Consider the following 139633-nt stretch of genomic DNA (forward strand, 5'->3'; position numbering starts at 1 on the left):
GGGACAGGGAGAGGCGCCTTAATGACCACGAGGCACAGGCTGTGTCCCTGCAGATGGGAAGGGAATCTGTTCACCCAGCAGGCCATTCCTACCCAGCGCCGCGCACAGAACCGCTCCTAACCGAGTTCAGTACGCATTTCCTGAACATGGGATGCAAGGGCGGAGAGAAGGTGGTCAGACGGCGCAAAAGGCAGGGCCAATGGCCCCAGAGGCCGCTGAAAAAACCCGGGCCTGGGACCCAGGAGGGGCCGAGCGTGATTCCTCGAAAACCTCGCGGATTTCCAGGTGGGAGGTCAAAGGGCGGGCGCTGAGTAGCAGAACCGGCACGGAAGTGACCCTGACAGATTCAGCGGTCCAGGACCCTAGTCACCCGGGAACCTGATCAAAGACGTTGGTTCCAGGCTCAGGTACGGGGATGAATTGTATTTCAGGCTTCCTGCTCAAAAGCCGTTGCCCGGGAAACGGGAAGGAGGTGGAGCAAAGCCTAACTGACTGACAGGGGCCCCTGCAAGGGCAGGATTCTGCTCCTGATTGGCTATGTCCTAGAGGAGGGGCTTACCTTTGACTGACAGTCCGGGGGCCAGGCTGGCTTAAGATTGACAAGCTTGATTAGGAGAAAAGGTGGCTTGGTTCTGACCCGTAGGGCTCTGGACCCCGCGGTACTAGGCAGGAGCCTGCAAGGCCACAATGAAGCTATCCCTAACCAGTAGGGACTAACCTTAGAGACTAACCTGTCCCTTACATGCTGGCCTCATTAGTCCCAGTGATCCTGGAAAAGAGCAGAATACGTGGCCCCCTTCCTATGGCCAAGCTAAGCCAGGGCTCCAGAACCAAGCCATTTTCTCCTTAGACCTTGCTCGGGGAGATAAGGTTTGTGGGCTTAATGATGGGCAGGGTGGGAGCTCTGAAGCATGAGAGGCCAGGAGAGGGAGAGAAGGCGGGGGAGGGAGGCCGAGGACACGGATGCGGGCTCCCAGAGAAGGTTCCTGAGCATTAGGAGGATGAGGAGAGGCCCAAGAATGGGGCAGATTACTTTCCATTGTGAAAAGTGCTCCCTCTACTCAAATGCTCACTTCCAACAAAAAGGCTAAGTACGTAGAGGCAGTTTGGAAAATGTACCTGGCTAGGATTTGCCCCTAGAGAGCCTGTGAAGTTAGCCTCAAGCTAATTTTTTTTGCTTTGAGAGGCTGGTGTGGAATTAGGAAAGATGGCAGGCAGGAAAGCATTCCTTCCTAACGGGTCTACTGGCGCCTGGCCAGTCTTCCCTCTGACATGGTTGAGTGTTATCTGCAGAGAACAGACAAGTCTGTTATAAAATGTTCTTTAACAATTTTGTTTTACAGAGATTCCTGCCCCCACTCCCCAAGTGGGTTTATCTTGCATAGATTTTCCAGTAAAAGTGCAAGGTGGCTTTTCAGGAGGACTACCACAGGTCAAAACTGTAACTGCAAAAAGAGGCTTTAAGGATTGACCCAGGGCTCCAGAGGGATCCAGATCTGCAGAACAGGATGGGATTGAAACTGGTTCTCTAATCAAGAATGGGAACCTTTGCTTATACTCCTTTAGCTGTAAAACCCTCAATCTTGGAAACCCCTCAGTGACTTCAGTAAAAAGATCCGCGTGCACTTGTGGGCCTGTCAGTTTTGCTGTCTTGGAATGTCAAAGGGCCTAGGAGAATTGACTTCCACGCTCGGCTAGCAGCTGGCAGGTGAGAAGCATGCCACAGCGGCTTCAGTTACACAGCTTGGCTTTAAGTCTGCCTCCACCACCTCCTAGCTGTGTGGCTGTGGGCAACTTCCTTAATGTCTTTAAGCCTGTGTCTTTTTTAATGGACACATGTCTGGCCTCATAGGAGTGCTCGTGAAAATCAAAAGGAATAATGGACTTAAAGCTCATTGCCTCATTAAGCCTGGCACCACACAGTGGAGCTCAGTGACCAGTAGCTGGTATCACGCCCAAACAAGTAAACTTCTGCATCCCAGGAGGACTGAGTGAGTCCAGGTTTATTTCAGGCTGCTGTGGGACCATTCAGCCCTCAAGATTTCTCCCCAACACCTAGTTTGAGAGCTTTGGGCTGAAAAAAGAAAAATGAGAGGTATTTCCTGCAGGGAGTAGGGAATGGATTGGAATGTGGATTTTCATTCATGTTTATTCTTTTGAATTTTCCAAAGCTGAGACTTAGGATAAGACAGGTAACTATAAACTGTTTAATAGTAGCTCTGACCAGATGTACACTGGCATGAACTTTTGGTCTCATCTCTGCCAGGAAAAAAAAGGGTGGGGGGAGGTTAGCTAAGCAGGGAGGGAGTAAAGAGCCCTGGGAAAGGGGGAAGGGCTGTTAAGTGGCAAATGATCCCTGCCAGACTTGTTCCCCTGTTGTATCGACGGAGACATGGAGGGATATGCAGGGTGTGTTCCTCCTGCACTAACAACTTTTCTCTGATGATAATGGGCAGTCCTTAGCTCTCTAACCTTCCTCTATACAGGGCCCCCCCCAGGGGACCCTATGCTACCACCTCGTGACAAAGGCTTGAAGGGAACCAAGAAGCCCAGAGCCTAAGTAGGTATGTAAGTGTGTGAATCAGCACCCCTAGTGAAGAAGGAAATGAAGCCAGGATTCCATCTGCTGAGACAATTCAAGGTGGAAGCATCTACCTACCTACATTCGCTTTCCCTTAGTACTCGGGGTGCTGATGAAGGACTGATTTTCTAATCTCAGAGCGCCCTCTGCTGGGGGCTGAGGCTCCCTACAGGAGGGGAGGGAAGAGACTAAGACCTGGACTTGATGGGGAAAGAAGGCCACAGACAGGAAGCTCTTCCTGGGCACTCAAGACCTGGATTCAAGTGAAGATCAAGAAGTAGACAGGTTTTCAGTTTATTGAGTAACAATGGCATCATAGCTTTTATTATTGGTGGCAGTTGGTTGGGGGAGCAGGAAAGTGCTCGTGGGGGATCCTGCTGGGACCTGCACCCCACTGCTTCAGCCCGAGGTCCTGGGAGTTGGAGTCAGGGTCCAACTGTGTACTCTCAGTTTACCAGCACACACTCCATCCCAAAGCCCGCCTCCCCATTGGACCAGCCATTGACGCCTGGCCTTGCCTCTTGGGGGTGTGAGCAGGGCCAAGCCTCAAGAAAAAGAAGGAGCTAAAGTGGGGTTCTGCTGAATGTCTAAGGAGAGTCAAAGGGACACAAAATTCCCTGTGTTAAGATTGTACACTGAGGGCTGTAGTTGCCCTTGAAGGTATACTAGTTCCACCCATTCAGATACCTGTGGAGTTGAAGCTCTGCTCCCACAGCTGTATCCCTCTGTAGGAAGGTACGACGGGAGCTCTGAAAGAGGAATGGAATGCTTCTCTGCCTTTGTGGCTTTTTGGTTGAGGGAAAGGGTTGGGGTTGTAGGTTTAGATTTGAGGTTATCACGTCAGAGTGGACCAAGACTCCCAGGATTGGGCCTGAAGACGCCCACATTGCAGTGGAGGGGTGGATGGGAAGATCGCAAGAGCCATACAGAATACTGACATTCTTTTGTTCTAGTAGAGAAGCAGAAACAAAATAATCCGTTCCAGGATGTGAGGGATGACATAAGCCCCCTGCCTCCTTTAGCCTGGCATGTCTTTCTCTGCCAGCCCAGTTCCTGAGTCAGCTTTGGAGCCAGAAAGCAGAAATCTGAAGGATTCAGCCCAGTTTGGTTTGCGAGTGTCCCTCAGTCTGTCCTGAGATTCTGGGCTTCTATGTCCAGAAGGGGTGAGGTGCTGTCAGAAATGACTTGGCCAGTGGAACTAAGTCCCATAGCCTGGGCTGGCTGGCAGGTGGCAGGAAGCCAAGAGGAGAAGCCAGATATCAGGACATTCCAGGACAGCATGTCTGCTCCTAGCTTCCAGGACGGCATGTACACACACACATATCACATACGCATATATGAAAACATGAAAGCGCAGGAGAAAGGGGTTATGTGACCCTTCTCTTTGGAATCAAAGAGGAGAGAAAAAGGCTTATTGGGGTACCTCCCCCTGCCTAGTGGATTGCTGGTCTCAATGGCTGCTCCCCACCAAGCCCACTGCCCAATACCAGGCAGAAAGAAAGTGGCAGGACGGCAGGGCTCCACTAACGCAGCAGCCCAAGGAAGTGAGGGAGGGGCTGGGACTGCCTCTCCCTCAGAGCCCTTTGTTGTAGTAAACCACTTCAACGCTGGGGTTTTGCTGATGGATCTGAGCTCTCAGCTCTGGCTCCAGCCTGCTCACACGTATGGAGCTGCAACAGAACAGCACAGGCAGGCTGAGTGTCCCCTAGAGCCACCCCACCCAAGCTAAGGGGTCACCATCCCTCCTCTTCCCAAGCTGAAGACTCTCCTTCTAAGAGCAAAGGCCCAGATCACTGTCACTCCCACCCCACCCCCAGAATAAGCTGAGCGCCTGCCAGGCCACTTCCTGGAACACCCTGGAGGACGCTAAGGTCGGCTGGTTCCAGAGATATGGAAACCCGTCCAGAGCCTGCAGTCAGGCCCGAGGGGCCACACTTACCTTCTCTGGGGGAACAGGGCACAGCACAGGGGGGTGGCAAATACCAGGCTGGGGAGAAGAGTGTTGGAGAGGTTTGTGAAGCTCTAGCCTTAGGGTGTTCCCTCCCTGTACCCCACCCCATTTCTGGACACTGCCCCTAGGGGTGGAGACAGATTAAAGCCAACACTGACATTAGGTCCTGGCTGAGGAAAGAACCTCCAGAGCAGTGACCCAGGGTTCCGCAGCCAGTGAGAATCAGGAATTCAGTGTGCATGAGATCCTGGATGGTACCAAAAGGCACAGTTTCCCCTCATAGATGAAGACTGGAGCGCCTTCAACTAGACCCTTGACCTTCAAGGACGAGAGGGGTCAACCCCTCAAACACACAGTATGACTTATGGGTGTCCAAGACCACTACCTTCTCAATGTATGAATGAGTTATATACACACACACACACACCTTAAAAGCAATAAATATCCACCCACATCCAGCATGGAAAGGGCACTCCCACACACCCTAACTCCCTGCACACTTACCAGAAGCCCACCAGTCCCACCTGCAGGGGCGCCCCCAGCCAGGGGCGGCGCTGTAGGGAGACAGAGACAATGGAATGGTGTACATTTCCTGGCCACCCACTTCCACCCCCTTTCACCCACCATGGCTCTATCCCAAGGGTGTCAAACTCATTTTCACCGGGGGCCACATCAGCCTCGTGGTTGCCTTCAAAGGGCCGAATGTAATTTTAGGACTGCATACATGTAACTACTCCTTAACAGTTAAGCAAGAGCTCAGCACTGCCACTAGGTAGAAACAAGGTGCCGGGCCGGATAAAACAAGGTGGAGGGCTGGATTCGGCCTGCAGGCCATATGTTTGCCACCTGTGCTCTATCCCATCAGCCCTACCTTCCAGCCTCTGGTACAGGGCCCTTTTCTCTCTCCCCAACCCATAGCAGGTCTGTACCTTTAAATCACCACCTTCTGCTCCAGCCAGGCCTGTTTGCTGACACCCTCCAGTGTCCCCTTACCCATCCTGGCCTCTCAGAACTGGATCCCCTGGCACTCCCTGCCTCTCTTTCTCTTCTCTTACTTCCTCCAGGAGCTGCTTTCTTCAGGAAGCCTCTGCTGACCCTCCGCTTCCTTCCTCCCACCTCAGAGTCATGAATTTGTCCCTTTCCTAACACATCTCCCGCTCTGCACACCCTCCTCGGTTTGCTCCAGCCACAGGGGCCCCATTCTGTCACTCAGATGTGCACAGTCGGTGTTCAACAAACACTTGGGAATAAATGACCCAGGGAACGCGCCACAGCTTACACTCCTGGGCCTTGCTTCCCTGTTGTGTCCGTGTATGCATGAGTATGTGTGTCTCACTGCTGTCAACAAAGGACGGCATGAGTGTGACAGCAAGCACGACTGTGATAGTCCATCCCTGGTATGTGTCAGAGGCTCTGAGTGACACTAGTTTCCTTCCTTCCCTTATCTTCTCCTTCTGTTCCCTCCATGTTCCTTCACTGCAGCCCAATTCATTCTTCCTGAATGTATGAAGGTGGGGGACGCAGCACAGGGGTGGGGCAAGCAAGTGGCAAGTCTTAGACTCAGGTCAGGCCGGAGAAGGGGTCAGGAAGTGCTCACTTCTGTTCCCAGTCCCTACTAATTCCAGGACAGGAGAGGTGGGAGTGACCTACCTTCAGGAAGTCTTTCTTCTCCAAAGTGTCCATGATCACGGGGGGAATGGCTGAGGGGAGAGCAGGGCAGGGATGGAGAGAGTAAGTAGAGTGACAGTTGGGACCCTAAGGAAGGAGGATCCCCTTTCACAGTTCATCCCACTACCTCCAGAGTCCCCAAAATCCCCTTTCTCTCAGAGCCTCCCGTGCCCCACCAGCAACCCCTGCCTCACCCATGGCAGGAATCGCCATGCAGATTCTCGATATCACCACCTGGAAGATTCCCTGCTTGGCCGCAGTCACTGAGTGGCCAAGCCTCTGACCTGCCTCGTCAGTCACGGGGATCCCCACCTGCAGCTCCCTGAGAAAGGAAGGGGGTAGGGGTCAGATCTCAGGCCCTAAATCCCACTTGCAATGCCCTCATGGGCAGCTACTCCCTGGGGTCCCCTCAGACATCCTAGGTTGAAAGGCTGGTTCTCTCACCCCAGATCCCAGCATCAGACTGGGACCGGGCCCAGCAGCTCATGCTCAGGGAAGGAGAGGACAGTCCCTACTCCGGCTGGTGGTGCACCGCCGGGCATGCGCAGGCCAGGAGTTGGGGCCACTCACCTCTGCCTCATCAGAGGGATGTTGATGCAGTTTGCGGCTGCCACAGCTGCAAAGGGCACAAATCTGCCGACCAGAGGGGGCAAGTGCTGGGGGAGGAAAGATGTCATTTAGTGGCCCTGAGGGCCATGGGGCGGTGAGGAACTCTGGGAAGAGATATGTGAAGGCTGTAGGTTGGTGTGGAGGGGTGATGGAGAAGGAGGCAGATAAAGGATGACTGGCGACCCGTGGAATGGGGGCGGCATTTACCTTGGTGAGGGATTTGAGTCCCAGGGCGGTGGCCACAGCCCCGGTGGTGGCACTCACGTAAGCTGTTCCCAGCTGCCTATGGGTGGGAAAACCAGAACACAAGGGGGGACGTGAACAGTCCAGCACATGGTTTTTTCTTTCAGGGACATGCCAAACTCTCAGCCCACGAGGCATGGGAGGGTGGCCTCGCTGCAGAGGCACGCCTCCCGTGCTCCAGTGCAGATTTGTTTGGAAGCCCCAACCCCTCCCCTTGAAGAAGAGTAGCCCCCCAAAGCATGCACAAGAGGGCCCCATGCCCCCAGGCCAGGAAAGTGGGAAGGAGGGCAGGCCGAGAGGAGGGCTCAGAGCCACTGGCTGCACGGCCCTCGGTGCACAGAGTCAAACAGGAGAGAGCAATGGGGGCGGAGAGAAGAGTCCCTAGGGACGCGCTCTCACCCCACAGTAATGGGCGCATCGCCGCTCCGGTTGGAGTAGTTAACAACAGCATTGAAGGACTGATTCACCCACTGCCAGAACACCACGGTCGGGGTCTTCCTGAGGGTACAAAGACATTTACTTTGGTCCCCTCCACAGTGTCCCTCATCCTTGGACCCCAATAATGAAACCCCAAAGGTTATTCCCCAACCTTCGGGAGGGAGCCAGTTGATGACCGTAAATCCTGCTCTGGTGACCCCTGAGTGCCCACGCACCCCCACTTACACAAACACACCTACTGTCTCTGGGGTTGAAGGACCCCCAGGGCTGAATTCTTAGGAATGGAAGGGATTCTAACACAAGCTCTCACCCACCCACCCGTTTCTGCCCTCGTCGGCCCAGAGAGGAAGCACCTAGTCATCAAGCTACACTCTAGCTTGCACAGAGTGGTCAGGGAGGGGACACACGGGACAGGACCTGCCTGTAGAAGGTGAGCATGCAGCCGGTGATGGTCATGTTCATGGGCACCTGGGCTGACATGCGGCCAATCAGGACCACCTTCTCCCCCGTGTCCGGATGGAAGGCGGAGTCGTACACATACTTGGCCCTCCACAGCTGGTCTTCGGTGAGCCCTGGAGTCACCACGCCCACCCTACAGAGGTTGGCAGGAAACAGACAGGCATTCTAGGGGGCAGATATGCCCTCCCAACCGGCCCACCTGGCTCAGGAAAAGTCTGGGCAGAGGACCAAGCATTTTGGTCCCTAATCTTGGAATGAAGGAGCTCCTGGTCTCTGGAGATAATTAAATCTTCCAGTGGGGGGAGGGGGTTTCCTATTTCTATTTCTTTTCTAGCCACACAAAGAGGGGTACACTTGTGTTTATGCCCCAATACTGGTGGTTTCCAATGGGTCAAAAATAGCTAGGAGTATTGCAAGGGTTTTCCTTCCCAGAGACAAAGCAGATGCCCTCCTATCTCCACCACTGTACTCAACTTTGGGCCCTCTGTCCTTGCAGAGGGTGGCCCGGCAGTGGGACAGGTCCCTGTAGATAGTTTGTGAGGCATACATATCAAGGCCATCTCTTCAATCCAAACACCCTAAACCCTTTTAGGATAAAGCTCTGTGCCGTCTGTCTGCGATTCTAACACACAGGGCCAAGGAGTGAGGGCTGGGACAGGGGCACTCTCACACCTGGGGAGACAGGCGCAAAAGATACTGCATTAATGGTAGGGAATGAGATCCTGGGGTGCAGGGTGAGGTGGGGAAGTGGGATCACCTGTAGTTCTGCACAATCTTCCGGGAAGCTTCCAGCTGTGCCCCGGATAGCAGCAGATTTCGGGGGTCAGTAACAGTGAAGAAGTGCCGCGCTCTGCCGAGGAAAGTGCTTTGATCCCAGCGAGGTTCCTGGATGTTGATATCTAAGGGCAACTCACCCATTTTCTGCAGGGCAGGGACCAGGGTCAGAACACTCCAAGGAAGGGTCCAAGGGCTCCACCTGGGGGAGCCTTTGGTGGCCCTGCCCTGGTCCCTGGGCCTATAGCCAATCCCTTCAAGCTCAAGGTGACTCCAGATAGGTAAGCAACAGTGCGGGGAGGAGCTGTTTTCTAGGCAACGTCCTGGCCCAGGACCTACCACCACTGGAGGAGGCTGGGGGTGGAGGAGGTGGGTGGGGATGGACCCAGGAAAACAGATCTTGTGCTGGGGCCTGGTGCAGATTTTCATGGGTGAGAATTTACACGCGTGTGGTTGATGAGTGAGCAGCAACTAATCCCGTGCGGCTACTCTTGTGCTCTGTATGCACACAAATGCATATTATGTGCATTCCACATTATGTTCGTGTCGTGTCAGGCCGCTGCCCTAAGACCTGGATACAAACTCCCAAGGCTGTTTTGGAAGGCGACATAAGCCATCCCACACACCGCCCCCGACTGGAGGAGAGCATGAGCTCATTGGCCACCCCAGGGCTTGTCTATCTCAGATCTCAACAGGCGACTCTAATGCCAGCTCTGTGTGCGCCTGTGTTTTCAACCCACACTCAATGGCCCAAGGCTCTCCTTGTTCCCCAGCTGGGCAGGGCTGGTACAGAGAGCCATCCGTCTCTCGCCAGAGCCACCTGTCTCCAGAAAGGGGTGGGATTCTGTAAGTGCCCCTCCACCCAGCACAGAGAAGAGAGCCGGAAACAGCCATCTGGCTGCATTGGGCAAAATCCTACAGAATGACTAATCCTCCTTCTCCACCACACTTCCTCCCTCACAGACAGACACACCCTCCCTTCTCTCACACACTCACATTCACATACCATCACACAAAACACCATCATACTCTCCCTACACAACATACAAAGAGGGCGGACACACCCTGCATGCACTGTCCCACAAGGACCGTTACTTGCACGCACACACCCACACCGCAGCCCGCATCCATCAGTTGCAGACAGTTGAATGTGCGACCATACAGAGCCCCACCCTGAGGCTTTTCCCCCCAAACCACTCCTCCTACCCCAGGTAAAGATGAATATACTGAATCCGGAAAGGACAGAGACGGCAGCTGGTATTCCTCTTCTACTCACAGTCTTCAACCCCCTACTCGTCTGACCCCAGGACCCTTGCCCGAGCACTCACACTCTCCTGGGCTCCTGGCCTCTGCAGCTCTCAGACCCGCCTCACTCACCGCGCGTCGCCCCCTCCTTCCTACCCTTCACGTGTAACGTCAGGCGTGACGCTAACCTTCAGGAGGGGGGGACTCCCCCGGTGCGTCCGCTCGGCGTGCCCAGGGATTGGCAGAACCTGAGGGCGGTGGGTGTCATTTGAGGCGACGCCCCCAGCCCGGGCCACCGGGATCCCGCCCAACGCTACCTTCCAGAGCCAATCCAGGCTCGGGGATCAGTTCCCGCCCAGTCCTCTAGCAGAGAGAGGAGGGGAGGAGCCACGGGTGCCTGTAATCCCCTGGCTGGCCTCCGGAGGCTCCCGGCCTAGGCAGCAAGGGCTCCAGGTGTCCAGGGCGAAGACTTGGGAGGGAGCAGGGGGGCAGCGTGGAGAGGCCATCCTCTGACATTACGCCTGGAGGGACTCGGGTTACCTCCCGACCTGTTTACTCGTTGGTTGCCTTGGCAGTGGCTTCTGCCTACGTGGCCCCCTGGGCTCCTACCCCACTTCCCACAAGCCCCTTCCTCGAAGCACCTTGGCTTTCACACCCTTTCACACCCCTTCACAGTCCGTTCCGCTCGCGCCTGTGCCCCTTCTATGTCCCCCGTCCTTTCCTTCTCCCCAGCCCCGTCCTTACTCCTCTCTGTTATCGCTAGCTTCACTGGGTCCCCAGTTTCTTTATGTCCCCAATCCCTACCCCTGCACCACAGACCTTAGGTCTGGGAAGCGGCAGAAGTCTCAAGTCTCTGTCTGCGTCAAGCAAGTGGGTCAGAAATATTCTTCCTTCCCCTAGTGTCCTGGAACAAGCTGCCGGTCCCTGTGACCTTTCTATAAATGGGTGGCCCGAGAGATACTTGCTGACATAAACGGAGGATGCATGTGAAGAAGGCAGCGCTCAACCACACACACAACTCACCCAGTCACAGTACCGAGCAGGTGTGGTGCACGCCCAGGCTCCAGTCCACTCCCGCCCAATGCAGGCTCACGCCCCGCTCTGCCCAGGTGACATTCCCTCACTAAAGCTTCGGGGGTGACCGCGGAGGGATGGCAATTCCATGAGCCTTAGTAGCTAGCTGGCTTGGCCTGGAGAAGACAAAGTTCTGGGCTCCCCCGTGCTGAACCGGTAGTGGGAGGAAGGCAAGCCAAGACCCACACTCTAAATTCGCTCTCGGGGAAAGCATTAGAACTCGAACTGGAGTGGGTAGAACCCAGCGGACCCAGCCCAGGTGACAAACGGCTGTCCTGGGTGTCTGAGAAAGGTGGTGGGAGGGAGTGACTGGCGGCTCCCTCAGCCAATAGGAGCGCGGGGCCGCTCAGGCCCGCCCTGCTCATGCAGCCACAGCGAGGCGTAGGCGAGGTGCCCTGCTGCTGCAGTCGCTCACGCCTGCGGGCGGGCGAGCCCGCGGCTGCCGCACGCACGAGCAGGTGAGGGGAGCTGGGGGCCGAGACCTAGAGGTGGGGTGGGGGGCTGGGAGGATCGAGCCGGGGGTGGGGTGCTGCGATCTGCTCTGGGGACTTGGCCCCAGGTTTGCGCGGGATGGTGTGGGATTCTCGACAGCAGGTCCTGTCGCAAGCCTGGGAGAGGTTCACGCAACCCCCGTAGACGGTAGAAGAGGGGGTACAGAGGAGACAGCAGCCTGGCGTCCTGGGCTGGGGAGGGATCTGGAGTCCAGGGAATCTGCAGTCCTTGGCTGCAGCTGTCCCAGGTCCTGAGCCCTGCCCTTGGGGCCTGAGCATCAACCACTGGCCCCTGCCCCCTTGCACTGGAGAGGTGCGCAGTGAACTGTCCTGGCCCCAACTTCTCTCACATAGCTTGAAGCCCAGGGTCTGCAATAATCCTATCTCCTCCACTCTCTCAGCCTCTAATGAGGGCTGGGACCGAGTAGATGACTCAGCTGAGAGCAGGAACGAGGGGCGAAGGTGGGCTTCCCACCCCCCTGTGTGAATGGCTCCGAAAGTCCATGATGGTGCCTGGACTGGACAGTTCTCTTGCCAGGGGTGGGGGAGAGAGGGGCCTAAGGCATGAGAGAGCAGGATGCTCAAACCACGGGAAGGGGTGGAAATTCTGGGAGGCAGCATTCACATCCCCCTCATGTGCCCCCCTCTTCTTGCACAGGCCTCCAGTGCACACTCCAGAGAGGCAGAGGAGGTGGGGGCTCCCGTTCACTAGGACCCCAGTCGTGCCCGGAAGTCTCATGGTGCCCACAGCATTCAGGGCCCTCCTCTCAAGGGCTAGCAGGTTCCTCCTGGACCTGTAGTCTAGCCGCAATGGCGCGCGGTTTTTCAGTGGGTTTCGACCCACTGGGCCTTGGAGACCTAAGCTCCGGCTCTCTGAGTTCCCTCTCCTCCCGAGGCCACCTGGGCAGCGACTCAGGCTCTGCAACGCGATACCTGCTGAGGAAGCAACAGCGGCTGCTGAATGGGCCCCCCCGCGGAATCCGAGCCTCATCGCCCATGGGCCGTGTCATCCTCATCAACTCCCCCATCGAAGGTGGGGGCGGGGCCCAGCCGCGGGCTGTAACCGAGAGTGGGGAGAGAGGACAGCTGCGCCAAGTAGAAAGAGGCAGAGCCCCATATGGGTGGGGAGACTCAAGAGATGTGAGTCTTAAAGATGCGGGGCTTCTGGCAACCCATACACTCTTCCTCATCTACTTTTGTTCTCCTTCAGGCCAGTCCTTTAGGGCTCCAAGATTGTAGGGAGGCCAGAGGTGGGAAATAAGGCATGGCGACAGGGAAAAGCATTTAGTGTGTGTGTGTGTGCGCGTGCGCGTGTGAGGTACGCGAGCCCCGCAGTGAGGCAGGGTATAGGCCCCTCCATTTCATGGACTCCACCTTTGTCCGAACCCCCTTGTGTGTGCCTTTGGGGTGTGTGCAGGACAGCGGGCATCCTCCATCCACCAGCCCATTGTGTGACCAGCTCTGTGTTGAGCTGTGAGGAGCCCGTGCCCACGTGGGCAGACAGAATGAAAGGCTTCACATGCAAAAGGAAGGGCATGAAGATAGAGTAGCAGATGTCTAGAGGAGTGGGGAGTAAAGGAATGGGGAGGGTCAGGGAAGGAGTCCCAGGCGGGGCTGGAAGGGTGGGACAGTGAAGCTTGTGTAGATGCTGAATGCCATGTCACTGTACCCAGACTCTGTGCCAGCCCTAGTCAGGTCCTGCAGGGGATCTAGAGAGAAATAGGGCTCAGGCTTCCCTTTCAGAAGTTTACAGGCCAGTAGGGCTTGGAGACGTCAGCGAGAGCAGCTGGTGATGGAGCGGAGGTATCACAGACAGAGGATGGGAGTGGAAAGCTTGGAGCACAATGGGCAGGCACTTAAAAGACAGCCTGGTTGCAGCGACAGGTGTGAGGCAACAAAGAGCAGATGAGTGAAGCAGGACCTTGAATGGCAGCAGGGAAGCGCGGAGCCCCATCACCTGGGCTTTCTGTGGACAGGACCAGATAAATATCTCCAGGTCCCCTCCTGTCAGCCAGCAAAGTGCCCCGGCTGAGTCCCAGACTGGACTCTTCAGACCCTGCTCCTCCCCCGACCCAGCTGGGCATCCCTGGGGCAGGGGTGGAGCACGTTGCTCAGAGATCAGGCTTTCTTCCACTAGTGGTCCAGCGACTTGCCCCCATCATCCACACAGGGTGAGCCGCAGGGCACTGTTGAGGGTCACCACTGTCGTTCTGGTCATGGAGCAGAAGTCCCCAGAGGAGCTACAAGACATGGAGGGGGAGGGAAGCAATGCAGCAGTGCCCTTGTAAGTCCTGTTGTATTAAAAGAACCGTGCTGTACCTCTCTCGCACACCACATACACGCCCTTACACACCGGACACGCCAGAGGGGCACTGCTCTGGCCCGCTGGCCAGTCTGTCTGGGCTGGGAGCCTCTCACCTCAGAATCTCCCCCTGCCTGAGCAGAGCTATCTCCCAGCTCCCTGCAGCCTAGAACCCCTCCCCCACGTTATTAATTAGGCCGCTCAGGGGCCTGAAGTACCTGTAAGGGAGACTCAGTGGGAAGGGGTCACTGCCACCCCCGTCATCCCCATGAAGTGCCACCGGCTGCTCAAACTCAGCGGGTCCCAGAGAAATTGCATTATCTTTCATCAAACCAGCCCTTTCTCCTCACTCTGCTAGCTCATTCACCTATTCTTTCATCCATCCATTTATTCTTTCCTTTATTCAAAAACTGCTTGGCAAATACCAGGTGCTGAGCAGCACACTAGGGACACGCTGGTGGAGAAGGACTCTGAAGTCCCTATGGGGCAGAGCTTACAGCTAGTGAAAGGAGACAGAAGATGAATAACAGTACACAAATGATGAGAAAGGAGGTGAGAATCTGAAGGCACTAATCCAGATGATATGATAGTGTAGCATTTCTCAAACTTCGGGATTGCTGGGGGGCGGGGGAGGAGGCTTGTTAAAAAACAGATTGTTGGGTCCTACACCCAGAGCTTCTGATTCCGTGAGTGTGAGGTAAAGCCCGAGAATTCGCATTTTCAGTAAGTTCCCAGGCGCTGCTGCTGTGCTGTGAGTCTGGAGGGCAAGCCTTGAGAACCACTCGAATGGAGACTTTCGGGAGGAGGGAGGGACTTCCTTAGGAAGGGGACTCCAGCTTCTTGGAGAAGGTGGGTCTGAGCCAGCAGGCCCTGAGGCACGCAGGGAGCGGGCTTTGAAGGTCTGGGCAGGAGTATCTCAGAGGGGACTCTGAAAGGATTGGCCCACAAGAGAAACAGAAAGGAGGTCCGTGTGGCCAAAGCCCAGGGAAGCCAGGGAGGGAGGCCAGAGGTGAGGGGGAAGTGGTGGGCAGAGGAAAGCCCAGGAAGGGAGGGGTGTGGGATTCCTTCTAGAAGTAGGGGCAGGCATTGAAAATTTTAATCAAGGGAAAGACGTAATCTATTAGAAAAGCTGACTCTGGCCACTGTGTAGAGAATGGGTTAAAGGAGGCAAGAGCAGAAGTAGGGGAAAGTGGGGAGGCTGCATAGTGCCTGGAAGGAGAGGCCAGTGGTCTGGGCTAGGACAGTGGAGGGAGAGAAGGTTCCCACATCAGATGCCCTAAGCTCTTAGGCTCAACCCCCCAAATCTGGCATCCCCCTGGCCCAGGGCCCTAGGGAGGCCCCAGGGTTGGATAGAGGAGAAAGGGGGTTGAGGAATGGCAGAGCAAAAGGCTCCTTGGCTAGGATGTAAAGGTCCCAAAATCTGTGCGGACAGTCAGCAAGGAAGCCCCAGGATCTCCACCTTGCTGTTATGCACCATCCCTGCCCATGGGCTGCCCCTGGGGGTTTCTCCCTGAGCTGTCCTGGTCATGCACTGTGATCTGGTTTCCAACTCAGATCAAACAGGTGTGTGTGTGTGTGTGTGTGTGTGTGTGTGTGTGTGTGTGGAGAGAGAGAAGGAAGTCTGACCACTTTTCTCCAACCAAAGGGTCTCCCCAAGGACCCACCTCTGAGTCTTTTCTCACTCCATCCCTTCATCAGTGCCTTCCCTTTCCCCCCAGCCCATCCAAATTCCACCATTTTTGTCCCCGAGGAAACCTTCCCCAACAACTCCAGCCCCTAGGGACCTCCTCCTCTGGCTTTCCCCAGCACGATGGAGAGGACCATTCTGGCCTCTGAGCACCTGCTGGGAAAGGGTGCTGTTCGAGCTTTCTCTCTCCATACAGCCAGGCAGCTCTTAGAGCCTCCACCTCCACAATCACCAGGTTTAAGATAGAAGCACCTCAGGGACCCTTCCACACCCTCCTGGACGGGGATTTACCAAGGGGCAGCTTGTATGCCTCCAAAAGCGAGGAACTCACTCTCCCTCCTGGAAAACTCATTCCGTCATCTGAGAGATGAAAGTTTTAGCAAGTTTCCCCTTGCTCAGTGGGCCCCCATCTAACTCCACTGCGTGGGCTTCATCTGCCCTCTGGGTTGCATAGTCAAACACATCTAAAAACTTCCACAGAACAGCTCTTCAGCTGTTTGAAGATAGAGCGAACACACTCATTTCCGCTGAGGCTGAGGGGCCCAGACTCCCTGAACTATGCCCCAAAGGATAGGTTCCTGAACCTATGTCTATCCACCTGGTCCTCGGAGCACCAAGATTTTCAGGTATTTGGCTGATCCCAGGCCTGAGGGCATGGGAAGCCTAGTAAGCACTAGACACACACACGCACACACACACACACACACACACTAGGAGGGAAAGAGAACAGTGTCTTCCCACATGGAGGCTGGTCCTGTCTGTTTTGAGACTAGCCCATAGTCTCAGAATCACCCAGAGGAAACTCAGAAACTGGCTGCCCCCCCCCCATTAGGTCCCTGGGTGCCTGTGCTCAGCAACCCAGCTCTTTCAGGCCCAAGTTGGGGAACACAGGGGTCCACTGTGCCCAGAATAGGCATGGGGGTCAGGCCTGTGCCCCCACCCCCACAGCCAACAGTGATGAGAGCGACATCATCCACGCAGTCCGGGTGGAAAAGAGCCCAGCGGGGAGGCTGGGTTTCAGTGTGCGGGGCGGCTCTGAGCACGGCCTGGGCATCTTCGTCAGCAAGGTGGAGGAGGGCAGCAGCGCAGGTGAGCGGGGTCCCAAGAGGTGAGGTCCTGGGGGATGTATGTGACTTCACCTCGGTGGGGTGCAGAGGTGTTATTGTCAGGGATGGGAGGAAGGGCCCTTAGCTTTGGAGGGCCTGATCTGATGGGGAGACGGGGTCCTCTCCCAGGGCAGGGCAGGCTGAACACATTGGACAGATCCCTAGTCTAATATGGGGCACTCAGACCCTTCCTGGGGATCCCCAGTCTCAGAGAGGAAGTTTTACCCCAGGGAGCCTGGTCCGATGGGGGCTCGGCCTCACAGTGGAGGACTTCTCCCAAGTGGCCTGTGCCAGCCACCCCTGTGTCCCGGTGCAGAGCGCGCTGGCCTGTGTGTGGGGGACAAGATCACGGAGGTGAACGGGCTGAGCCTGGAGAGCACCACCATGGGCAGTGCGGTGAAGGTCCTGACCGGCAGCAGCCGCCTGCACATGATGGTGAGGCGCATGGGCCGCGTGCCGGGCATCAAGTTCTCCAAGGAGAAGACCACATGGTGAGAAGGCCTGCCCTGCCTGCCCCAGCGCCCCCACCCAAAGCCAGGGCAGGAGAGGCTGAGGGCACAGGGCTCTGCATGGGCCTGGCTAGCACGGCTTGTATTCCTCCTAACTCCTGGGACTGGAAACACAAGGATCCTAGGGTCGACCTTGAAATGAGAACAGGCCATGTCTCTCCCCCAGCCCTCCTCCCCACAGACCTGCTCTCCCAGACCCCGGAGGCCCTGTCCCCTATGCTGCGGCTGCTGCAGCTGTGAGTTTAACGCAGTAACAGCACCTCTTCCTCATGGGCCTATGAGGGTTCCACTTGGGTCTGACATGTTATAGCTGCTCAATAAAATGAGGAGAGTAGGTGATTTCCCAGATTTGATTAATCTGTGTCCTACCGAAGATCTTAGGCCTGGGAAGTCCCACAAAGGCAGCCCCACCTTTCCCCTGCAATTGTGGGGCTTCGGGGAGGAGGGAGGCGGGTGGTGGCAGACAGGGGCCCAGGCTGAGGGCTCCCTGCTGCTGCCCCAGGGTGGACGTGGTGAATCGGCGGCTGGTAGTGGAGAAGTGCAGTTCAACGCCTTCGGAGAGCAGCTCAGAGGACGGTGTGCGGCGCATCGTTCACCTCTACACGACATCTGATGACTTCTGCCTGGGCTTCAACATCCGCGGGGGCAAGGAGTTCGGCCTGGGCATCTATGTGTCCAAGTGAGGCCTGGGCAGGGAACGAAGTGGGTAGGGTAGGGAATGGGGCTCGGATGGGGCCCAGGCTGGGACCTGGGGACAGGTGAGCAAGTGAGGCCCGGCCAACTACACATTCAAATGAGGGCCTAGGTCAAGGGTGGGATCTGCCCAGGGTGGGGTGTCGGGGGGGAGTGGTGGGAGTCACCAAGAGGATGGCCAAGGAGTTTGACTGGGGCATCCACGGTGTGAGGGAGGGCAGGCCAGGGGCCCACCAGACTACTGCCTGTCTGACCGCAGAGTGGACCACGGTGGGCTGGCTGAGGAGAACGGCATCAAGGTGGGAGACCAGGTCCTGGCGGCCAATGGTGTCAGGTTTGATGACATCAGCCACAGCCAGGCCGTGGAGGTGCTGAAGGGCCAAACACACATCATGTTGACCATCAAGGTGGGCAGAACGGTGGGAGCTGGGGAGAGGCCAGACTGTAGGAAGGATTTCCTAGAGCATTCCAGTACTTAAGTACGCCCATTGCTCTGCAATCGGACTTTTTCACAGACACGTGAGAGGGAGGGCGGCATTGTTCTCATTTTGCAGAAGAAGAAACTGAGGTTCAGAGAGGAAAGGTGCCTGAGGACCCGGCCAGTAGCGGGCCTGGGTCCAGGCCTGGGTCCATGCCTGCTCTCACATGTCTAGCCCATTCACGTGAGCGGTGGAGGCCTAGGAGTAAAAGGAAAACATGTCCCTGTCAGAAGGGCAGGGTGGAAGCTGTGGCCGTGGGCAGGAGCTGGTGGTGGGCATCCTCAGGGTACAGGGCAAGAAGAGCTGGGCTGGGGCCAGAGATCGAGTTTCAGGGGAGGTGGCTGGATCCATTATTGATGCAGGCCTCACACTTGCCCGAGGATAAGGTCCTTCTCACTCTAGCTGCTGCGGGATGTGATGCCTTGCTCTCCCCATACCTCACCCTAACCCTCCTCCCTCCTCCTAGCCTTTCACCCGTTTCACCGTTTGGTGCCTCCTCCCCCATTGCCTGCCCCCCACTGCCTCTGTTTCCCACCTCTCCCGCATTCCATTTCTGCCTGTCCTTCCTCTCAAATGATCCCAAAGCCTCTTCCTTACTCCCCCTCTGCCCTTCATCCATTTGTTCCTCCATTCCTCCATTCATTCAACATTTTTAAGTACCTACTATATGATGGCCTCTATGCCAGGTACTGAGGTTACAACAGTGAACAAGACAAGGTCTCTGCTACGGGGGGCAGACCGACAAATAAACTAGATACTTGCAGATTGTGACAAATGCTATAAGGAAATTAACAGCAAGATGGGATGGGGTCATTGAGGAAGACCCTTGTAGCTGGGGTGGTGGTGTCAGAGCAGGCCTGTCTAAGGAGGTGACACCTGAAGAGGGAGAAGGAGTTAGCTACAGAGGAGCTGAAGGAAGAGAATCCAATCAGAGGGAACAGCAGCAAGTGCAAAGGCCCTGAGGTATAGAGGAACTGTGTACGTTCAGAAATAAAGTGGCCCCTGTGGCTACAGCATGATGAAGGAGAAGGGGAGGGTTGAAAATTTACTCCTGTGCCATTCTTACTCTCCCTCCTGACCCACTGCCATGCCCCCCTCTGCCCACCATGCCCTCCACCAGGAGACTGGCCGGTATCCTGCCTACAAGGAGATGGTTTCAGAGTACTGTTGGCTGGACCGACGTAAGTGGCTCAGGCCCCCAAGGTTGAAGAACAAATGGACAGGGACACCAAGATCTTACAGGGATTTCACACTGCTCAGACGGTATCTGGGCTCTCCTCTGAGAAGCTGCAGATTCCGCCACAGGCTCCCCTAGGGTCTGGAGTCCCAAAGGGGTAGATGGACGAGAAGCAACTTCCCCAAGGTCTCATCCTGCTGGCAGGATGCTCAGCAGCTGGGTCCCCAGATCCTGTGCTTCCAACCTTGGCTGTTGCTGGATGCTCCCCAAACCCCCAAGCTCAGGGGTGGTCTGCAAGCCTGGGAGGGCCCTGAAGCAACCCAGCCAGACCCCTGAGACACCCCTGCCTTCTCCACTGCCCGCAGTGAGTAACGGGGTGCTGCAGCAGCTGTCCCAGGCCTCTGAGAGCAGCTCCAGCGTCTCCTCATATGCCTCCAGCGCCCCCTACAGCTCCGCTGAGGGCTCTGGCTCCCTGCCCTCTGACCACATGGGTGCCTGCCTGGGGCCTGAGGAGCGGGGCAGCCGTGGGCCTGGCTGGGGGCGGGCAGACACAGCCATGCAGACAGACCCTGATGTGGGGGGCCGCGTGGAGACCTGGTGCAGTGTGCGGCCCACAGTCATCCTTAGGGACACAGCCATCCGCTCAGATGGACCCTCAACCACCCGCCGCCTTGACTCTGCTCTCTCTGAGTCCCCCAAGACTGCCCTGCTGCTGGCCCTCAGCCGACCCAGGCCCCCCATCACACGCTCCCAGAGCCACCTGACCTTGTGGGGTACGTGGGAGATGGGTGGCTGTTGTTCTCTCCAAAGCCTTTGGTCCAAAACCTCCCTTAGACCCTGTCCTGGGCCCCAAACTTCCCTTTGCCCCAGGCCTTGACCCAGCCTCAGCCCCAGAACACACTCAGACCCTGACCTGGTGCACTTTTTAAATCAGCCCCAGGCCTCAAACCTACTCTCAGTCCCAGCCCCAGGTCCAGTCAGCTCTGGGACTCAAAAGAGCCCTAGCCAAGCTTTCCCCAGCCTGGAGTTCCCAATCCTGTCTACACACCCCCTCGCCCCCATTTATTTCTCCATACCCGTAGCTATGGGATGAAGGAGGGGTGAAAAATTGGAGGAGGACCTGCACCCCACCCCCATCCCTACCTCCCCACACAGCTGCAGATCCTGTCTGCTCCCCACTCTCCCTTCTTTCTGCCCCTCCCCACACCCCTTCCCCTGGTCCTTCCCTTCTGCCCACCCCTCCAGCCCCCCGGGTGATCCCTCGTGTCTGCAGAGGAGAAGAAGCAACGGAAGAAGGAGAAGTTGGGGTCCTCTGGGGAGAAGGGGGCCCTGCAGCGCTCCAAGACACTGATGAACCTCTTCTTCAAGGGAGGGCGGCAGGGGCGGCTGGCAGGGGACGGGCATAGAGAGGCCTGGACGCTGGAGAGAGGGAGCCCAGCCAAGCCCCGTCCTCGCCTGGACATGGAGAAAGGTAAGGGCTGGGCTAGTCAGACAGGGAGGATGGAGGCCAAGTCCACTTTGGCATCCAGCCCCACACTGTCTTGTGCTAGCTGTGAGTGACCACCCCACCCTGTGAGCCTCAGTTTCCCCATGAGTGAAATTGGAGTAATAATACCTGTATCTTTAGGAATAGTGAGGAATAAGTGAATTATTATCTATTCATCACTTAGGGCATTGTCTGCCACACATCAGGTGCCTAGAAAATGTAGTGGCCATTGTTATGCCAGCTCATCTACCCATTATACAGACGGAAAACTGACAGAGGCCCAGTGCAGAAGGAAGTGGAAGACCTTGGGTCCGATCCCTGCACTCCTGGTGCTGAGGAGAGGGAAGGACACTCTTTTCCTAGAATATTTGGCTTCATCTCCCTTGGCCAGAATTTCACAAGCCCTACCCAGTTCTAGAACCATCCTTGAACAAGGCTATTTCTAGATCAGGGCCCAGGCAGAAGGGCCTAGGCAGGCTTCACCCAGGTCAGGGGCTTCCTAAGGACCCTCACACGGGGCCTCACCTCTTCCAGTTGAGGTTCAGAGACTGGACCAAGATTAGATGAGTTGACTCTTGGGGTTGCCTGTGACAGAAACTCAACCCAAACTAGCTTTGAAAAGCACTTCTTGGCTCAGCTACTGATTTAAGCTGGATCTAAAGATTTAAACAATCTCATCAGACATCTGCCCCCTCATCTTTTGGTTCCCTTTCCCTGGGTTGGCTTCATTATCGTGCAGGCTTTGCCCACTGGCGCTAAGATGGCCACTGTTGCTTAGCAACACAAGGAAAAGAGAGCTTCTCCTTAACTAGTCCCAGCTGAAGTCCCAGGCTGTCATTGGCCCAGCTGGGACCACATGTCCAACAAGTCACTGTGATGTGAGGGAGAAAGGCTTTCATCAACCAGCCAGGGTAGTGTCTGCCCTGGGGTACATGCACTGAGAATGGGGGTCCTGGGTAAACTCAAGGTGCTGTTCCAGAAAGGAGAGTGGATGTTGGGTAGGCAAAATCAACCAGAGGATGAGGAACTGGGCCCTACCCCTCCCTGGGGTCTCAAGGTGACAGTCCCATGTGAGAGACAATCCCTTCAAATAAGGGCAAGCCAGCTTCCCTTCCTCAACCAGCTCTCTTTCCACAGCCCCTGGGGCCCCACTCTCTCCTGGTTCTCCTCCCGTCTCTCCTTCAAAGGCTCTCTTTTTTCTCTTTGTCCACTGAAGGTAGGTGCTCCCCCAAACTGTCCCTAGGGTTCTCTTCTCCATGCATTTGCTTCCAAATGAATCTCTGCAAGCAGAGCCCAGACTGCACCCTCTCTTGATCCAAAACCTTCGCTGGCTCACCACTGCCCATAAACAAAGCCCTTAGCCTGGGCACGACCTGGTCTCTTACCTCCTCGTCTCACCTCCTTCCAGCCTGAACTCCGCATCCCAGCCAGTGATCCAGCCACCCCTAAGTGCCCCAACCCCATTTTCAGGTTGGGGCCAGGGCCTGCTGCTGAGCCTTCTTCTTCTTAGCAGGGGGAGTGGGACCTGTGCAGAAGTTTGTCACCTGGAGGCTGAGACGCGGTAATTCATGCATCTCTTTACCCTGGCCTGGCTGACAGCAGAGCTGCTGATGGGGTGCATGTTGGGGGCATCTCAGGGGCTTTGGGCTAAACTCAGCTGAGATAAGCATGGGGAATCAGGCAGATACAGAGATGCATATCGGGGGCAGCAAAAAGAACTGGACCAGTAAAGATACGGTTGTAGGCAGATATTGGGGTATATTTTTGAGGACTGAGGAGCTTAACTCCCTAAGACAGATCTGGGGGAGATAAGAATGCTTGTGTGAGAACTTCAGTGGGGACCAGACTAGCATTACAGTGTATGTTGGAGGACCCAGGGACCCCTAGGCCAGGACTCCCTCAAGGAATAGACTGTATAGGGGTCTGTGTTGAGGGGTGGAGGGACCCAGGGGGGAGCTCCTCTGGTGGACAGATGACTCAGAGACCACGTGGGGAGCATGTGGGCTAGGCCGGAACTCTGTCAGGTGCACCTGGGCCTCTCAGCGAGCCAGTCCTGGCGTCTGATCCCCCTTTAAGGAAGCCCCTACCTCCTCTCCTGGTGGCTCCAGGCTCCTTCATCGTATCCCTTTGCTCCTGCCCTGCAGACCGGGAGAGGGGCCGGGCCCTGCTCTCTGCCAGGTCTGGGAGCCCCTCCAGCCAGCTGCCCAATGTGGATGAGCAGGTGCAGGCCTGGGAGAGCCGGCGGCCCCTCATTCAGGACCTGGCCCGGCGGCTGCTGACTGACGATGAGGTGCTGGCCATCACCCGCCACTGCTCCCGGGTGAGCCTCCAGCCCGCCCCAGCCCCAGCACATGGTCACTCAATCACCCAGACTCTCATTCATTCAGACTGTTGTCTGCTGACCAGTATCTGGGTTCAACACTCTGATGCCAGTGGTCACTAAAAGCAGAAGTCAACCCTGTCACATGTATTGGCACATACACACTGAGCTCACAACCAAGAAGGGGAGTCAAATAATAACCAGAACCTAAACAACCATAGTGAGAAATCCTGTGAAGTGCTGTGAAGGAAAAAATAACATGGGAAAATAACCCAAGAGGCACAAATTAGATGTGGTCTGGGAGGGCCTTCCTGAGGAGGTGGCATTTAACCTGAGGAGAGAAGGAGTGGGTCACATGATGGGTTGGGGGACTTGAGTCCCTGCAGTCTCCTGCTCCATTCTCCTTTAAACCCCAGCCCATCCCCATGCCTCCTTATGCCCCTGGGTCAGCCAACAGGCCTGACACAACTAAGTAATCCCTTGTCCTCTCCCCAAGCGCATGCACTCACACACTGTGCCCAAACTTCCCCAATACCTACACTGTTGTTCTCTGTTCCCTTCCACTTCAGACAGACCAGAGGACCCTTGGAGAAGTAGAGGTTAGATGTGTGGGAGTCTTTGCAGCCTGAATGTTGGGGAGACTACAGGAGGCATAGGTCACCCCCTCCAGGAGGATGGGAAGGCCCTCTCTGGTACCTAGGGCTTCCTGTTGTCTCAAGAACCTCCAGGTGTCTGGGATGAGTTCCACGTGAGCCTGTCTGCAAGGGCAATCTGAGAGTAGAAAATCGTTTGTGGATGCCCCACTCCCTCACCTTGGTCAGGGTGGGGCTGTGTTGTATGTCTGTGTGATGTGAGCATTTGTCTGTCTGTGGGCTACCTGCATTTGTGGCAACTTAACTGTATAATCGTATCTGTGTGCGAATGTGCTTGTGTCTGGCTAAGGCATGATGTGTCACCTGGAGACTGAGACGTGGTAATGCATGCATCCCTTTACCAAGGCCTGGTTCACAGCAGGGCCCCAGTGACGGGGTGCATGTTGGGGGCAGCTAAGGGCCTTTGGAGTAAACTCGGTGTAGTGATCAGCTCACAGCACTAAGTGGGGCGGTGTGTAACCAGCCTCCGTGAGCCTGCAACTTGGGCTGTAGCCACTAGATGGGGCTCTGTATCTGTTTCTTTATTGGCTCTTTTGCCCTTCCCTCAGCTCCTCCTACCCCACCCAAGCTAGGCTTCTCAATATGTCCCCACTACACCTGGGAAGCTCGGAATACTACCCAAACCTGACCCAAGCCCTACCCACACCAAGAGATCAGACCATCTGGGGTGGCCTAAAAGATGAGTAAAGCCCCCTTAGTGATTCTGATGTGTGGCCCTGAGCCTCTTTTCTGTCCCCTTCTTAGCCACCGCTGCCCAGCCGCCAGACCAGGCATTATAAACCACCTCTCTGATCACGTCACATTCCCCAATCCCCCTGTAACCTCTTTGACAGAATGGAGTACAAGTTCTTTATTCTCATGTTCAAGGCCCTCCCTGGTTTGACTCCCAACCCACTAACCTCTGCTTTCCCACAGTCACCACGTCACCACATCATCATCTTCCCCCGGCCACCGCATCAGTTTATACAGGCCAGGAACTGCACAGCTTTAGGGGCGCTACTCACACTGTAGTCACGACCTGCGCAGCCTACGTGGAGGCCCTTTGTGTAACCCACAGTCAAGTTAAACTTCTATCTACCCGCTATCCCACAGCACCCTCAGAGCCCTTTTCTCCCAGCTTCCGCTGATCCCTGAATTTATCCTTCAGAATCAGTGTATTAAAAAAAAAAAAAAGAGTCAGTGTAAATGCCACTGCTTCCATGAAGCCTACCCTGATCTTCCCCACCCTCCTCTGAGACTCCCTCTGTCAATGGTTTGTAGTCAATTGGGGCACATGGCTCATTCTGCCCCTCATTCCCACTAGACTGAGTTCCTGAAGATCGGGAACAGAGTCTTCATTATCGTGTCCCCACTGTCACCCTCCAGTACACAGCCTGGCACTTAGTGGGTGCTGAATGCAGGCTTGTGAACTTGAAGTATGTGCACATATATGACTCTCTGGGGGTGAGTTGTCGATATGTGTATGTGTGAGTTCCTATAACTTTGTGTGTGGCTTAGGGCCACCCACATAAGTTTATCTTTTATTTATTTCCAGATACTTTTTACTGTCTCACTCTGACCACCAGGGCACGCTGTTTCTCTGTGTCTCTGCCCCTACAGGATGCTCTATGTTTGTGTCCTTGAATCAGGACGTGTCTCCCTTTCACCACCAGGGGGCGGTATGCTGTCCATTATGGTGGCTCCCAGTGTTGAGTTTGCCAATTTGTCTGTGTAGGTGGCGTATGGCTGGTGGCATCCGGGCAGTGCCAGACTGAAGGGCCTCCACCACCCTGAGTACTGACTGGATAGGCTTTCTGTAGGGCCACCTCTTCCCCAAGGTCCCCATTCCAGCCCTGAACAAAGCCTAATTTGTAGGTCTGTGTACAGACAAATGTTGGCCCAGCCAGGCCCACAGACTAGTGTTTGGCTCAAATTCCTTCCTTCTGCTTGGAAGGTGGGGGTAGGGAGGAGAGTCCACTCCCTGCACATCCTTTTCCGGTACAGAGTAGGCAAGAGCCAGACCTCTCAGGTTTCAGCCCCTCTTCGTACTTCCTTATCAGTGTGGCCTTGGCAAAGTCCTTTTCTCTGAGCCTCAGTTTCTTCATCTGCAAACCAGTAATAAATAATGTCATCTTTCGGGGTGGTTACTAAAGGAGAGACATGTGTAAAAGGCTTAGAAAAGTGCCTGTCCCAAAGCCGTCATTGCTATGTTTGCTGTTACAAGTCTGTTATTCTTGTTACAGGCTTCCACCTAGTGACTAAGATAAGACATCCTGTGGGCAGCCTGGGGACGGGGAGAGCCTTTCCTAAACATGGGGGGTGGCGGCATACCCAGGCGTTCCCCTCCGCCCAGCTCTGGGAGCCTCTGCTGCTACCTGACCCCTGGTGCCTCTCCCCGCAGTACGTGCATGAGGGCGGAGTGGAGGACCTGGTGAGGCCCCTGCTGGCCATTCTGGACAAACCTGCAAAGCTGCTGCTGCTGCGGGACATCAGGTGGGAGTGGGGAATAGGAGGGGATTTGGGCAGGAAGAGGACCCCTGATACCTCCCCCAACCTTCTCAGGGCTGAAGCCCCCACAGCAACTCCAGAACTGAGCCCTTGCCCACCCCCATCTTGCCCTCCCTCAGGAGTGTAGTGGCCCCCACAGACCTGGGCCGCTTCGACAGCATGGTGATGCCTGTGGAGCTGGAGGCTTTTGAGGCCCTCAAGAGCCGAGCAGGTCAGCAGCTGGGGGGCAGAGCTTGCAGATCCTGAACCCCAGGTGGGGGTGCGGGTGGCATATCCTACTGGAAAGGGGGCAGAGCTGTGTCCATCAGGGAGCCTGGTAGCAGGGCCCTGCCGCTGACCTCTTCTCTCCAACTAGTACGGCCTCCAGCTCTGCGGCCAGCGCGGCAAGACACACCACCCAAGCGTCACCTCATCACCCCTGTGCCTGGTCAGTCAGAGTCCTGGAGCCCAGGGAGGGGGCACACCTATGGGGGCACTGGGGCCAGGAGAGCAGGCCGTCTTTTGTCCCTGCCCCAGGGACTGCGGTGCTGTGGTTTGGAGGTGTGCGTGGTTCCCTGAAGGGGAAGGGAAGCCCTCATCCATCAGAACCATTCCTGTCACATCTGCTCACCACTATTATTTACCTAATAATTGGTTTGAAACCCATTCACTTTTAAAATCTAGTCTCATTCTCTGCAATAATCTCCAAGAAATCATCAGCTCGGTGTGAGTCATATTTTTTCTCAGATACATTAAAATGAAACTGTAACTCTTACAACAGAAAGTGTTGGAACTATTAGTACAGGGGAACATGAGCAGTGTCCCTGCGGGCCTGAGCAAACCCGGGCCTGGGTCTCCTAGGCCCTACAGGGACAAAGGCAAGGAATGGGGTCTGGCAAGGTGAACCAGGGTAGCGAGGAGAGGGCAGCCTGACCTTGGCCCTCTTCCCCAGACAGCCGGGGAGGCTTCTACCTGCTGCCTGTGAATGGCTTCTCTGAGGAGGAAGATGATGGGGAGCTGAGGGAGCGGCTGGGTGACCTCCAGGTCTCTCTGGATGCTTCTGCCCCCTGCCACCCTCATAAAGGGATACCCCCTCTCCAAGATGTGCCAGTAGATGCCTTTGCCCCACGCCGAAACACCTGCACACCCCATCCCCAGCCGCCCCCCGTTGCTCCCCGGCCCCCGAGGCCTAACTGGCTGCTGACAGAACCCCTGTCCCGAGAAGACCCTCTCCAGAGCCAGGGCCAGAGCCAGGGCTTGGCCCAGAGCCGCAGCCGCAGCCGCAGTCGGGGCCGAGGCAAGTCCCCTGGACGCAAGCGCTCCCCGTCCCCGGCGCCTATCCCCAACCCCAGCACAGCCAACGGGCGCTATTACAAACCTCGGAAGGCCAGACCTCCTCTGCCACGACCTCTGGATGGGCAGGTAGCCAAGGCAGTGGGCAGTCAAGGCCCCTCTGAGAGTGGAACTGGCAGGACAGCCCAGCAAGCAGCCACAAAGGCCCCTCGTGGGGAGTTGAGGACAGTCACACTGTCCAAGATGAAACAGTCTTTGGGTGAGTTCCAGGGGCACTGGGCCTGGCAGGGCTATGGGGTTTGGGTAAGGCTGGTGGGCTTGATTTTGGGATGTGTCTAGGCGAACTGGGCGTAGGAAAAGAGCCCAGGTATTAAGTATAGTTGGGGACGAGATCTAGATTTCGGGACTTTGGGATCCAGAGGACTGTGGAGCAAGTTGAGGATTGAGTAGTGACAGAATTGAGATTTGGAAAAAGTTGGGGGCCCCAGATTTGGTGACTAGGTCCTGGGTCTACCCTGGGACCTCTGGGATTTAGGGGTGTGGTGCGCTCTCACCCTGTGTTTCTCACTCTCACTAGGCATCAGCATCTCAGGGGGCATCGAGTCCAAGGTGCAGCCCATGGTAAAGATAGAAAAGATCTTCCCAGGGGGCGCCGCCTTCCTCAGTGGGGCCCTGCAGGTGGGTGGAGAGCACCCAGGCCCCTCCCTCAGCCTGGAGCTCATTCTGGCGGGGGCAGGCTGGTGCATGCTCGTCTGCTGGCCAGGCGTGTTTAAGCCAGGTCGTGGGAGGAAGGGGTCAGGCCTGTGGAATGAGCAAGCCCAGGGAAGAATCCATCCCCTCATGCCAGCCTGGGCCTGAGGGCGGACCATCCTGTTCCACCCCTTGCCCCAAGGGACAAAGGGCCATTGTCTGGCCCCACCCAGCCCCCAGTTGCTCCAGGCACAAAAGTCCCATTGTCCATCCTCACCATCCAGATGGGGAGGAGTGTCCTAGCTGGTGGAGGTGAGAAGCTGGATGCTGGAGTAGGGGATGACCTGAGGAGGGAGGGCTGTGATTCTCCCACTCCCACCCTAGGCTGGATTCGAGCTTGTGGCAGTGGATGGAGAGAGCCTGGAACAGGTGACACACCAGCGAGCCGTGGACACCATCCGCCGGGCTTATCGAAATAAGGCTCAGGAGCCCATGGAGCTTGTGGTCAGGGTCCCCAGGCCTGGCCCACCACCCCTGCCCTCTGACTCGTCAGCCCTCGCTGACCCACCCCTTCCTGCTGACCACACCCCTGCCCGCTGACCCCTCCATGGTACTCCCACGTGCTTCCAGAACCTCTCGATGCCCTCCCCAACGGTACCCAGCCTGCTCCCACTGAGGTTGGGCTCCTCCAGCTGACACCCAGCCCGGTCCCCTCTCTTCCCACCTATCCCACAACTCACCCCGCTGACGGCAGACCTCCCCCCTGACCCTGGCATCCTCCTGCCCTCTCCCAGACCTTGCCTGCTCACCTTCTGACTCAGCAACCTCCCACACCTGCTTGCCTCGCCTCCTCCCGAAGCTCCACACTGGTGGCTCAGATCTCCCTGCTTTCTTCCCTCCCCAGTTGTCACTAAGGCTCTGCCCTTTCCAGAGAAACTCAGTGTCAAGGACAAGGTGCTACTGGGCAGGCAGCCTGTGTCACCCATTCACTGCTCCTCACCTCTCAAGACAGGAAGGGGGTTGAGAAACCCAAGGTCTGGAACTTGGGATTGGTGGGCACTTTCTCTTGATTTGCCCTTGATTCTCCCGAGCACTGAGGGACTCACTCTCAGATGCAGCCCTCGGTCAGCCACTGCTTCGCCGCCCAGCCCCAGGCAGTGTTCTGTGCGGAGAGCACAGGTCTTTTCTAGTTTCTCAAACCCTGGGAGGCCACTTCACGTTGTGGCCCACTAGCCTCATATTTCCTACCGGGTTTGTCCTTTCCCCATCCCCCCCTCTCCCCCTAAGACCTCTGTAAGGGGTAGGGGACTAGCCAGCAGATAAAGACGGGGTGGGGGAGGGTTCCCATAATCTCTATCCAGCACACTCACCTGTCTTTTTTTTAAAAACAAAACAAAAATTTTTAATTCTTTTCTTTGGGTTTGTACAACAAATTTACAGTGTAAAAAATATACAAGTGAAAGTGAGGCCATAAAGCAGGTGTGGGGAGGGCCTACTCGGTCACATTAAATGAGACATTTCTGAGTTCTTCCTTTGGTCTGACTACAGCCCCCTCACCACCTGGGGGAGGCTGCAGAGCTGGAAGCTGGGGGTCAGACCCCAGTCCCAGCCCTGTCCCCCAACATGGGCAGGGTGGGGGTAGGCACATCTGGAGCAGCTGGTGCTGCCTGGCTCTCTCTGGCTTTGGAGTGGGGGAGTAGCCCCTTCCTCTCCCCAGGCCCTGGCTGGGTGACCTGGTGAGCGTCTGGGGTGAATGGGGTTGGCAGAGTGGCACTGGCAACAGGTGGGGAGTGAAACGGGTCGAGTGAGTAGGAGCCTCTGGGTGACAGTGAACACAGGGACCTCCAAGGGGTCTGATCTTGCTCATCCAAGTTATAGGACAGCCTGGGTTCTTGACAGAGGCCCGGAGTCCTGGATCCCAGGAGACAAGTGGCTCTGGGGACCTCAGTGGACCTGAGGCTGCTGTTCCCTTTCAGTAGAGCTCCCTGAAGAGCTGGGACACCGAGGACCCTAGATTTCGGTGGCAGTGATCTCCTCTAGGCAGATGCAGGGGGCTGGCTCGGCAAGGCCCAGGTCGGCGAGCTCCCGGGCCTCCAGCTCCAGGCTGAGCTGCTGCAGCTCCTGCTCCAGCTGCCGGTTCCGCCGGTACATCTGAATATAGTTGTGCTGCAGTTGCTTCTGGTAGCGGATCACCTGCTCCTTCTCTGCCTGCCAGGCCAGCCGTTCCCCCTCAAAACTGTCCCTCTGCTCCTCACCCCGCCGCCGCTCCTGCTGCAGCTCAGCCCGCAGCCGCTCCACCTGGGCCCGCAGGCTGCCTCCAACCCCGGCTGCCACACGCTGTGCCTTGGCCTCATCACTCTCTGCCAGGAGGAACGGGTCAGCAGTGGCAGGCGGCACAGGAGGTTCCCGGAGTCCAGTGGCCTCGGTGTCTAACTGCCCGGCTTTCTCCCGCAGCCGCTCAGCCTCCTGGCGGTGCCGCTGCAGCTCCTGGGAACAGGCCTCCAACTCCAGCTCCCGTGCTCGGGCCGCCTCCTGGAGACCCCGTGCCCAACCCTCACTGACCCGCAGGGCTGCCCGTGCCTCTCGCAGGGCCACCCGCAGGGCCACCAGCTCACTGCCCTTCTGCACCAGCTCTGCCTGAGACTCCTTCAGTTGCTGCTTCAGCAGGGAGATCTCACCTGACTTCTGGCACACCTGGTGGTGGGAGGGAAAGATGGTGAGAAGGGTTCTCCCAGGTGGTCAGGCCCTGACATCGTGCTGGACATTCGGTGGAGAGAAAGTTTGATCCTTATACCCATTTTACAGACGGGAGACACTGAGGGGAGCCCAATGACATGTCCAAGGTCATACAGCTAGTTAGTGGATAAAGTGGAACTCAGATCCAAATCTTTTTCCTTCAAAGTGCTGTGTTTAAACCCCAAAGCTCTGGGGACTGGGTGATGGTGGGTTTTGCAGGAGCGGAAGCAACAGAGGGCGATGCCCACATTTCCAGTTGAGAGGCCCTCCAGTGTTTGGGTTAAAAGATGTAAACAAAGGAATCAGATTGCCAGGGCTCAAATCTCAATTCTGCCACAGCTTGTGTATAATTTTGGGCTCCAGCCTTTCTGACTCTCCGTTTCTGTATCTCTAAAATGGGGATATTAACAGTACCCACCTCATAGGGCTGATAATGATTAGAGGATTTACAGTCTATGCAACATGCCTAGAATAGTGCCTGGTGCTCAGCAAGCACGACATTCTAATTACTGGCTGGAAGGCCGTGGACGGGAATGCCACTGGCTACAGGTTCCAGACCAGACTAACGAGGAGACCAAACATGAAGGCACATGGAGGCTTCATCCCAGGAAAGGAGGTCAGAAGGGGATCCTCATCTCACAAAGGTGAGGAAGCGGAGGTCCTCTGGGGGTGGCGGGCTCAGGGGGTATGGCTGGGCCCTTTTTTCCAGGGGTTGTTCCCCCAGCACCCTGCTGCTCGCGCCTCCTGGTCTGACTTACCTCCCACTTGGTCTCCTCGAGCCGTGGCCCGAGCTCCCGCTGCTCCCGCTCAAAGGTGGCGCAGCGCCGCTCCAGCTGTTCACGTTCCTGCAGCAGCTGCGCAAAGTCGTCCTGCAGCTGCCGCTTCTCCTGCTGCAGCTGGAACACCTGCAGCTGTAGCAGCTGCTGGGCCCGCTGTGCCCGCTGAGCCTGGGCCGCACCATCCTCACGCAGGGCCTCACGCTCCCGCTGCCAGTGCCGCTGCCGGTCCTCGTACACCTGTGGGTGAGAAGGCAGACTTGGGTCTTGGCAGCTCTGCAAACCTCGAGCCCTAGCTCCCTGCTATCACTGACGACTCTGCTGGCCCACTGGGGGCTTTGGGCAGCTAGATTCCACTACACTATAATAACAATACGACAATAGTAATAACTACTTTTATGATACTAGAGACAACAACAATAATAGCAAGCACTTACGTAGCGGTTCTTAGGTGCCGGGCATTACTCTAAACACTTTACACACTTGCCTTACTTAATCTGCGTAACTCTAAAGAGACAAAAATATCCCCATTTACAGATGAGGCTTAGCACGAATAAGTAAATGGCAGTAGGTTTGAGTCCTCACCTCTCTGTAGTTGAGCCAGACAGCTGGGTGGGAATGGACAAGTGCTACTGCCAACCACTTGCCCCCACCCTGGAACAAAGGGAAATGCTCTCTGGATCCCCAGCACCTCTGGATGTCCTGCCATGCCACCCCCATTATTGCCACTGACCACACCTGGCACATGGTCACCTCGCTCTCGTCCAGACTGTCTCGCAGCTGCTGCAGCTCTGCCTCACGGTCGCGGAGCTTCCCTTCCAGGACACAGTGCAGTAGGGCCTCATCCGAAGGGGGTGGAGGGGGTGGTGGTGGTGGTGGGGAGCGCTCCCCACAGGAGCTGTTGTCCGGGGAGGCCCGGGGACCGCTGCCCAAGAGGCCTCCAGCCACGCGGCCCCCCAGGGAGCCTGTGCTCTTGCTGGAGGAAGACCGGCCACTGTCCGAATGGGAGGGCCCAGTAGGGGCTCCTCGGGCTGGCCCCGGCAGTGCCCCCCGCCCGGGGCCATGGGAGGGCAGGTGCCCACCTGGGGAGTTGGTGGCTGGCTCGGCACCCCCAGTGCTGTAAGTGGGCAGGCTGGACAGTGAGTTTCGGCCGGAGTCGGACAGCGTCCCTGATGGGCAGCCGCTGGCCCAGCCACTCAGTGCCAAAGGTTTGTCGGCAGCTGAGGAGGAGGAGGAAGAGGAGGAGGAGGCAGGGCCCCCAAACAGCTGTGTTAGGCTGCCCTGGCTCCCAGACAGTCCGGCGGCCCGAGGACCCAGGAAGCTGGGGAGAGACGGTGCCCCTCGAGGTTTGGGCAGCACTGGCTTGAAGGCCGTTGGGCGGATCAGGATTTTCTCCATGTTCTGAAATGAGGTGCCATGTGACACAGGGGGTGAGCTGCCCAATCTTTCAAAGCCCTTATCACACTCCCTGTCTTCCCGCCTGGGGTCTCCCATCCCCAAGTGTCAGTAACTGCCACCACTAACTGGGAGCCTCCGGAGTGTCAGCTTTATGTCAAGCAATGTAAAAGGTTCATCGCTATTCATGACAACAGCCCTGTGAGCAGAAATATTACGACTGTCCCCGCATTACAGATGAAGAAGTGGAGGCTCAGCAGAGTTAAAGGCCTTGCCCGAGGTCAAACTCATTGCTGTTGGATAACAACAGTGTTTCCAAGTCGCTGACGTTTATTGAGTACACTGCATATGCCAAGCACCAGGCTAAGCACTTTACACAAATTATTTAATTCTGACAACAAACTTGGAAGAGCTGACCTATCACCTCCATGTCACAGACACGGAAACAGGCTCAGGAAAGTTGTTAAGTGACTTCCTTGAGGGCATATAGCCAGAATGAGAAAGAGCTGGGGTTAGAACTCGGGTTTAGTGAAGCTTGAGCCCACACTCCTTTCTCTAAATAGACCTCCAAATTCCTCCGGCTTCTCCAGGGGGTCCTGATTCCACCCAGGCCCCAAAGGAAGGGCTGGTCCTCACCTTCTCCAGCTTTCCAGAGACAGGGATGAGTTTTGGTGGGGGGCCGCGGAGGTGGGCATTTCGTGCTCGTTGCTCCCGGGCATCCTCGATGTCGCTGCTGGGGCTGGAGGGCGACTCTGTCCGGAAGTCCTCATTGATGTAGGTGAAGGTGGTGCCAGGAACGGTCTTCCTGGGGGGCACAGCTGGGCACAGTGGCTCCTGTGCTTCGTAGCCACCCCGCAGCAGCCCATCTTGCTGGCGGAAGAAGGTGGGCCCAGGGGGGCCATGGTGACGGGAAGGAACCGGCCCTCCGGGGCAGGGCCGGCCTGAGATGAGGCTGCTCACACTGCCCATGGCTGGGGCTTGTGGGGTAGTGGCGGTCTCAGGAGCGGGCTCCAGTGGCACTGGCAGAGTCTGCACAATGGCCATGGTGGCAGAAGCTCTGGCCTGGCCGGGGGCCTCCAGGGGAACCTGTGAACAGGGCAATAGTGTCAGAGTCCCTCCACCTTGAGCTCCCTATACAAGGTCCTCAGTCCCTCTCCTGACTCCTGATCCCAGGTCAAACAGCCCCCTGCCCTAATGTCCCCAAAGCTCCTCCTCTGAGCACTGGCACGAACCTGGATTCTCCCCACACCACTGACTAGCTTGGGCCTCACCAGGGCAGAGGACCGAATCTACCGAGCAGGGAGGACAAGAGGAGGGGAGGCCTGGAGGTTACACAGGGTCCAGCCCCAAACTGCATCCCCCACAGAAGCCAGGACTCAAGTTAAGGAGGGAGCCTCATCTACCAGCTCCCAGCACAGGGCCCTGGTCCCCTGGGACAGGTGGCCTCGTTAGAGGGCAGTTTGGGCAGAAGCAACCTCAGGGACGAAGTCAGCAAGATGGTAATTAGGGAACAAGGAGCCAAGGCCAGGCCGTGCCCAGCCTCCCCCAGCCAGGCCTCAGTTTCTCCCAGACAGAGTGGCGGCAAGGGTAGAACTGGCCAAACAAGAAACTCGCAGCTCTTCGGGAGCCCACAGGTGCCCTCTGGGGTCTCCTGACTCCATGCAGGCTCATGCTTATTGCCATGACAACTCCTAGCCTCACCATATCCACTCAGTTGGGCCTAAGGGAAGCTACACAGGCCTACTGCCAAATTCTATGAAACCTTCCGGCTTTAGATATTCCTCAGCGCGATCCCAAGGGGATAAGGGTAGAAGCCCTACCATCACCTCTGGCAGCTTCTTCAAGATCCCAGTTCCCTGGAGCCCAGGGCTCCACCTCCCTAGGCCCTCCTCCTTCCTGAAAGGGGACAGCAAGTCCACCCGGAACTCCCTCCGCCAGGGAAGACTAGGACGCAGGCATCTGCTAAAGTCATCATGCAGAGTGAAGCCAAGGAGTGGACAGAGAGTTGCGTATGCAGGAGCGTATGCATTTACTTGTGTGTGCGGAACTGTACGCACAGCGTGAAAATGGACACTGTGTGTAAGAAAATCTGTGTGACAACATGAATAATTGTATGTGAGTAGATGCGTTCAGATATATTCATATATACATGAGTATACATGTGAATTCATATGGGCATATCTTACAAGAGTGTGTGTGTAAAAGTTTAGGGGGTCACTCTTAGAAAGTGTGTGAAAGTTACAAACACGTATGTAGTAAATCATTTGTGGTGTATGAGTGTGACTGTATGAGAGAGTACTTGTGGGTAGATGTCCACTCACATACACCTGGGTTTGTATGTAGACTCACACGTATGTTATCCGAGTGTGTGAACCAGAAGTGAGTGTGTACAAGTGTGTGCCGAGGAGTGTGTGTGAACAGGAGCATGTGTGGAAGAAGGAGGGAGCCTGGGTGGCACGCAGGGCCACCCGGGTGAGTAGAAGCTTCATTTTTGTCACTCACCAGAGCGCGGGAGAGGAGAGACATTATCTGACCCCTTTGCCTGATCTGCTCCCCTTCTTTCTTGCTTGTGTTCCATTAAGCCCACCCCACCATGCCACTCAAGTCAAAAGACTCAGATTCAGGAGCAGGAAGATGTCCAGACCCAGGTAGGAGGAATTGGGGGTAGGGGTGAGCAGGTCCACCACACAAGTGCCAGTCCTGAGCAAAGTGGAGGGAACGCCCCTTCCTCTGGCCTCTCCAAGACCACTCCAGAGCATGAAAAAAGTGGGGAAGGGGCTTCTTAGGGTGTAGTGGGGGTTGGCACTTTTGTCTGCATTTCCCCACTTCAGTGAGCACAGAGAAAGTGAAAACTGAGGGGAGGAGACAGACTCAGAGAGACAGGGACCCAAGAGACAAAGACTCAGAGGCCCCAGGGTGTCAGGTAGACAAGGCAGACCCAGTGAGCCTGGGGCCTTGAATCCCATGGAGCTAGGGGCCCCTAAATCCAGAAGAGACCTCAGCTGGGCCCTGTGAACCAGACACCCAGGGAACTGGAGCCAGAGCCAGGCGTCTGGAAAGCCAGGCCTGGCCAGCCCGACTCCCGCTCTTGAAGCCTGAGAGAGAAGGAGGGGCAAGTAGAGGCTCCATTTTGAGAAATGCGGCTGTGGCTGTAGGGATGGGAATCCCCACTCTCCCCCGCACTCCCTGAGTGACCCCTCTGGCACAGCAACCCACCTTAATGGGCCGGAGAGAGCAGAGGGCAGCGCTCAGCCAGGACCCGAGAGAGGTCTGGCCAAGGTCCGAGGGCCCACAGGCCTGTTTAGGGGGCTCAAGAGTTAGGGAAAGTCTCCCCTCACCCCTTTCCAAGGACCAGTCAAGTGGGCTAGAGTCTGGCATCACGAGTTCCCATCTGCGACAGGAAGCCGGGAGCCCCCATTCCACCCTCCGTCAGAACCCCCCCCCCCCATCGCCGCTTCCATAAAGTGGGAGCCGCTGTGGAATGCCCCTTTCCCACTGGCCCTCCACCGCGCAGAAGTTGGGGGTGTCCCTAGGTTGCCTCCCCGCCCCGGCTCCCCTCACCTCCACCGCTCTGCTCCATGCTCAGCCCTGGGCCGCCCCCCGCGCTTCACCGGCAAGCCGCCCGGCTTCAGCCCGCGCGTAGGGCCACTTGGAGCCGCTTGGCCCGACCCGGCCCCGCCTCCACGGCGCCCCCCGCTGGGCAGCCCCCGCCCTACCCGAGTGGGCGGTGCAGCGTGGGGGAGGGGTCCCAGGGGCGTCCCCGCCCCCGGGGCGCGGCCACACGCTAGCACCCCGCGTCACGCGTGTCCGGCCAGAGCCCGTGGGGGCTGTACAGTCGGACTCAGTATTCCTCCCTCCCAGGCCGGGTGGTTGTGGTCTGGGGGCTTGGTTGGCTCAGGACTCGTGGTGGCAGCAACAGCGGGTCACCCTCAACCCCAACTCGGGCCCCGGGGCCAGCAGCAGCTGGTCATTGTTCAAGCACAAAGGGCCAGGCACCGCGGCTGCTGCCCTGCCCCCTCCGCAACTCTAGTCGAAGCCTCTCCGCCCCAGACACACTCTCCCACTTCGGAGTCCAGACGGGGAGGCCGAGGGTCAGCTGCCACCCCCTCTCTCCAGTGGCCCAGGCCCTACGCCACAGCACAAGGCTAGGGCCCAGGCTCTGTCCATACCTGCCCCACCCCCAGCAGCTAGGTGGCTTCACACTTGGATTTGCGGAGGTGGCGCCATCTGGTGGCGCATTGGGAAAACATATCCAGTAACCCCGCCCCCCGACCTCGGGGGGTGGGGGCCCCTACCCTACCCTACCCTACCCTACCCTACCCTACCCTACCCTACCCCACAGCAGTGTACCCTCTTCCGCGTGAGCCCAGGCCTGTCCCAGTGGCGGCTCTGTGCCCCAGCCTTCCCTCAGAGTCATTTGCTAGGAAAGAGTCATTGCTCGAAGAAGCTGCTCCTGGCTCTTCAACAATCACGGGGGAGCATGTTCAAACCCACACCAGCCTCACAGCAGACAACATTCCACTGTCTTCTCGGGGGTCATGAATAGTCCCACCCTCTGGCAAAGAACACAACCTTAATACCCACACGATCTTTCCCACCTTCGGACTCACACAGCCACAAGTCAGCCTCATTCATCACGTGGTTCCATGTTCCTTCGTTCCATGATCTTTCAGGCCAACTTGCAGAGAGACACACTCGGAGTCACACAGCTACTTGTGCACAGGCTTTCACAACTCACAGTCCTTCTCACCCAGTCATAATATTAAATAGTCTCCTAAGCATCTTTCACATTGACCGTCTTATTCACAGTCACAACTTCTTACACGTACACATATTTCTCAAACGTTCTACCACACATACTTTCCTGTAGGGGTCTCTGCGACCTGGTCAGGTCAGCTGATGCCGGCACCCCTGGGCAAGGACAGCCTCCTGTCCCCTAACCGACACCACCCCCCCGCACTGCGCCCCAACCAGGGCCAGGCCTGCCAGAGCTCCTCTGCCCCAGGAAGGAGCATTCCCCCCACACACCCCCTACCCCCCACCCCCTTCCAGGCCACAGCCCTGGCCTGCTCTCAGCTCTATTTTTAGCTCTATGGAAAGGGTTGTTTTTCTTTCTTTTTCCCTGGAAAGGGAAACATAGCCCAGCCACCCTCAGGCTCACCCCAGACCCTCAGCCTCACAGGAACAGATGAAGGCCCTCTCTCCAGTAGAGACCCCCTCCTCTGGCCTTGCCCTGATCCCAGCCTCCTGAGGTACCAGGAGCCTCCTCCCCTTTCTGGCAGCCTGCCCAGAAGCTCCAGCAGCAGCTGGGCTCAGTGTGTGCGTAGGGGTGGGGGGTGGGGCGGGGAGGGAGGCTGACTGCCTCTGCCCACTCCCTCGTGGTGGTGTGTGGGGGGGCGGGGCTGGCCCTCCCTGTACCTGAGGGGAGGGTTATGCATTCTCTGCGGGAGAGGGTCTCCCACTCTAGCATGAGTGGTTTTTCTGCTCCTACTTGGGGGGAGGAGTTCTCAGTTCTACAAAGAGGGGTCTTAGTACGAAAGGGACCCAACGGGCGTTCAGGCAGCAGCTCCCCAGGTAGGAGGTATGGGGTAGGCAGGGGGAGACTTGCTGTCCAGTGCCATCAAGTATAGCGCCCCCCTCCAATACCTTAAGGGATGAAGGCACCATGAATGTGTCTGTGAGAAGGCATGGAGCACAGGTAACCCCACCCCAGTCTAAGTCTCCCGTCCTCCTGCACTACCCGGACTCCAGGGGGCGTTGTGCTCCCTTTTCTGGAGGTGGGCTTATCACCTCTCTAGGCGGAGAACGGAATACAGCCCCGCAAACCTCGAAAACTTTCCCTGGACTGGGGAGTCCTCGCGCAGATGTTGAGGTGGGAGGAAGCACAGCCCACCTGTCTGTGAAGCGATCACGTGCTCAGGGCCTGTTTACGTCTTAGTCTTCACCTGCTGGCAGCCCGGAACCACGCGAGGTGTCCCACCCGCCTGCCCCCGACTGTGATAACCGGTAGGCCCTTTTCTCCTACCCCCGTCAATACGCGACAGCAGAGCTCCCTGCCTGCTGCAGTGCACTCAGGCCAGTGGCGCGGCTCCAAGGACTGCAAGAGTAACCCACTGGGCGCGTCCTTTCCTGAGTGCACGTGTGTCCCAAGTGCATGCGTGGGTCTGTGTGCACGCGTGTGTGGGCCCGTCCGTGTGGGTTCCGTGTCGGTTCAGATCCTTCGCCTTGGCCCGGGAGTGGGGATTCCCCCCCTCCTCATCCCAACAACCCGCTTCGCCAGACAGGAAAGTTTACTCCGGAGCCTGGATGTAAGGGAGGCGCGAGTTCCTACACCTCCGCCAGTCCCACCACTCACCCAGTGCCACCTGCGCCGCCACTCCAGCTCCTGCCCGGCTCTTGTTCCAGTGCGGGCACCTTCTTGCCGCGGATCTGCGGCTCTCAAGGCAGCTCCTGGCTCCGGGCGCCCGCCAGGTCCGGCCTGGTGGAGCGGGGCGGGGCCGCTGAGGCCGCGCCCCCGACCCAAGGAAGGGAGTGGTCTGCCCAGCACCCCTTCAGTAGCCAGCCCAGTACCCAGCCCAGCAGTAACGCGACGGTGGCAGGAGGCTGCCCTCTGGCCTCTGACTTCACAGCCTACCGATTTGGCTTTCAACCTAGGGAAGGGGCAAGCTGCACATGATCGAGAGCTAAGCTACCTTCCTGGCTGGCCTAACCAAACTGGCTATAGGGCTTTCGCGTCACCAATTGCTGCTCTATAGGGAGCCAAAACTGGTCCACTCTAGGCCCGCTCCCTAGACGCAGGGAAAACCCCTGGGGAGCAGACGAAGAAAGCTCGGGTTTCACCAAAACAGACCCACCTCTCCTCCCCCAACACCTCGGGTTGGGGTTGCCCAAGCAGAACCAGCACCTAGCACTGCCTTGGAGTAGATGTCTGCCCAGGTGAGCAAGCCTGCCAATTATGGCCCCCGTACAGAGCATAGTCTGGCTTCCCTTAAACTCATAAAGTTCCACCCACAGGCACAAACAGGAAGTTGGCTTGTATTGCAGGGAGGCACCTAGGGTTCCCTCCCTCCATGGCACCTAAGTCAGACTGTGGGAAGGCAGACTGTGATGTCTATAAGTATCTGAGCCATATTTGCAGCCTTACTACTTGGGCAGCAGGAGTCGAGTGAGTTTAGTCCCTTCCCAGACCCATTCACCGTAAAGAAGCTGCTGCAGGACCAAAGCAGCCCCTTCAAGTGTGATACTGAGTCAGAGGACAGGCTGCAGGCTGAGCCCTCAGGGAGATTCTTAATACCCGATAGGACACAGGCAGAGTACTTTGCCTCGTTCCACTTTCCCTGGGTACAGGGTCAGTGGCTCTCAGGGACTCCCCACTGCTTTCTAGTCTCCAGGGACTCCTGAACACACTTTGGGCTCACCTTGATGTGAGGAGTTTGACGGGGTGGGATGGAATGTTTAAGGTGTGGGGCTGGGGGAGCATTAGCTTCCTCTTCCTCTCCATCATTCTGGCTTGCGTTGTGTGGGGGTGTCTGCTAGGGGGGTGAGGGCAAGACAAACAGGCAAGTCCTCTATCCCCAATTCACAGAGGCCTCACAAAGTTCCCCTAGTGGAAACCCCTAAAGGATTTCCTAGAACATACCTGGCGTTCTAGGGAGACCTAATGTGGAACCCACATCCGTATAGGTAGGACTGACCTGGTGGTGCGCATCTGGAAGGCATGGCTGACGTTCAGTGTTAAAGACCTTGGATGAGGCCTAGATCAGCCAGCGGCTGGGAATGATTACCGCGGGATTAGGAGGCCTGGCTCCAGCCAGTCTGGGAGAGACCCCCAAGAAGGGAGGCCCTGGAGGAGCTGTCTTCCCTCCCCGCCCAGGTTCTTCCCCCACAAACAGCTTTGCTGCAGGTCTGTTTCAGGAGATAATTGTAGCCATAGTTCTCACACATAAGAAAACAAAGACCCCAGACCCTTCTACAGGGTCTCAGAAGCCCCCTCTTAAGTTGACAGGGAGACCCTGATAAGCCAGCCCTTCTTCGGAGGAGGGAACCAACACCCCAACCTTACAAAAGACTTCTCGCCAGGCCCCTCAGAACACCTTGCATTCTCACCACGCTTGCAGCAAATCCAAAGGGAACCTGGGACTTAAGGTATCAGAGGAAGGGAGATGCGTGTCATCATTTAGGAATTTTCCTGACGGGGTCTCTTTTCCATCTCCTCCAGGGCTTGTTAAAGATGAGAAATCCTACACCTCTCGTCCAACTTCTAGAATTACCGGTATCTGTGTGTGTGAGGACTGGGGTGAAGTGAGAGAAGGGCCTAGGTTTTGCTTTTTCAAGCAAGAGCCCCAGGAGCCCTGGCACACAGTAAAGAGAAACACGGAGGAGGTACAGGAGGCTGGAGACGGGCAGGGGCCAGATGAGAATATGCGGAGCCTGAGTCCACACTGAGAGGTCAGTGAGTGGCTCGTATCACAGAGGGACAGCTAGTTAGGCAGAGTCTAGGCATGTGGCCTGGTGACCCACACCTCTGCCAGGGATCACATTAAGATCCTTAAGGAAAATAGGGATAAAGAGGCACCACCCTGTCTTCCCTAGGCTAAGAAGAGGTGTAAAGGTGTGTCTGTGTGAAGGCCCTTTAATACTCCTGCTTCCTTGGGAGCACACAGCTCAAAAACTGGGGTGGGGGTGGGGATAGGGGAGGGGACCCACCCATTCCCAATTCAAAGTGAGAAGAAAATCCATTTATAGACTTGGGAGACACCTGGTGGACAAATAAAAGGAAGCACAGAAATAAAGGCAATGGAAAAAAAATATATATTTTTCAGTAAAACTGGAAAAGACTCTACAAAAAGTGATGACTGCACCCACTGAAGGGGTCGGAGGCGGCACTCCACACAGTCAGTGTCCAGGCGGCGGGCACCGCGGGGTCACGTCATTCCATGGCTCTCCGGCCAAGCCTCCACCTTTACCAGAGGGCGAAGCACCTAGGATCCACCGATGTTGAGTGCCACCACATAGCAGGCTCCAGAGTGGGGAGCAGAGGAGCTTGGTACCCACCATGTCACCCTTTAGCTCCGAAAGACTGGGCTGGAATTTTGGCAAGAAAGCTCCTATTCTCCAGGTTGAGGGGACCTGACTGCACTGCTTTGAACTCAACTTACTCATTCCCACCTCAGGGCCTCTGTATCCACTATTCCTTCTGCCTGCATCCCTCTTCCTCCAGACGCTCACACAGCTCGATACCAGTTCTTTAGGACAAATGTCCTCTGCCCAGAGACACCTTTTCAGACCTGTATCTAAACTAGCCTGGGAGCACTATGGCATTACTTTATTTTTCAAATAGTGCTCTCTACTACCTAAAATTGTTTTGTGTTTGTCCATGAGGCTACGTTGTCCCCCTACCTGACTGCATTTTCCACGGAGGCAGGAAACTCGTCTTTCTTGTCAATGCTACATTCCTGGGATCTAGGACAAAGCCTGGCACACAGCAGGTTCTCCAATATCTGCTAAATTGAGTTCTCTCACTATGGGACCCTGGCCTAGGCCAGGCCCCTGGGACTAAGAAGGGCCCGTAGCTGAGGAACACAGGACAGAGGCGGTCCTAACAGAGAGCCAAGAAACAGTCTATGCCCCAGCCTGTCCTGTCAGATTTGTTCCAGGGTCCAGCTCTGCACCTCCTTCACCTCGAAAGCTTGGAGGGGTCTGCCTGGTTAGGGCTGGGGGCCTCATTCGAGCAAGTCTCAGAGTTCTGGGTCACAGCCGCCCCCTTTTTGCTAGAAGAGGGCTTTTTGGCCACTAGCCCATTGTCATCCTTGATCTTCTTGAGCCGGGCCTTGCTCTTTGGTGGTATGGAGAAGGTGAGGGAGCTCTTGTTGAACTCAAGTGGGAAGACGCCTACGTCTCCATCAAAACGATTCTTGGACACCTGCAGATAGCGTTTCCCTGGCCCAGTTACCAGCTTCCTGTCCTGCAGGATCAGAACATTGTCCGCTTCCTGGCTTGCCTGAGGGACAGGGCAGAGGATGAAGGAGCAGTGAAAAGACATATGAGAGAAGCAGAAAGGAAGGTTGAGGGTGTAGGGAAAAGCAGTAAGAATGGGGAAAGGAAGAAGTACTTTCCCTTTTCATCAAAGCTCACCGAACTATTGACCATGATGCTGGGGTCACTGAGTTTTTCAGTCCCTTAAGAACCCTGTTGCCATCCCCAGATTCTGTACCTGCTGTTCCCACTGCTTCAAACATTCCTCTGGCACAGCTTACCACCCCACTCAACCCCAGCTTCTTGTCACTGAGATCTCAGTCTAAATGTCACACTTTATCAGAGAGACCATTCTTGACCCCTGTAAATAAAGAAGGCACCATCTTTCCTTCTGTGTTATTCCCTTCCCCAGCTCCATTCCTGTTCCATCGTGGCACACAGTCTGTGCCAGCCCAGGCCTGGCCTATAATAGGCATTCAGTGTACCACTGGGAGGTCTGGGATCAGGCTGTCCTGCCGCTCAGAAGGCCCTCCCATTTAGTTACTAAACGCCTACTTTTAGCCAAAAGGCCAAAACTCAACCCAACAGTTGCTGACACCTCTTCTAGGAAGTCTCTCCAGATGCCCCAGGCTGACTCAGATGTCTTCTCTTTGCTCCCCAAATACCTGCGCTGCTTATCACAGCCCTGTCACACCAGCTGTAATCAATGTCTCATTGTTTTCCCAGCTAGAGAATGTGAGTTCCTGGAGGGCAAGGAGGGCAAAGAACCAAAACTTACCAGCCTTTGTATTCCTCATGCCTCGGCCCCAGCTGCCTCTTCCAGATGAAGAGTCAAGATAATTTAAGGATGACTGAGGGCTACCCCTGGTTACACCTCCCCCCCCTCTACCTTCCAAAGCCTGGGCTCCGCTAAAGGTCACTTACTTTGGCTGAGCCAAAAATGGATGCTGTTTGCAGTTCCTTATCATCATCCTCCTTCCGGGGATGAATGACCAGTGTCACATGGCAGCTACTCTCTGTCGCAAACTTCCGAAAGGCCCCAATGATGTAGTCTTGGGCTGCAATCCTGTTGCCACCCCAACAAAACAAGAGGTATCAGACACAGACAGAAGGACAATATACATGTACTCTTGATTCATTCACCTGTCCACAAAGCACCACAACCCCACTCTACTTCCCTTTACTCAAGGGCTCACACTTAGGTCCCTGTCCATACTTCCTGCTGCCACACCCCACACCTCCATAAAGACAGAAATACACAGGGGGGCGGGGTATGTCTGCACACATGTCAGAAAACAAGAGTGCAGTGTGTGTGTCCAGGGCCAGCTGCCCAAGGACATCTGTGTTCAAGTGGATTCCAGCTAGACAAGAGGATGTCACCTGTCTGTGGACAGCTGCTCGTGACCCATCATGAATTGCAGATTGTCGATGACCACATGACAAATGTCATAGACATAGACTGCATGCTGCATTGTGTCTATTACAGTCCTGGGAAGAGGAAGAAGCAATGAATTCAGGAGTCAATTACAAGTAGTCTCCAGCCCACTCCAGGCAGAAAGCCAGCATCCTAAAAACTCTCATTGGGGGTCTGTTCTCCGGACCTGACATTCTTTGAAAACCCTAAGCCTAGAAACCTCACCTGATGCTCTGTTGCCCATGGAAAGTCATAAAGTAGAGGGGCAGGTCCTCAAACCGGTCGGCCCACTCATCGTATTTGTCTAGTTGGTCTTCCAGCCGCCCCACGGCGAACTGTGTTAGCATGATCCGAGCCAGTCTCACGTTGCTGATCTCAAAGCTGCCCCAGAGTGTGTTCACCCCCTGGGTACATAAATCCAGGGCATACTCACTGATGAATGTTGTCTTTCCACTGCCTGTTGGCCCTGCAGGGGGGTTGAACACAGATCTGGGTGAGGGAGGAAAGTCCTACCCTTGAAACCAAGACCTGGAGCAGGGCCTCAAAGTTGGGAGCGAAAGCCTCCTCGTTAATACTTATAGTGGCCCAAACCCACATGCTTTTGTCACCTGATCCTCTGCCACCACTCCAAGCAGTGACTTCCCAAAGGGTCACCTGTAAAGACTGTCAGCTCGCCCTTCCGATGTCCCTTCAAGAAACGATTGAGATCTGGGAAGCGGCTCCAGCGAACACCTGCTACCTGCTCCACATTTGATAGCTCTCCTAGTACCTCCTCCCGAAGCTGCCGGAAAGACACAATAGACTTGTGCCAAGCAGGCAGCGCAGATCGCAGAATTCGAGTAAGATTTAAGCCTCGGTTCAGGGCCTCCAGGGGACAGGGATGCTGGTCCCCAGGCCGTACCAAGGAGCATCGCTTGGGGTTCAGTTTTCGGGCGAACAACTTGGCAGCTTCCCAGGACCGAAGGTCATCCCCCAGCCAGAGCACAATACGTCGGAACTGTTCGAGGTAAGGGAGCAAGGCAGGTGGTAAGCAAGCCGTTCCTCGGGGAAGGGCAAGAGTGGGCAGCCCTGTGGATTGGTTTAAGGCCAGGCTGTCCAGCTCACTACTTGTCAGTACCACCTCAGTATCTCGACGACTTATTAGTGACAATCCAAACAGGTTGTGGTAGGCACCTGGCCGGGGTATGGTGGTATCCACATAGCGCACTCTATCCCCCTGGCTTTTGGCCTCTAGGAGCTTCAGGCCTCGTAATCTCAAACTTCCTGGGGAGAACCAAGGGAAGACAAGGCTTCGAGCAGGCCGCAGATACCGCACACTGAAACGCCTGAGTGTATCGTCTGTCACTTTAGTAAGGCCAAACATCACACGAGTCAGCTGGGCCTCCTCCGGCTCAGGCAGCTCCCAGAGAGGTACTGCTCGGTCCCAGATCCTCCGGGTCTCCTCAATGTCCTCAGCTTCTGGGGCCTCACTAAACAGGATCCCCTCTCTATCTCCATCCCTGCGTCCTTCTACACTGGCCTGGAAGTCTTCCCAGCTCCCCTCTGCTAGGCTGGTCATGCAGAGAAAGCGGCCTGTGGTCTTGTCAATGAAGAGGCTGAAGGAAGTGGTTTTACCAGTCTGGTCCTTGAACTGGGAGGCCCCTAGAAAGGGGCTGGGTGCCCGCAGGCAGCTGTGGCCATCCTGGAAGGGGATCCCATGTGTCCGCAAATATTGGCGGATTTCAGTTGCAGTTACAGGCACCATTGGCACCTCCGTGGCAGGGAGAGCCTCCTTCCTGTACCGTCTGCGAGGGGGGCCTGGGACCAAGCTTCGAGGCAGGCCCCTCCGACCCATCCACTCCCCTCGCAGGGACAACAGGATACGAAGGGGGTACCCACTTCGGAGAAGAACCCACATTCCTAGTCAAGTGGAGGAAATCCCTATTTGCAATGCCTTAGGTGCCTGGTTCAGGTGCCTTCAATAGGCCAGACCCTAGGGATCCTCCACACAGCACTCTTAAGAGCTCACTCTAGGTGGCTTCTCTTTTTTCAAACTTCTCCCTCATAAAGATCTCTTTGAATCCTCTTCAGCCCTTCTACATTGCTACTTCCATCCAAGCCCATCTCCACAACCCTTTCACGCCTCTGTCCTTCTATCTGGCTCCCTATTTCTCTGGTCCTTTACAGATTCTCCCATTGCAGTCCCTCACTGATTATGGTTTTTCCAGATCATCTCTCCACCACTACTGCCCTCCACGGAGTCTCATCGTCCTCATCTCTACAGCCGTCCGGCGTCCCTACTGTAGTCTCCGCTCTTGATCCCCACCAGTGGCCCTCTTCGCTGCTCCTCCCCTCAAAAGGGTCTACTGTGTCTACTAGGGTGCCACTGTGTGGCTCCCGCCCCTCTCGGTGCCGCCTCTCCACCCGCCCGCGCGGCTTCCCTCCGCTCCACCCGCAGGGTCTCCGCCGCTCCAACCCCGGCCCCGTGCCGTCACTCTCGTCTCAGTCCTTTCGTTCGCAGCGTGGGTTATTCGAACGCGCCACTCTACAAGACCTCGGAATTAAAACTCCCCCGGGCGCGATGTCCCCGGAACCGGAAGCCTGGGTGCTAGTCCCGCCCCTGCGCTTCCAGGCTAAGCTCGGCGGCCTGGGAGCTGGAGCCATGACGGCGCGTGGGACCCCGAGTCGCTTCCTGACCAGTGTACTCCACAACGGGCTGGGTCGCTACGTGCAGCAGCTGCAGCGTCTTAGCTTCAGCCTCAGCCGCGACGCGCCCTCGTCCCGCGGCGCCAGGTGAGCCGGCGAAGGGCGCGGGGTGCGACTCTGGGCGGAGGTCGCCCGGGTCAGGGGTCACGGTGCTCACCCTTCTCGGGTTCCTCAGGGAGTTCGTGGAACAGGAGGTGGCCAACTTCGCCCGACGGAACCCGGGTGTCGTAATATACGTGAACCCGCGGCCGTGCTGTGTGCCCAGAGTCGTGGCCGAATACCGTGAGTGGGGCTGGGCGGTGGCTGGAGGGCGGCCGGAGGGGGCGCTCGGCCCGCCTCCGCTGACGTCTGACCGGTCCGCTTCCTATTACCCCCACCCCCTTCTGCCAGTTAACGGGGCTGTGCGCGAGGAGAGCATCCACTGCAAGTCGGTCGAGGAGATCACGAGGCTGGTGCAGAAGCTGGCGAACCAGTCCGGCTTGGACGTGATCCGCATCCGCAAGCCCTTCCACACGGACAGCCCTAGCATACAGGGCCAGTGGCACCCCTTCACCAACAAACCGACAACGTGCGGTGGGCTGCGCCCGCGAGAGGTCCAGGACTCTGCTGCAGCCCGGGTGCCCGCGCAGTGAAGAGTTGCTCCAACTCCATTCCCCCTGACGGTCGTTCTTCCTCTTTGGGTTCAGGGGATTCCAAGCCCAGGCAGACAGATGGAGCCCACGAAAGGGAAAGTTGACGCCAAAGCTTTTGCTTGGGATAAAGAAGAGCTGCCTGCCTGTTTCTATTTGGTGCCCACTGTGAGGGACAGTGGCTTTGAGTCTCTGTAATTCTTGTCCAGTTGGCATTACTGAAACTGGAGAGTCTTTAAGGATCGTAACCGAGTTCTCATTTCTGAAATCGAAGTCGGTCATAATGCACTCAAATCACAGTGAGGGATTTCAAGGCTGGCTTCTGAAGAATCCCTGCTGTCCTGTTTCTGCCATCATTGAGCTAGAGTGCTAGCACGGTCTCCTCTGCTGTGAACCTGGCCTTGGGCTAGGCTGTGTGAATGTTAGTGTGCAAATCAGAAAACTGAGGTTAATAAACTTGTCCATGGTCACACTTGAGGTCTTACTTCAAAATATGTTCACATTTTACACGTAACCCCATTTTTCATTATCATAAAACCAGTGCGGGGCATGTAATAACCCTTCAGGATGCTTAACATCAAAGCCCCTATCCCTTGGAGAAAGTGATTCTCAGGCTGGCTGATAAATGGGCAGCATCTTCTAGGGGCTTGGCTAAAAAAGGAGTGGTGGGGGGGATGGTGAGGAAGAGCCAGGAGGTAAAAAGCTAGAAACTTTTGTAGGAATTCTTGAGCCATTGTACTTTTGTTGTGCCCTCGTCATAATCACTGAATAGTGAGAGCCTTAACAAAGGCCTGTATACCTGCTCAGGGCAGCCAGGATGGAAGCCGAGGACCCTAATTTCCTCTGCAAATGTTTTTTTGGGGATCACAGCCAACCCTGCAGCACCTTTTCCATAGGTTCAGAAACCTGTCCCCTGGTGATCAGGTGGAGTCCAGTTGAGACCAAGCAGATTACTCAGCCATAGGGAAAAGAGGGTATTTATTAACCAACGGGGTAGAGGAGCTGAGCCCAGGCTCCCCACTGTCACATGCCCATTCCGCCCACCTGGGTGGTGAGTGGGGGCATTCCTAAAGTAGTGTAGCCATCTCACAATAAATACATTCATTGTAGGGGAGAGGTGGGAGAGGATGGGTGAAGGTCAGTAAAAATCCGTGGGATTCCACGTTCTCAGCTACAAAAATAACAGTCATCCTCACCCAAAGGAATGAGGGAGCTCAGTCAGGATTTGATTGTCCCATATGGGCCTGGAGACTTCAGAGGCCCCTGGACCCTGAAAGTGCCCCGGTGAGGTAGGACAGGGGTGGGAGCCAAGCATCCAAACTCCCAGCCTCTGCCCTTTGCATAGTTCCAAGAACGGGCTTCATGTGCCAGGTGAGATAGCAGATCTTTCCTCCTGCTACTCTGGTCTAGGGGTAGCAAATGCTTGGTCCCCAAAAGGAGGCTGGCTCATTGAGTGCAGTGTGGGTCACCCATCCTAGGGAAGTGTCTGTAAGGACAGCTAAACCGGAGAGGGCTCTCTGAAATGTCCATGGACCAAACCTGATAGGTCCAAGGCAGCACAACGAGGCTCATAAGGTGCATGTAAGTGGAAACGTGAGCATGTGTATGTGAGGGACATGCCTAGAACTCTGTCTCTGTCGCTCTTGAGAGTGACCGAGGGGATGGGGGTGCTGACTCATAAGGGCTGCACATTAAGGGAGAAGAGGGGAATGATGCAGTCTTACCTCCCCACGCTGGCCTGTTCTCAAGTTCTTGACAGAGGTCACCACGGGGGGCTGGGACTAGGGGAGAGGACTAAATATATAGGATGGGATGTGGCATTTGGGAGTGTACCCAAAGTCCAGAAGAAGGGGGGATGGGGGCCTGCAGCCCAGCTGATAGACATTCTTCCATATGGGCATGTGAATGTACGCAGGGTTCAGGTGGCTCTTTTGCTGACAGAGGTCTTGTCTGGTATCAGGACCGTCCAGCACATAGGGCCATGCAGAGGATGGTGACATTGAGGCCATCTGAACCTGCAAGCCCTGCCTGGGAGAAAGAGGAAGGATTTAAGCAGATGGGTGGGACAGGAGGACGGGGGTCCTCTCCTCCCAAGTGATTAGGTTAAGGGAATAGGGACTGGGGCTGAAGAACCTGAGGGAGCACCTACCTCTGAGGAGAACCAGTTGGCCTGGGCTGCTCACAGATGGGTCTGTGGAGATTGAGGAGGGGACTTTGGCTGGGCCTGACTCTGGCTAGCCTTATAGGGACATCAAAAGTTGGAAGGGCCTGGTGTTGGGGGTGTGGGGGGAAGGGCGGCTGTGTTGGGACGCAGCAGCCCAGCCTTGGGCAGACAGGCTGGCTTGGAGGAGCATTTGTCCTGGAAGGCTGGGCTCAGACAGAGCTCTCATCCAAGTGCTCTACAAGCTGCGTGTGCTTCCTCTTCTCCAGGATGCGGCTGAGCTCCTCAGCGAAGGAGCAGGGCCCCGTGGGCACTCCATTGTTGCTCTGCCTCAGGAGCACGTAGCTGTTGCCATTCATCCTGCGCAGCCGGCTAGGCAGTGCCACCAGCCCATTGGTCAGCTCAGCTGGTGGCAGTGGGGGTGGTGGAGGAGGCGGGGCTGGGGCTCCTTCCCCTGGGATGATCTGGAGACAGCCACCCTCCAGGCCCCCAGCCCCCTCCCCATCGTCACCCTCATCTTCCTCTCCAGGACACTGGCCTGAGACTGTCTGCAGCTGCACAGCAGAGCCCCCTGCCCGGCCAGCCCGACCCAGCGAGTATTTCCTTCGGCGCCCTCGTCTGCCTCCCCGAAGACAGGCCACATAGAGAAGGGAGGAAGCCAGGATGAGGCAGAGGCCACCAAGTGCAGCAATGGCTAGCACATAGAGCAGCCTCACATCAGGTGCCAGTTGTGCCCCAGGCATGGCAGGGGCTTGTGGAGCCGGGGCAGGAGTGGCTGGCCGCACCGTGAGGCTGTAGGAGGTCAGCAGGGTGCGAAGGCCATTCTCCTCAGCATAGCAGCCATAGTGGCCACTGTGTTCAGGCTGCGTGTCTGTCACCAGCAGCCCATCCACGCCTACACGGTAGCCACCCTGCCCATCGCTCAGGCCCATGCTCCCATTGAGCAGCCACAAGGCCCGGGCCAGGTTGGACGGCTGGTCACAGGGCAGGAGGACATCGTCACCCCGTAGCACAGAACGGGTCTTCATTGGTGGTGGTGGCCCTGGAGGAAGTAGGGGGCAGGAAGAGTAGTCAATGTCTGCCAATCCCAGGGAAGGCATTGGAGATGGCAAGCCAGATGGCTCACTGCTATGTCCCCAGCAACAAGCACAGAATCTGGAATCACAGTGACAACTGGCCAAGCTCTGCGCTTATGCTCCCACAGAATGTTCACGTTGGCCCTTCACTGTGGTTTCAATTCCTGCCATCTGCCATTGATGCCTAATCTCTACCTCCAGCACAGACTGCTCTCCTGGGTGTCAGACTTGAATATCTTCCACATTCTGGGCATCAACATGAGGTCTCTTGGACTCAGGAACAAAGGCCAAAGTCTCCCTCCCACAACAGGTCTTTTCCTTGAATTGTCAGGTGCCTAAGTCAGAAACCTGGGAGTCTTCCTTGCGTCTTACTCCCCCTCACCTTTGTATGCAACCCTCACCGAGACTGTGCTTCTGGAATATGTCTCAGACCTGTTCACTTCTCTCCTGCCCCGAGGGCTGGCCCACTCTGGTCCCCATCTAACCCACTCTCTGTGCAGCAGTGGGTGCCTTTTAAAAACACTCAGCTGATCATGCCATTCCCCTGTCTTAGCATGGTCCCCGCCCACTTCTCCAGCCTCTTCCCTCGTTGCTCAAACACACCAAGCTTGCTCTGCTTGCTGCTCCCTCTGCTTGGGTGTCATCCCTCTCCCTGTGGCCCTCACTTGCCTGGGTAACTTGTGGGGAGAGAGCAGTGATCAACAGCACAAACTCTGGTCTGACTGTTGGGGGCAGGTTTGAATTCTGACCCTCCCACTTAATAGCTGATTAACTTTGGGCAGTTTACTTATTCTCCCTGTGCCTCAGAGAGGTTGTCCCTCATGGGGATGATGATAATGGCATCTCTGTCATAGGAATGCTGTGAGTGTTTGACCAGTGCCTGCCACACAGTAAGCACTCAGTGCATATTAGCTATGATTATTAACTTTTGCTCTTTAGATACTAGTGTAGTCATCTGATCTTCTTTGGGGAAGTACCTATTATCCTTCAAACCCTTGTCATTGTTGTAATTATTTCTTTTGTAACAAAAGGCAATGGAAATAATTATAATTAATTGTGTGATCACGTGATTGCCAACCCCCCTCCTACCACTTGGCTGAAAGCTCCGGAAGTGAGCGTGTTTCCGCATTTGTAATTCTTTTGGGCAACAAATATTTGTCGAGCACTTACTCTGTGTGCTCTGCAAGCACATAGACACAGCCATTCAGATACACATATGTGCATCCAAAGGACAGTAAAAGTTAAAGAGGACAGTTTTACAGCCAGACCCGCACACATCCATGAATGTCACTTACCTGTGTCCCTGCTGCTCTCGCAGCCTCGGTTTCCTCTCTCTATGTCCTGTATCAGTGCTGTCCTGGAGGCAGAAGATCAGAACTCATGAATAAGGGCGACTGGGCTTCCGTTTCCCCAGTGGAAGGGTCAGCCAGGTTGTTACCCACAACTGGCTCCCACTCCCCCTACAGCTGGCAGGCCTTCCTCCCCTGACTCAGGCTCCAAGTCCCTGGGCATGTGGGACTCACACCTCCTACCACTTCCCACCTGCTACCCTGGGACCTGTTCACTGCAGTGGTGGCCTCCAGGCAGGCATGGGTGCTGGGGTCCCAGCCACAGTAAGGGTCCCGGGCCAGGATGCAGTCATAGCAGGAGCGGTAGCGAGGGCAGCTGGACAGTGGCAGCTGGATGACTCCACTAGAGGCCCCCACGTAGAGGCTATGCTGGGAGCCAGAGGGGACAGCTGGTCAGCAACTCCCCCTTACAGACACATAATACAGCCCATGCCCAACCTCCCCAATCCCCCCACTCCCTCCTTTCTGGCAAGGCCATATGGAGAGTCATGACTCAGGCATCACCTGCATCGGAGAGATGACCAGATTCTCCACAGACTGGGGCTCCTTGAACACTTGTGTCTCTTCAATAATATGCATCCCAGAGCCCAGGACCACGGCCTTGTGGATCCAGCCATCAGCTAGTATGAAAAGGGCGGAGGGTCAGATTTCAGCAATGGAATCTGTTCTGGGCCCCCAGCAACAGCCTAACGGGACTGCTTGGGAGTCATGAGGCCAGGGACAAGATTCATTCAGTAGCAGTGGGCCCTCAGGACATTGGGACCTCTGGGCTCTTCATGGCAGGAATTACTGAGTTCAGAAGCATTAGTGACTAGGGTCAATTAGTGATTGGTGGTTGGTGACAGGAGTCAGCAGTCACCAATTCACTGGGGGCCAGTAGTGTTCACTGTAGAATCAACATCAGTGGTCACCAGGGTTTTGTGACCAAGGGTCATCAGGGAGGCTAGAGGTCAACAGGGATCAAAGGACAGGCCCAGTAGTCACCAGAGTGTTCAGGCCGGGGGTCAGAAGCACCTGTGCCCAGAAAGAGCAGGTCATAGGTGGGTCCAGCAGGTGTGGTGACAGGTGTCCCTGTGAGGTGTGTGTAGCGCACGCTGCGCTTGAGCAGCAGGGGCCGTCCACGTGTGGGCACCACGGGCCGAGCCATCAGTGGGTGCAGTTTCACAAAGTCCAGGACCAGCGACGGCAAGTCCTGGGAGGAGTTGTAGCCTTGGCTGCGCAACGAATCTGTGATACACTGGGGTGGGGAACAGGAGTGGTGAACCTCAGGACTCCGCACAAGATCCTACTACCCTCCCAGGGGTTCTGTCCTGCCTGTCCTCCCTGCAAGGCCAGACCTCCTGTCCCTTCTACGGGTTCTGTCTACTGAGCACTGACCCCAGGTCTGTACACTCACCGAGCCGGGCCGGGGCTCTGGCACCCCACCCTCGTAGCGTCCCCAGCGCCGGACGCCATCCTGATATTCCATGTAGGGGCCTGCAAAGACAGCTTGCACCTCGGTCAGATCATAGCGGCAGATGGCTGAGGCCTCCAGGGTCTTCCTGGGGATAATACATAGGCGAGAGGGTGAGTCACATTGAGTGGCGCCTGCCTGTCTGCTGCCTGTCCAGCCTGGAGCCCAATGTTATCCTGGGAAGTCCCAGTTCTAGGCCCACAGGGCCCCCTGAGGGTCCATAGGCCACTGTGGCCTCTGGCCCCGGGCTAGCTAGATATGCTTGAAATTCTCTCTGTGCAGTCAGCCCTCCCCACAGTGGATCCTGACTCATCCTCACTGACTTCTGCTCCAGCCCCTAGGCTGTCCCCAGTTTCTTGCCTCCCCGCTATCCCCGCACTGACCACTGTGTGGTCAGCGTGAAGGCCGCATAGAAGTGCGTGCGGGCTGAGGTGTCAACGTCCACGCTGCAGACACCACGTAGTGTCTCATACTGTGGAATGTGGCAGATGAGACGCGCCTTTAAGAAGGAGGTCCACTTCTTCTGCAGGATCTTCTTCCCTCCCAGGTCTCCCTGGGGAGGTAGGGGCATGGGGTCAGGAGCCAGGATCACACTGCAGCCTCTACACCCTTGCCCCAACCTCAGTCCTAGTTACCTTGCACACACGGGCCACACGGGCCACACGGTGGCTGCTGCGGCTCTGAGCAAAGTTGCCAGAGCCCTCCTCGGTGGCACGCTCCGTGAAGAAGTAGTAAACCTTGTCATCATCGCCCACCATGCTGGCCTTGCTCTCCCGCACCAGGACGGAGAACACAAACTCAGCATCTGTGAGCCGGGCAGTTCAGGTGGCTTCTGAGACAGGCTGGGTGTCTCTCCCCACACCCCACACCCCTACCCCTCACTCAAACATACCCAGGAATAGGCAGCTTCCCTGGGGGTATGAGGACAGGATGGTCAACTGTCCAAGGGAGTAAAGACAAAGAAACAGTCCCCTGCCCCTCACCCTGAGCCCCATCCTCCTAACCGTTGAGCCAGTGCATGGGTGCCTCCTCAGTCCTCAGGGAGTGTGGGTGGCGGCTCCGGCGGATGTCAGGAATGCTGCGGAATTCATACCGTGTGGCTGTGTAGAGGCCTCCATCTGGAGCAGGGACGTGCCAGGCATGAGACATGTCACACACGACAAGGCACATAACACACATGGTGGCAAGTTCTAGCAGTGGCATCTGTGTCCCTCAAACAGCATGCTTGTGGATGAGGGACTGGAGAGGGGAGGAAGGCGCGCTCACCGATGATAAGGCCTGTGAAGCCACGGGCTGGGTCATAAGGACACTTCTCTTTTCCATCCTCGAAGCTACTTGGCAAGGTGAAGGCCTCAGCATCCTGGGGGAATAAGGGTTCAGAAGTGAGTGGTTCCAATGACAGGCAGGAGCCCAAGGTCAGACCAATCTGGGGTCCGGGACCACTGATCAGGGCTAGGGTAGGCGTACTCACAATGGCTGCACAGAGGGGCTGGAAGGCGTGGGTCCCACATGCGTAGAGGTGGGTGGCATTGAGCCGCTGTAGGAATCGCACATGGTTGAAGCACTCTGTCTGTGGGGTAGGTGGGGGACGGCCGTGAGCCCCGGGGCCTCCTTAGGGGCTTCTCCCATTAGTCCAGCTTGGTACTCTGGCTCTTATCCCCACTCACAGGACACACACAGTTCTTTCCAATATCCCAGTGGGCCTGCTCTCTGCCCAGAACGTAGAGTGCTCCCTGGAACTCACTGTCCTGTGGCTTCCCAGGGGCATGACTCCCCTCCTCTATGTCTTGGGTTACATGGTGCACTCTGCCAGCTTCCCCTACATCTCCTGCACCCTCAGCTCAGGTCCTCTCAGACTCTCACCACCCTTCTTGCACGTCTCCTTCTCAGCAGTGTCCCCCAACCTTGGAGCTCCCACAGCCCCTTTGGGGTGATACTACCAAATCTATCCTCGGGCTCTAGCCCTCTCTCCACCCGATATCCCAGACACATCAAACTCGCTGTGTCAGAAAGCAGACTCATCCCCTCTTCCCTAACCTGCTCTTCCCTCCTAAACCTGTTCATCTAGTCTTTCCCTCCTCTCTTCCTCTGTGCATCCTACTCAGTCCAGAAACCAGGAGTCATGGTTGCTGCTTCCCACTCCCTCACCCCCACATTCAGTCCTGCTTTCTGATTAAAAGTCTCTTTGTCCTAAACGTCGCTGGACTTGATCCACTTTCCTCCATGCCCCCAACCTAGTCCAAATTAGTGCCACCATCACCTCTTCCCTGAACTGCTGCAGCAACCACCTGCCAGCTCTCCCAAGCCTCCACCACTGTTTATAAAAACCGACTTATTTATTCAATGAGTAAGGAATATGTGCACTCAGTGTACAATTCAAAAGGCACAGAAGGACATGTCGTAAACAGAGTATCCTTTTTATCCCTGTTGCCTCCCAAGGAGACAGCTGTTACCACTGCCTGGAGTTTCCTTCCAGAGATAGCCTACCAATCTGCCCACTCTCGCAACCCACTTTCTAAGGCACAGTTAAAAAAAATGTAAACCAGATCATGTTGTTGCTATATTTAAAAACCCTTCAGCGGCTCACCAGAGTCCTGAGCACCTGAACATAGGGTCCAGCATGCTCTTGGCCCTGCCCCTTACCCTGGGCTCACGCTAATCCAGCCACACTGGCTTTCTCTGCCCATCAAATGCTTCAAGCTGCTGCCCTCTTGACTTCTTTGCCTTGTTAAAGATGCCTCCTCCTGCCTGTTTCCCAGGGTTTGGATCCATGCAGGCATCTTTGGCTCCTCCCGCTCCCTCCCTGGGTGCAGGGGTGGCTCCATCCCTCCCCTCCACCAGCCTGTTCAGGCCTCCCTCCTCTGACCCATGCGATGCCCCCAACCTGGCCACTGCCTGTCCTGCCTCCAGACTCACTCCATTTTAGTCCATGCAGTGCCAGGGGCTGGGTAGATATTCCTACAGTAGGTAATGTTTCCTCAAGGTGTTTACATTAATAAGGGGGAGGGGAAGAGGAACTCTGTGGTTAAATAAGCTCCACCAGCTAAAACTTATTTAACTACAGGTAAAATCTACCTTTACTGGGGACTTCTCAGAGCCTCACGGGTGTTGCTGCGCATCATGGGACTGAGCATGCAGCATTTCTCAAACTCATCTGACCACGAAAATCCCTCTTTTGAAAATGGATATTCCTCAGAACCCACTTCGGGAAGTGTCCTGTCTACCCAAAGTGTGGCCCAGAGAATAGCAGTGTCAGCGTCTCCTGGGAGTGTGTTAAGAATTGCAGAATCTTAAGACTTTCCCAGACCTACTGAGTTAGCATCTGCATTTATAATATCCCCAGGTGATTCACGTGCACATTAAAGGTTGAGTATCTAAAGTATCAAGTGGTGAGGGTGCTCATCGTCACAGAATAAAATCCAAATCCTTCATGACCTGGGCACCGCCTGCCTCCCAGCCCCATTGTCTATCCATGCTGCCCCAGGAGGCAGCCGTTGATGGAAGTCCCAAGAGGCACATCTTTAAACACGCCTGTCTCAACACCACGCCTGACTCACTGAATCAGAATTCACGGGCTGGTGGACCTTGGGAATGTGTATTTTTTTTAAGTTTTTGAGATTTTATTTATTTATTTTTAGAGAGAGGGGAAGGGAGGGAGAAAGAGAGAAACATTGATATGTGGTTGCCTCTCGTGCGCCCCCTACTGGGGACTTGCCTTCAACCCAGGCATGTGCCCTGACTGGGAATCAAACTGGCAACCTTTTGAAGGCCAGCACTCAGTCCATGGAGCCACACCAGCCAGGGTGGGAATGTGTATTTTTAAAAAGCTTTCCAGACGGATCTGTTAAATAGTCAGACTTGGGACCCCTGTAGACACCCTGTTTCTTTAGCCAGGACGGGTTGACACCTCACCAACACCCTCCATGGAACGCTGAGTACTTGGGCTATTCCTTGACCAAAGCCTCATTTTTCTCCTCTCTAAAATGGGGATAATACCATTTCACAGGGTTATTTTAGAATTAGGTGAGATAATAGCTAAGTCAGCACTTACTAGAGATTAATTACTGTTATCGTGATTGTTATTTGAGAGCCCAGAGGAAATTAAGATGCCATCACAGACCAAGCTAATGGGTCACCAGATGTCTGGATTAGAAGTGCTGCGCCTGGGGCTCACCACTCCACCAGCACTTACAGTGCTTGTCGTGGTTGCTGCCATGGACTAGCTGATCGTTACCTCTCCCTCTGTGTTCCCAGCCCTGACATCCGCCACTGAGAAGGAAAGCAGCTGGGGACAGGGCAGACCACATACCTGATTGTTTTTCCCTTTTTGATGACATTTGCTTTGCATCTCTGGGGAGGCCTCCCAGTGGATCTGGAGTGGGGGAAAGGGGAGAAAGGCTGATGCACTGGCCCCAATACCCTTGCTTTTCCCATTACCTGTGGGACCAGGTGATAGGACCCCAGGGAACTGGGGAAATTGAGGTAGGGGTCAGTTTCAGGAGGAGCTTTAGGTGTAAGGGAGACCTGGGCTGGGAAGGGCAGCACTGTCTGACCAGGGGGCTATGGAAGGGTGGCAGGGTTTCCAGGAAGTTGAGGTCCTGGGGAGGTGGATGAAGCCAGAGACCCTCTGGGTGGCCCAGGTTCCAGGGGCTGACCTCTTTGTGAGACCCATCTCCTATGTCGTGAGCACTGAGAGAGAACAGGGCGCCCCGGGCTCCCACCAGCAGCCTCGCCGAGGCTTCCTCCAGCAGCAGTGTTGAGTAGTTCTGGGCTGGGCCCTTGAAGTTTCGGGTCCCAGAGAGCTCTGGGGAGAGCAGGAGCTGTGAGCCCTGTTCTGGGGCTGCCTCCCACACCCAGCCCTGGCTCCTGCTGTCTTTTGAGGTTGGGGCAGGGGGAGGTCAGTCTAACCTTCATAGGGGATAGTCATCCGAGGGGTGGCATCTAGTTCTCTGGATGGTCTCCGTGGTGAGGGTCCGGGGACTGCAGTTGCTGTGAGGAAGCTCAGGAGGAGGGGCCAGAGCCTCCCCCACATCTTCCTGGGAAAGCCCTGGCCAACAAGACCCCGAAGGGGAGCCAGGGCCAGAGTCAAGGGGATGATGGGAAGAACAGTCACAGGGGTCAAGGTCCAGGGAGGTCACTTGGAAGGTCAGGGGTCATGGGGCCAGGGAGGGTCCTGGAATTGGGGGGACATGGAATCATAGGGTTGCGTGGCCATGGAATCCCAGGTAAGAGGTCAGAGGATCACACACTGCCTGGCTGCATCAAATACAGACTCCATGGTGACAGGGAGTTGTGGGGTCATTGGAGGGGTTGTAGGTCACTGATGGGGTTACCCTGCCTCAAAAGCAGGGCTAGTGCTGGTTCTCTGAGGTCTGGTTTCTGAAGAAAAAGAAAAACAGGAAAAAAAAAAGCCCTTTGATCTCTGTGTGGGTGGAAGGTAGCTGACACTACCCCCAGACTTCAGGGGGTACCGAAGGGAGGAGGCCAAGCATCTGCAGGACTGCCAGGTCAGGATTGACTCAGTCATTCTGATGCAGGAAGTTGGGTGGGACTTGCCCTCTTTACAAAACCCTTTACTCCTCCCTACCTAAACCCAAGGTAATAGTCCTCTGACCAAGTGAGAAGCTTAGGTAGGCCTCCATCTTGGTGGAGCTTGGGTTCTCAGGGAGAATGCCTTCTCCTCCCAACAATGAGACCAAGCTGGGCTGCAGCTGCCCTTGCTGCCTGCGGGGGTGCCTGATGCAGGAAGGCCTGGGCAGAGACAATTAATGGGCCTTTGTTGATTTTGCCCTGTTTTCCCTTTGTTTTTTCTTTTCCCTAGCCTGAGAGGTCCTTCTGGAATTTCTCTTTAATTAGATACTTCCCAGCATTCCTCTCTGAGGGGGTGCACATCTCCACCATCCCCATTTGAGTCTGTACTGCACCCTCTGGCTAGGCATGTACACATGCCCCTGCCTGCAAACAGGCACTCGCATGCAGTGGGGGGTATCTGGCCCCCCTGGCGGCACGAGTGTCATGTCTGTGCAGGAGGCTGTAATGCACAAGTCCAGTTAACTGAGACGTGAGCTACATGGGAAAGGTGAATGATGGGATCCCTGAGCTCTTGGTCACCTCCCCTGGCATATATATGTTGGAGACTATTCCCACATCTGGGCCCTCCTTCAAGCCAACCAGCTAGGAACAGGCTGGGGGGCAGGCGGCAGGCCTCTGAGCACTGGAACAGGCCTGATCTCTGAGGTGGCTCCAGCTGAAGGCCTCCTCGGCTGGGCTAGGTGTGGAGGAAGGCCGGCCCACCTATTCTCATCAGATGCCCACAGACAGGGCCCGGGTCACTGGCCTCTCCCCACCTTTCCAAGTCAAAGATTAACTATGTGGCCTTGAAGAGAGGGGAGGGGTGAGGAGCTGGCCAGAGGGAGAACAGGACTTTAGAGCATTTACTTAAGAGGTAAAGTTCAGCACTGTAGTGGACAGAGCCCAGAGGGAGAGAATGGAGTATGAATAGATGGAAGGGGGTCCCTGACCCACAGAAAGAGCATCAGCTACTGGTTTGGGAGGCTGGGGCAGCTGGAGGCCCCAGGCAAACTGCCCATGCGCCACCCCTCACTGTGGAGGCACACCTGTTTACTTTTGGGTCCTCTTATTTGCTCAGTGCAGAAGGAGGGGGGAGCCCTACGGGTAGGAGGAGTGAGTCCCTAGGATTGGGCAGGAGGAACACACCCCAGGTCAGAGGAACCACTCAGAGTGTGGTACATGGCACACTCACACAGATTTACACAAGTCACATGTGTCCAGAGGAGGGTGGTGTGTATGCAAACAGGTGCACACACACACAGGCACAGGAGGGCTGTGAACACATGTACTCACAGGATATTCATGCACACACACTCACAGGGAGGTTTGTTCACATATGTGAACAAATTGTTCACATAAAGGGCCTGCCACATGTGTTCATACATATTCACATGTAAGGTTATATTCATATGCCCATTCATTCAGCAGGTCACACAGCCTCAGAGGTTGACAAGGAGGGTTATAAACCCACACATGTGCCTATGAAGGATTGCACACCTATTCACAGGAGGATGCCCATACACACATATATGGAGGGACATGCACACAAACTCATTGATACAGTAGGTCAGACACAGAAGGGTCAAGTACATGTGTGTTCACAGTCCTCAAACACACAATTACATTTACGCAGAGACAAGCATATGTACATACAGGGGTCCAGTTCTCACTGCAGACTTGGAGGCTGCGGGTGTCCACAAAGGGTGAGATAAAGAGCCGAACCCTCCCGCCCTCCCCAGTGTCCTGATACTAACACCAGATTCCAAGTACGTGTTTGTGTGTATGTGTGTGTGATGGGGGAAGCTTCTGACCTCAGATGCTGCAATGGGATGGGTGCATGGGTCAAGGCTGCTCTGCAGGAAAGGAAGGAGGCCCCTAGTTTTAGCAAAGGAAAGATGGAATGGATCACTTGGCACTCTCTACTCCCATGTACACTGCAGTTCTAGTTATGGGAGTTGGGCCTGAGCTCTGAACCCCCATTTAAAACCTGTTGGGGGAGAAGGCGAGGCAAAGGGGCAACTAGGCTTCAAGGTCTCCAGTCCATACCCCACATTCCACCCTTGGTTCCATAGTTTGGGTTCCTCCCCAGGGCCAGCTCCCTAGACTCTGATCACCTTCCCACCTGGCAGATCCTAGGGCAAAGGGAACTGAGCAGGGGAGACCCATCCCCCCAACAAGATCCATGTAGGATCAGCAGCCTCTCAACCTTCATTCTAGATGTCCACCTGCCTAATGTAAGAGGTGATTCCCTCTGCCCAGTAGGATGGTGGTCTCTCCTGGCCTGTGAGCACCTCCCCCGCTACCTCCTTCCTCCATCTCCTCCCCGGTTCTCTCCTTTCCTCAGGTCTAACCTCAGTTTCTACTGCTGTACCTCGAGGACAAGGTCTCCTTCTATCCCGCCAGACGCCAGGAGACGTGACCCAGATCCCGGGGGCCACTGCTCGCCACACGGCCCCGGTTCTGTGCGCTAATCCCCGACTCCATGTTGGTGGGTTTGCGCCCACCGCGGCTGGAGGCCTCGCCTGCGACCCTTTACATCCTTTATGAGGACCGGGGGACTTGGCGGTGATAAAGGCCTGGCCCAGCTAGGAGGGTGGAATGGATGTGGAGAAGGCCTGGCCCAGCCCCCGCCCCCCACCACTCCCCCCATCCCAAGCACCGCCACCGCCCGCAACCCCTGCCTCTCTCACCTTTGCGCTCGGATCCTGGGCCACAGAGACAGCGACGCACAGCTCTGGGCCCCAAAGCACCAGCTGCAGGATGAAGGGGCCGTGGTCAGAGGCGGGGCGGGAGGTGGAGGCGGAGCCACCGGCGGGGCGGGGCCTGGAAGGTGGGACAAGGAGGCCAGGCGGACTGGGTGGGGTGCAGAGAAAGGTGCTGTTCTCTCCTTTGCTCCCGCCCCCCATACTATAGAGACTGTTTAAGGGCCATGGCTTTCCGCTCCCACAAGGTCGGAGGCTCTGGTATTGCCCCCTGGTGGTGGTCTTACTACACTGAATGCTCTCAACGGCTCATTGCCCACCTTCTTTCCCCTCCAGCCCTAGGACCCTTCCGACTTTCCTCCTCTAGAGACACGCAAACCTGTTCTCTGGGGGCTACAAACTCTCCCAAAGCCCGTGGGCCTGAAAGCCTGTCCTCACTTCTTGAGTTTCTGCCACGCCTTGTGCTCTCTGCCTAGGGTGCAGAGAGCCACAGTACATGGAGACCAAGCGTTGGGGCAGCTCTGAACACAGAACAGGGTCTTCTCAGCTCAAGATCCCTGTCCGTCGCCTGGTCCTTCAGACTGAGGTCTGGGTGGGTGAGGGGGTGGGGGTCAGGCCTAAAGGGATGATGGGACAGCCCGACCAGAAGTGCACACAGAAAGTAGTTTTTCTGGATAGATAAGCCACAACCATTTGAACCTGTCCACTTGACCAAACCTTTGATGTAACTGGGGTACACCTCCTCAGGGACTGGGCCACTCACACACCTCCCTTCCCTTCCCTTCCAGCTCACCTTGGACATCTTTCTTACTCCAGATCTTTCGGTGAACTCCTCCCAGGCAATAAAACATCCCAACCTTCCTCGGCTCAATCACCTTACTCAGTGGCACTCTAGAACACCTCCACAGAATCAACCCCTCAACTCTTGTAACTCAACTAGGATGGGCCTCCCATGCAAACTTTGGCCCTTCCGTTTCCTTTCAACTTGGGTGGTGCCTTCTTCCCACTGCCTATTAAAGACCCCTCTAGGGTTTGCCTCAAACCCGAGCTCTAGACATGACCTGGCCTGATCCTCCCTCTCTCATCCATGATGGTATTGATATGGTCCCAACAGCAGGACCAAAATGAAGGCCACAGAAGCACAGGTAACTAACTCATGTGCCTAGGAGTCTGTGCTCTGGGGGACAGAGGGTAGGAGAACAGAAGGATGAGCACCGGCCTGAGAGCCAGTGAACAAGATTCAAGAGGCTCTGTCATTTGAAGGGACCCAGGGAAAGACATATCATCCTTCTTTTGCTGAAGCTCCCGAAGCTCAGTTTGGCACATCCTCATACACAGTCTCGTAGTTTGGGTTGCCGTGTGTGACTAGACAGCAGGGCCCGCATCACACTTCCACCTCCCCCAGCACTCTGCAAATAGGATGTGTGTAGTTGGAGGGGGAGGTAGCTGGGGAGAAATGCTTCGAGTGTGCACGCATATCTTCAAAGAGCGCCAGCTTCGGGTTTTTTTTTTTTTTTTTAAGTTTTCATTGTATCTTCATTCCAATCTTGAGGGATTAACCTTATTTTATAGATGGGAAAAGAGGCTCCAAGAGGTTAAATAACTTGCCTTGAAATTATTCTTGTGTATACAGAGGACAATCAGGACTGGGAAAGCCTGAGAAGAGGGTAGCAAGGAAAGCCTTAAGGGGTATCCTCAGAGCAAAGAAGGAAATGTGTAGGTTTGTGTTGGGGAGTAGGCAGAAGGGAAAGGGCAGGAGAGAGAAAGGTATGTTTGATCTGATGAGATGGGAGGATTCCCAGTAGGTAATAGAAGGGAAAGTCAGCCAGTAGTTTGGAAAAGACCACAGAAGAAAATTCTGAAACCGCTGACCAAGAAAGGAAGTCTAAGCTGGGAAGACTGGGAAAAACATGGCTAAGAAAAAAGAAATCTGCAGTCCTCACGGGAAAGTGTGTTGGGGGTGACAGTGGAGGAAGGATAGGAAGACTGCTAGCCCCATAGTACCAGACAGGAGAGAATTAAACTGCAGGGGGCCCCAGTAGGCTAAGGGACTCAACTCTTCATGAACTCACAGTGGCAACTTTCTATATGCCTCGGGAAGTAGGTATATAGACTTTCTATATACCTGGCAAGTAGGCCGAAGTGATTTGGTGGTAGTTCCGGCATCTCACTCACCTAGTGTATGAGGCCTGCCTTTTCCTCACATCGTCTCTGTGAGGCATGCCTTTGCTCCTCTAGGGTGCTCTGACGGCAGACTCAGAACCTCACACGTTTTCAAATGAACAAAATGTCCAGCATGGCACTTGCTACACTGTAGTTGGGCAGTTACTTATGTACCTCTGATAATATAGATTCAGACCACAATGCATTTCTTTCTGCTGTCCTTCCACTTCAATCTCTGACCCTAATGAAGTGATCAGATGTGATGGCAATTTATGGAACTTTCTATAGGAAGCCCCTTTGATTGATAATGCTCCTCTTTGAAAATCAAGCTGATAAAATATGAATAAAGAGAAGACGGACAGTGGAGGAGACTCAAAAACAAACCAAGAAATTAACCTTAACCCAGCCATGAATTTGTGTCCTAGGACACAGGGAGGCCATTCTTTGAGAAGGTTCTTACTCATCCTCAGTCACTACCTTGGCTATCTCACAGGGTGGCTGTGAGAGGACCCCGTTTGAAAACCTGGTGTACTTCACCGACAGAACCCCAGTGTAGGTTTTGTTTTTGCTAGGCTGTCCTCCCCAACTCTTCTGTAGGAAAGTGGCCAACGGCAGTGTTGGTTGAGCTCAGCTATCTACACACCAGGTTTGGCTCCAGGCTTTGCAGAGTGGTTACTCACTGTAGCAAGGATCCTAGGTGTAGGGGTAGGTATAAACTCCTGAAACTTGAGCAGAGGTTCCCTGAGGCAAAAGAACTCTGGCCTAGTCAAGTTGTCCTGCTTGCTGTTCACTGTGGCAGCATTTGTTCCTGCTTTGCCATCTCCACCTCTGGTTTGCCCAGCACTCTCCCTTTGAGTGGTGTGATCTTTATTTTGGCCACATTACAGCTGAGGTGCTTCTTCAGTTGGGACTGTCACCAGTGCAATAGTGCTGTAGTCTCACTGTTCCACTGTGCCTCAGAAGCCTGTTTTGCCTGTTAAGTTTTCCTCCCAGCCAGTTGTCTTGGAGTCAGACCCAAAGCTGGGCCTTCCGGTTTGACCTCTCTTGACTCCAGCCTGGGGAATTGTTAGCAAGGAGAAGGGAGTGTCAGGACATGTCCACAAATGTTGGAAAGTCACCACCCACCACCCTTTTCTCGGCTTCAGCATGCTGGGTTTTAAAAAGTCACAAACTTAATTTTTTACCAGCAGAGACAGCTGAACAGAGGTCTCTAGGGCTCTCCGTGTCAGGAGGAATAAAACACAAATAGTTTTAAGAAATACGGTTTGCTCAGGTGTCAGAGAAGCCCAAGTACCTTAGGATCAATTTTGTGATCTGAGGAGAGCCTGAACTTAAGAGCTAAATAATAATAGCTAGCATTTATTGAGTTCTTGCTATATGCCAGGGACTTTGCTAAACACTTATCATGCATTACTTCATTTAGGCCTCACAACACCTCAGGTAGACACTGTTATTATTCCTTTTGACAGATGAAGAAACTAAGACTCAGAGAAGTTAATAACTTGCCAAGGATCAAACAATGGTTATGGTGACCTGAGGTCAGGACGAAGGGCAAGGTCAAGGCCCATAACTTCTACAAAGCTGTGATGCCCGCCTCCCAGTGAGTTCTTAGGCAATGCCTCTGCTTTTGCCTGGGCTTTCACACCCAGACCTCTCCACCCTAATGCTGAAGAAAAATGCTCACAAGCCATCTCCTTTTAACTAGCACAACAGAAGGGAGAAATAGTGACACGGTTCTGGTACCCGAGGTGTCTGGCAACCATGCCTAGCCCTTCTATGACCTCATAAGAACAGCTCCAGTGAGGACGTGTCAACCTACGTCTCCTCCCATTCCTCCCCGGCATATCCAGAGCTGTTATCTGCCTGGTGGGTTGGAGGTGATCCTGAGCCCTGCCTCCGCACCATATGGCTTCTCCTAGACCCTAGAACAAGGGGGCCAAGTCAAGGGTATTGTTTTCCAGTCTTCTTTTCCCAGTAACAAAGTATTTTCACCTGGATAACAGCAAGTAAGATTCACGAGAACTCTGTGTTGTACACCACTGAATCCTAAAGAGTGCCTAGCAGGTAGCAGGGACTCAACAGTTGTTGAGCATAGTGGATGAGGTGAGATAAGAATGAGGTTATTGAATTCCTGACTGCAAAGTATACAGCAAATTATTTTAACTGGGTTGTATAAAAGTGAACTGTATACAACTATGGCTTTAAGTATGCCAGAAACAGGAGATACTGAACTAAACAACCAATGGGGAACCCAAAGCAAGAGGAAGAGAGGAAGAAATTGGTTTGAAAAGCAGGGGATGGGGCAGGGGAAGAAACAGGACATTCCAGATACTTTACCATCCCCACTCCCAAACAAATACTACCAAACACATGTTCAAACTGAGAAAAAGCCATTTTAATAACACACACATTCATAGGACTTTAAACAAGATGTAGTATAAAATCCTAAAAAAAAAAAAAAAAAAAAGGAAAGGAAAACAAAGAAAAAAGAAACCTGCATCTACTTGTAAACTGCCTAAGAGCTGGTGGGGTGACTGGCTGACGGGACTGTCCAGGGAAAAGAAAACAGTGAGGCGCACCAACACCGTCAGTGAGCACGCAATACCCACGGGCCACGCTCTACATGCCCGACCACCTGAACTCTAATCCTGCCTCCTTAGAGGCAATCAGGACAGTCCTTCCCTAGTTCTCAACTCAGTCACTTATGGGTCACCTCTTAGATTTTTACTTTTTAAAGCTTAAAAATTATTCTTGGTTTAAAGACTCCACACATTATTACTGGCCAGTCCCCACCACCTACACTTGTTTTGACAGAGATAAAAAAGCAAATGTTCCAACTGAGCCTGGATGATGACACACCATTTTCTACCTTTTATATCTGGGGAGATTTTTGTGAAGTCAAAAGCAAGCTATTACCTTGTACCTCAAAACAAAAACAAAATGCCAACCTTCCAAAAGGCGACAAAGGCACCACTGCCATCAGGAGATAGACAGAAAATGTACAGACGCTGTTACTTTACTGCTACACAGATGCATTCTGTGCATGGAGTGCATCTTCACTTAACATGGTATAACTAACAGAATTGTATTTTCGGATAACAAGAAAAGCAGTTTAGAAAAGGCAAACAGTTACACACAAAAGCATAAACACTTATAAGTATCTTAAATTTCAGCTTGCAATAAGGGTAATAAGTTTGACATACATATCCAGAAAGTTAGATAAGGTGATTTTTGGCACAGTAACACTGCCAAACACACCACCACTCAGTGCAAGCTTTGTTTGCCAAGTCTCAAAAGTGGCCTGACATTCTCTGTGCAATGAGCATCTTCTCCCCCACAGCCATCCCTTTCACTGGGTGGGCAACAACAGCAGGAGGGAGACAAAGCAAGGGGACTCAAGAGGGAGAAGGGTAACACTTGATTTGGAAGAAAAAACATGGGCTACTTGTGCTAAAAGAGAATCACACAACTTTTATGAGAACCCGAATGCAAATACTAACTGGAATATGACCTGGAGACCGAAGACATCTACCAGAGTCATAAATGCAAAGGTCCAAACACATGTCTGGCCATTTATTTTAAAGGGACACATGAAGTATTTTTCTCTAATGGAGAAAGATAATTAAAAATAGAGACTTTTCTTATTGGAACTGCTAAATAAAAATGTATCAAAGTGGTTTTAAATTTGATGAGCAGTTACCTGTTGCAACTGCAATACAAAAGGGTCACTTAAAAAAAAACCTGAATAACCCACTTGTCCCCCCATCAATGTACACGATTAGAAAATATTTACACACTGTAATTACAGGCAATATAAGCAGTATTTTATACTTTTGAAACTTTGTACACTTTACACAATGCAAAATGAGAAAAATATGAACACTTATAAAATTACACACAAATAATGTATCTACAAATTATTAAATTACAGAGAGTGAAAGCCCCCACTGTTGGGCAGATAGATGCCAGAGTTTCAAGCTTCTGTCAAATATAACTCTGTATATATCTCATTAACTGTAAGTGGCATTTTCTAACAATACCCTTGAGAGGTAGTATCAAGATAATAATATTCTTACCAGTAAACTCAACACAGAATAAACTTTTGTTGGCCTGACAGGATTCTTAGGAACTGGATTTACTTAGTCTTCCTTAGAAAATCTCTAACTGCTCAATGCTTGACATGGGCTCAAAAATTACTTATGCTACTTTAAATGATAAATTTAAGATAAAATGTGTTTTGCTCCTAAGCCTCAATTTAGAGGTAGAAAGCTATTTTCACAATTTATTTTCTCCATTCTCAAACTACAAACATCAATTCCCTTCCCCGCCATCACCTTTCCCCTCACAACTGGAGACCTCAGAGTGCTCACGATAGCTAACAATGTCATCCAAGTCAATACTGGGGGGGGGGGGGGGGAGTTGGCATTTTCTTTTAAGAAATTCTCCTAAAAGGGACTCTCAGTCAACAAAAGAAATATTCAGTTAGCTAGTAAGAGTTCATTACTACCAAAGGCTTCAAAGGGCCCTTGGGCTAAGACCAGCACATGCACTTTTACTAACTCTCCACCATTTAAACCAAAGGCTGGCTTTCCAGTGTTTAAGAATTTAGAGCAGCTGTGGTTCTCAAGTGCAACTTTAAAATACAAGCACAAACACATGTGTGTGCGCACACATGCATGCAGTGTCGTAAAGAATAACACCATCCAGGTCTCTGCCAAGGTTATACACTCATGAAAATAAGGTTTCTGGAAACTTGTCCAGATTTTTAAGCTTTTGCAATACAGACTTCTGTAATATGGCTACTAAGGGGCCAGAATTCTATGATTTAACCAGTATTTTAAAAAATGCACTGGAAATTAAAAACAAACTGCATATTTTGGCATGAAAACAGAGCCACTATTTTGTAGCTTAACCTCTTCCCCTTAAGGGATCTGACAATATACCTTCTGTTTCTCAACTGTTTGTTTAAATGTATTTAAAAAACCTAACAGATTTATAATCTTGAATTGTGAAGGAAAATGCATGGATTGAACCCTCCCTGTGGTTTACAGGAGTTACAGAAGAGATTTATCCTTTTTGTTACTAAACTCAATTGTGAGTTTTTCCATTGAGTCTTAAAATAACTAAAAGGGATTATTAAAACAAACTGGAACTTGGTCTTGGTTTCCATGTTTAACTCCTCACATTGGTCCAAATTTTTTCTCACATATTTTCTATGATTATCCAAGTGCCACAAATACAAAGGAAAAAAAAAGATAACAGGCTTATAATTTAACAACGGAGTTAATTGGGGCAGGTTAGACATGCAACTATTAGCTGCTTCTACACTTCCAGTCTGTTATAGGATTCTGCTCTTTTAAAAGGCCAATTACCTTAATTAAGCAGATTGTGTTTCATATCTGCTTCGGAAATGGCAATTTCTTTTTTTTTTCTTTTTTCGTTTTTTAAAAAGATTTTATTTATTTACCTTTAGAGAGAGGGGAAGGGAGGGAAAAAGAGAGGGAGAAAAACATCAACGTGTGAGAACTGGGGCCCTGGCCCGCAACCCAGGCATGTACCCTGACTGGGAATTGAAGTAGTGACCTTTCGGTTTGCAGGCCGGCACTCAATCCACTGAGCCACACCAGCCAGGGCGGCAATTTCTTTATTACCAGCTTCATACTAGATACTCAAGTGGCACACTTGCTGCACATTTTCTTAGCATTCCACTGGTTTTTGTAGTAATCCCTTCTACTCCTCTAGGAAAGGCTCTTATTGAACTTCTCTTGTTTCTTATTTTTGCTGTTGCAACTCCTGTTAAGAATCTGGTACCCAGAAGTCATGAAGCTGCCCCTAGAAAACAGAAGGGGGAAAAAAAAACAGGATAAAGAAAATCCAAATTATGAATAATCTTTATAAAATGTCTCTTCATCAGACAATGGACTTTGATAACAAAAGTAAAAAAAATCTTTATATTTTATATTTCTCTGAAAATTTATGGTAATCATATTCAAGTTTCACATTTTGTGCTCTAACAATTAAAAAGTATAAAATAAGTACAAGACGTTTTATCTTCATCAACAAACACATAGAGAATCATATTTAAGAAGATTTAAGTAAAATTGTTAAGCTAATATAAAGTTTTAGCTTTAAATTCTTTTCTATTTTAATGCCACATCAGCTAAGATGGCCAGCCTGAAACAAGGTCTACAGAGGTTAGAAACAACAAAACATTACCTTAAGATTTCTTAAAGACGTCTCTAAAATGGTGTGCACATCTTAGGAAGGACACCAACAGCAAAAGTCAAAATGTCATAAAATAGTGAGATTGCTTTCATAATTAATATTCAGTGTTCCTGTTACTTTGATAAAAAAAAAATGTAAGCACTTCTAGGTCCTATCTACTGCAAGTATGGTCCCTGGATCAGCAGCACTGGCATTAATCTGAGAACCTGGTGGAAATGTAGAATATCTTAGGTCCTACTTCAGGTCTACTGAGTAAAAATCTGCATTTATTTATTTATGTTTTAAATATATTTATTGATTATACTATTACAGTTGTCCCATTCCCCCTCCCACTCCACTCCATCCTGCCCACCCCCTCCCTCCCACATTCCCCTCTATAGTTCATGTCCATGGGTCATACTTATAAGTTCTTTGGCTTCTACATTTCCTACACTATTCTTACCCTCCCCCTGTCTATTTTCCACCTATCATCTATGCTACTTATTCTCTGTACCTTTCCCCCCCTCCTCTCCCCCTCTCACTCCATTGACAACCCTCCATGTGATCTCCATCTCTATGGTTCTGTTCCTGTTCTAGTTGTTTGCCTAGTTTGCTCTTGTTTTTGTTTTAGGTGTGGTCGTTAATAACTGTGAGTTTGCTGTCATTTTTACTGTTCCTATTTTTTATCTTCTTTTTCTTAGGTAACTCCCTTTAACATTTCATATAATAAGGGCTTGGTGATGATGAACTTCTTTAACTTGACCTTATCTGAGAAGCACTTTATCTTCCCTTCCATTCTAAGTGATAGCTTTGCTGGATACAGTAATCTTGGATGTAGGCCCTTGCCTTTCATGACTTGGAATACTTCTTGCCAGCCCCTTCTTGCCTGTAAGGTCTCTTTGGAGAAATCAGCTGACAGTCTTATGGGAAGTCCTTTGTAGGTAACTGTCTCCTTACCTCTCGCTGCTTCTAAGACTCTCTCCTTCTGTTTCATCTTGGCTAATGGAATTATGATGTGCCTTGGTGTGTTCCTCCTTGGGTCCAGCTTCTTTGGGACTCTCTGAGCTTCCTGGACTTCCTGGAAGTCTATTTCCTTTGCCAGACTGGGGAACTTCTCCTTCATTATTTGTTCAAATAAGTTTTCAATTTTTTGTTCTTCCTCTTCTCCTTCTGGCACCCCTATAAATTCGGATGTTGGAATGTTTCAAGATGTCCTGGAGGTTCCTAAGCCTCTCCTCATTTTTCCGAATTCTTGTTTCTTCATTCTTTTCTGGTTGGATGTTTCTTTCTTCCTTCTGGTCTACACTGCTGATTTAAGCCCCAGTTTCCTTCGCATCACTATTGGTTCCCTGTACATTTTCCTTTGTTTCTCCTAGCATAAGCTTCATTTTTTCATCTGGTTTTCGAACAGATTCAACCAATTCTGTGAGCATCTTGATAACCAGTGTTTTGAACTGTGCATCCAATAGGTTGGCTATCTCTTCCTCGCTTAGTTGTATTTTTTCTGGAGCTTTGAAGTGTTCTGTCATTTGGGCTATTTTTTTTTTTGTCTTGGCGTGTCTGTTACTTAAAGGGGCGGAGCCTTAGGTGTTCACCAGGGCAGGGTAATGCTGGTCCCTGCGCTGTGATGCTGTACGTGGGGGAGGGGCCGAGGGAGCAATGGTGCCCATTCCCCTCTCCACCGGACTCCAATCTTTCACTCCACCACCCACAATCAAACTGGGCCCCTCTGGTGCTGGCTCCCGAGTGGTTGGACCCGCACACGCCCCAGGCCCCTGTGGGTCTCCCCAACGACCTCTCCTGCGAGGCTGGGAGTCTCCCCTGCTGCCGCCCCAACCCCCATGGGCGTTCTCAATCAGAGGTTTGAGGCTTTATTTCCCCGAGCTGGAGCCCTGGGTTACGCGGTCTGCTTCGCTCCCCACCATGTGTCAGGTTCATCTGTGCGCGAATGTGGGGCCGCGGGGTGCTACCCGCCGCTCTGGCTGCCCCGTTCTCTGCCATTCTGAGTCCAGCCCTCTCGGTTTATCTGTGCGCGAATGTGGGGCCACAGGGCCTGCCAGTGGTCAGACTGCCTGCCCCGTTGGTCCCACACTCCACCAGCCCCGGTCCGCCACCCCAACGTGAGTCCTCTCTGCCCTGGCTGCCCGTCTCTGCCCCTCCCACCGGCCTGGATGAATGTTTATTTTTTATTTCCTTGGTGTTGGACTTCCTTGCCGTTGGATCCTCTGTCAGCTCTGGTTGTGCGAGGAGGCACAGCGTGTCCACCCATGCCGCCATCTTGGCTCTCCCCTAAAAATCTGCATTTAAACAAGTTCCTTGTTGATGCTTATGCACATTAAAATTTGAGAAGAATCATTTTAGACAATCCCAGATCAGTTTGCTTATAAACAAGCAGAATGGCAAACTTAACAGCAGATATTTAAACAATGCCTCTCTTAAGCAAAGTCTCCTTAGACATGATACCAAAAGTGTGACAAAAGAAAAAAAAAATAGATAAAACTGACTTCATCACAATTAAAAACTTTTGCTCTACAAATGATACCATCAAGACAATAAAAAGACAACATACAGAATGGGAGAAAATATTTGCAAATTATACCTAATAAGAGACTTGTATTTAGAGCATTTGGGAATTCTTACAAATCAATAATAAAGATAAAAACCTAAATTAAAAAAATGGACAAAGAATTTGAATAGAAATTTCTCCAAAGAAGCTATATGAATGGCTAATAAGCACACAAAAAGTGCTTATTAGTCACTAGGGAAATGCAAATTAAAACCACAGTGAGATTCCAACCTTCTATTATGCCTTTAATCAAAAACAAAAACAAAAACAAAAACAAAAACCCAGATAACAAGTTGATAAGAATGTAGGAAAATTAGAAACCTCAAATATTCTGTTGGGAATGTAAAATGGTGCAGCCACTGTGGAGAACAGTCTGGCAGATCCTCAAAACATTTAACGTAGAATTACCATATGACCCAGCAATTCTACTCCCAGGTATATGTGCGAGATATTTTCACTTGAAAACATATGTTCACACAAAAACCTGTATACAAATGTTCATGAAAGCATTATTCATAATAGCTGGGAAGTGGTAACAAGTCGAATGTCCATCTAGTAAGTGGGTAAATCAAATGTGGTATATCCATACAATGGAATATTTGGCAATAAAATGGACATACATGCTACAACATGGATTCGGTTAGCATTGTTATGTAAAAGAAACCAGTCATAAAACACTACATGGTATATGATTTCATCTATATGAAATACAAAGAACAGGCAAAGCTATATAGACAGAAAGTCTGTAGTTGCTGAGGACTTGGTAGAATGGAGATAGGAGTGCAGGTAGAGGTAGTTGGGGAATGGGGAGTGACTGCTAATGAATGTGGATTTTTTTCTGTTTTTGGAGTGTCAAAAATGTTCTAAAATTAGATTGTGGTGATGGCTGCACAAGTCTGCATATACAAAAAATCACTGAATACTTTTAAATGGGTGAAATGTATGATATGTAAATTTTATCTCAATTAAGCTGTTAAGAAAAATGATTCTTGTGAAATAACCTCTACTTGATGCAATTTAACATTTTAAAATGGGCTCAACCATTGTTAACATAAATTAATGAATATGAAGCCAACAAAAATAAAAATTTACAAACTATTATATGGGAGTCTTCAGTTTATCTTAAGACCTAGAAGCAAGTGCTCTGTCATACTTTTTTCAAATAATATGAAGAAACACCATTCAGCAAAACTATTAAGAATAAATGAAGTTGTTTAATAAAATGACACCTGAATAGGCCGACAGTTCTGGATTATTTCCTGCCATTTTCCATGTATCCTGGCAACCAAGTCTTTTACCTTAAAAATATCAAATAGGGAAAATGTGATCAGATTAAAACATCCTCACCTAAAATCAATTTAAGGCTTTCTATAAAAGATATGGTAATTGTGACAGGCCCACACCCAACAACTCAATTTGATTTTTATCAAGAAATAGAAAATAAACTACTCATTTTCTGGAGAGGCTTTAAAATCATAGTGGTTAATATGAATTTTCTTTATCACCATATCTAAAATACTGAATGCTTGGGACTCCATTTCCCCATTAGTTACTAAAGATCATCCAGAAAAACATACTCCCACCCTGGCTGGTGTGGCTCAGTGGACTGAGTGCTGGCCCGCCAACCAAAAGGTTGCTGGTTTGAGTCCCACTCAGGGCACATGCCCGGTTGCAGGCCAAGTCCCTGGTTGAGGGCAACCAATCAATGTTTCTCTCCCTCTTTCTCCCTCCTTTCCCTTCTCTCTAAAAATAAATAAATAAAATAGTTAAAAAAATCCCAAATCTCCCCTACTTCAAGACACATGCATTTTCACCTTGCAGGCTTTTGAACACTCAGATACAGAAGGTAAAGGGTAGCCTTTGTTATAGGGCCCAAGGCATAGGCTGTTACCTGCCTTCCTAGCTTCTATTTGAAAGACTCAAGGCCACAAAGAATGGTTTTCATTAGTTCCTTTCCACATTATCAAAAGATCCAAAATTCACTGTTATACCTCTCTAGGTTTTTGAAGAGTATGATGAATCTTCTTTAAATACCCAGTATATTCCGACAATTGGAGGCTTAACAAATTTTTGTGTAAAATTCAAACTTTCCTACCACTCTACAGATTCTCAATTAGCTCTTGAACATAACTGCCTGAGAAAAATGTTTTAAACAATTCAGGAATTTTATAACTACTTTAAGTTAATAAAGTAAATTGCAAGGTCTGCTTTTTTCTCCATTTAGAGTTCAGTAGATTCAGTTTCTTCAAACAATTACCACCTTTCTACTAGAGGCCTGTGGAGAGAGGCAGGCAACTCAACTATTTCAGCAGTGCCATCCCCTAAGCAATTTCCACAGACCTCTGTTATCCTCTACTCTAAGTAAGGGGAACCCTGGCACCAATCTATGCCCTGCCCTTGGCTTTAAGAAACAAAAACCTTGGATGGTCTCCTTTTAGCATGTCTGTCAGCAGTAGCCACTACCACCAAGTTCTATGGGCCAGTAACTCTAGTTAGTGTTCAAAAGAATGTGTTTCTGAAACTACGGTTTCCACTATAAGGCAAAGAGCTATCCTCGACATGTATTTGAAAATCTGCAACCAGATACTTCATTAGTTGCTCATTTTTGTATTTAACTTAAATCTACTAAAATAAATATAGATACTAAATCCAAATGGGCTAACCTTTACAGCCAATTAATGTAAGACATAAGGTTACAAAGCTGATTCTTTACATTCAATGACTATCCAAACATAGGGGCAAAAGAAATCAGCTTTACCTTACAAAAGCTAAAAGATAATTTGGAATAATTAAATCCTTACAAGAAAATATTGTTTATAAAGTGTTAATTAGCATTTTCAGGAAAAACTGCCATATCATTTTATTAATACTAAAATTGTTTTCCTAACTCTATACTCAGATATTGTACTTAGCTTTTCTATTGTCTGACTACACTAAACCCTTAAGAAAAAAGGTGAGCAAGCTTACTGCTGAATCATTTCCATCCTTGAGCTCAGACTGGATGATGTAGAGGACTCAGGGATTTGAAGAGTGCTTCCTCTAACACATTCTCTAGTGGAATATTTAAAGAATAACATCTTGCCTATTTCTTCTTTATGAACAAAACAAATTTTTAACTATCACAAAATTTTATAACTATTGTTTTAAAACTTATATATATTTATTTAAACAATGCTTTAATTCTTGAAGCGAACTTAATTAAGCATGAAGGTCTGAACTTGTACAGAAGTTTCATTAGTAGTGGAAGAATTTTTCTCCTTAGGTGTCAGGAGTTTCAGAATAGAAAGCATAGTAAAATTAAAAAATATATCTGCTTTAAGATGTTTTTCCTTTCACTTTCAATCTAGCTAGAAGTACTTAGTAGAAGCTGATTTCTGTTATTAAAGGAGAAAATCATATTTCTAATCTTATATGTTCTTTTTTCTAAAGAGAGCCTAATATGCTTCTCTTCCTCAAATATTAATGTAACCAATGTTAAAAACAAACAAAAAAAAGTAAGAAAAACACACACTTACCTTAGTTCTATAAAACAGCCTTGCATCTTCCCTAATATCACACTTAACATGCTTTTCCAAAGCCCCACAGAGGTGCACGAAGTGTTTCTATGCAAAACAAATGCAAGGAATGAAGACAACTCTGAAGCCCTACAAATTACTAGAACTAAATAGCATTTAAAAATCTACCATTCTCCAGTTAGCAATTTCTAATTTAACTATCCAACATAGTAGCAGTCATATCATTGAAAGTAGTAACTGCCAGGACAATAAGACTGGTATGGCTTATTGTTAGTTAATGTAAAAAATATATACAAAAAATAAAAGCTGTTTTTTGCTATATATTGAAGCACACTAATGGAAATTAATCCTAGAGCTTAGACTATGATATAATGCCCCCAAATTTGAAAAGGCCTTTCTTTAACACATTTTCTCATGAAATATTCAAATAACAGCTAACCTATTTTTTCTCTATGAACTACTTTAATACTAGTTCCTTAAAAAATTAAGTTTTAAGTTTTAGAAGTGTATAGTCCAAAACAGTCACTCTCATACATATACCAAGGTTGAATATATTAAGGTAAGAACGTAAATGGATACTTTTGGGGAGAGAAATGTGGTAACTGCTATTTTTAAATAATTAAAAAAAATTTTAATCCTTGCCAGGGCATATATTCATTGATTTTAGAGACAGAGGATGGCGGGGAGGGTTGGGCTGGGGGGGGTGGTGCAAGAGAGAAAGACAAACATTGATGTGAGAGAGAAACAATAATTAAAATTTGTAAATTTTATAACCTTTGATCTGGCAATTCTACTTCTAGGAATTTACCCTATAGAAATGTTTACATAGGTTGATAGAGATATATGAATAAGAATATTCATGTTAGTACTGTGGGTAATCACAAAAATGTAATGTTCATCAATAAAGGTTTTAAAATAATACAGTTTTTAGACAGAAGGGCTAATGTCTTAAAGCAGTGATTTCAACTGGTGTGCCGCAAGAATTTTTAAAACATGCAATACCTGACTACTGAGTGAGGGGTATTGATCTCCGTTCCCTTAGACTGTCAAATAACATAATGACAACAGCCAACACCACAACAGCTGTCCTGTGTGAATGAATCTAAATCGTACATTTCTTTTTTTGCCAGATTGGCAAAAAATACATTTTTTGGTGTGCCACAGAATTTTAGTAATTAGTTTATGTGTGCCATGAGATGAAAAAGGTTGAAAATTGCTGCTGTATAGCAAATTTAAAGTTAACTTTTATTAAATTTTCCCCAATATAAAAAATGTTCACATATTAGTTCAGCCGCTGTGGAAAACAGTACGGAGGTTCCTCAAAAAGTCAAAAGAGAATATGTCCAAGCAATCCCTCTTTTGGGTATCTACCTGAAAAATCTGAGAACATGTATCTGTAAAGATATATGCAGCCCTATGTTCACTGAAGCATTATTCACGGTGACCAAGACATGGGGACAACCTAAGTGTCCTTGATGTGGTACACATATACAATGAAATACTACTTGGCCATAAGAAAAGATTCAATACTGCCATTTGTGACAACACAGATGGATCTTGAGAGTATATGCTAAGCGAAGTCAGTCAGAGAGAAAAAGACAAGAACCATATGATTTCATTCACATGAGATATAAAACAGAAAGCAAAAAAAACTCATATAGACACAGACAACAGTATGGTGGCACCCAGAGGGGAAGGAAGGTGGAGGGAGGTAGGAGAAGGTGAAGAGGGTCAAATTTATGGTGACAGGAGGAGATGTGACTTTGGGTGGTGAACACACAATGCAATATGCAGATGATGAATTATACAACTGTAGACTTAAAACTTCTATGATATAAACTTATTAACCAATGTCACCCAATAAATTTAATAAAATTAAAAAAGAGTGTTCCTTCATTCCATCAATAGTGACACTAAAAACAAAAACCACTAAAAACTACTTACCCGCTGTCCAGAAGAAAAAGAATGAGAACAACTAACTTCACCAACTAAATGAAGAAGAATGTAGGTCAGGTAATATGCCTATTGAGAAATGAATAAAATGAACACCCATGAAATTAACTAGCACAGATATTATCCTAGTATATACTAGGAAAGCTGCCCAGGAAGGATTAAGGATTTGCTAAAGTTAACCAAGTTAGTAGGTAGGAGAAGGCATGCATTTAACCTAGGCTTTCAGATTTCTAACTCAAGGGCACTCCTTTTGCCTCATGACTGCCCAAATAAAGGGCTACAAAAATATACTCCCAGTATTAAATTACCAATAACCATCTTTTTGCTTCAATTCTCAACTCTTAAGTTTACTGAAGAATTTTATGATAGCAATTAAAAAAAACATTAACTTTATAATAGCCTCTAAAGGCCTATGCCATAATAGCAGCCTATGGTTAGAAAGGTGGCATCAGTTATGCTCTTATACACTCTTTTGAGATGATGACCTAGCTTTGGGTACCTGCTTTTCAAGTTCCAAATGAAGACTGTCATCAATGGTGCCACTTGGTTGTTCAGCTCTTTTCTTCAAGACCATTTTCTTCAACAAATCAGAAGGCTTCATTTGCACAAGATAACGATATAAGACTGATATCTACCAAAAGAAAGACATTGAAGAATACTTAGCAATACAGGTGCTCTTTTTAGGCTACTTTTCTTCAGTGTATTCTCTGTTCATTTTGCCTTCTCTAATTTTGCCCCTTTGTAGCCTTCCTTATAGGCCAGTGATACCCATTTCCCCTTTACTTCGAAGTCCTCAATTGCTTAAAAGGGATTTTAAACATTTAGCACTTGTAATTGAGGATAAAAGCTTAGGGATGAGACCAAATGGCATTATAATAGAGGTCAAAGAGAGTGCTTCTTCTGTGAAATTATTTGAAAGTCAGCAAAATTGAATCTCCCTGTGAGTAGAAGTCATTGAATTCTGAAAAGAATTCTTTTTTGATGGCAGTAAATATCACTGAAAGGATTGAGAGCTATTTGATAATGACCCTGGTGAGTCAGGAGTGGGTCCCCATTTATCTGGCATCAAATCTACCTCAACTCCACTAATGCAGAAACCAGCTGTCTCTTTCAATCTCTGTCCCAGAGCACCTTGTGCATACTTTTATCACTGCTCTTACTACACTGTACCACAATGGTTGATTTACTTTGTTTCAACCACTAGGTTATGTTTTCAAGGGCAGAGTCTCTAATTCATTTTTTAAAATCCCTAGTTGAGTATCTTGTACTAAACCCCGATTCAAACAAGAATACTACATGTAGATCAGGTTCTATGTTGAGTCTCCAAATACAACTATAAGTAGCCCATTAGTGCTATTAATGTTTGAAAAAAGCCTTCAGGACTCCTTGGAGTGGCACTTGCATAGCACATGTTTATACACACTCATACATATACCTGATATATTTACTACTAGACAAGTACTGAAGGGTAACCGCATTTTAGACTATATAATTAAAGACTATTTAATATTAAAACAGGTAGAAGATGCAATTAATGCACAATAGTTTTGCAATTTCTAGTCTTTAAAAATTTTTTTCTTTTATTGATTCTGGAGAAAGCAGAAGGGAGGGTTTCTCCTCTCCTCTAATCATACTGATTTATTGATAGAGAGGGAGAGGAACATCAGTGAGAGAGAGAAACTTTGATCCGTTGCCTCGTGCCCTGACTAGGGAACAAATTCACAACCTGGGCATGTACCCTGACCGGGAATCAAACAGATGATCTTCAGCTTTCCAAGACGATGCCTAACTAACTGACCCACACTGACCAGGTGCTCTTATCTTGTGATAAAATTGCAAACCTTGATAATGTGAACTAATTTAATAAATGATGTCACATTTAGCATATTATGATTTCCCCAGTTTTTAAACATTAATTCATCTAAATGTCCACAACAATCCTATGGAGATGCTAGAGGATGTGTGATACCATCTCTATTTCACAGATGAAGTAACTGAGTATCATTAGTTAAGTATCATTCTAAAGATTACATGAATAGTATTATTAGTAGTATAATAGTAGTATAATTAGTAGTATAATAGTATTAGTGAGAGTCATGATCTAACCTCAGGACTTCTGAATCCATCAATTTTCCCTAACCTTACTACCTCTTCCATTTATTAAAAGAAACTAAAAATGTTATTTATACCTGCAGATTACTGGCGTTAGGGATATCTTCGTGTTTCTCATCCAAAAGCTTTGAAATAATCACTAGGCTGAGGCACTGTCTCAGTTGCCTGGAATCAGAATTTCAGAATGTATTTTAATCAACATTGCTTGAGAAGCAGATGAGCCAAAAGGAGTTCTTCTAGTCCTGCTAGTTGAAAATATAGCTAATGTTTTAAGAGAAGGCTGTACAAAAATATATAAGGTTTAATAGAGTAGTAAAATTTCATTTTTCTTTTTTTAAAAAATATATAATTGATTATGCTATTATAGTTGTCCCATTTTTTCCTCCCCTTTATTCCCCTCCTCCCTGCAGCCCCCCTCCCACCAGCATTCCCCCCACTTAAGTTCATGTCCATGGGTCATGCATATAAGTTTTTTGACTTCGCCATTTCCTATACTAGAATAGTAAAATTTTCATGTAAAGAGCTGCCCTGAGGTTCAGGCAAATTGTTGAAAGCATTTTCTCTTTGATCATACTGATTCGTTGATAGAAAATGTATTTTATTGCCGCAATTTTTTTTACAAAAAAAATCCGAACAAACCAAACACACAACAAAAAACAAACTAATTTATTCATTTTTATGGCATGTGCCACCAGATTAAGTTATTAGATAAAATTAAAAATCAAGAATAGTATAAAATGATCTGAGTTAAGTATAAGAATCAGGTTGTCAATGCCTTTTCCCATAGCTGACTATAAAGTAAAAGAATGATCTAACATTCACGGAATGATGAAAGGAAATAAAGGACCCGAAAGCACTTCATTAATGTAAACACTGTACATTTTTCTTAATGTTTAATTCTCACTTTTCAATACCTTCCACGTGATGTCCAGTTAGGGACTAGCTGTACCAACCACAGAAGGTTGTGGGGATGACTGGAGAGTTCATTTATGGCCAGACAGAGTTCAGGCACCTGAAAAAAAAAACCAGTAAGATTTTTCAGACGGGTGAGTGGAATCAAACATCCACAGATCATCCACAATGATCTTGCCATATTGAGGGCATTCTTACGAAAAGAACCTAATTTTAGAAACAGCGTGGATTCTAGTACCTATTAAAACATACACAGTACACAGACTCAATTTTATCTTAAATTCTAGAACAGACTGAACAGGTACATTTATCAGAATTTCACTTGGTTTTCATGTTTTGTGCTGTATCTTATCTAAATATACTTAAATGTTAATATTCCTTCTTGGAAGAATAAAGTGACTTAAATACAAATACCAGTTTCCAAAGGTATATAATGAGAGTTGCAAAGACCATGTATCTTCCTGGACCTGAGATTTCATGCATTGTAAGGATCTTCAGCTATTTCAGTATTTAAAGTCTAACAGAATTGCTTCAAAATAATCTCTGAGTAAAGAATATGGGATGAGGGTAACAGATAAGATTATGTCTTGATAATTATAAAGCTGAGTGATAGGTAGGGGTTCGTTAGTCTTTTTTCTATTTTTGCTCTTATTTGAAATTTTTTACCACTAAAGGTTGAAATATATAAACTTTTAAAAATCTAAAAAAAATTTTATGTTTAGCCTCAATATGGTTGCAGAAGTTCAACTCCAATTCATGTTGCATGTGTGACTCCTTCCATCATTCTTTTAGGTCCCTGTTCAAAGTTCACTTTAGAAAGGCCTTCCTTGACTGCCTCATCTGACGAGATCGGGAGTGTTCAGGGTGGTATGGCCGTAGACCCTCATCTGAACAAGAGCGCCCCTTGCCTTGCTACTCTCTTTACCCGTGTCCTGTTTTATTTTTTATTTCTAGCACTATTATACTTGACATAATATAATCTACATTTACTTTATTATATAACCCTCTGACTAGGGTAAAACTGCCATGAGGTCAAGGGCTTTGTCTTTTTCCCAGATGTATTTCTAGCCTCCACATTAATGCCTGGCCCACAGTAATGCCCTAATAAATACATTTTTTTTTTTGGTGGAATAAATGGTTGTGGTTTTAGAGAAGATTCAATCTTAATGAATTTAAATAATACAGTTCCAGCAAAGACATTCCCTTCCTCAGTTTATTTTCCATCTACTGAAGATCTTAATTGAGCTTAGAAACTGTTCTGAATGCACTACGAAAATCAAATTGTAATATTACATAAGAAAACCAATAGTGAAGTTTTAAGTAACGTTACCTTTGTGTTCCAATCTCTGATGTTTTTCATCAGGTTTATCAGGAGGCTTTGAAAGTCCACTAGAGGAATCTGCTTTAGCTGTTTTTCCAAACTCATTTTAAACAACATTAAAATCAGCAACATTATTTCACGATCCTGATAACCTTCTGGATGTATAGATGTACATAAGCCTAGAAACTTTGACACAAATGCAGAGACAATGCAACTTGAGATATATTTTATTTAAAGAGTTTAAAATAAAAACTGTTAAATAAAAAATGCAAAGGAGAATTATGTAAAAAAACATCAGTTATCTAGAAAAAAGCAAGAAATACTCATAGAATAAGTATGCTCTTTCAGTTTTCAAGATTTTCTTTAATATACTTTATTGATTATGCTCTAAGTTGCCCCATCCCCCCCCCCTTTTACTCCCCTCCGCCCTGCACACCCATTCCCACCCACATTCCCCCCCTTTAGTTCACGTCCATGGGTCATACATCTAAGTTCTTTGGCTTCTGCATTTCCTATACTACTCTTAACCTCCCCCTGTCTATTTTCTACCTACCATTTATGCTACTTATTCTTTGTACCTTTTCCCCCCCTCTCCCCTTCCCACTCCCCCACTGATAACCCTTCATGTGATCTCCATTTCTGTGATTCTGTTCCTGTTCTAGTTGTTTGCTTAGTTTGTTTTTGTTTTAGGAGTGGCTGTTAATAACTGTTGTCATTTTACTGTTCATATTTTTTATCTTCTTTTTCTTAGGTAAGTCCCTTGAACATTTCATATAATAAGGGCTTGGTGATGAACTCCTTTAACTTGAGCTTATCTGGGAAGCACTTTATCTGCCCTTCCATTCTAAATGAAAGCTTTGCTGCATAGAGTAATCTTGGATGTAGGTCCTTGCCTTTCACAACTTGGAATACTTCTTTCCAGCTCCTTCTTGCCTGCAATGTTTCTTTTGAGAAATCAGTTGACAACTGTCTCCTTTTCTCTTGCTGCTTTTAAGATTCTCTCCTTCTCTTTAATCTCGGCTAACTAATTATGATGTGCCTTGGTGTGTTCCTCCTTGAGTCCAACTTCTTTGGGACTCTCTTGAGCTTCCTGGACTTCCTGAAAGTCTCTTTCCTTTGACAGATTGGGGAAGTTCTCCTTCATTATTTGTTCAAATAAGTTTTCAATTTCTTGCTCTTCTTCTTCTGGTACCCCTATGATTTGGATGTTAGAATGTTTAAAGATGTCCTGGAGGTTCCTAAGCCTCTCCTCATTTTTTTTGAATTCTTATTTCTTCATTCTTTTCTGGTTGAAAGTTTATTTCTTCCTTCTGGTCCAAACCATTGATCTGAGTCCCGGTTTCCTTTCCATTACTGTTGGTTCCCTGTACATTTTCCTTTATTTCACTTACCACAGCCTTCATTTTTTCATCTAATTTGCAACCGTATTCAACCAATTCTATAAGCATCCTGATTACCAGTGTTTTGAACTGTGTATCTGGTAAGTTGGCTATCTCATATTTTTCCTGGAGCTTTGATCTGTTCTTTCATTTGGGCCATTTTTTTTTTCCGGCGCGCCTGTTACATAGTAAGGGGTGGAGCCTTAGTTGTTCACTGGGGCGGGGCAACCCACGTCGCTGCATTGTGACGCTGTGCTGTACGCTGTACGTGGGGGAGGGGTCCGAGAGGGAACAATGCAGCTTGCTCCGCTCTCTGCCGGTTTTTAGTCACTTCCCCCACTACCCACAATCAAACCGGGTCCTTCTGGTGCTGATTCCCATGTGGGTGGGTTTGTGTACAGGCTAGGACCCAGTGGGTCTCTCCAGCAAAATCTCCTGAGAGGTTGGGAGTTTCTGCCGCTGCAGTCTCAACCCCCACAGGTGTTTTCAATCAGAGGTTTGAGGCTTATTTCCCCGTACTGAAACTCTGGGTTGTGTGGTCTGTCTCACTTCCCAGTTGTTCTGTTTTATCCATTGGAATGTGGGACAGCCTGCTCTGCCTGCTGCCCCCTTGCCAGGTCTGCCAGCCGCCACCTTGCCCACCCCGGTCCTCCAGCCGCTGCCTTGCCGCAAATCCTCTCTGCAGAGCTGCCTGTCTCCGCCCCTCCTACAGGTCTGGATGAATGTTTCTTCTTTAACTCCTTATACAGTTTGATTTTCTGTCAGTTCTGGTTGTTTTTTGTTTTTAAATTTGTTATTGTCCTCCTTTTGGCTGTGCAAGGAGGCACAGTGTGTCTACCTACACCTCTATCTTGGCTGGAAGACTCTCAAGATTTTCTTCCTAACAGCTCATCACTGATTTGATCCAGCCACTAAAAATGTTTTAACAGTTATTCTTAATCACTAAGTTGTACTATAATATTTTTTCTTCATCCATATTAAATCTAAAAAATTATTGGTTGTAAAAAGCTTTTAAAAATTGTTAGTTTCAAAAAGCTCTTTTGTAAAATATTCCTAAACTATTTTAAATATATAATCTAATCTAAAGATCTTTCACTCATAATATTAAAACAAAAATAAAAACAGCAATCATAACCTTTATTTTTATTTTTTTGAAGATTTTTATTTATTTATTTTTAGAGAGAGGGGACAGGAGGGAGAAAGAGAGGGAGAAAAACATCAATGTGTGATTGCCTCTTGCGCGCCCCCACCCCTCCCCACCGGGGACCTGGCCCAAAACCCAGGCACATGCCCTGACTGGGATCGAACCAATGACCCTTTGGTTCGCAGGCCAGCACTCAATTCATTGAGCCACACCAGCTAGGGACAAACATAACCTTTAAAACAAAGATTAAGAAATTTCAGAGACTGGTAATCACATAGTAAAACACTAGTGGTTTTGTTTTAAAACCATTAACCACAAAACTAAATGGTTCCAGCCCTGGGCTAAAGACAAAAAAAATGAGTTTCTTCCTACCTTAACCACATTTAAAATGTTGGTTTCAGGAAGAGTTGAAAAAATTGGCTTACAAGATGAATCCTCACTTCCATTCCCCCCCAATGTCATTTGTGTTTCAGAACTATTGAAAAGTGAATAAAAAAACAAGAAATTAGGTACAATATTATTATTGTAAGAAATAATGAACAAAATGTATATTTTACTGAGGTGTAATTTACATACAATAAAAGGAATATACCATTTTAAGTTTTGATAAAAATATATGCTAACGTAACTACTATATGAATCAAGAAATACAACTATTTTCATTACCTCTAAAAGTCCCTTCATGCCAAATGGAAGCCATCACACTATCTCTCATTCCAGGTAAATACTATTTTGATCTCTATCTCTATGCATTTGTTTTTCCTTGAACAAATACTTCTTGTAAGAACTATCATCATTGCTGTTGGTGTCAGAGAGCTACGTAGAAGGTGGCTCTGACTACAAAGAACTCATATTTAAAGGCCTCTTGAGTGGCCTAAAGAAACCACCGCAGGAATATTAAGAAACAATTCTAAGCACCTCAATTTTGGTTGAGGTATAGGAAGGTTCATGAAAGAGGAGACACATGAACTTGGCCTTCATAAGATAGATAATATTTTGATGCTTAATTTCTTTTCCTTTTTAAAAGATTTTATTTATTTATTTTTAGACGGAGAGGGGAAGGGAAGGAGAAAGAGAGGGGAAGGGAATGAGAAAGAGAGGAACAGAAACACCAATTCCAGTTGCCTCTCATGTGCCTCCTACTAGGAACTTGGCCTGCAATCCAGGCATGTGCTCTGACTGGGAATTGAACCCGTGACTCTGGGTTTGCAGGCTGGCACTCAATCCACTGAGCCACACCAAGGAACTTAATTTCTTTAAAAAAAAAATTTTTTTTAATTTATTGATTTGGGGCGGGGAGAGACTGACTTGTTCCACTTATTTATGCATTCATTGGTTGATTCTTGTATATGCCCTGACCTGGGATTGAAGCTGCAACCTTGGCATATCAGGATGATGTTCTAATCAACTGAGCTACCCGGTCAGGGACTTTCTTGGATAACTTCTTAAATAAATAATACTTTCATGTGGTTAAAAGAGGTATCAAGGCACAGTATGCTGTGAAGAACTGTCCTCCCAGTCTAGACCTTCAGCCACTCATTTACCCTCCCCACAATCACTACTAGATTTAGTCCTTCAATCTACATGTTTTATGTGTATACAAATAAATATGAATATTCCCCTCCTCCACACACCTTTAATACAAATGGTAGCATACTATATACTCTGTCGTGTACATCTTTCTTTTCACTTAATGCATATCATGGAGACACTTCTCTATGTGAAGAACTTTATTTTTTAAATGTCTGCCTGGTAGTGTTGAGAGCTAGGAAAGAGGGCCAGACAATTATAAGCATTGCTAAGCAGAAAACCTCTTGAAGGTCACTAGAATGGATAAGGAAGAGAAACGACGTCAGCTGAAATAAGCTTATCAACAGGAGACAGGCAAAAGTTCCTCCTGACCCCAGAGCTATGCAGAGATAACCGCAACTCCCGCTTCTGTAGCTTGCTTGCTTGCTTCGCGCGTGTATAAAAGAGCTAGCCTGTAAGCGTTCCGTGCGACTCCCCTTTGCAGCCTTAACGGGCACCCTGGGAGTTCGCCCCTGCGCAGGTAAAAATAAAGTACCATCTAAATGCACTCCACACATCTCCATTTGATTTTCTGATCGCGTTCGGGATACAACATTTGGAGGCCCCAGCGGGATCTCCCTTTTGGGAGTTTGACTTTCGGAGACCAGGTGGACAGTTCGAACTGAGTAAGTAATTTGTGAGGATCCTCTTTTGGTTTTGGCCCTCCGGAGGTTTTGCCCTGAGGTAGTAGGCGGGACGCTGCCGGTAGCCTACCCAGGAGTTCGGAAAATAGTGGGACGCCACTTTCCGAATATAGGTTTTGTTTTTGTGCCGCGCGGCCTCGTCGTGTTTGTCTGTGTTATGTTGTCGGAGGTATGTTATTAATATAGCGGGAGTGAGAGTGTGATTGTGTTTGTGGCTCCACCGGCATCAGCCTACGGAGCGTGCGTGGGCCCTAACCTGCGGTTCCTTGGTCTGTCATACGGCCTAACGGCTGGGAGTTTAACCCGAATTCTACGCGGGCAGCCTTAGCTCAGACAGACCCAAGTCCTCAAGAGAGGAGAGGCCAGGCGGGCGAGGTGAATTGAATTGTCATTTCTGTTTGTCTCGTTTTGTGTGTTTGTCTCAGTTACGTGAAACTAACCCTTGTGAAAATAGGACAGCGGGAGTCCACCCCGAACTCCCCGCTTGATTGCATCTTGAATAACTTTTCTGATTTCCAGCGCCGTGCACACGGCTACAGGAGCGTGCAGGTCGATCCAGAGTTCTTGAGGACTCTTTGCCAACTAGAATGGCCGACTTTTGGTGTCGGATGGCCTGCAGAGGAGATTTTCGACCTCCCTGTATTGTTTGCAGTTCGGGCCACAGTTTATAGAGCCCCACACCCCGATCAGATGGTTTACATCGATGTGTGGGTAGACATAGCCACAGACAAGCCAGGCTATATTCAGAAATGTCTGAGAAGGAGTGCCTCCCGTGGAAGAACGGTTCTGTTAGCCGAGGGAAGAGGAAAACAAAAGAAATTCCCGGAGCCCTCCTCGCCACGAGAGCGGAGGGTGCCTGAACTCTACCCCCCACTACCAGGCCCTGGGAAGGACATGTTAGACCCCTTGAATGCGCTCCCTCCCTACCCTAGGAGGGAAGTGCCGCATTATACCCAGCTGGAGGAGGGAGGGACACTCGCGAGCCCTCCTCACACCCGAGGGGGAACTAGATATAGGCAGGAGGCTCCAGTATCCCCAGCACCTCCAGCGCTTCTGCCACTCCGTGAGGCACCGCCCGGACCGGATGCCCCTGCTGGAGCACCCCCTCGGTTGATATATGTTCCTTTCTCCACTAGTGATCTGTATAATTGGAAACACCAGAATCCCCCAGCAGTCCAGTTCCTGAAAAGCGCAGTCCTGAATCCAGCCACCCTGCTGCCAGCCCCTGATCCAACCATCATGCAGAGCTGCCATGAAATATTAGAGCGGATCACAGGCGTGCACCCAGACTTGCGGGATGAGGCATACGAAAATCCAGAGCTCACTTCCTTCTCGGACGGCAGTAGTTTCATTAGGGAAGGGCAGGGGTACGCAGGGCCTGCGGTAACCACAGAAACTGAAGTCATTTGGCAGCAAGCCCTGCCAAAAGGAACTTCAGGCCAGAGGGCGGAGTTGATAGGGCGTTTGCAAGGTCTAATCTTCAGAGAGCTCCAGGATGTCCCTGCATATCTAGGGACTTTGAGTAGAAGATGCCTGTACTGGTAGGGACTTTTGGCTGCCACGTACTGAGTTTAAGTGCTAAGTTTTAAGTACAGTCCTTCCCAGGGTGGGAAAGGAGCAGGGATTAAAAGTAAACTGTAGTTAAATCTAGATAGGCAAAAATATGTAGAAAGGTTGTGAAAGTTTTAAACCTGGAGGAAAGGAAACCTCAACTACTTGCTTTCTGGTTTTATGGGAATATGGTTTCATTTTGCTTCCGTTTCTGATCAGGAATCCCCTGTATCTGAAGACCTAGTTAGGGTCGCCTGAAGACCTAGTTAAGGTCGCCTGTAACCAGTTAGAGAGAATGCCTTTGCCACTTGGGACCTAGGAAGGGTCATTTGGGCCTAATGTGTGTTTCAGCCTGAGGCAAAGGAGCATGTCTCTGCCAAGAGACCTGGCCTGAACGGCATGTCTCTGTGGAGGCCCCAGTGGACGCACTGGTGCAAGAGGATGCCTCTACCTGTGTACTGTTCTTATAGAACTCTGTCTGTGTTTTGGATTTTGCTCTGTATCTGCTCTGAAAAGAAAATTGAAGATTCCAGGGACAGTTAAAACTTCACACTCTGTAGGAAAGTGAACAAGGGAAAGTACAAGATATGTAAATAAAGGTGTATGAAAGGATACAGAAGGTTGGTGGATGTTGCAGAAGGTCTGTGGGAAGCTGTGAAGATAAAAGAGAGTTTGTAAGAAGGTGTGTAAAAGGTTATAAAAGTTTGTGAAAGTTTTGGAAAGAAAGTATGTAGGGCCAGAAATAGAAGGTATAAGGCATGGAGATGCAATCTTGGTGGATATCAGAAGAAAAAGGATTTTCCTTCGCACTTGGTATTTTTCTCCCTACTTGATCCCTCCAGAACTTGGCATTCTGAAGAGTGATGACATAAGGTTTCTCTGCATAAATCCATTAAGACCAGTCATTAATAGTAGTTTGTTAACCGATGCTTTGACTAGAATGTCACGCCTGAAGGAGGCATGTCTGGGTTCTGGTCGTCACCAGGAAGCCCTGAGGAACTAGGATTGACTTGCGAAGCTAGCAAAAGCCCACGAGAAGAAGCCTGGTACCTTGGTTGATTGTGCAGTTCATGGCAGTCTTTCCAGGGAAGGAACGAAGGTTGCTTTCCTGAAAGATGGCTAAAAAGGAACCTGTAGGCACAATGGAAGCCTCAAGGATTTAAGTGAAACAACTGGTACAGGCGAAGCCAGGTGGCAGATGTGTGACTCTGCTTCTGTGCCCCAAGGGGCGGACTAAAAGTCAGTCTAAAGGTTCCCTGAGTGAGTTCTAGCGAAGCGAACTTAAAGATCATAGGCGATCCAGGCTGCTCTTAGTGTGTTTATGCAAACAGACAGGCAGAATTAAAAGTTGGACTCAAAGTAGTCTCTTTAATAATGATGAGGGTAATCTTAAGGAGAAAAATCATAGTCTAAGGAAAATCACAATGCTCAGTATTGGATATTGGCATCATGCAGCTAACTGTCTTAAAAGTCTGTTTTCATTTGAAAGTTGAAACTGGGTTTGTAATATCACCAAAGATGTTCAATTTACAGGCACGAAGGACCTGTCAAATTGCCATTGTTAGATGTCACTGCAGCAAGGGCCTTGCAACTGAATGTCTTCCCAAAAGACAGTCTCACCAGCATAGAGACTGGCTTGGGAGTAGTCGTGTAAATTAACCTGTGTGTTCCTCCTTCTGTTTTCATAGGGCGTGGGACTATGGCCTCATTACCTGAGCGACTGGTTGCAGTATAGGCCTCACTTAAGGAGCCCACCTTCATCATCTCCCCCTGAGACTCAACTAGTTTGGTTAAACTAGGTGGTTGGGTTGGTAAAGGGTTCGGGCGGTCTGTGGGCTTCACTTCAGAGCTTATCTTCCCTTTTCTGTCCTAATAGCCAAGACAAAGGGCCCAGAGATCTGAAAGGAGGGAAATCCTGATATATTCCCCTCAGTCCGAGTGAAGGGTAGTGAGCCACAAGGGTTTTGGATAGGTGTAGCATGTCTCATACACCTTCCTCCAGATAAGCCATTCTTTACCTAGGTGCCTGCCTTTGTTATTCAGTGATTATGATTTAATTGTGCCTTCCAACTCTCTTGTCAAATCTGTCACTTCCAGAATACGACGAGGATGCCAACTGTCCAGTAATGCCAGCCTTTGGACACCAAGCCTGCAACTTCGCAGTGAAAGCCAACTGACTTGGATTCTATAAGGTCCTTCCCCTTACAGGAAAGGACTCCCTCCGTGCTGTACCCCCTTTTCAGGGCACCCCTGACCCAAGGTTAGGTAGGACAACGTCCATGTCCAGCCGGAAGCAGTTACAAGAAGACAAGACCTTCGTCCATTGTCCTTTATATAATTATGAAGGGGTTATATATCTGAAAGGAAGGATTGAAGCAGGGTGCAGCCAAGAGGAGGGCCCCAAGAAGGGATTTGTAATGGGGTCCAGAACTCAAGGTGTACCATTGTTTGCCACCAATTTCTTATCCAGAGTTTTGTGTAACTGGATACATAATTCCCCAAGTGTATCCCTATGCAGGAAACCCAGATTTTGTTCTCCCCTCTAGGACTAGGGAGAAGAGATCTCCCCTTCTTATACCCATAGTAGCCACTGTTGGGATCTTAGGATCCACCGCACTCAGTGCCGCAGCCCTCATTCAGGGAGAATTAGAGTTAAGGCAGCTTTCGCAGACTTTCTCTAAGGACATATCTCTGCTGCAAGATCAGGTAGCTTATTTAGAAAGACAGGTAGACTCATTAGCAGAGGTAGCTCTCCAAAATCGGAGAGGATTAGATTTATTGTTCTTAAGGCAAGGAGGATTACGCGCAGCATTAGGAGAAACTTGTTGCTTTTATGCCAATCATTCAGGGATAATTAGAAATAGTATTAAGGTCTTAACCCAGAGACTAAAAGAAGGAGAACAGCCAGAAGAACCAACGTGGTACGCAGGAATCTATAAGATGTCCCCATAGCTGACTACCCTGATTTCCTCCATTAGTAGGCCTTTATTAATTATACTCCTCTGTTTAACCTGTGGCCCCATCATCATTAATAAGCTTATGTCTTTTATTAAAGAAAGGATAGAGACTGTCAAGCTGATAGTATTGGCCCAGCCCTACACTATCCTTCCCCATGAAGATGATTCAAGGATTTGGCTCATAAGTGCCAACAAGGAAATGGGGGAATGTTGAGAGCTAGGAAAGAGGGCTAGACAATTATAAGCATTGCTAAGCAGAAAACCTCTTGAAGGTCACTAGAATGGATAAGGAAGAGAAACGACGTCAGCTGAAATAAGCTTATCAACAGGAGACAGGCAAAAGTTCCTCCTGACCCCAGAGCAAAAGCTCCTCCTGACCCCAGAGCTATGCAGAGATAACCGCAACTCCCGCTTCTGTAGCTTGCTTGCTTGCTTCGTGCGTGTATAAAAGAGCTAGCCTGTAAGCGTTCCGTGCGACTCCCCTTTGCAGCCTTAACGGGCACCCTGGGAGTTCGCCCCTGCGCAGGTAAAAATAAAGTACCATCTAAGTGCACTCCACACATCTCCATTTGATTTTCTGCTCGTGTTCGGGATACAACAGTAGTCCTATGTCCCTTCCTAGCAGAACAACCTCAGGCAATTTACTTAGTAGCTTTTTGTTCCTGATTCCCCTTTCTGTACCTGACTCACCAGTAAAATGGGAATGGAAATACTATCTAATAGCTGTAGTGACTACTAAATGAAGTACTATATATTATGCCCTTAGAACTATGCCTGGCACATAGTAACCAATATATTAGTAGTTTGATGATTATTATTAATGTACCATGACCTGTCCCCAATAGATGGACTATCTTTTGCTCTTATAGATAATGTTTCAATAAGTGAGACAGGTAATATTCTGGCAGGTAAACACTAAGAATGGGGCTGAGGAATCAGCAGGAGGAACAGCCAATGCAACAATGTCTATCTAATGTGGAGAAACAGCAAGCAGATCAATTTGGTTAGAACAAAGGGAGAGCAAAACAGAAAATAGTTAAAATATTATTATTGCATTTTTGAATTAAAAAGTTTCTATTTTTTTCCCTGTTACACATGATCATGGTTTTAGATTAAGACAGATGTTAAGAATGTTTCTAATTCAAGATCCATTTCTACTTGGAGAAACTGAAACAAATCATAAATAGATATTAAACTTATCAAATAAATGAATATTAACTGTTCTTATATAAAAATTATTTAAAAGAATATTTTTGGCATTAACTGTGAAAAGAAAACTTACACTAGATTGTCTTCATTAAAGTCAGGCTGAAGATTCTCCAGAGGAAACAAAAATCTAAAATCAATTCCCATATTGAAAAACACAGCTGCTATATCAGACAATGATGGGATCCAGGGCCAAACTGGTGAATCACTGAAGGTATCTAGTTAATAGAAGAAAAAAAAATTTTTAAATATTTTATTTATTTTTAGAGAGAGGGGAAGGGAAAGAGAAAGAGAGGGATAGAAATATCAATGTGCGAGAGAAACATCAATTGGCTGCCTCTCACATGCCTCTAACCATGGACCTGGCCTATAACCCAGGCATGGGACCTAACTGGGAATCAAACCGGCGACCTTTCCGTTTGCAGGCCAGCACTCAACCCACTGAGCCACACCAGTCAGGGCAGAAGAAAATATTTTATCTCAAACTCCGAGTTCATAAACCTATAGTTGCAAGGTGATAATCTGCATCTGAAACATGGATTATAATAATTTTATAGAAATGACAGCTAGTATTGGTATGTTAACAATATAGGTTGGAATTATTATATATGAATTACAAATTTTCAAATAAACATGAAAGAAATGACATTTATGAACAAAATATCTGAGAGTGATGGCTAAAAGGGTGTAACTCAGGAGGAAGAAACACATTTTGAAAAAATTGGAAATAACAATCATAAAGTACCAAGTACTGTTCGCACACGAAGATTTTACCATCTTCTGTGTCTGTTTGTTCCAATCCTCAAAACAACTGAGACAGCTAGATCACAATGCTTTTTTCACTATAAGGGATTTCAAAGGTGAGAAAACAACACTTTTAATCTCCTCAGTACAAAATCACTATAATACTGTTGCTCATCAAGAGCCAATTAAAATTAATTGACTAAATAAATAAACTTGCAACTATTTTTACTTACCCAGAACAGTAAGCCATGACTTGGTAAATATTAGGTAAAGGCTGCCACTTGTAAGATCTTATACCCTTTTTCTCAATGCAACTAGAAAAATGCAAATACTAATTTTTGATTAGAGTTTCATTTCATTATTAAAGAATTTAGATTACAAAAGTAATTTCTTATTCTACGTTCCCAAATATATTAATTTTTAGCAATACAAAAGAGATCATGTACATAGCATCCAATAATTCACACCGCTAGTCACCATGATATACTCACCATTTCTAATTGTTATTTCCATCAATGTACTTAAAATCTGCACGGACACAATACAGTCTGTATGAACTGACATCATCTAAATAGATAAATGATAGAGTATTGAGAGAGAAAAAAGGAAACATGAGCATTTACTATTTGCCAGGCACATATACAGGTGTTTTATGGGCATTTCATTTAATACTTATAATAACCTTATGAAGTGGTCATATATCACACATAGGAGCAAACAGGCTCAGAGAGACTACTACTCTACCCAATATAATACATGAGTAGTTGGAATTTAAATCAAGGTCTGATTCTGAAGTCAGGCCTTTTCCATTCTAACATGTTTGTTTTTGTAACTTTATTATAATAAGACAAATATAACATTTAAAACTATAAAAAATTTTTTCTAATTTATACCATGTCATGAAACCCCAAAATCATAAAGGAAAAGGCTGCTATCTTGATTATTTCACAGGCAAAACACAAACAAAAAAACCAAAAAAATACAACCCCCCCGAACCCCCTAAAAACTAGTAAAAATATTTGAAAAGATACAAATATGCAAACTAATATACCAATATACTTTTGTTTTTAAAATTTTATTTTTCCACATTTTTTATTGTTCAAGGACAGTTGTCTCCATTTCCCCCCCACACCCCCTCTTCCAATATACTTTTAAAAAGATGTTCAATATCACCAGTAATCAAAGAAATACAAAGAAAAGTGATTAAGACATCATTAGTTGACTTCAATATTGGTGAAGATTGAGTCAGTGTTCGTAAGTATACCAGGAAAGAGACAGTATGCCCAGTGTGGGTATAATTTAGTAAAATTTAAAAAATAATTTGGTGCCCTGGCTGGTGTGGCTCAGTGGACTGAACACCAACCTGTGAACTGAAAGGTCGCTGGTTCGATTCCTAGTCAGGGCACATGCCTGGGTTTCGGGCCAGGTCCCCAGTAGGGGGAGTGCAAGAGGCAACTGGTTGATGTATCTCTCACACATCAATGTTTCTCTCCCTCTCTTTCTCCCTCTAAAAATAAATAAATAAAATCTTAAAAAAAAATAATTTGGTAATATTTATGCAAAGTTATTGTCCTTGTACTTTGACCTAGTCAGCCTTTTCACAAAGGAATTTATATGCAGAGGCATATCATTAATATAATTTTATAAGATAATTCTTTGGGAATAAAAGCTCAAATTTAAAAATGTTTTTTAAAAATCATAATTGAAAGCAACTTAAGTGGTTTTATGGAGAAAAATATAGTTTATTTGTATCTTTCTCTTTTGCTTTGGAGCCATGGATTATAATGCATTTAAATCTAAAATATATGAAGGAATAACCCAAACTCTGGCTTCAATCAGGCAAATAGCTTGTATCATTTCAAAATCATCCTATGTGAATAAATATCTTTGCTATGATGTCTGTGTTGTAATGCTCTGCCACTAGGGGGCAGCACCATTCAAGGCATTTTGGACACTTGACAAGTTTTGGATAACAATTTTGTTGTGGAGGTGATGAATTCTAAGGTGGGCAACTTGAAATAATTAAATAAGTGTATAAAGAAGTGTATACAACAATCAAATATCTACCAATTAAGATTGGATTAAGGGGAGTGGTGAGAGCACAGTGGGGAGAGGGGATTACAGGAACTACTAGAAAGGACACATGGACAAAATCAAGGGGGAGGGTGGAGGCGGTGATGGGGAGAAAAGGCAGACAACTATAACTGAATAACAATAAAAATTAAAAAAAAAGATTGGGTTAAATAAATAATGGTACAGCACTACAAAGGAATACTATAAAAGCCATCAAAAAGGATAACATATCTATACTGATGTAAAAATACTCAATAATTTATTGCCATCTGAAATACAGTTATAAAAGAGCATGTATTTTATTTACATTGTTATACTGCAATCTATATACACAGAGAACAATCTAGAAAACACTAACAGCCCCTGGAAACTGGGAGTTCAGCCTTCTTTTTAATTTTAATACCCTTTGCATTTTACTTTAATGCCTCACAATCAAACGTGAATTCCCTCTGAAAATGGTAGAACAAAACAAACAAAAAAACAAACAAAAAAAACCACCTGTCATTCTGGTCTACTACATTTAGACCACAAAGATGCAAAACATTTTAACAATTAAATTTATGAAATATTAGTTAGGACTATAGCATTAAAATGAATTCTGACATTTATACAAAAAATTAATTGTAACTTGGTCTCCCCATCATGAAGAATAAATCTAGAATTGGAAAGGAGAAATGAGATGAAGTATTTTAAAAAGAGAAAGTGCTTATTAACAAATGATTATTAGTTTGGTTTTCAAATAGTAAATATGAAGTGTATAAAAAAACTTCTTAACAAGAGGACTATAAGGGGGATAAATGGTAGTGGAAAAAATACAATAATAAATAAAATAAATTGCTTACACAAAGATATGCTTGAATGCCATCATTAGGTTTTTTTTTTTTAAGATTTTATTTATTTTTATAGAGAGGAGAAGGAAGGGAGAAAGGGAGGGAGAGAAACATCGATGTGTGAGAGAAACATAGATTGGCTGCCTCTCACATGCCCACAATTGGGGACCTGGCCTGCAACCCAGGCATGTCCCCTGACTGGGAATGAAACTGGTAACCTTTTGGTTCACAAACTGGCACTCAAACCACTGAGTTACACCAGTCAGGCCATTATTAGGGGTTTAAAAGGCCAAAATCATGGGCTCACATCAAGAAGATGAAACTTAACACAGATGATTACAAAGTCTTACTTGTGAGTTTAAGACAAGATATATTACATAATTAGAGAATAATGAGCCCTGTCATGAGAGCAAATGAAATTCTGAATTGTAATAAACAAGTATGTGGGGGGAGTAGATAGGTTAAGAATCTTGCTAGAAACTGCTGGTAAGAAAGAAGCATATGTGGGGAGGGGAAAAACACTTTAGGAGTGACACAAGCTAAAGATCTATCGGAAGGATGGTCAATAAAAAGACTGGAAATTTAGTGACTACAGAATGTTTAGTGTGTGAAGAGATGAGGGTCATGATAGTTGTTTAAAAATAACTGAAAGGCCCTGGTCAGGTAGCTCAGTTGGTTAGAGTGTTGTCCCCAGTACAACAAAGTTGCGGGTTCAACCCCCAGTCAGGGCACATACAACAATCAACCAATGAATGCATAAATAAGTGGAATAACAAATTGGTGTTTCTCTCTCTTCTTTCCTCTCTCTCTAAAAATCAATAAATAAAAATAAAAATATCTGTCTTTACAGTCAGATGAGGCCTATTCTGGGAAGCTATAGAAAAGATAATTAGTATCATTAGATTAAAAACTGTAGGGAGGCAACTTTTTATTTAATTAGGACTGTTAAAAAATTACAAGTAGTCAGTTACTGGAAGCAAATGCTCCTGCCCCATAGCCTACACCACCTGTTATTCTCTTTGCCTAAAATGCTCTTCTCACACATAGTGGCAAAGCTCACTCCATCACTTTCTTCAGGTCTTTTCTCAAACCTCACCTTATCAGTAAGGCCTTACTGATACCATATATATAAAGCAAACTTTCTTTCCCAACCTGATATTCTCTATATCTACCTTAGCTTACTTTTTCTTCATCGCACTTAACATCTGACCTAATACACATATAAATGTGCACACACACATTTATTTTCTGTCTCTTCTGTACTAGAATGTGGGATTCATGAGATCAGAAACACTGATTTTTTTTCATTGCTCTTCTTTCCAGTGACTGGTGTAGCTGGCACTCAGAATCGCCAGGGTTATAAAAAAATGAATAAAAGGCTATACTGGAATGGCTAGTTCTTGCCAAATATAAGATTCTTTGAAATGCCATCTTAAAACCCAGAACAGAACCTCCATGTTTGTCCCACTTCTCACTTCACATATAATAGTTACAAGTCTCTGATACCACTGAGATTTATAAAGATATCATATAAATAGTACAAAAATTAAGATAATTATTTTAAGTAGATTTAAGAGTTAAATATGAATGAGGAGAAACATTCTGTTAGGGAGAGTTGCATAAAAAATATATGAAAAGCCCTGGTTGGTATAGCTCAGTAGATTGAGCGTGGGCCTACAAACCAAAGGGTAGCTGGTTCGATTCCCAGTCAGGGCACATGCCTGGGTTGCAAGCCAGGTCCCCATAGGGGGCACTGGAGAGGACACCACATATTGATGTTTCTCTCCCTCTCTTTCTCCTTCCCTTTCCCTCTCTCAAAATAAATAAATAAAATCTTTTAAAATATATATGAATAGTTAAATATCAGTATACAAGTCGAATCTTAAAAATGTATGCAGGCACCTCCATAAAACTGGGGAAAAAGGGTAACCCCCGCAACGTATGAAGCATTAGAAGACCTCTTCTGAAACTAAGTATAACAGTGACTTACCAATGTGATGAAATGTTTCAGGTACAACAAACATTATTGACTATCCTGCACACTAACTGCATTAGTATTTTCTTTATAATTTCTTTACACCTATTCTTTTTTCCTTAAAAAAAAAAAAAAAAAAAAGAGTCTACTAATTCACCATTGGAAGGGAGGGAGAGAGGCAGAGAAACAAACACTGATGTGAGAAACACTGATACAAAGGTTTGTATCTCAACCAAGGCCCAAACTTGCAATTCAGGCATGTGCCCTGACTGGGAATCAAACCAATGACCTTTTGCTTTGTGGGACGATGCCCAACTGAGCCACACTGGTCAGAGCTACATTGATTCTTCTGTCTCATTTGCATCCACTGAAATCATGGATTTGATGCGCTATATGAGTATTTTTCTCTAATAATGTGCAAATAAGATTATATTTTAAGTTTGCTTTTGACTGGGAAATATAGTAGGAGGCAACTATAATCCCCACACATTTCTCTTACCCGAAATAGCCACTTTAACACAGGTACAGGACACTGGACATAGTGATAAGCAGAGGTAAGGAAGCCTTGTGTTGTCAAAAAAATCTGATCTGTCTTTCCTGATCTGAAAAAATAAAGTAAAATCAGTATGACTGTTGACAAGAAACTTCTACCACCACATTCTGACATAATCCGGGAAATGAACAAATTATCCTAAATCCATTCTTAGGTGGATTATACCCCAATAAGGATGGGTTACTCATAAAAGAAATTCAATGGAAGGCCTAAAGCTGTCTACTGGGCAAATCTAGCTAACAGTGTTGGGAAGGAGGAGAGCCTGTCAAGTCTCAGGGTACTGTCTGCTTTTGCCAGCTGGGGTCTGTACTTTCATAAAACTCAGAATTAATGTGATTTCTCTGGATCTGAAATATTATGCACTGAGAGACATTAGCTCTGGGGTAATGTGAAAGACTGCTAGTTTCCTATCCCAATATCTATTTTTGCATTTCCTCTTGGTAACTGAACCCTGATTTTTAGCTGGGCACACTGGCTGCCTGAAATAAAAATCACTCCATCCTGGCTGGTGTAGCTCAGTGGATAGAGCGCCGGCCTGCAAACCAAAGGGTCGCTGGTTCAATTCCCAGTCAGGGCACATGCCTGGGTTGTGGGCCAGGTCCCCAGTAAGGGGCGCACGAGAGGCAACCACATATTGATGTTTCTCTCCCTCTCTTCCTCCCTTCCCCTGTGTCTAAAAAGAAAATTTAAAAAACAAAACAGAAACCTTAGAATTCTTCTTTAAAAAAACAAAACACTCCCCAGCCTTCCTTGTAATAGGTATGGCCATGTTGACTAAGTTCTATGCAACTAACCCTAAGTAGAAATTTTGTGTGGGATTTCTGGAAACGTGAATATAAAGGCTGGAACTCCAGTACCAACTAAAGCAAACAAGTGCTAAGGATGGTGGAGAGAAAAGATTACATGGTGAAAACAGCTGACCTGGACTTCCTACCTCTGAATTCTTTCACATAAGAAAGAAATGTATTTCTTATTTAAGCCTTTGATATTTTGACATTGTTTAGTCATTGTTATTATATGCTGATTTTAATCCTAACTAATAAAGGCATATGATGTACCAAACAACTATTTCACACTGCTTTCTATAATTAAATAATACAGCACAAAGGGCAACAGTAGTAAGAGGATTAAGAAACTGGATTGGTCATAGCAGTAATTAACCTTTTAGAAGATTACATCTGTCAGAATCTTAAAGTAATTTTTATATGTGAAAAAGTAAAATGTCTGCTTTTCTACTTACTTAAGAATAAGCTTCTCTACAGCACTTTGTCCAATAAAACCAGAGTCTCTTAAATCCAAGGTATACTGATTGAAAATTTTTCCAGAATTGAAGAAATTAAATATTTCTTCACCTGGATGATGATCAGGAATAGCATCAATTGTAATTGAAAATTTCTTTAAAAATTCCCTGAAATTAAAAAAGACCATTAAATAACAAACAGTTATACTGTATCTAATTTTATGCTTAAAAGTTGGGTGTAAAGCAAACTTTTCTTAGGACCTATGTTAATCCCAGATTAGAACTCTAGTTTGAGAACATGTGTTTTGCTTCTCACACTTTTTGCTAGTCATTAGTCTGCAAAGCCACTAAATGTGTGTGAAAAGAAACAACCAGGAGAAAAGACAAATGGTGTTAACTTGGCCTTAATGTTTGTCTTTGAAATCCACCACAGATGGATTAGAAACCCATCGAGGATTATCCGCTAAGTAAATAACCATCAATTGCCCGTTTTATAAAAACAAAGTCTAAATATATATAAATTTAATAGGGCATACATTATGAAAAAAGGGTGTACCTGTGCTCTTCTAAGAGGCCATCCTCATCATCTGTACTGTCTTGATCTCCAATTCTGATTGGGGATTTAATGCCTCGGCCCTGTCTTATGTCTTCCTGTAGTTGCTTCTGCAGTTCATCTAGCCTGAGAATTGAGACAATATTACAATAAATAGTTGGCTCTAAAAATAAAAACAATCTTTAGCTTATGCCTAATGGTAGCACCAAGAAAAACTCTTATTATACTGTTATAAGACAAACTTTGTTTATACTTTAGGTCAAATCATGTCTCCTAAATATGTCATAATGTATGTTATAGAATATATTATTTTCATTAAATACAAAAAGTCCATCTTAGGTCTTAGTCTTTTACCCAGCTACCAGTATGGTATTAGAATAGTATTCTATCACAGCCCTGGCCGGCTTGCTCAGTTGGTTGGAGCGTCATCCTGTGCACCAAAGAGTTGTGGGTACAATCTCTGGTCAGGGCACCTACCTAGGTTGTGCATTCAATCCCCAGTTGGGGTGCATACAAGAGGCAACCAATCAATGTCTCTCTCTCTCAAATAAATAAACATATCTTTGTGTGAGGATTAAAAAAAGAAAGAAAAAGAACAGTATTCCATCACATAAAAAACTTGAATGTTACTTTATAGTTAGGACTTCAAGAATGATGTCCAAATCTTTAGAAAAGGGGAAGAAAAAATGGCAAAAATAAACGTTACTAATTTAATGTTTAATCTCTCATGCTCATTTTTTTCCCCTTTTTTAATCCTCACCCAAGGATATGTTTATAGATTTGGGAGAGAGGGAGGGAGGAAGAGAAACATTGATGTGAGACACAAACATCAATCACTTGCCTCCTGTACATGTGCTGACCAGGGATAAAACCTGCAACCTAGGTATGTGTCCTGACTGGGAATTGAACCCACAACCTTTGGGTATATAGGACAATGTTCCAACCAACTGAACCACCTGGTTAGGTATCTAACGTTCATTTGACTTCCAGTAGACCAACAACCTGATATTGGTAACTGGGCTTTTGAGCAGCAGCAATCATCATTGTTATCATCATTATTGTCACAACACCTAACCCTTACTAAGCACTTGCTGTGTGACATACACTGCACTAAGAACTTTATGTATTAACTTTTTTAACCCTCACAACAACCCTATGTGGTAGTTTACGATTACCCATTTTATACATGAGGAAAAAGACATTAGAAAAACTAACTTACTCAAGCTCACAATGCGAGGAGCTGGGGTTCAAAGTCAGAGTCTAGCTCTAAGTCCTTCCTTGCTTATATAACTCACCAAGATTAAGTTATTTTAACTGACATCCTTATCTCCAGCTCCAGCCCCACAGTAGATGAGTGTAATGCAACAGTAAATGATGGATAAATGTACTGCTCTATTACAAGAAACAGTCAACTATTAGATCAAACTAGCATCTCTGCCTTTGGTCTGTGCAATATTCAATTTTAAATAAGCAACACCATATTTGACATATCACAAATCACATGAATTTACACATGTAAAGAATTTTGTAATAGAAATAATTTCTCTAATTATATTCAGAAAGGGAAACACTTCTGACCTAGTAAGATCTGCAAATCCGGTATCTAGCTACTTAGTTATCAAGTTTAAGACACAGATACAACAACTTCAAGCCAGTTGAGCTTTTAGGGAAAGGTCTCTGGGCTCATTTCAAGGATATTCCTTCAACTAATAAGGAATATATTTTTCCCATCTCATTAGCAAAAGCATTTTGCAACTAGTTACATAAACTTCATCAGGGTCATTATCACCCTCAAACTTTTTGATTTCTCTGTGAGTGCAGGTCAGAGGTGTCATTCATAACTAAACTTCTTCCTCAAAAGAGTAGCCTGATGTAGAAATACCATGTCTGGTTATGCTGGTGTCAAAACTTGGGACTAAGCAGGCATACAAACATGTAAAAAAAATTGTACGCATGCAAACAAAAACCCCAAAACAACCTACTTAAAAAATCAGCAAAGGACCTTGAATAGACATTTCTCCAGAGAAGCTATACAAAATCCAATAAGAACATGAAAAGGTGCTCAACATCATTAGTGAGATGCAAATCAAAACCCTAATGAGATATCACTTCATACTCCTTAGGATGGTTATTATCAAAAATAACAGAAAATACCAAGTCTTGATAAGGATGTGGAGAAACTGGTACCCTTGTGCACTGCTGGTGGAAATGCACAATGGTGTAGCCGCTATGTTAAACTGTATGGCAGTCTCTCAAAAAATTATGCATAGAATTACCATATGATCCAGCAATTGCACTTCTGGGTATATATACCCCAAATCGAAAGTGGGTACTTGAAGGCATATTTGTACAGACATGTTCATAAAAGCAATATTTACAATAGCCAAAAAATAGAAGCAACTCAAGTGTCCATTGATGAATAAACAAAATGTGGTGTCTATATATGATAGACTATTCAGCTTTAAAAAGGAAAAGAATTCTGACACATGCTACAACATGGATGAACCCTGAAGACATGCTAAGTGAAATAAGTCAATCACAAAAGGACAAATGTTTATAATCCCATTTACAGGAGGTATCTAGATTAGTCAATTTCATAAAGTATTGATAGAATGATTGTTGTACCAGGGGAGGGGAGGGGAGGGGAGAATAGGGAGTTATAGGTTAATGGATATAGAATTTCAGTTAGGGAGGATGAAAAGAAAATGTTCTGGAGCTAGATGGAGGTGATGGTTGCACAACAATGTAAATGTACTTAGTGCCAGTGAACCATACATTTAAAAGTGATTAAAATGGTAAATTTTATACCTATTTTATCATAATAAAAAAACAAAAATTCTACTAAGGCTTTTGATCAAGAATTTCAGCCATCAGATCACAGGTGGCAAACACAAGGCCTGCGGGCCAAATCCGGCCCCCCACCTTGTTTTATCTGGCCTGGCACCTTATTTCTACCCAGCGGCAATGCTGAGCTCCTTGCCCCTAGTTAAGGAGTAGTTACATTTATACAGTCCTAAAATTACATTCAGCCCTTTGAAGGTATAACTGTGAGGCTGACGTGGCCCCCGGTGAAAATGAGTTTGACAACCCTGAGTTAGATACTAGTTGGTATAAGCAGAAAAAAATTTATATTATTATTTATTGCAGTATACCATAAATACCTGGAGCCTCTGATCCACCCTATGAACACAAATATCTTATTTCTAAAACAGTATTTAAATTTAGCCAGGTAGTCATAATACTAACTAACCTTTGTGTGTCTTCCATTTCCTTCACTAGACGCTCTAGAGTATTTGTATAAGTTCCACTATGAACATGTTCCTAAAACAAGAAGAAAATTTAGGAATACTTTATAACATATCTTAGTAAAAGAATTGGGATGTTTTAAGTTACTCAGAATACTAAAGAATATTTTCTATTTCAATAACCTGGGCCAGGAGGATACCTTTCTTAAAAAAGAATTTTCACCATCATGCTTTAAATCTAGTATTTTGTACTACAGGCAATTTGACTTTACTGTCTATATGGAAAGGCACTACTTATAAAAAACCCTGCCAGTCTTAGAAACTGACTGTAAACACCCAAGGGGTCCATGGCTACCCTGTCTTTATTTTTAAATTCTATTTTAGTGGAATTAAACTATTAATGTTTAGGTGTTACCATGAACATTAACACCTTCCCCACCAAATTTTACACATATTAGAATTTAATTCAGCTTATTCCCAAGATAGAATGAAGCACTTTATAAATAAAATTGCACACCACAATTAACAACATTCTACACTCTACCTTCATTTACAGCAGTGGTCTCCAAAGCAGAGGGTGTGCAAGGTGATCCATTGGGGTGCAGGAAGAAAATAATAGAACTTCTATTTATATGGAACTTCTATAGAAACTCTGTAGAACTTAGTCTATAGTAACTTGTACATAAATTCTATAGGAAAATACTTTTCTTCTTCTTCCTTTAAATTGTTTTTGCATATTCTTTAGAAAGTACATAGTGATACATGTATTAATCTATAAGTATACAAATATATTGGGGTGCATGCTCAAATTTTTTTTTTTTTTACTAATAGAAGTGTGTGTGATCAAAAAAGTTTGGAGACCACTGATTTACAGTAATAAAACTAAAGATAGGGGAAACCCATTAATCAAACAAAAACTATACCAGTTGCAGACCAATTACGAGTCATAACAAACACTGGATTTTAAAATAAGTTCTAACATTCTATTCTTCTTTCACTAATCAATCCATCTTTCCCTCTTCAAGTAAAGATAAGTGTTATAGAAGTACTTACAGTATAGTCTGATGACTGAGATCCAAGCCCCTTAGAAGGAACAGGAGGCTTTCCTGTAGATGCAGGAGTCTGATTGAAGTTCCAAGGCATTATTTCTTCCAGTGGTTTTAATGTTTCCTCTTCCTCATCACTGTCTAGGTTGTAACCTAAACTTTCTTCATCACTATCAAAATCACCCCTTAGTTTTCTTTTCAGTGCATTGCTACCTGCATTGGAATTTCCTGAACTCTCTTTTTCTGAAGGGGTTTTATCTGAAGGTGCTGTAGGACTTGGGATACATGGCACAACTTCCAAAGCAGCTGGGGGAGACTTTGTAGGAGTGCCATTTTCTGAATGCAAAGATCCCCCAGAAATTTTCCCTGAAGGTGCATTAGAATCAGGCTTATTAGTCTTTGCTTTATGTTCCTTGTGTTTGGAGGACTCTGCAGAGTGCCCAGAACATTCTTTAGATGAGGACCGCTCTTTATCTTTTTTAGGAACTGAAAGAGTGCAAATTTTAGAATTTAACGGTACCCGAGAGGAACCAGCACTTGGAACATGGGAAAGTAAAGGTAGAAGTTTTGTCTCCTTTGATGCCACAGAGCTAGCAGTTTTATTTTTCTGAAGGTTGCTAGATTTTTTAACTGTAGACTTTTCCTGAGGTAAAGATAAGTGAGGTTTCTGCATCTTAGTCTCTTTGGTACTTGCCACACGGACTTGGTCACTATTCCTGGAAGAATGGTGGCCAGAATTTGAAGGTGCCAAGCCTGCAGAGAAACAATCTGCTTCTTCATTCGGTTCCTTGGATATATCTTCCAAGCGTAATACATCACCAGGTGTCTTCAGTACAATGTGTTTTATAAATTTCTCTCTCTGAGGCGGTCCGTCAGGACGCTTCTCAAGGAAGGACTCTTTAGCTTTTGGCATTATAGGTTCTCTTGTGCTTTTCAGGTCTGAGTCCGCAGAGTTCCTTTTTCTTTTGTCAGGAAATTTATTCTGCTTAGAGCCTGCTAAAATTTAATTTTTGCCAGATTAGTGAAAACATATTTTCCTATCTTAGTTAAGTTTATTCAATTAGTGTCTAGAACACTCTGACAAAATGTTTAAATTCTAAAAGTTTAAGCTGAGATTATTCATCACATATGGTATGAGGAAAAAGAGTTAATACTATCATTTATTTTTTAACTGATAAATATTGGTCAGTCCAAGAAATTAAAAGCCAATGACAAATGTTTATTTTCATTCCAGAACTATTAAGTTTACTACCTAAATAGAATTAGAGGTATAACTTCCCCAAACATAAAAAACTATATATCTATATTAAGGAAAGGATTCTAAAGGCACTTTGCCTCCAAGTGCGTACACACTCTTCTTAGACCAAGGACTACATGGTTCCAGAAATATAACACCTCTATATCTAAATTTAATTACCTTAAAACACATATTCGGTAACTAGTTGAAGGCAGACACATTTTAATTTCTCAATTAAGAAAATTAATCCAAGTTTTTCCCCCTAGTATTTAATTGTTTATCCTTTCCCATGTATCCCTCTAGTCTTCAGCTATGTTATGGGTTAAACTGTGGCTCCCAAAATGGTATGTGAAGTTCTAACTCCCAGCACCTCAGAATGGGATATTCATTAGAAATAGTGTTTCTTACAGGGGGTAATCATTAAATAATTAAAATGAGATCATTAAAGATCCTAATTCAGTATGGCTGGTATCCTTATAAAAAGAGAAATTTGGACATGAAGACATACATGGAGAGGGAAGATGATGTGAAGATACACATGGAGAATGTGCTGTGATTGGACTGATGCATCTACATGTCAAGGAATGCCAAGGATTGTAGGCGAACACCAAAAGCTGTAAGAGGCAAGGAAGGATCCTCCCTTGAGTTGTTAGAGAAACCAAGGCCATGCTGATAACCTTAATTTTGGATTTCTAGCTTCCAGAACCATAAGGCAATACATTTCTGTTGTTTTAAGTCACCTAGGTTTTGGCAATTATTATGGCAGCCCTAGACAACTAATATAAACTATGTTAGCATCTCCGTCCAGAAGCACTTTGATAACCACAAAAACTTGAGTTAACCAATTTTTAAAAATTTCTTATTGTTTAAAAATGTGGTTTCATTAATTCACTCTTAAAATTCATCATTCATTAAAAATTCACTATATAATCACTATTCTCAAAAATCAAATTTCCTTAAATCAAGTTTCTTTCTGTACATGGCAGATCCTCCATGTTTCCCCACCCCTCAAATCCTCAACAGATTAAAAAGAAAAAGACACAAACAGAAAGTCCTCATGAGTCAAGCCATTATTTGGATACCTTGATGAATATATATTCTAGAAAATTCAATTACAGACAAATGCCCCATCTCCATTCTTCTACAGATATCTCCTATTACCTGAAGAAGCCATTCATGACCACTCAGTTTTCTGGGACTAAATGTCTTTTAAAAAAAAAATAGGGGTTCCTTATAGTGCAGGATGAGAAATCAAGTTAACTAAGAAAAAGGGAAGACTTGAGGCACACTTACACTGATTGTCTTAAGTATGAAGGTTATAAGAAAGATAGCTACAGAGCTGCCAATTTGAGTTTAGTTCCATTTTCATAGAGAAGACAACCAGACAGACATTTATATACAGCTAGTAAAGAGAAGAAATTCCCGCCTTGTTCAGAAACTGAAGATGTGTCCAGGAGGAGAGAAAAACTATCTGTGGGAAAAGTTTAGGAAAAATCAGCTTATTAAGAACTTTTAATATCTAGAATTAGAGGAAGGTGAATTGGTACTATAGGTAGGCTCCCTTTTTGCAAGTTCTCTAGGGCAGTGGATTACCTACAAAAATTTCATGATTCTTTTTGCACTCCTTGTACAACCTTCAGAGTGAATGTTTTATAACATTTCAAATATGTATTAGTGGGGGGAGGGAAGTATAAGGGGACTAAATGGTAATGGAAAAAAATAATAAAGATTAAATAAAAAATATGTATTAGTATATAAAATACTCAGATAAGCCAGAGATTGAGTCTGTAAAGAAAGAAAAAGGAAAAATCTAAATGCTCCTTAATAGGGAATTGGCTATTAATAAATTATGGAATAAATCAGGGATGGATTAAGCTGGACCTCAGAATTCAGCCAAAGGACGGGGCTCTGGAAGACCAAAGAGCCAAATGTCTACAATACCAAAATTTCTGAAATCTTCAAACTTGTGTGTGAATAATGAATGTGTGATGATGCATAGCATCATTACAATAGATAACTGTAATAGTAATATAAATAAGACATAACATTTAGATTATTAATATCTACTCAGATGAAGTAAGCATTCTTCATGTTATCTAGAATGAAGAAAAATTTCCTTATATCCTATATATTCTGTTGACAGTCAACTGAAGTATAAATGTATAAAGAGCACAGTATCACAATTATAAGGATTATGAAAAACATGCAAAAATATTAGAAATAAAAATATAAGTCCCTGGCCGGGTTGCTCAGTTGGTTAGAGCGTCATCCTGATACGCCAAGGTTGCGGGTTCAATTCCTGGTCAGGGCACATACAAGAATCAGCCAATGAATGCATAAATAAGTGGAACAACAAACTGATGTTTCTAACACCAATAAACATTTTAAACAATTATACATAAATGAAGGCGACCACCTTAAGCCTGCCTCTAAAAACATGGAGGAAGCATCTTTTTCAAGCAATGTTCAAAAACTTCAGTATATAAAATTATATAAATAAAACTACTTCGGTCACCATAGATGAAATTTATAAACCCATGAACTAAAAATTTTTATCTGTCATTATCAAAGGGGGGGAAAAAGGCTGAATAACTTGGTGGCAACATCACCACCAGCACTTATAATTGCAAAGCTAGCCTAAAACTACTTTGTTCTTCCATTCTCCTCAGTGCAAAATGATCATTTATTTAATATTACAAGCATGTAATATAGTGAGTGCAGGAGCAATCTCATGGCTGAGCACTTACTGTTCTTATACTCTTAATGTCAAAGTTTACTAACATTTGATTATCAAAATCAACATTATAAAAATTAAATACATTTTTTAAAACACATAAAACTTCAGACTTATTCTTGTATACTGGAAGCAACTGCTACGATCCTAAGTATGATTTCAGCCTTGGCTGAAGATTGATTGTAACACTTGAGGTCACTTGGTGAAAATGCAATATACTTGTAGAATATATAAAAAAAAGAATTTTATACAAAACCTGAAGAGTAGTAAGTCAGAACTGTTTCTATACCTCCATTTTTTAAGTTTCTAAAAGTAACATCCTTAGACGGATGGGAGGCTCCAATGAATTAAAAGGACATAGAACAGGGAATGTCACACAGTAAGGGCTTAATAAATGTTTGCTATTATCATTGAGAGTGGAAATTTGTAAAGTCCGTTTTTGAAAGTTTGCAGTCATAACTGAAAAAAGTTCTGATATATCAAACTATTAACAGTTGTTATTTCTGGGGGCGTTCCTTTTTTTGTGTTATAAATTTCTACAGTGTTTACATTTTATACTGTTCTATTTTCTAGTTAAAAAAAAGACACTGAATTAACAGAATCTGAGTTAATAGTAGCTGTTTGCTATTATGTATTTTCTCAACCAATAGATAATAAAAGTGCAAACTAGTATCATGTAAGTGTCCTTGAAATTTGATTCTAAAGAGACCTTTGTATTTGAAATACAGGAAACACTGCTGTGGATCAAGGTAACAGTTTCAACCTTAAACAAAACATCTTTAATACCAAGACCTCAGATAGTCCACAATTCTAGGAATATAGGTTAAATTGTAGCCAAGGATTCAGAAGTAGGGCACTGAATGCCACCAGTGTGAGAAACACATTGTAAGGAACTACTGAAGAATGTAGAGAAGAGTCAAAACAAACCACAAACTACATGTGCTAAATTCAAGGACTATTCTTTTTAGATATAATATCAAACTCTAAACTGAGACATTCAATTCACCTCTAGGAAGGAAACTGCATTTTTAAACAAATTGGCTTTAAAAAACAGTGCCATTAAAATGCAAATTTATTTTCAAATTCATAAATTTAATTATTTTGATTCTACCTGAAGCAGTTTCCCATGAATCAGAAGATGATCTTTTTCTTGAGAGATGTCCATTTTCCTATTAGCAAAATGAGAAAAAAAATTCATTAGGAGTCAAATTAAATAAAGAATGTGAATTTTTCTTCGTAACATTTAAACACACATTTCTAGACTGAATAAACATATATTTGGAGGTAAATTCCCTATAATAAAATACTTTAAAATTCTTAAGTTTTATCATAAAAACAAAGTGCATGTGTAGTATAAAAATATAAAAACACCATAAAGTCAGTTTTCATACACAAATTCGGAGATTTGTATTAATAACTCAGGATTAAGATTCTATTAGAGCAGTGCAGTTATTTTGATAAAGAAATAATAAGCCTAATATTTGCCAATCAAATGGACTCTTCAATACTACTGTTTAAATATCAATGTGACCCCAAACACTGAAATCTTATAAAAATGGACCAAATGTTACTAACCTCTATTTTTTTTTTAAAGATTTTATTTATTTTTAGGGAGAGAGGAAGAGAGGGAGAGAAACATCAACATGTGAGAGAGCCCTCTCCCATGACCTGGCCTTTGACCCACGCATGTGCTCTGACTGGGAATCAAACCAGCAACCTTCAGTTCATAGGCCTGCTGAACCACACTAGCCAGGGCCAAACCTCTATTGATCGCTAACTATCTAATCACTGGTAAAGGCACCAAACTACATTTTCCAGTAACACACGGTGCAACAATCTCTATCTACTCCCAGCATGTCATAGTTTGGTTTATTTTTGGTTTACAAATTTTACAGCAACTTTTCCACACATCACTTTCTTGTTACCTAATATTCCTATATTTGCTCTGTATGTAGAAAAGCTCTTTGTAACAGATATGCTTAACGACTTGACTTCCCAGGGAGGAGAGACAGCTTTTATGCTGATCTAAGTTTTAAGGTTTAGTTTCAAAAGATAAATATGATGAGATTAAGATGTATTTGGATAGTTTTCTAAGCTTTCTAAGACCCATACTCAATTATTTAAGATTTATATCTAAACCAGTGATTCTTAAACCTTAAAGTGCATCAGAATCATCTGGAAGGCTTGTTAATCACAGATTGCAGGACTCTACCTGCAGTTTCTGGTTTAGTGGGTCTGGGGTGGGGCTGCAGATTTGCATTTTTCACAAGTTCCAAGGTGATGCTGATGTTGCTAGTCCAGGAACCACATTTTGAGAACCTCTGTTCTAAACCACTTCCTGCTGTTTTTGATTTTTCCATTCCTCACACATCTCCCTTCAACACAGCCTAATTTAAAAATGACTATACTTGCCTAAAAAAAGAATGTTTACTTTTCTGATTAAGTAAGATCTTTGTTCCTGGTCTGAAAAAATTAAGGGCAAGAAACACTGATTTACTGAGTTTGATCAACAACTGGAGAAAACCTAATGAAAGTTAACTTCTACAGAAAGTATGTATCATTTTCTTAACAAAAGGTACCAGTATGACATTAACAATTAAGTATTTTTAGATTTAGTATCTAAATATGACAAAGCAGTAGCCAAGCTAATTCAGTAATTATTGCACATACCAGGTTTGAAAGATTACTTTTTCCAGGTTTGACATCATTCTGCTTACTTTGTTCCTGCCTCGGTTGATCATTTCTTCCTATGCTAGAGGATTTTAAGGAAAGATTGCTTGCTTCTGAGAAAGAATTTTCTGAGTGGATTCTCTGTTCCATTTGCTCTTTTCTCAACTTCTTTAGCTGTCTTTCTCTGCAATAAGAAGCTAGTGACGACTGGAACTTAGCTCCCAGTGGGCTTTCTCCTGGGTGATGCCTTGATAGGCTGCTCCTGCTGCTAAGACTTCTGGAGGTGTTCTTGAACATGTCAGCTTCTGTCACTGTGGCCTGTTTGTTGGTATCTGCATTGGTCTTGCCTTGATCTCTATCATTCTTCTCCCTACTATTTTCATGAGTGAGTAGTGACTTCCTTCTCTCTGGAGATCGATGTTTTTTCTTTAGTGTCTTCATCTCTTTAGACAGGCAACATGAAGGAGGAACATAGACCGTCTTTGTAACTGTCTTTGGACATTTGGTGGTTAGTGACACACAAGGCCGACATGACTCATGTACACCACGATCTTTAGGGTGATCTTTAACACTTCTCATTAAAGCCTCTATAATAGGGCCCTTTTTTGATGGCAGCCTTTTGGGTTTAGATTTTTTTGGTGAGGATGGTTTCCTTTCAAACTGCTCTGTGCCATTGATGGACAAACCACTTCCTCCATATTTGATGTTTGATTTTTGTGGAGAATCCAACATATGTCTGTCTAAGTAGCCAATTAAAACAATACAAACTGCATGTTATTAAAAATATACAAACTATTACATCTTGTATATTTATTTAAAGTATTGATATTTAAAATACTAATCTATCAAAACAAATTTCAAATTGTTTAGTTAGAATGATGATACACATTTTGTGGGGGTTAAAAAATGGTTTATTTGTTAACAGCCTTACTTTCATAAGCCTCCCTTTTGCTATACCATGTAAGCTCTTCATGACTCTATAAAATAAGTTACTTATGTTAGAGAAATGAAAATAGTATGCATTATGAAAATTATTGACTGGACTAATTTTAAAAGTATAGTAGCAAAAAGTTTCTTCATGTTTAGAAACTGCATTTTCATTGTATTTTCAATTTTGAACATTATTTAATCAAATTAAGTTTAGATTTAAAAATTGATCTATTTCCCTCTCAAAAAAATCCCACAAAAAATTCATTAATAGTATACATACCTTGTTTTGAAGCTGCTTTGAAGAAATCTATAATTGACTGCTTCCTGAAAATAAAAGCATAACTAATATGGAATCACATAAGCAAATATTAAAACCTCAATAATTCAAAGTGGAGAACACTAGTAGATTTATAGAATATAGGCTGGACTTCACTATCTAATTTAATCAAATTCTGACAATGGCAATAATGCTTTGCTCAGCTGATTCTAAAAAATTGAAAACATAACTCGAAAATTCCTGTAGAAGTAAATTTGTGAAAGTACAACTGAGGTTTATATAATCTATAGTACTAAAACGATAAGATTGGAGTTTGGATCAGAGAATTGGTAGACTGCTACCTAGGACTGAAAAGCTCACTGCTACATAAAGTAAAAGATCTTGAGGGGATCTGATCCTATTCTTTGATAACTTCACTGATGGATACAAAATAATGCTTAGTAGATGTCTGCTGAATGAGTAATGAAGGATGTAAAAACTGAGTAAATCTGAACAGATTCATAACAAGAATAGATGGTAGCAGAATGGCAATATGGGTGATCTGGATGATCTGAGGAGGCAATTGAAGAGTGTGCTGGGAAGACAGAAAGGATGAAGTATTAACCTTATACCATCCTCTTATATACTACAATAAGATGGTAATCTAAATAACAGCAGAAATTGGAATGAGTTCACAACTACATAGTGTTTCAAAAATCTTATCTAAGAATTCTTAAGATATTTACAAAAACAACACAATACCTGGGAAAAACACAAACAAAAAGGAAGTTAACAAGAATAACAAAAACCATATTGTTTTCAATTGTAAAGATTTCTGTACCCTACAGTGGACACAAAGTGAAATGACCATATTATCAGAATTTATTCTGCTTTCTTTGTTCATGTCTTTAGTTATTCATCAGCTGCATAAAGAGGGATATGTAGAGCAAAAAATCAACTTCTTGGCAGATTTTGCTAAAATGTATTTATTTTATTGAAAGAGATTAAGCAGTGGTGTATGAGTATTCCTAAACATTTATCCACTAAGAGGTTGGAATGCTCAGAGAAAACAATTCAGGTTCCTTGAAGGTTAAGTTTCTCCATCTTGTACACTTTACTGGTCACATTAAAAAAACAATGTCCTTCTTTAAGGGTTTACTGACAGTCTACAATGTTTGAGATGGTGGTAGAAAAGCCAAGAGGTTATCAAATGAATGAGTGATGGAAGAAAGAATCTATGCATTTGTTTTCATAAAATAAATTATATCAGGCAAATTCACTACACAACAGTTAAGAAAAATGCTGGACGTTCTGTAAAGGGGAGAAAAATGATGTGAAGGATGATGATACATTCAGTTATCGGTTGAAGAAAGAGAGATGAGACAGGATTAAGAAGCAGTTAACTAATAACAAGATAATACTAAACATGTTTCTACATGAATTACTAAAGGTAACTCTATAGCTCTTCCCTAAAATATTTGATCCCTGCCTTTTTTTTATTAGTACACCAGAGAGAAAAGTGTTTTTAAGACATTTGTAAAAAAAACTATGTAACTTTCAAGAATGAACAGTTCCCTAAGTTCATATGCACAGAAATGTCTATCACTTATTTTTAACTAGATAAAAAAATTGTAACAGCTCAAAAACCCTCATCTGAAACATTTGGGGCGGTAAGTTAGGTGCAGTATGTAAAGCCCCCCTAGTAATGGGATAAAGGCCATATACAGCCTTCCATTAGTTCTAGTCAGGTTTGGCTACCAAGTAAGATGTGCTGCCAAACCCACTGAAAACTTTCAGTTTTCATAGCTTTCTGATTTTCAGAATTAAGATAAAGGACTGTGACCTGTACTGCAATAGCAGAAGATAAATTTACTGTTAAACTTATGATACAAGCTTTTAAACTTAAAGTAAAAAAGACAGTACCAAGTGTGTAGAGAATTTAAACATGTTTTATTGACAGAGGATGTCATTTGAGGAAACTCCCCATCTCATTACATAGCTCCCACAAAATCTTTACATAAAAACTGACCTCTTGGCAAGAAGTTTCTGGAGAAAACATCACATTCCAAATCTGCATTTTCTTCTAAGTAGGAATTATCGTTTATACTGAACCATAAAGTAATTCGTGGGTTTCCCTCATCACATCTTACATAATTTCACCCACAATATAGGAAAAAGGTTTATACTATTAGACAGTAGCTCTGACAGAGTAGAGAAAACCACCTAAATATGCACTAGCCGGCCAGAGCCCCGGGTCCAGCTACCTGTCATAAAGGACAAAAATCACGTCTACCTACGGCGGGATCTCCGCAGCCTTCCAGGCTGTGGTCACTAGACCGCAGACAGCGTCCCCAACTACAGAAAAGGAAACTCGAACTCCCAGATGGCCCCGCGCGGAGGCGGGGCGGAGGTTCGCCAGGCCCCCAAACGCCGAGGCCTGAGCTCGCGAAGGGTGGCGGGAACTGGAAGAGCAGCCGTCCGCAGTCCTCCCGCATACCCTTGCCCCCGCGACCCGGCCCCTTCTGAAGCCCTCGGCACGGTACCTGTCCCCAGGACTCTCTGTTCTTTTTCCCGCTGCAGCAGGGACGGTACTACCGGGTCTCAGATGGCAGCGCGGGGGCGACAACCCCGGGGCTGGGGATGAGGGGAAACCTGGCCTAGCGAGCATGTAGCGCCTTGTCATGTCGGCGCCGCAGGCGACGGCGGCATGAGCTGTGGCTGGAGAAGCTGGGTGCGTGGTTGCCGTCTTGCTGCTGGGACTCGGGGAAGCTGTGGGAGCAGAGGTGGGCGGCACCCCCTTCTCTCTTCATGGCGGTTCTCTCTCTTCGGAAGTGACTCCTAAGTGAGCGGGAAGGAACGTGAGGACCACCAGGGGGCGGGTCTTACTTGAAGAATCGGGTTCTGATTGGCTGACAGGGCGGTCGTTCCAGTAGTGGCGCAATAGAAAGCCGCAGCCTCTCAGGAGAAGGAGGGGTTTCGGGAAGGGGGAGGGGAGAAGGAAAACTGGCCCACCGTCACGTGCGCGCGCAGGGGGCGGGGCGCGCTGCCGAGACCTGGTCGCGTCAGCCCTGGCGGGCACGCGGGGGCGGCCAGGCGCGGGCCGTGGTGGGCGCTGCGGCAGCAGGCGAGATCTGCCTGGTCGAAAGCGAGGGGCGACGTTTGTGAAAAGCAAACGCGAGCGGCAGCTGCCCTCGGTTTAGAATGGCTGGCCGTTTGGCTTTCTGTGTCACACTGTTGTGTGTTAGAAATCCCCAGCTATTCATCACATGTTTGTAGCATCTTAGGCCAAAGTGCACTAATGCTGTCACCATTTCCTCTGTACTCTACACAGCCCGATCTGAAGACTTGTCCATTCTGTGAGGGTTCTTTTTTTTTTTTTTTCAAGAAGGAGGAAAAATCCCACGAAATACTTTTTATTGCACAAAAACCTTTTGTTTCTAAGCTGCTGAAAGAAGTGCGTGAAGTCTCAGCAGCCAGATTCCTTGCAGATTTTATTTTTAATCCTTACTAGAGGATATTTTTTATTGATGAGAGAGAGAGGGGGAAAGAAACATTGATGTGAGAGAGAAACATGGATAGGTTGCCTCCCTATGCGGCTGCCCCACTGGGGAGAGAACACCTGCAGTTCCCCCCCACTCCTTGAAGATTTTTGAAAGGAACGTGGGGTCAGGTTTCAATTACCCACATTAAGTGTGGACAGCATAGATTAGAGAAAGCTGCCAGCAGTCTCCAGTCCCCCTTTGTAGATGGCTTGTGCTCTGGAGACTGTGAGCTGGAGTTTTCCTTACAAACTGAGAGATTGATTCGAATGTCTGAACCGCAGTTTCCACATCTATGAAATGGATGTTCTACTTTTCTGGGTAATGGTAAACCATAAACTAGATAAGCAATGTAAACTGTACAGTTCAGAGTCTTTCATGTAGTAAGTACTGAGCAAATTAGAGTTCTTTTGTTCTTTTTTGTGGTGATCAAAATCTAGATTCCTCATCCTTGGTTACAGGCCATAGCCAAGGCTGGTTACAGGGACGCTGTGGAATGCCACATGCTCCATGACCAGGGCCTGGTTACAGGGATGCTGTGGAACGCCACATGCTCCATAACCAGGGCTGGCTCCGTAACCAATGGAATCATGACCACATAACAAACCCTTATTGGCTGAGGTAAAGTTACCATAGGGGCAACCTCAGTCTCACCCCAGGTTACCATAAAAGTAACCTAAGGCTCACCCCATTGGGTATACAGAAGTAAGTTATTATAGAGGTAACCTTAGTACCAAGAACACATAACATACCTACCATAGTGATTGCTATGTTACAGCCTATAACGGAATCATGTGTGTAAAAAGAAGAAACACTTTATGTAACAAAGTTATATAACAAAAGGCTATATATTAGAAGCTTGGACAATAAAGATTGCCTTTGGCTGTTTGCCTCTGGCCATTCACCTTCCCTCGTGAGTGGTGTCTTATTTGCAGCTCTTCAATTGGTGCCCGGTGTGAGGACCTCGAAGGAGCTGATCGGGACTGATTGCACCGCCGGCGAAACCGAAAGTGTCAGAAGTGGACTACTTTCGTAGGGCCCTTGTGGTTGCCGGCGAAGAGAGTGAAACCGTGGGTACATCATGAGCCTGGAGATGCAGCTCGCAGCTCTAAAGAAGAAGATGAAGACCCTCAAGATCCAAGAGAGTCATCGGGCCAGTCATCGCCGAACTAGGAGACCCCAACAGCATAGAGCAAACCCTCCTCGAATTACTTGGGGTTCCATAAAGCAGCTGGACAAGGAAGTACACCAGCTCCTTCTTGCTCAAGGAGCCCCAGAAACTCCTGAGAATAAACTTCTAACGTATTTTGCCTTAATTACACGAAATTCACAATGGTGTTACTCCCTACTTTTCTGCTGGATGATTTTTTGCCCACTTGTGGCTGGCAACATTTACTGGGCACATGTTCTTGATCCGCCTATTTTTCAATTACAAGCGTGGAATAACCCAAGCCCTCTGATCTTCACCACCGAAAATACTACTTTTCATGGATGGAGCTTTCCTCATGGTGAACTGACCCGGGTCCAATGATCGCATGAGCTCAATCAAGTATTAACATGGACTACTCTGTCTCCTCCTCTCTGTGTTATGGGAATAGATGATGGGTACTGTTTAGGGATACTTAGATATAATGTTACAACACGATTCCTCCCACAGTTTGGTAAGGAATCTGGGAGTCAACTGCATGGGGCCAATTATGATTATTTGTATGTTTCAGGACTCAACCTTACTAATTATGATTCTTACAGCTCTCTCCCATCCTCATGTACTTTAAGTAGCCTGTCTAGTAGTACTTGGCTGTGGAAACCATGTCTAGGAACTATGCATTTCTGGAAGAACTTGGGCAGTTGGACTCTGAATGATTATGGCCCCCGCTTCACATTGTGGAATGGGGCTCGTCCAACCCAAGGTCCGATGAATGTGTTAGGATGGTCCAATGTTGGATCTAGTGGAGGGGTTTATTCTGTAAAAATTGAAAATATTACAGGACCTAAACATACCCATTGGTGGTTGGTCTCCCAGCTCTTTGCCGAGCAATGTTCGGGACACGGGCATATAAAAATTTCCCAAAAGACAGTAGATGTACAAGAGCATCAATGCTATAATGTTACTGTCTATACAAGTCACCCATATCTTTTTCTGCTAGCCAAAAATGTCTCCATACAAGAACAAGAGTCAAAGTTTAAGGTCACTGTGTTCTCAGGAACCTTTGCTAATTGCTTGAATTCTACCAATATTAACATGACATCTAAGGTACTAATCATTAAAAGACAGGCAGAAGCCTGGATGAGGGTTAACCTCATGCGTGACTGGGAGCCCCCTGGAATGCTCCAGCAATTGCATCTTACTATTGCAGAACTTTTAACAAGAAAGAAAAGATTTGTAGGGACCCTAATAGCCTTTATAGTATCTGCAATAGTTATAGCTACTACAGCAGCCGCAGCTGGTCTAGCCCTGCAAAAATCTGTCCAGACAGCTGAGCATGTTAACAGGGTTTTAGTAAATATTTCACAGGATTTAGAACAGCAAACAGCCATTGATCAACAAATCATGACTCAACTGCAAGCCCTAGAGGCTTCCGTACTATGGCTAGGTGAAAGACAGGATGCGCTGATAAAACAAGGTCTGTTGACATGTGATCTGCAATTTTCTAGATTATGCATCACCAATCTTACTGTTACTAATGATACCTGGATAGAAGAAGAAAGACTTTTGAAAACAGCCGTCAACACCAATTTAGCTACTAATATTAGAAAACTTAGACAGAAAGTAAAGACTGAATTGCTAAACTTATTAATACAGACAAGAAAGGATAGTGCTGATTATATTTGGCATCAATTCCAATGGTTAAATCCTAAAACCTGGTTCACTGGAATTTTACCAAGCAATTGGTTTCTTTTTGTAGTACTGATAATGATCTTAATAGTTGGAAAATTACTCACAGGTATGTGTTCTTGGTTTTCTTTTCAAAAACAAAATAGGGGGAATATGTGGTGATCAAAATCTAGATTCCTCATCCTTGGTTACAGGCCATAGCCAAGGCTGGTTACAGGGACCCTGTGGAACGCCACATGCTCCATAACCAGGGCTGGCTCCGTAACCAATGGAATCATGACCACATAACAAACCCTTATTGGCTGAGGTAAAGTTACCATAGTGGTAACCTCAGTCTCACCCCAGGTTACCATACAAGTAACCTAAGGCTCACCCCATTGGGTACACAGAAGTAAAGTTACTATAGAGGTAACCTTAGTACCAAGAACACATAACATACCTACCATAGTGATTGCTATGTTACAGCCTATAACGGAATCATGTGTGTAAAAGGGAAAAACACTTTATGTAACAAAGTTATATAACAAAAGGCTATATATTAGAAGCTTGGACAATAAAGATTGCCTTTGGCTGTTTGCCTCTGGCCATTCACCTTCCCTCGAGAGTGGTGTCTTATTTGCAGCTCTTCACTTTTTTAAAAAAGATTTACTTATTTTTAGAGAGAGGGGAAGGGAGGGAGAAAGAGCGGGAGAGAAACATCAATGTGTGATTGCCTCTGCTGTACCCCCAAGTAGGGAACTGGCCTGCAGCCCAGGCATGTGCCCTGACTGGGAATCGAACCAGCGACCCTTTGATTCTCAGGCTGGCACTACCAATCCACTGAGCCACACCAGCCAAGGCATTCTTTAGACAGACTTTAATTTACAAAATTTTCTAAAGATAGAAACTGTTATAACTATTAACCAAAATATCAATCTCAAGGATGTTCAACCTTTAATTGGCAGAGCTAATCAATTAGTTGGATGGAATGGATTTTTAAATGACACAAAAGAATTTAGACAGGTCTTAGGTTTATTGCACTGAGATTTAACTGCTTTTGTAGCTAAGCATGCCTGACTGACCTGAAGTTCACCTCCTTCCTTCCCAGTTAGCTCTCAAGAGGAAGAATTAATTAGGAATAAGGTGGCAAAGTAGAAGGTAGAAGATAAACAGTGAGTGTACAGGTCTTGAATTCATCCAAAAAGCACATATACACAGCTATGTATGTACTAGGTAGTAGTGATACAAGAAAGGAAGTACTAAAAGGAGGGGCATTTCTCCTAATAACTGAGAAGTTACTATACCTAGCATTTTTCCTTACATAATAAAGAACATATTAGATGCTCAAAATGTGTAGATGAATAATGACATATGTTGTTTACTAAGGGCTTTTTACATGCGTTACATCCCATCTCTCGTATTAGTGCTTTCCGTTGGATGTTTCTATACCGGTAAATTCCTGCTTCTATAACAGCACATCTACAAAACATTTAAACTGATTTGTTTCATTGCATGCTCAGGTCATAAAAAAGAGTAATGCATAAAAACACGTTCTACATGATCAATTAGTTGCTTTTCTTTGGATTATAGTATTTGAATCATCCAGCCTCCAAGGTATCACTTTAAAGTCTATACTCATGCCACCAAACAATAGTTTTCACATTTTCTTAATCTGAGCAACAGATTATGGAGTTAAGTGAGGCAAGAAATCCCTTGATCAATAAATGGAGATGGAATCATAATGAAAACACAATTAAAGAAATCTCTTCTTAACAGGGAAGTCGTTATCTAAATCCGCAATAAGCATCAAGGCTCTTCTTTGTTTAAGCTGTGTTTGAAAGTGATACAAATTTGAGTTGCAGGGTGATACATGCTCAACATACTAACCAGAACTGCTGGGAATCTCTAAGGCTTCCCTCTCTCCCCCCACCCCCAAATAGTGTTAGACAATCTATTTTGTGTTTATATACCTTCTCCACTTCGTGTATACGTATATACACTGTGTGTGCATGCATACACACACACACAGTTACTATAAGGGCTTTTTGCACATTAATTTGTAGTGGGCCAGAAATAGATGACCAGGAAGCTGTACCCTATATGAAAGAAGTTAAAGAGTTCAGGTATTTGCACTTGAGGCAAGGGGAGACAAGACTGAATTAGAGACTTAAAACAAAACTTCAGCCACGATTGAAAAAATAATTTGGAGAAATTAGGCCAGATGACCAGAAAAGGCTAGTTTGAGAAGATTTGGGGGCATGGGGATGAGAAAGCAAAGACCACAAGAATTGAGTGGCTTCTATGCATGAAGCTTCAATGGGGTAAACAGCTCAGTTTAGCACCCTGAGTTGTTCAAGACAATAGAAGGAGCTCTGACTTTGGCCTTGATGGGAAGGGATGGGGCAACAGCAGAAACAGTGTTGCATGAACAAGAGATCAAGTGTGCTGAGAGCTGCAAGCCCACCGTGGGAGTCCTGAGGAGTGGAGGCAGAACTGACGCCAGAGATCCCAAGCAGTCACAAAGAGAGAAAACAACTCGGGCAGATTGTCTCACACAGTGCCTTATCCGGCCGGCGGGGAGTAAGAGAACCAAAGTTTAGCTCGGTTACAAAGAACATCACTAAAAAGGAGGGAACTCTACAAGTAACTTCTAATTTTACAATAATGACATATTTTTGCTCTAAGATTGCTACACTCGGGAATAAACTCCAAGGCTCTTGGAGTATGAGCTAGGGCAGGCTGAGAGATAAAGGTGGGTTTGCTGCAGAGCTGCCTGCTGGTGGTCAAGAGAATGTGGGGGGGAGGGGAGAGGTCACCTGGGGAGGGGGATAAGGAATAGATTCAGAGAAACAGGAAATAATTAACTCGAGAGCCTGACAGAGAAAGACCACATGATCTGAAGAAGGGAGGGCAGCTCCAGCATCTGAAGGTCTACACAGACCACTTTGCAAATGGGTGCTGAACTCAAAACTGAACTCAAAAGTGCATGGGAAAAGCCCTGACTTGCTTTTAATGAGCTGCTGGGGAAGAGTCAAATGTAATATGATGTCATATCATGTAACCTAAACTTCCTGGGAGTAATTAGTAGAATTCTGCAAAAGCAGATCTGATGTTTGGGAAAGTAGGTTTCTTGTTAATTCATTGTGGCATGGTACAAGAGAGTGTTTCCCACACTTAAGAACATGAGTGACGTGTGTGAGAGTTTTGACATACTTATTTCCTATACTATTATTTATGTAATATTTTTCTTTAAATCACTTTCTAAAACTTAAAAATATTTACTTTAGAATAAAACTTAAAATCATTTCCATAAGTGGAGAATCATATCACTTGGAAAGTGATAACTTTCCACATGGAAGCTAACTGTAAAAACTAATAACTAAATAACAAGTAGAAAAAACTACACATCCTCATGTTTCTTCTAGAGTCATCCTGTTTGCTAGTGGTGGTAGGCATCGGTATCACTCATATATCTGAAATAAGACTCTTTGGGAAATACCGGTTGTAGGGACTCCAACCTGTAATCACGAGTTTTTCAGACCTGGTTAGCAACCTGCTAGAGGGTTTTCAAATTGATGTAATGGGTCACAGACACATCAAAAAAACAGAGAGAGTAACATCAGTGTACTGCACATAGTATTTGGGTATGTGTTGTTTTACAAAACTTACTTCTTCAGTTGTATGTATATTTTATATGGCAGTGATGTAAAAAGTATTTGTGGCCCCAACTGTAGGCAGTGGTGGAAAGAAACATATGAAAGTTGTTGCTGTAACCTGTATTCGTACGTCACGCTTCTGTGTATCAGTGGCACTGAACAGCAGAAGCTGCTTCCAGGAAAACAAGACAGGCTTCCTTTGGCTACTCCTGCTGGTGGGGAAGGTGGGGGCGGGTACATAACTAGGGCTCTCTTTGTGCCCTTTTAAGGCTATACTCCCAGGAGTGGGGAGGGTCTTGTAGAGCCAGACGGATGTCTCTCCAAGAAGCTTGCCTTTACCCTTCCTGTGCTGTAAATAGCTTCAAGGTGGGGAGAAGTGGCTAAGGTGGCCCTATCAAGTCCTTCCTTGTCCTCAGTAATCTAGGGGCTTCAAGATGAGAAACAAGAGAGAAGGGGAAATAGTGCAAAAGATGAAGAAAGATCTATATCCCTTATTCAACCTGCGCCTCACATTAAACCCCACTGTCCTGAAACTGGAGACAATCTCTAGGGGATATTAAATTTGATCTCACACCTTTAGAATGTTCTTCCTGGAATTCAACACACCTATCGTTACCCATAGGGCCTTTCTTCACCCGGCTCTGATCTGCCTCTTCAGAGTCATTACCTATCATCACTATCCTTGAGCTGTAACCTACAACACCAAAATACCGAACCCTTTATGCCATGCACGGTAAGATGGACTCCTGAAGGTGTTCTTCTTTTAGCTCCCAAAGGTTTTGTGACGGTGATGATCAACATTTAAAAAGATCAAGAGATTTCTCAGAAAATTTGAAATTTCTGGCTTCAAGAAGTACAAAGAGGGATCTCACACTTATGCCTACAGGGGCTAGCTAGATGATACAAGTATGTGAATCAAACCCATTTCCTAACTTTTACAGAGAGTTGGGACCAGAGAAATAATTCTTAACAACGACAGGGACAATGACGGCAAACACCTTTTGGGCCTTACTGGGTCAGGCACTATTGCGTGCACTTTATGATTACTGACCTATTTAATCTTCAACACATTCCTAGGAATTAGGAAACGGCGGTGTTTTGCCCAGCGTGTGCACAAGCATGGTGACGAATGGCCCCTGGAACTCAGCCTCAGTGAGTAGCAAGGCGGGACTATGGAGAACCGGAGGGCACATTTCCCACTCCGGGGGGACGGCCTCTCCAGGCCACATTGTCCATGTGGGCATGTAGGCCCCACGTTCCCTCCTCCTCCCGCAGCATCAGAACCTGGGAGTGGCGGGTGAGACAAGTCAGGGACCTGCAGTGAAAGCTTGCAGCCCCCATTTGAGCTGCCCTAGGTGTCTTGATAAATACCCTAACACTTCTTTGTTTTTGTACTTCTATGAAATCACGCTCTCTTAAAGCAAATATTTCTTGAGGACAAAAGAGCAGGAAACAGTGAGTACTTTTGGTGGCTGGGGGTGTATGAAAGGCAGGACTCTTACTCAGGGATTCTTGAAGAAATTGCCATATGTTACCATGACAATACCTGGCAATGTTTAAATGCCAATATCTATAAAAAAAAAGTGCATATGCCTTTTGATCCAGCAATTCCCCTTTCTTATGGGTTTTTGAAATATAATTATATTTGCACAAAGGTAAATGTATAAAGGTATTCATTGCAGCACTGCCAGTAGCAATAGACTGAAAGAGAACTAACAGTCTAGCAATAGGGGAATTATTAAACAAATTATGGTATTTTTAAAAGATTTTATTTAATTTTAGAAAGAAAAGATTTTTTAAAGATTTTTATTTATTTAGAAAGATGGGAAAGGAGGGAGAAAGAAAGGGAGAAAAACAGTAATGTATGAGAGATACATCAACTGGTTGCCTCTCACACGCTCCCAAACAGGGACCTGGCCTGCAACCCAGACGTGTGCCCTGCCTGGGAACTGAACAGGCAATCCTTTGGTTCGCAGGCTGGCACTCAATCCACGGAGCCACACCAGCCAGGGCATGGTACATTCTTATAGTGGAATACTATGCTGCAGTTAGGAAGTCTGAGTTAGATATACAGGATGTGTTGTGGTTAAACGTGTAAGCCCTAGAGTTCTACTTCCTGGATTCACATCCCAGCTCTGACACTTAACAGAACTGTGACCTTGAGCAAGTTACCTAACCACTCTGTGCTACTGTCCTCATCTGTAAAAGGAAATGATGATAGTACCTGCCTCATCAGCTTTTGTGAGTTTTAAATAAGTTAATGCAAGTAAAGCACTTAGAACAATGCCTGAGATATAATAATAACTCTAAGACTTAGCTATTGTTACTTGTTGCTGTGACTTTGTTAAATTAGCATTTGTTAAGTGGAACCCTGAGGTGCCAGGTGGTGAGCCCATGGTCAACAAAAGGCCACAAGGGAAAATGAGATAGAGAAGTTTATCACTCCCAGATCCTAGAGAAAGTACACAGCACACCTGGGAGGTCAAGGCAGGCTGCAGGCAGAGCGAGAGCAGCAGGACCTGGGTGCATGCCCTTGTTGGAGTCTGTGGTGGAGTGCTTTGAGGTTCCTGAGCTCAGGCTGGATTAATCAATTCAAACCTAAAATAGCTGGATTTTGGTAAGCTTCACGGGGACCTTATTAAGGGGTGCAGGGTGGGAAGGCTCTGGGAGGCAGGGGAGACTTTATCACAAGGGCTGTTGGGAAGTCACATCTGGAGCTTACATTTACTCACGACTGCACCGAGTGTTATCTAGGCATGTGCGTGGGAGGGCTGGTCTCAGTTCAAGGCCTCTGCAGGCTCCTGGGCCACCCAAAATGGATGCAGCAATATCAGGGAGTAGTTAAGCTGAATTCTCAACACTTTTTAAATAATACCAACGGGTATGAAATCATCTCTGAGATATACTAAGTGAAAAAATGAAGTTGCAGAGCAGTATATGCTACAATGCATACATAAGCTATGTTACTGCTTATATAAATAAAAGGGGTTATTTGTGTGTATATGCCAAGGCTATCTCTGGAAGGATGCCAGTGACTTCCTAACTGCAGAGTAGTATGCTACTGCATGAATGTTCCATAATTTACTTAACTAGTCCTCTACTGCTGGGCTAGTTAGTTCCCTTTCAGCCTTATACTACTGATCATGCCGAAACAAATACCTTTGTACATCCATCTTTATGAGCGTAGACGTAGATCTCTAAGATACATTGGGAAGGAAATTGCTGGGTCAGAGGAACATGTACATTTTAATATATTTATTGATTATGCTATTACAGTTGTCCCATTTCCCCCCCCCCACTCCACTCCATCCTGCCCACCCCCTCCCTCCCACATTCCCTCCCTATAGTTCATTTCCATGGGTCATACATATAAGTTCTTTGGCTTCTACATTTCCTACACTATTCTTACCTTTCTCCTGTCTATTTTCCACCTATCATCTATGCTACTTATTCTCTGTACCTTTCCCCCCCTCTCCCCCTCTCACTCTCCTATTGACAACCCTCCATGTGATCTCCATCTCTATGGTTCTATTCCTGTTCTAGTTGTTTGCCTAGTTTGCTCTTGTTTTTGTTTTAGTTGTGGTTGTTAATAACTGTGAGTTTGCTGTCATTTTTACTGTTCCTATTTTTTATCTTCTTTTTCCTAGGTAACTCCCTTTAACATTTCATATAATAAGGGCTTGGTGATGATGAACTTCTTTAACTTGACCTTATCTGAGAAGCACTTTATCTTCCCTTCCATTCTAAATGATAGCTTTGCTGGATACAGTAATCTTGGATGTAAGCCCTTGCCTTTCATGACTTGGAATACTTCTTGCCAGCCCCTTCTTGCCTGTAAGGTCTCTTTGGAGAAATCAGCTGACAGTCTTATGGGAAGTCCTTTGTAGGTAACTGTCTCCTTTTCTCTTGCTGCTTCTAAGATTCTCTCCTTCTGTTTCATCTTGGCTAATGGAATTATGATGTGCCTTGGTGTGTTCCTCCTTGGGTCTAGCTTCTTTGGGACTCTCTGAGCTTCCTGGACTTCCTGGAAGTCTATTTCCTTTGCCAGACTGGGGAATTTCTCCTTCATTATTTGTTCAAATAAGTTTTCAATTTTTTGTTCTTCCTCTTCTCCTTCTGGCACCCCTATAATTTGGATGTTGGAACATTTCAAGATGTCCTGGAGGTTCCTAAGCCTCTCCTCATTTTTCCGAATTCTTGTTTCTTCATTCTTTTCTGGTTGGATGTTTCTTTCTTCCTTCTGGTCCACACCTTTGATTTGAGTCCCAGTTGCCTTCGCATCACTATTGGTTCCCTGTACATTTTCTTAGCATAGGCTTCATTTTTTCATCTGGCTTTTGAACAAATTCAACCAATTCTGTGAGCGTCTTGATAACCAGTGTTTTGAACTGTGCATCCAATAGGTTGGCTATCTCTTCCTCTCTTAGTTGTATTTTTTCTGGAGCTTTGAAGTGTTCTGTCATTTGGGCTATTTTTTTTTTTTTTGTCTTGGCTGGTCTGTTACTTAAAGGGGCAGAGCCTTAGGTGTTCACCTGGGCGGGGTAATGCTGGTTGCTGCGCTGTGATGCTGTACATGGGGCAGGGGCCGAGAGGGAGCAATGGCGCCTGCTCCACTCTCCACTGGATTTCAATATTTCACTCCGCTACCCACAATCAAACTGGGCCCCTCTGGTGCTGGTTCCCGAGTGGGTGGGCTTGTGCACGCCCTAGGCCCCTGTGGGTCTCTCCAATGACCTCTCCTGTGAGGCTGGGAGTTTCTCCTGCTGCCGCCCCAACCCCCATGGGCGTTCTCAATCAGAGGTTTGAGGCTTTATTTCCCTGCATTGGAGCCCTGGGTGGCGCGGTCTGCTTCGCTCCCCGATGTTCGTCCTGGTTCATCTGTGCGCGAGTGTTGGGCCGCAGGGTCTGCTAGTGGTCAGACTGCCTGCCCCGTTCGTCCCACACTCCGCCAGTCTCGGTCCCGCCACGGCAACGCGAGTCCTCTCTGCCCCGGCTGCCCCTCTCCGCCCCTCCTACTGATCTGGATGAATGTTAATTTTTTATTTCCTTGGTGTCGGACTTCCTTGCCATTCGATTTTCTGTCAGTTCTGGTTGTGCAAGGAGGCGCAGTGTGTCTACCTACGCCACCATCTTGGTTCTCCCGAACATGTACATTTTATATTTTTGATAGACATTGGCCACTGATCCTTAAGTGTCCAACTTGATCATAGATAAAAAAGCTCACAACAGTGGTTGCCTCTGGAGAGAGGTTTCCCCCTATTTGTGAAATTTATATTTTGCCAGGTGCATATATTATTTTTCCAAGGAAACCAACCTACCTTCCTTCTTTCCTTCCTTCCTTCCTTCCTTCCTTCCTTCCTTCCTCTCTCCCTCCCTTTCTTTCTATCTATCTCTCTACCTATCTATCTATCATCTGTCTATCATCTATCATCAGCATCTACCTACCTAAAAATAAAAGGACCAATGACTGTAGATGAAAAGTTACACTAAGTGTTGTTTACAGTAATTATTTTCAATGAAGACCTTGCCAGATATCCACCACTATTTCTGTTGGCCTCTACTCATTTCTCCGTCTTCCTTCCATAGGACCTCAACACTGACACCCCTGCTTCTACCTGTTCTTTGTGGACAATGTGAAAGGCCACTAAGTTATGCTGCCTGACAGGGATTTGGTAGCACAACACTTGTTGCTGGGCTCTCAAACTCTATATGTCTTAAACATAACGCATTATCTTTGCTCCCTCACCTCCAAATTTGGTGCTCTCTTTTCTTGCATTTCCTATCTCAGCGAATCTCTCCTCATCTGTCACCCAAGCCAGAAGCCTGGGAGTCCTACCAACCCCTCCCGTCTGTTTCCCTTAGCCCCCACCTGTTATGAGTCACCAAGTCTTTTCATGATTTTACACCCTAAATATCATTATCCTCTCTTAAAAATTCATGCACACATACCCATACATATTTGATTCTTTTAAAAAATGTAAAAGATATAGATGAATACAAAGATTAGTATTACAAACATAGATTCACCATTCTGAATTCATAAGTGTTAACATTTTGTCCAGGTACTTCTCTTTTCTGGTCTTTTTGTTTTTATAATAAAACATCACAGAAGTAGTTGAGTCCTTTTTAACTGACACCTCTAGTTTAATTCCCCTCCCCCTACTATTGTAGTTTCCAACTCCACAAATTCTCCATGCCTCAGATTCCTTATTTTTTTTACATGTACATATATTTAGCCATAAAGAATATACAGGATTATTTTGTACATATTTTTAAAGATATGCACACCTGTACAGTTTATTTATGTGCATGTGGCAGTTAAAATGTAGCAGTTCATATACCACATTGTATTTGTCCATTACAAAAATGCTGTCATGAACATCTCTGTAGGTATTTCTTTGTGCTCATGTGCAAGAATCTCTGTGGGTTATATAATCAGAAGGGAAATTGCTAGGTCATAGGGTATTCACATTATCAAGTTTATTGTATGCTGCCAAATTGTTTTCCATAAATGGCTAAATTAATTTACAGTCTCACTAGCAATATATGGGAGCTCTGTTTTCCTCCTGTCCACTCTAATATTTAATATTATCATCCTTTTTTTTATTTTTGCCAATCTGAAGCATGAAAATGGTTTCTCATTTAAAAAAATTTTGTATTTCCTTCAGTATTAGGTTGAATATTTCTTCATACATTTTTGGGGGATAATATACAAAAGTTAATTACCTATTTGTATATTTTACCCATTTTCTAAGTTGTTCGTATTTTCTTATAGGTTTGTAGAATTTTAAACAATACATATTTTGCATACTCAAAAATCCTTTCCATCCCTCCTACTGCACACCAGTACAGGTCTTAATCATCCCTTGCAAAGTCTCTTGCAACAGTTTCTAAACTGGTCTCTCCACCTTCACTTTGCTCTCCTTCAACTCATCTTCCACACTGCAGCCGCAGCTACCTTCCTAGCAACCAAATCTGAGCATGCCATTCCCAAATTCGTTACTATCAGAGAAGCAAAACAAGATAAAATCATCATCATCAACCTCAAAATCCCCAGACAAATACAACTAACTCTTTGGCATGCCATACCAGGTACCCCACGATCTGATCCTCTTCTTCCCACGTGAGGCCATCGCACTGCTCCTTCCATGTGCCTTACATCCAGCCACTCAGGACAAAGAATGATACTGGCCATTCTTTGAACACGCCAGCTTCACTCATGCTTCTGGGCTTTTGTGCCCCCATTTATACTGCTGCTACCTTGTCCTCCTAGTAAAAATTTCCCTGACATCCCCAAAGAGACCTGGTTGCTCCTTGCTCAACCCATGTATGCACTATGATGCCACTGTAATATTTATGACCTTGTACTGAAATGATTTTCTCGTATATATGTCTTCTCTATGGATTGAAATCCTCAATTGGCCAGGGCTCTGTCTGTTTGCCTCAAGAGGCAGTATGTAGAGTGGTTAGGAGTGTGGGCTCCGAAGCCAGACTGCCTGGTTTAAATTAGCTTTGTTATTGTTTAAGAAGTTGCTTACCTTCTCCGTACCTCAGATTCCTCATTTGAAAAATGAAGATAATAATAGTATCTATCTCATTGGCTTGTATTAAATCAGTTAATATATACAGCGAAGTGCTTAAAATAGTGTCCATCATATAATAGGTGCTCAATAAAGGTTAATTCTGATTATCCCTATTTACTAACTCATTATTCATAACTATTATTTGTTCATGGTAGGCACTTGGTATATATACATGAATAAATAAATGCCTTGTCCACTGGCTCTGGATGTCTTAATGCTTTTTCAGAATTAGTACTGAAGAAGTGATTATATACATACAATCACTTATATACATACACATATACATACATACACACATATGTATATATACATACATGTGTATACATATATCACATAGTTATATACACATTATATATACACATGATTTTATGTGTGTGTGTATATATATATCAGCAATAAAAAAGAATGAAATCTTGCCACAGAGTATTATGCTAAGTTGAAAAATCAGAGGAAGACAAATACCATGTGATTTCATTCATATGTGAAATCTATAAAAACAAAATAGATGAATAAACAAAACAGAGATAAACCCATAGATATAGAGAACAAGGCGATGGTTGCCAAAGGGGAGGGAGAATAAATAACGAAACTAAAAATAAATAGATAAATAAAGCCAAGCTCCTCAAAGAAGCAAACAGGAGGGAGACAGGAGAAGATGGATGTGGGTAAGGTTGTAGGCTTTGGTGACAGGAAGTTGAAAAAAATAGCTGTGACTGGCACAGCGCAGTGGGTCGGGTGGTGTCCTGCAAACTGAAAGGTTGTCAACTGGATTCCCAGTCAGGGCACATGCCTGGGTGTGGGGGCCTGCGGGAGGCAGCTCATAGATGTTCCCCTGTTGAGGGCCTATGGGATGGATGTTTCTCTCCCTCTCTTTCCCTTCTCTTCCCTCCCCCAACCCCAGAAGAATGAAAGAAGCTGGGAAAAAAATATATATCAGAAAATACTGTGAAAGAAAAAAGCGAAAGCCTGATTATTGAAATCAATGCACACCAGCTTCTTTTTATTTGTATGTTTCATCTTAGAATCCTAGAGCTTGTGGAAGCAGAAGCAAGCAAAGCTTAATGATCTTCTAAGCAGAGGTACTCAATCCTGCCATACTCAACACCCTGTATTTACAACAAAAATGTAACACCACTTTAACTCTCCTGGAATTAAAGTCATAGATAATGTAAACTATTTACACAAATAATTTGAAGAGACCAATGTAATGTTCTATTAATATATGAAAAAGGAAACGTAGTTTATTCTAAAGTACTACACGAATATCAATAACAATAATAAAATAATATGTTTCTCACAATGTAAAACACTCTTGATACCAATGTGAGAACTACAGGAAAAAAATTGCCCCCACAAAATTTCAGTATGCCCCCAGGGGACAGTACTGTGCCCTCTGAGGACAAAAACAAAAAGAATTAGTGATGAGAATAAAACAATAGTTCATTATTCAACTAACGTTTATTGTGGCTAGCGTATTCCCTTTCGTTTGTAAATCTAGATAGGTCAGTTAAAGTTTGCAATGAAGACATTTCTTCATTGTCTTTTTTAGAGAGAGAGGAAGGGGTAGAGCAAGAGAGAGAAACATCAATCGGTTGCCTTTTGTAGGCTCCCCAACTGGGGACCAAAACAGCAACCTAGGCATGTGCCCTGACCGGAAACCGAGCCCACTACTACCTTTCTGTGTATGGGACGGCACTCTAACCAGCTGAACCACACTGGCCAGGGCTACATTGTCTGTTTTATGTTTATATTTTCAGTAAAGCAAAGTTCAGTTGTATTAACATATAAAGTAAAAAGATAAAGGGTTGTACTGATAACACAGAAACATCTGTCCGCTGTCCTTGGGTTGCGTTACATCCTCTGTGGGGGGCTAGCTTCTACTGCTCAGTCAGTTCCCCGAGTGTCTCCTGCCTAGTCCTGACTTCCTCTACTTTCCTGACATCAGCCCCATTCCTCAAAAAGAGATTCCTAGGACAAGAGGATATACTTGGAGCATTGCTAGCCTATGTGACACTTGGGCATGCCCAACTGAAAATTTCTGGAGTAATCCCCACTGCTCACTTAGTCCTGGCTTGGGTCTTGGTAAGTTGTGCCCCACTCCCTATCCCAGGCATTTAGCTACAACACCAGAAGTTACTGGAGGCATTAGAAAAATGCGTTACATTAAATGAATCTGAGGACATTCTTTACATTTGAAAAACCTCAGCTAAGCTACTCTGTGCTACCCCAGTCCTCTCAAGCCACTCACCAAATCAGCCTTTTCCCTCTGCTCTTCACCCTTGAGGCAGCCTTCAGTCTGAGGTCTCAACATGTGGTAAACCCACACCATCTGTTCCGGGACTCGCCCAGAATCCACAGTTGCCCATGTTGGGGCCTCACATGCTCTTTACCATAAAGTTCTTTCTGAACTCTTCTAAGCACAAAGTTCTCACTTTATGTTCTTATGACCAGAGTAGAAACAAACCTTTCATGGGTGGTTTGCAGCAAGAAAATGTGCTTTGTTTTTGTTCTGTAGAGCAGAGCCTAGCAATGCCACGCCTGATTTTCGAGAGGCCCTTGGAGTGCTGCTGGCTTAGATCACAGATGAAAAATTCAGATGTGGACAGGTGTGAAAGTCAAGGGATCAGCCTGGGGGATTCTGGGTGTCTCTAATTCAGCAGAACAAATGGCAAAACAACAGGTGTCCACAGATGTACTGACCCAAGAGGCACTCATACCCAAAGCTCACTTTGGCATTGAATTCTCTCGTGAGATCTGCCCCTTCTATGTGCTGCCCCTATCACCCAATCTCGCCAGGGCTTGGGAAATTATGCATTCTGCTGGCTTTATGTTATAGGTACCAGAAGGTTATGTGTGACTCATCCAGGATTAGCTGGCTTCAGGACTCAAAGTTCTGACATTTTCAGGCTGTTTATTAGTCATAGAACACTGCAGCCTACCTACAGATGTTGCATAATAATTAAAAACTATAGTGGAGTCAAATGCTCAGGGGTGACCACAGCCGACAGGGCAGAGACCTCTTGAACAGGGAGCCCAGCCCAGGGTCCTCAGAGCCATAATGTGCTCTCTTGAAATAAGAAGACATCTTCAGACAGGGGAAGGAGTCATACAATGGAAAAAAAAAATCAATAAGTCTTTACTTCATTTGGGGATTAGAAATGGAGTTGGTGAACTTTGGAAATTCGGTATTCCATAGAGAGAAACCAGAGCCAGGGGCTACTGAAGTACAAACCTTGTACGTTCTGTACCACCCCACATTTGTTCTCATTTGCTTCTTGGAGCGATGGCAGAAAACACTTAAAACCAAAAAGGCCTGTGTGCCGATCATCAGAAGCACTAGCAAAACAGGGAGCTCAGGGAACTACTTGCTGCTCCTTAGCCAGCATGGAAGCATGGATGGTGGTGTCACAGCCTCCATGGAGAGGGAAGCAGGTTGAATACCTGGGTCTGCAGCAAAGAAGGACAAGGAGAGTTTTGGGTGAGGTACACAGTAGGGAAGAGCAGTTGGAGGGAGACAGGACTGAGCTGAGCAGCAACAGTCTCCTGTGTGAACAAGGTAGCTCATAGCAGCATTATCTGTAATAGAAAATTGGAAACAACCTAAGTGGCCATCAATAGAGGACTGCTAAATAAATCATAGCATGATTTTGCTGTGGAATACTATACAGCCATTAAAAAGAATGGAGAAGGTATAAATGTGCTGATATGAAAAGATACCTAAGATAGGTTACAGTATGCATATAGTAAAATCCCATTTCTATATGGTGTTTCCTTTTAAGGTTAGGCATATAATAGCATTTACATATTCTTGTATATACACAGACAATGTCCGGAAGGAAATATATAAAACAGTGCCCCACCTCTACCCTCTGGGATTGGGAATTAGGGGAAGTATCAGGGAATTATTGCTTTCAACTTTATAATCTTTATTCTGTTTGAATTTTTTAAAAACCGTATTTTTTAAAACATTTTTTTAAGCTTTGGAGAGTTTCAGCTAGGCAAATTTCAGTATGTACAATATTTGGAAGCCTGTCCCTCAATGCTAATTGCAAGTAGGAATATGGACTTCAATTTTCTGATTTCTTCTTTTGCCCAGGATGGTGGACAAAACCATAGCATTAATATAGGTTCTTTTCATGCACGTGCAAAATGTTTACAATTGCCACGTCTAAGCCACAGCAGGATTAAAAGAGATGCGAAAGGACTGATAGCACGTAAATAATATCCTCTGTGCACAATGTAATAAAATTAGAAATCAGTAACAAAAGGACTACATTTAAGTAATAGTTAAATCATCCGTTTAAGACATAGCCCAGTTCTAAATTCTCTAACAGTGATAACATAAAGGGAAAACTTACATTCATGAATTTTCTCTGATTTTTATCTTCACCCTTAATTATAACGAGGATATTCACTGCTGTTAAGTTGAACTAGCTGTGAATAAATGAATGAGTCTATTTATTTGTATCTCATCTCTTTCCACAGAAGTCTGAAGGTATTCAGTTGCTTGTGAACTCAATTCTGAATTCTGGAGGAAGCTTCCTTGTCGGTGGTTGTCACGCTAGTGTAGCAAAGCCATGAAATTCCTTCCAGACCCTAACCCTTGGCAAGAGGCGCTGGCATGTGAAGGATCCTGGCTTTCCCTGGAGAGGAATCCACACCTGCTCGTCACAATAACGTTTGAATCCTGACATGGACAGCTGCCCAAGATAACTCACGTACACAAGAGAAGAGTGGGTTGGATAGCGTGTTGGATGACCTACTGTGCAAACCAGGCATAGGTGGGGGCGCCAAGAAAAAACGTTTGAAAGAATGCATATAGTTTTTGAAGTACTGAAATAATAAACGAAAAATCAAAACTTCGACTCCCAGGTGCTTGTTTTACTGTTCAGTGTTTTTATTTCAGTGAGTGAGACAGGAGTGGGGTGGGGAGCACCATAACCATTTCCAGGCTTACGGTCACTCGAGTTCTCAGTCTGGCCATGATTTTATGGTACTAATGCTGTAAAACTTTACATGTATGTGCATATATATTCAATGTTCATGTGTACAGAGAAAGCAATCTGGATAAATACACTTCAACTTAAAAGTGGTTATCTCTGAAGGATAGAATTTTAATTTCTACCTTATGTATGTCTGTACCTTAACATTTTTAGAATGAGTATGAGTTACTTTTGTAATCAGAAAACAATGAGAATGCAAAACAAACTGAAAAATGTTTATTTTCAGCAGTGGGCAGTTGGCCTCTATCTGGGAATATCACTCATTAGTAGGTGGTTATGTGGTCTTAATGCCTGTTTTCAGCTACAGCAATATTGCTGCCAAACTCGGGGACGAAATCTTCCCCACAAGCCCAGCCTGAAGGCAGTTTCCTGTGATTTCTTTTTGTCCTTCTGCTTCTACCCCTGACCTCTGACCACACTAACCATCCTCTTGTTCAGCTGGGCTCGATGGACATTCATCTGACTATTAAGATTCCCAATTCCACTTTTTCCAGCTTGGCTTGATCCCCTTGGAATTTGCATTACCGCAGACCTTTTAATAAAACTGGGCCTCTTTTTTTTTCCTACATAAACAGGGCTTCTGGCCATTTTCTTGCACGATTCAGAACTCTATGTAAATGTTCTGGATGAATATAAAATGTGGGCGTGATCAATTAAGGATATTGAGCACAGTAAGTTCTTAAAGCTGTTTTTGCATGGGAGATGGCAATGATGCCAGGTGGAGGATGTTCCCCAGTTTCCTGCCAGTCTAGGGGCGAAGGCTAAACCACTGAGCAAGACAAAAGGTAGCTAGTTGGCAGTGAGGAGACTGCGGAGTTTGGGGAGGTGGGGGTATCCGGCAGTGATGAGGGGCTTTCACAGAGAGCCTTCTCAGGTAGAGAATTCACCAGGGTGTGGAGCTTCCTGAAGACAAAGGCTGTTGAGGCCAGCTGGGATTTGCTGGGCTTTAGCTAATCCTTGTCTTGGAGACACACAGATTACCTGTCTGGCCTATTTGTGGGTGTGTTACCCAGAGAACAAAACCCAGTGGAAGAAAGGCCTGGGAGAGCAGAGCTCCTCTGAGGTGGAAGGGCTGGGCCCCAAGATAAAGCTGACAGCCCCCCAAGGAGAGAGAGGCTGAGAGAGAGAGAGAGAGAGAGAGAGAGAAAGGGAAGGTGGGCAGCCTAGTGAGTGCTCCCCGTTATCATATTAGAAAGGAGTCAAGAGCCCGGGCCAGGAACCCAACCTTGCCTCTCCTGTGTGATTCTTAACTTGTGTGTGGCTTCCCCAATTGTGTTGTTTCTGCTTTTGCAGGTTTGTTGCCATGGTGATTAGCAGTAAAGCAGCAAAAGCTTTAAAAGAAACTGTGTTTATCCTTAGGGGCAGCAAGGAAAGGGGAGCTGAGGAGGCGGTCAAGGCACTTCTCCAAGGAGACAAAAACAGGCTGGCGCCTAGGGTCCAGAAGGTGAAGATCGGACCTGGCAGCTAACTTGGGGCAAGGAGGGCCCTGAGGGCTTAGTTTTTTTAAAAAAAAGTTGTCCTGTGAATATTTGCTTTTATAGTTCCAGCTAGATGTTAGAGTGAAACTGTATCTCACGTGCTCCTATATTCCCAAGAGCCTGGTACAGAAATGGGCGTGTATCAGAAGCCCAATAGATCTTTATTTGTTTATTTTTTAATTAAAAAGAATTTTACTTTTCTTCTCCTATTTTAAGTGCCCTGACTGGGGACCAAACCTGCGATGTTGGCGTATTGAGACAATGCTCCAAGCAACTGGTTAGGGCTGAATTTTACTTTTCAAAACTTAAAAAAAGATTTACTTTATTTGTTTACAGAGAGAGGAGAAGGGAGGGAGGATGTGAGGGAGAGAAACATCGATGTGTGAGAGAAACATCTATCAGCTGCTTCTGCAACCCAGGCATGTGCCCTAACTGGGAATCAAACCAGCGACCCTCTGGTTTTTGGGGTGACACCCAACCCACTGAGTCACACCAGTCAGGGCTGAATTTTACTTTTACACACACATATGTGATGCATAAATGTGCCCTTTTTGTTTACCCTTTTTCCTTTGCTCTCTTCCCTCCCTCTTCTCATAGAATTTATATAATCATTTATAAATAGAATACACATATGTATGATTTTTTGTCAATATGTTTTACAAAAATATAATTATGTCATCTTTTAAAAAGGATTTTATTTATTTATTTTTAGAGAGAGGGGAGGGGAAGGAGAAAGACAGGGAGAGAAACATCAATGTATGGTTGCCTCTTACGTACTTCCTACTGGGGACCTGGCCTGCAACCCAGGCATGTGCCTTGACTGGGAATCGACCTTTTGGTTCTCAGGCTGGCACTCAATCCACTGAGGCACACCAGCCAGGGCTAATTATGTCATCTTAATGACTTTTCTGCTTCTTGCTTTTCTTCCTCCACAATACCTCTTGGAAATCTACCAAGTAAACTCTAAAGGACATTTGGATTCTTTCTAATGACCGCATAGTAGTCCAAGTTTGTGCTATAATTCATTCAAGATGTGGTTGTGCTGGAACCCCTGGCTTTCTAGTGCTGATTGTTCACAGCTCTTGCCAGCCTGGCATTCAGTGACACCTGGCTGGTAGCTTGAAACCGGGCATGGTGAGTATACCAACACCATAGGAATCTGCAAGAGCTACAAACCAGTCCTTTTTCCTGATTTTAACTAGCACACCACTGACCCCTGTTAATGGGTTTTAGTTTGTTTTTAGGGGTTTTTTTTGGGGGGGGTGGGAGGGTGGAAGTTGGAGGAGAATGGTCAGTATGAATAAACAACGCACAACCATACACTCATAAGTGTATAGATGTCTATATCTCTCTCCTTCTGTGCTGGGGTTTTCATTCCTGTGGAATATAAGAGTGGGATTGATGGGTCAAAGGCAATGCAGATTTTCAATTTCAAAAGAGGTTGCTGGATTGTAAAGGGTTGTAGGAATTTATATTTTTACCAGCAATGTAAAAAATGGTTTTCCATGCGCCCCTGCCAGCAATGGAAATTACCCTCATTTAAATTTCTGCTAGTTTAAAAGGTATAAAATGATATCTTATTGTACTTTAATTTGCATCTCGTTGAACACTAATAACTTTGAGCTCCTTTTCCTATACATGTGGACAATTTAGCTCTTTTGAGAGGTGCCTTCTAATAGCTTTTGCCCATTTTTCTATTGGGTTGTCTCCCTCTTGCCCATTTATAAAAACTTTTTGTTTATTGTTGTTTTTAATTATCTGTCTGTCCAGAATATTTCCCATAAACCTAGTGTTTGTTAACTTTATTTTATTGACTGCTGTACAAAAGTGTCTTTTGTTGTCACAAGGTAAAATATGTCTATAGATTTTTTTTACAGTTTCTGGATTCCTGTCTTCATTTACAAAGCCCCTGCTTGCCCCTATATTGAACGTGTAGACTCCTAAATTTTCAAGGTTGTTAT

The 139633-nt window shown here is 47.0% G+C and overlaps 7 protein-coding genes and 2 long non-coding RNA genes across 24 annotated transcripts; 4 read left to right on the top strand and 5 right to left on the bottom strand.

Annotated features, from left to right (window-relative positions):
• Positions 1 to 1187: 1187 nt before the first annotated feature.
• On the bottom strand, positions 1188 to 11310 carry SFXN3 (sideroflexin 3). Of its 3 annotated transcripts, none has more exons than XM_053923056.2 (11): positions 10992 to 11310; positions 8707 to 8870; positions 7908 to 8082; positions 7452 to 7546; positions 7017 to 7092; positions 6771 to 6856; positions 6395 to 6522; positions 6183 to 6232; positions 5037 to 5086; positions 4521 to 4568; positions 1188 to 4251 (listed from the first exon to the last, which is right to left on the bottom strand). In XM_053923056.2, the coding sequence occupies exons 2-11, from the start codon at positions 8865 to 8867 to the stop codon at positions 4155 to 4157; spliced, it is 966 nt and encodes a 321-aa protein (XP_053779031.1). In that variant the 5' UTR covers positions 8868 to 8870; positions 10992 to 11310; the 3' UTR covers positions 1188 to 4154. The 3 variants fall into 3 exon arrangements, with proteins under 3 accessions (XP_053779031.1, XP_053779029.1, XP_053779030.1); XM_053923054.2 differs by lacking the exon at positions 10992 to 11310 and adding an exon at positions 10052 to 10164; XM_053923055.2 differs by lacking the exon at positions 10992 to 11310 and adding an exon at positions 9930 to 10063.
• Positions 11311 to 11414: 104 nt separating this feature from the next.
• On the top strand, positions 11415 to 29431 carry PDZD7 (PDZ domain containing 7). Its single transcript, XM_045191677.3, has 17 exons — positions 11415 to 11500; positions 12192 to 12566; positions 16471 to 16611; positions 16945 to 17119; positions 17640 to 17816; positions 18090 to 18237; positions 19430 to 19490; positions 19852 to 20259; positions 20760 to 20957; positions 22483 to 22533; positions 23117 to 23292; positions 26326 to 26417; positions 26552 to 26643; positions 26788 to 26859; positions 27364 to 27963; positions 28282 to 28382; positions 28779 to 29431. The coding sequence occupies exons 2-17, from the start codon at positions 12344 to 12346 to the stop codon at positions 28992 to 28994; spliced, it is 2931 nt and encodes a 976-aa protein (XP_045047612.2). The 5' UTR covers positions 11415 to 11500; positions 12192 to 12343; the 3' UTR covers positions 28995 to 29431.
• A 310-nt stretch (positions 29432 to 29741) lies between these two features.
• Positions 29742 to 40266, bottom strand: LZTS2 (leucine zipper tumor suppressor 2). Of its 6 annotated transcripts, none has more exons than XM_045191421.3 (5): positions 40156 to 40266; positions 33938 to 34387; positions 32645 to 33307; positions 31889 to 32146; positions 29742 to 31088 (listed from the first exon to the last, which is right to left on the bottom strand). In XM_045191421.3, exons 2-5 carry the CDS (start codon positions 34343 to 34345, stop codon positions 30405 to 30407), a joined length of 2013 nt encoding a protein of 670 aa, XP_045047356.2. In that variant the 5' UTR covers positions 34346 to 34387; positions 40156 to 40266; the 3' UTR covers positions 29742 to 30404. The 6 variants fall into 6 exon arrangements, with proteins under 6 accessions (XP_045047356.2, XP_024411498.2, XP_024411496.2 ...); XM_024555730.4 differs by lacking the exon at positions 40156 to 40266 and adding an exon at positions 39657 to 39942 and having other exon boundaries at positions 32660 to 33307; XM_024555728.4 differs by lacking the exon at positions 40156 to 40266 and adding an exon at positions 39657 to 39779 and having other exon boundaries at positions 29743 to 31088.
• Positions 38798 to 43195, top strand: LOC139440842 (uncharacterized). Its single transcript, XR_011651102.1, has 2 exons — positions 38798 to 39307; positions 42124 to 43195. It is a non-coding gene; the product is annotated as an uncharacterized lncRNA (long non-coding RNA).
• On the bottom strand, positions 42090 to 47645 carry TWNK (twinkle mtDNA helicase). 4 transcript variants are annotated; one of them, XM_045191420.2, is made up of 5 exons: positions 47533 to 47645; positions 44916 to 45156; positions 44657 to 44764; positions 44201 to 44342; positions 42090 to 43301 (listed from the first exon to the last, which is right to left on the bottom strand). In XM_045191420.2, exons 2-5 carry the CDS (start codon positions 45035 to 45037, stop codon positions 42978 to 42980), a joined length of 696 nt encoding a protein of 231 aa, XP_045047355.1. In that variant the 5' UTR covers positions 45038 to 45156; positions 47533 to 47645; the 3' UTR covers positions 42090 to 42977. The 4 variants fall into 4 exon arrangements, with proteins under 4 accessions (XP_045047355.1, XP_024411500.2, XP_045047353.1 ...); XM_024555732.3 differs by lacking the exon at positions 47533 to 47645 and adding an exon at positions 45345 to 47165; XM_045191418.3 differs by lacking the exon at positions 47533 to 47645 and adding an exon at positions 45286 to 45461.
• MRPL43 (mitochondrial ribosomal protein L43) lies at positions 47274 to 48476 on the top strand. Its single transcript, XM_024555731.4, has 3 exons — positions 47274 to 47462; positions 47551 to 47657; positions 47766 to 48476. The coding sequence occupies exons 1-3, from the start codon at positions 47332 to 47334 to the stop codon at positions 48005 to 48007; spliced, it is 480 nt and encodes a 159-aa protein (XP_024411499.1). The 5' UTR covers positions 47274 to 47331; the 3' UTR covers positions 48008 to 48476.
• Positions 48477 to 48965: 489 nt separating this feature from the next.
• Positions 48966 to 62416, bottom strand: SEMA4G (semaphorin 4G). 3 transcript variants are annotated; one of them, XM_053922179.1, is made up of 16 exons: positions 62305 to 62416; positions 58952 to 59422; positions 58699 to 58847; positions 58353 to 58415; positions 55515 to 55613; positions 55310 to 55403; positions 55048 to 55161; positions 54679 to 54848; positions 54427 to 54596; positions 53987 to 54131; positions 53605 to 53827; positions 53095 to 53210; positions 52799 to 52959; positions 52537 to 52598; positions 50154 to 51207; positions 48966 to 50032 (listed from the first exon to the last, which is right to left on the bottom strand). In XM_053922179.1, the coding sequence occupies exons 2-15, from the start codon at positions 59073 to 59075 to the stop codon at positions 50378 to 50380; spliced, it is 2520 nt and encodes an 839-aa protein (XP_053778154.1). In that variant the 5' UTR covers positions 59076 to 59422; positions 62305 to 62416; the 3' UTR covers positions 48966 to 50032; positions 50154 to 50377. The 3 variants fall into 3 exon arrangements, with proteins under 3 accessions (XP_053778154.1, XP_053778152.1, XP_053778153.1); XM_053922177.1 differs by having other exon boundaries at positions 52784 to 52959; XM_053922178.1 differs by lacking the exon at positions 62305 to 62416 and adding an exon at positions 61986 to 62117 and having other exon boundaries at positions 52784 to 52959.
• Positions 62417 to 66857: 4441 nt separating this feature from the next.
• Positions 66858 to 116437, bottom strand: SLF2 (SMC5-SMC6 complex localization factor 2). Of its 4 annotated transcripts, none has more exons than XM_024555733.3 (20): positions 116142 to 116437; positions 113623 to 113666; positions 112413 to 113152; positions 110854 to 110911; positions 105779 to 106767; positions 104731 to 104801; positions 101484 to 101606; positions 100928 to 101095; positions 99634 to 99736; positions 94748 to 94823; positions 93589 to 93730; positions 85958 to 86060; positions 83072 to 83248; positions 81744 to 81841; positions 80907 to 80994; positions 79217 to 79348; positions 78709 to 78786; positions 76765 to 76851; positions 74479 to 74547; positions 66858 to 70311 (listed from the first exon to the last, which is right to left on the bottom strand). In XM_024555733.3, the coding sequence occupies exons 1-20, from the start codon at positions 116279 to 116281 to the stop codon at positions 70276 to 70278; spliced, it is 3522 nt and encodes a 1173-aa protein (XP_024411501.2). In that variant the 5' UTR covers positions 116282 to 116437; the 3' UTR covers positions 66858 to 70275. The 4 variants fall into 4 exon arrangements, with proteins under 4 accessions (XP_024411501.2, XP_024411503.2, XP_045047359.1 ...); XM_024555735.3 differs by having other exon boundaries at positions 105779 to 106764; positions 116142 to 116418; XM_045191424.3 differs by lacking the exons at positions 105779 to 106767; positions 110854 to 110911; positions 112413 to 113152; positions 113623 to 113666; positions 116142 to 116437 and adding an exon at positions 105270 to 105739.
• Positions 86778 to 92859, top strand: LOC123479250 (uncharacterized). The gene is made up of 2 exons (XR_008426605.1): positions 86778 to 87780; positions 91038 to 92859. It is a non-coding gene; the product is annotated as an uncharacterized lncRNA (long non-coding RNA).
• Positions 116438 to 139633: the final 23196 nt, after the last annotated feature.

The sequence above is a fragment of the Desmodus rotundus genome, chromosome 4 (assembly GCF_022682495.2).
Source record: "Desmodus rotundus isolate HL8 chromosome 4, HLdesRot8A.1, whole genome shotgun sequence".
NCBI lineage: Eukaryota > Metazoa > Chordata > Mammalia > Chiroptera > Phyllostomidae > Desmodus > Desmodus rotundus.

Coding starts and splice junctions, on each gene's coding strand:
- SFXN3 (XM_053923056.2), bottom strand. CDS start 8,867: ATGGGTGAGTTGCCCTTAGATATCAACATCCAGGAACCTCGCTGGGAT. Junction 8,083..8,706: donor AAGATTGTGCAGAACTACAG/GTGATCCCACTT, acceptor CAACCTCTGTAG/GGTGGGCGTGGTGACTCCAG. Junction 4,569..5,036: donor GTGGGACTGGTGGGCTTCTG/GTAAGTGTGCAG, acceptor TCTTCTCCCCAG/CCTGGTATTTGCCACCCCCC.
- PDZD7 (XM_045191677.3), top strand. CDS start 12,344: ATGGCGCGCGGTTTTTCAGTGGGTTTCGACCCACTGGGCCTTGGAGAC. Junction 19,491..19,851: donor GTACTGTTGGCTGGACCGAC/GTAAGTGGCTCA, acceptor CACTGCCCGCAG/TGAGTAACGGGGTGCTGCAG. Junction 27,964..28,281: donor CAAGATGAAACAGTCTTTGG/GTGAGTTCCAGG, acceptor CACTCTCACTAG/GCATCAGCATCTCAGGGGGC.
- LZTS2 (XM_045191421.3), bottom strand. CDS start 34,345: ATGGCCATTGTGCAGACTCTGCCAGTGCCACTGGAGCCCGCTCCTGAG. Junction 33,308..33,937: donor TCTCTGGAAAGCTGGAGAAG/GTGAGGACCAGC, acceptor ACCTCATTTCAG/AACATGGAGAAAATCCTGAT. Junction 32,147..32,644: donor GCGAGGTGACCATGTGCCAG/GTGTGGTCAGTG, acceptor TCTCACCCACAG/GTGTACGAGGACCGGCAGCG.
- TWNK (XM_024555732.3), bottom strand. CDS start 46,587: ATGTGGGTTCTTCTCCGAAGTGGGTACCCCCTTCGTATCCTGTTGTCC. Junction 45,157..45,344: donor CGAGCTGACAGTCTTTACAG/GTGACCCTTTGG, acceptor ACCCCCCTGCAG/GGCCAACAGGCAGTGGAAAG. Junction 43,302..44,200: donor CCATTTTTGGCTCAGCCAAA/GTAAGTGACCTT, acceptor CCTGTCCCTCAG/GCAAGCCAGGAAGCGGACAA.
- MRPL43 (XM_024555731.4), top strand. CDS start 47,332: ATGACGGCGCGTGGGACCCCGAGTCGCTTCCTGACCAGTGTACTCCAC. Junction 47,463..47,550: donor CCCTCGTCCCGCGGCGCCAG/GTGAGCCGGCGA, acceptor CGGGTTCCTCAG/GGAGTTCGTGGAACAGGAGG. Junction 47,658..47,765: donor CAGAGTCGTGGCCGAATACC/GTGAGTGGGGCT, acceptor CCCTTCTGCCAG/TTAACGGGGCTGTGCGCGAG.
- SEMA4G (XM_053922177.1), bottom strand. CDS start 59,075: ATGTGGGGGAGGCTCTGGCCCCTCCTCCTGAGCTTCCTCACAGCAACT. Junction 55,614..58,352: donor AAAAAGGGAAAAACAATCAG/GTATGTGGTCTG, acceptor CCTACCCCACAG/ACAGAGTGCTTCAACCATGT. Junction 53,211..53,604: donor CCTGCTCTTTCTGGGCACAG/GTGCTTCTGACC, acceptor TTTTCATACTAG/CTGATGGCTGGATCCACAAG.
- SLF2 (XM_024555733.3), bottom strand. CDS start 116,281: ATGACAAGGCGCTACATGCTCGCTAGGCCAGGTTTCCCCTCATCCCCA. Junction 101,096..101,483: donor GGCCTCTTAGAAGAGCACAG/GTACACCCTTTT, acceptor TTTTAATTTCAG/GGAATTTTTAAAGAAATTTT. Junction 99,737..100,927: donor GTAGAGAAGCTTATTCTTAA/GTAAGTAGAAAA, acceptor TTATTTTTTCAG/ATCAGGAAAGACAGATCAGA.